A 128,558-nucleotide genomic window follows, 5' to 3' on the forward strand; every position below is an offset into this window, starting at 1 on the left:
GGCCAGGTTGGGGATTCCCAGGCTGGGGGACCACTGAGCAGGTTCCATGGCCTCTGCCATAGTTCAAGTCCCCTCTCTCCTCTCCTGAGGGCTGAGTGTTCTGTGCCTCTTGGCTCCCGTGTCTGGCTCTGGGGGTGACATTGTCCACTTACTTGCTGCCTTCCTTTGCTCTTCTAGGCCATTTCACTCCCTCTGGTCCCTGCTTAGTGCCCTGGCCTGCGGTCTGGGCAGGGGTGTGCGAATGGCCGTGGCTGAGACGGGGCCCCGGAGAGCAGGCTGCAAGGAGAGGTCGGCCTGCGTCACTTGAGGGCCTTGCCGCAGATCATAAAAGCTGGAAATGCCTGACGAGGTCATTGCACCCAGGCCCTGGGGGCTGGACCCCGGCAGCTCCCTCAGTGGCTGACACATCCCATCACTACTCTTTGGAGCAGTAGAGCAAGCAGGCCCAGGCTGGGCAGGCTGCTCTTCTTGACCTAACCCTTCCCTTTGCTTCACTGTCGGACCCGTCCTGGCCTCCTAGGAGAGGAGGACAGAACCCCAGCTTCTTGCTGGCTAGCTCTAGCTCCCCAAGGATCTGCAAACAGCCCTGAGCCCCTGCTTGCAGGGCCCTGCCTCCAGAGGACCCAGGCAGCCGTCTGGGTCCCGCTGATGCAGGGGTGTGGGAGAGTAGGGTGGGAAACACATTAATTAATGTTGATGTAAGAAGCCGCCTGCCACAGTGGATTGGGAGACACCAGAATCTGGAACTGGTGTTGCTCACCAGTGAGGCTGGTGGGCCTCATCTCTGGTTCTCAGTTTCCTCATCTGTAAAAGGAGCATGTTGGCCTAGAACAGAGGGGCGCCGTGTGGGTGGGTACCCATCCTCAGATGCTACACTGGGTTCCCAGCAAGGTCAGGCCTTTCCAGGCCTGCCCCACTTAACAACTTCTGTGTGCTTGAAGGTCACCAGGAAATGACACAGAGGCCCCTGAAACAGTGCCTGGATGCCCGTGTATCCTAAACCCTGACGACCCAGGGGCCCAGCCCCTGGGAGAGCAAGTGTCCCAGCTTGCTTCTCGGAAGACCTGGTGTGAAGAGGGTGCCCAACCTGGGTCCCGGGAAAGGGGAGGAAGGGGACAAAGGGACTCCTCCCCTCCCGTCCTCCCCTTCTCGCCTCCTCATGGTACAGCAAGAGGGAGAGCTGAAGTGTTCATGGTCCGTAGAAGCTGGTTGGGTCCAGGGTCCAAGGTCAACCACCCCAGAAGGTGCTTTGGCTACGCTCATGGTTGCCACAACTCTGGAAAGAACGTCTGCTCTGCAACTTGCAGTCGGCGCAGCCGGGGCTGAAGGAGTGGAAGCTGAGGTCATAGAGCAGCTAGAGAGCTGTGCAAAGCCAGCAGCTCACTGCCCGGTATTTTGAGAACACCAAGAAGCAGGTGATCATATCCCAAAGTTTTCAGCTTCTGCATAAAGCTACCAGGTCAAGCCGGGGCCCCGGGGCAGCTCCCACCGGGCCCCCCCACCCTCCTAACCCCCGCCCTGCTCCTCAGGTGGGCTCAGACCCACCACCGCCAATGTGGCTGTGCAGGGCACCCCAGAGTTTACAAAGGTGCTCACCAACATCTCCCTGCCATGGCTAATTCCAGCCCACAGCAGAGGCCTCTGAGAGCATATGTGGAGTGATGTCTTTCCTCACATACATCCACGATCACCCCCATTCCTAAGTGAAAAAACTGAGGCTTGGGGGTCACCGAGCAGTGAGGTTTGGGCCTGGCTTTGTCACCCAGATGTTCTGAGGCCATGTTGAGGTCTTTTCATCTGACTGCTTAAGCCATGAGGCCAAAATATGTATTATAGGTGGAGAATAGGGAGAAACAATGTACAGCCAGGGAGCCAAATCCAGCTCACTGCTCGTTCTTGTAAATACAGTTTTACTAGAAGACAGTCGACTCTACTTATTTACCTATCGTCTATGGCTGCTTTTACTACCAGGGCAGTTTAGCTGTAGCGGAGACTGTATGGCCTGCAAAGCCTCAACGATTTACCACCCGGCCCTTTACAGAGCAAGTGTGCTCCGTTCTAGGATATTTAAATCAAGATGAGTTTCTCTAAGAAAGCAGGTCATTAGGGAAGTTACTTCTTAAGCAAAGGCTGGATGTTTAAGAGTCTGCAGGAATGATGCAAACCACCATAAGCTCTGGTATTTAATCAACTGCTAATGACTCCCTGCACCTTGCTGAGGTAGGTTGGTAGTGAGACAGGGTAGTAATTTTGAGGAACCAACCACCAGAGGAAGAGGGCGGTGTTTGAGGCTAGAAGCCGGGGAGCGGGGGTGAGGGGCAGGTTTGAGTGCGAGCAGATTCTTACGCTCCAGCTTGGGACAGAAGCCACCTGGCTGGACAGGATGGTGCAAAATGCTCACACAGGGGCTTGTACATGGTGGGTGCTCCATCGGCATCCTCGACGGAAATGCTGGCTTCAGGGTACCTGTGAACAAGAACTCAGGCAGAGAGGGCAGGGCTGAGGAAGATGGGAGCTCTGTAGCCAAAGGCTCTGAGCAAAGGGACAAGTGCATAGCCCTCCCAACTGATTGCTGGAGCCTGGCTCAGTGCATGTGTGTGTGTGTGTGTGTGTGTGTGTGTGTGTGTCTCCTAGGCTGAAGTGATTGTCTTGCTGGGGCCTGAGGGGCCACCCCATTGGGGTATCAGTTTCTGGGGGAACCGGTGGGTACTCCTAGGAGTTTCTCTGGATCTTTCCCCTCCTTGGGACTGAATTTGGAGGTGGAAGGGGACCTGCTGTGGCTGCCCTGGGATGTGGGTCATGCAGGAAAGATGAAGGGCCATAGTGGATGTCCCAGCCCGTGCCCAGCAGAGCAGGGAGGTTACCAGAGAGGTCTTATGCCCAATTTTGGGTGGAAGCCCTGAAGCAGGAGTGGCAGCACCCGTGGCCAATCCTCACCAGAATCTTCTCCGTTTGCCAACTTTGGCAGCTCTGGGTTTTGTTTTATTGAGGGAGGTGGCCTTTCCTCCCCCTGAGACAGTGCTGGACAAGGGGTAGTCTCTCTGGAGGCAAGGCAGGGCAGGGCCCTTGGCCACAAAGAGCGACAGGGTAGTTTAGAGTCCTGGCCAGGAGAGGTCCCCCTTGCTCTGGAGATGGCAACGGTGCAGGGGGGTCTCCAGGTTGTGTGCGGAACCTTGGATGTGCTCCTCTGCATTTCTGCTAACTTCAGGGCAAATCAGAGGCCTTGGGGGTGGGGGGAGCCTGGCGCCACCGCTCTCTCCCTCCTCTACTCTAGCACAGCTCTCCTGGAGCTCCCTAAATGAGCGGACGCTTCTGTTCCAAGGCAGCGCGCTCTTCGGGCTCTTGGCATCCGGCTCTCCGCAGGCGGATCTCTCCCGGCTGCTCGGGGCTCACGCTGGAAATTCGGGGGCGCGGGGCGGCCTTGCCCGGAGGCTGGGGTGTCACAGGCCCCCTCGCCCCGTGTGCCCCGTCCGAGGACTCTGCGGCAGCCGAGGCCACAAGCACAGCTCCCTTCGGGCAGGACGGGGTGGTCCCGGAGCCGGCCCCCCCCCCCCCCCCCCCCCCCCCGCCCCGAGGCCAGCGCGGGAGCCCAGCGCTTCGGCCTCTCCACGCCTGGCTCCGGGCCCACCGCCGCCAGGCCCCGCCCCCGGGCCCCGCCCCCCAGTTCGCCGGGCCCCGCCCCCGGCTCGCCGGGCCCCGCCCCCGGCCGGCGCTTTGTTCCCCGCGCGGTGCAGCTGCGCGCGGCGGCCACACGGGGGCGCTGCGGGCCGCCCGCGGGCCCCATCCTCTCCCGGGGCCGCCGCGCCCCGCCTCCGCCCACCTGGGCCCGGCGCGGAGCGCCCGGGGCTGCCCCGACCGCCGAGGCCGCGGGCGGCGGGGGCCCGTCGCGGTCGTCTCCCAATCCCGGCCCGCTCCGTGCCGCTCCCCACTCTGGTCTCCGCTCCTGGGGCCGGGACAGACCCGGGAGCCCCGCCCCCATTTCCCCTCCGCGGGGAAGTCCCGGGGCCTCACCTAGGACACCTGCGTCGCTGAGGTCGGCTTCCCGAGGGCTGGGCCCGGGGGCCGTCCCGCCTGGTGACAGGTGCACTCACTGTCCTACTAGTTTTTTTTTTTTTTTTTTTTTAAATATTTTTTTTTCTTTATTTATGATAGTTACACACAGAGAGAGAGAGAGAGAGAGAGAGAGTCAGAGACACAGGCAGAGGGAGAAGCAGGCTCCATGCACTGGGAGCCTGATGTGGGACTCGATCCCGGGTCTCCAGGATCACGCCCTGGGCCAAAGGCAGGCGCCAAACCGCTGCGCCACCCAGGGATCCCCTGTCCTACTAGTTTTTAGGACGGTTTTGGGTTCACGGCAAAATCGAGCAGCAAGGCCGAGGCCAGTGCCCCTGCACAGCCCCCCGCCCCCCGGGCCCCCCGCCCCCCGTCCCCCGCCCCCGCCCCCGCCCCCGTCCCCGGCCCCGCACCGCGCCGAGGCCGCGCTGAAGCTCCCACCACCCCCGGGCCCCCCGCGGCTCCGGGCTCCCCGACATCCGCCGTCCCCAGCCCCCGGACCACCCATCGTCTCACGGGCTCCCTAGCTTTGCCGAATCACACTCAGCCTTCGCGGCCATCCACGAGCCAGGGGCCTCCTGGTGGAAGCTCGGGGCTGTGGCCGGGCCGCCGCAGCTCCGTGAGCCCCAGGCCCTGGGTCCCCGACGACCAAGCCGGCAGAGCCTCGATGGCAGGGCCTGCGGGAGCCCATCGCCGTGGCCCTGCCCCAAGCGGCCGGCAGTCGGGCTTTCCAGGGGCCCACCCGGGGCCCCCCGGCCCCCCGGCCCGTGTGCATGGGACTGCAGCTGGGAGGTGTAACGGGGCACCCTGCACAGCTCCGCTCCCAGGAGGGGCCTGCCGCGGGCCTGCCCCAAACGCCAGCGTCCGCGGGCTGGTGGCCCCTGGCCTGCGGTCTGCCCCTCCTTTGCCCCACCCTGGGCTCCTGCCTCCCCACAAGGGACGGGCTTCCAGATCCTGTGTGGACACCCAGCCTGTTGTCCAGGTTCCATCCCCAGCCCGGAACTGGTGCCTCCAGGCCACTCCTGAGGCCTAGGCGTGGTGAACACGCAAAGGGGAACCAGACATACAGGAAAGGAAACTGCAGAGGCCCTAGAAGTGGGTTCAGGGCTCTTTAGGTGGGGTCCCATGTACCCAGGAGATGCTCCAAGTGAGCACATCCCCTTGACCATCTGGTACACTTACCAGATTTAGCAAGTGAAAATACAAGATACCTACTTGAATTTGAATTTTAGATAACAATAATTTTTCTACTATCAGTATATCTCAAGGGCATGCTTAAACTAAAAGATTATTGCTGTTTATCTGGAATTCAAATGTAATTGGGTATCCTATGTTTTATTCACCGACCCTACCCAGTGGACTTCTGATCTTTGGAGGAGAGATGCATCAGGAAACAGGCCCCAGTGCAGCCCTCTGAAAATATGGCATGGGGCAGGAGACCCAGTCACCAAAGCTAAGGCTAGACTGGCTATCTGGTCCTGGGGACAAGGTCCTTGCCAATGGCTAGCTCCTGGCGGAGTGGAAGGCTAGTGCGGTTTGACAATATATTTTACCACGGAAGCCTCTGGAAGGCATCTACATGAGGGTGAGGGGGAGTAGCAGATGATGATGGGAGTGAGGTGGGGAACAAAGGAATGCACTAGCAGCTATGACCACCATCATCCCTCCTAGAGGGTTGGAGAGGGTCGGGGGCACATGCCAAGGGAAGTCCAAGGAGAGCTAGGGAGGGACAGGAGGGGACAGTGACGAATCGCTGGACCTGCCTGAGTGAAATAGCACTGCAAGTGTGCAGCCCGCTTCCCTGGCTACACCCCCCTTCCACCCTCATTAGCATCCTGGGCTAGGTGGTGAGGGGGATAAGACAGGACTTGAGGGAAGCAGGGTGGACCGCCTACTGACCAGGGCAGAGAGGGATCTCCCCGCTGGCTTGGTGTTGGCATTTGATGATCTGGGTCTGGGTCTGCCAGCAGCATGGTCTCCTGGGGCAGCAAGAAGAGCTGTCATCAGGAGAAAAATTGGCATAGAGGGGAGATACTGGTATGGTGGAGAGACCAAGGCGAAGGTTCTAGAATGATTTCTGAAAATTTTTCGGGACCAACTAACCAGGCTGTTTGAGAAGCTGAGCTCCGGTCTACCGAAGGCAGAGAGGAGCCCGCGTCCTCCAGGCAGTAACCCCGGACAAGCTCGAGCCGGCGGGGAATACTCCTCACCTGCTCCCTCACCTCTGGCCGGGACTACATCTTCAATTTGTCTGTGCCTCAGTCCCGAGCCTGATGAGTGGAGACAACTGTGAGCTCATCAATCCAATGAATTTACACAGAACAGCAATTTGCCGATGGGAAAGTGTAAGTACAAGGCGGCATTCTTCATCAATGCTGTGTCTGTTAAGACCTTCTTGGGGGCCAGGCCTTGTGTCAGTTCGGGAAGAATTGCAAAGATTCTCAAGGAGCTCTGTTCCGGTGGGGAAACTCTGTGACTGGGTCACATGCCTGTAGACAGGGTACCCCAAGCATGCAGCATGGACTCGGGTCATGGAGATCGAATTTATCTTCAGACCACACTTGAGAAGCAGATACACATACCTACTCATGGTCCCGCAAGTGTTCACTTCATCACCTTCTACCCCTACCTCCACTCCCCCTCTTTCACGTCCCTCCACAGAAGGGCTGTGGGATGGAGGGGAGAGAAGATGATCACCCCAGAGAGAACCAACTATCTGGTGTCTCGACAGGCCTGGCCAGATCCTCTTCTGTAGGCAGATGTTCGCTGGCACGTCTGTGGGCAGGTCGCTCTACAGCATAGAGAATAAAGCGAAAGACTGGGAACAGAAAGCAAGCCCAAGAACTCGTCCTGTGTCTGCGATGAAGGCAAAACCCATGAAAAATAAAGCTTTTTACAGAGATAGTTCCATATGTGACCCTAAGCACATTGATGGCAACACAGGCCAGTGGGTATGCGTGTACAGGCCTGCGTGTGGGCTTGCACATATGTGTGCATGAGAATACAATATTCAGTGAGCGCATTCCCATTGGAAAGACGAAAGGGAAGCGATCCCAGCTGTTGCCTTGTGTGCTTCCTATAGAATGGCGTCGTGGGTGGGTTGTTCTGGATCTGGATTGGTGTCAGTCTCAACAATATTACACCACACAGCCTTGGTTTACGCACATCCTGCGTGTTGGGCAACGTTAGTCCTGGAAAGAGACGAGGACGGCCTTTGGTTGGGAAATGAGGCCCCTTGCAAGTGCTCTGTGCCGCGGAAGCGTGAGCTCGTGCCCTGTGACGGCACAAAGACATCCCGGGCCTCCTGTCACCCATCCCCTCGCTTTCCAGATGATCAAATAGAGATTTAGGGAGTTGAGGTAAGTTTTCTCAAGGTCGCACAGAGAACCAGTGGCCCAGAAAGGCTCGGAAAGCCGCCTCCTAAGTTCTGGTAAGCCCATCGGGCCTTCCTTTGCAGTGGTAATGAGGGATTGAAAATGGGAAACTATCCAGGAAATTCTCAAAAATCCCAAAATCATAGACAAGGGCCTTTGAAACAGAAAAATCCAAACGAGTGGTGGGACTCTGCTGTTAGCATCAGAAGCCATGAGGGCGCTGCTTTTTCATATGAACAGCTGAGAGGAATGACAAGGCGACCTGTCCTCAGCCACGCCCACTGAATGCACCTGACCTCTGTCGCCTTGGTGCACCAGTGTCCAGGCACTCTCTGTTTGGGAGGGACACAGCTCCAATATGCAGGTGAGCAGACGAGCGGACTCTCAGAGGGCCAGGACCCCCCTTCCTGTGTCTCAGCTAGAGCAGGACACCGGCCCCGTGGCCTTGGCGCAGTGGATGCTCCTGCCTGGGACCTCGCACCTGGACACAGCGGTGCTCAGACGAGGTGACATTCACGGAGTGGCAGCCTCCTGGGGGGCTGCTGGGAGGCTGCTGGGGGCTGTAGGGAGGCTGCTGGGGAGGCTGCCGGGGGCTACTGGGATTTTGAAACCCCACCCCCACGGGATGCCATGAAGAGGTGCAGCCTTTGGGAGGTGAGTGGGACGATATAGGGTCACGGGATGGGGCCCTGGGCTGGGGGTAGTGCTGTTAGCAGAGTCTCAAGGAAGCTTGCTTCCTCTGTGCTCTCTGTCCTGCAAGGCCGCGGCGCAGAGGAGGGCTTTCCACAGAACCCTACCGTGTGGGCGCCCTGACCCTCGACCTCCAAACTCCAGGCCCGAGAGGTTGATAAGCCACCCAGTCTGTGACACTCTGGTCCCAAGAGCCGCTGTTCCCGTCCCCCTGCCGCTGGAGGAGTGGAGGGTAGTTTGTAGGGGTGTGGCCACGGGAGAGGGACGGATGGACGTGTTGCTGTTGGTTTGGGCTGGCCTGTTCACGTAGCTGAAAATGAGACTTTTCTTCTATCTGAATGTGCCCAGTCAATGCACAGGAGCCTCTTAGGTCGGGGGGTCAGGGAAGGGAGCCCCTTCTCGCTGGCCTGCTAGCATGTCCAGCCCCCTGAGAGGCAGGTGACTTCGGGGGAAGTTGCGGTGCAAGACAGCAGCCACGCGGGGCACCACAGCCGTGCCCTTCCCTTGTAGACCTAGGGACACCATGGCTTTACCTGGCTCTTTCCCCTGTAGTCGCAGGGCTTGGGGAGGACATGAGTAGAGGTTCCCGTGTCACAGGTCTAAACATAGAAATTGAGCTAACAGATTGTAACATAAACTGTGCTCTAGTCTTCTGTCTGGGTGAGCATCCCTTTGGAAAGACCTAGAAAGCTGGATTCACTTGATTCTCAGGATCCCAGAGGTTCTGGTAGGGGGAGTGGGTCCACCCACCCACAGCTGCGTCCCCCCTTCCGCCGCCACCACCACTGGCTGCTCCACCCCAAAGGCTGAGATGCCTCAGGTTGTGAATGCCCCAGTCTGGAGGGGTTAATTCTGTCCATCCTCCCCAGCAAACAACCACCCCTGGAGGGACTCCGGCAGCACCCGGCCCTCACTGAGTCCTGGGGAGGGGTGCCCTGGTGGCTCAGTGGTCAGGCACCTGCCTTCGGCTCAGGTCATGATCCCAGGGTCCTGGGATCGAGTCCCTGCATGGGGCTCACTGGGAACCTGCTTCTCCCTCTCCCTACTCCTTGTGCTCTCTCCCTCATTCTCTCTCTCTCAAATAATAAAATCCTTAAAAAAAGAAAGACGGAAAGAAAGTTCTGGGGAGAGGTGCACTTGGGCCTGGAAGCAGGCTTGTGGCCATTCAGGCTGTGAGTGGAGGGTCCCAGGTGCTCTGAGCATGCTCCGCCTAGAAGGGGGGCAGGCTCCTTAGATTCTGGACCCACGGGGGCCCCTGAACACCTGGGGCTGGGTTTCGGGCCTGCTCGCCAGGCCAAAGGACTGTCCTTGACAACCCTTCTCACCTCCTCAAGCCCCATTTCTAGGCTCTGGCTCTGAAATCATGACTCTCTTCCTGATGCGTGGGACGTGCCGGCCGCCTCTGTCGCCTCCGGCCCCAGGGTGGTCCCCGTTGTGCCCGGTGGGGGCGGGGGCCCGAGCGAGGTGGGCTGTCAGTGGGCAGCGTCTGGACAGGGGCCCAGCCACGCAGCATCAGAGTTGTGCAGCTGGATGGCTCTCCTGGAATAGCTTTCCATGCTGGCAGCCCCGGGAAATGACCAGCTCCGCCTTCTGATTTAAGAGGCTGTCCTTGTCCAGTGCTTCTCCCAGCTTCCCTGTGGGAGCTAGCGACTGCTGAGCCTCAGATTATCCAAAGCAACTCAGATAATCACTGGGATAAGTAATGTGTGCTGACCCCTCCCTCCCTCTCCCCCCCTCCCCTTCCCTCTTAACTTTCCTGTTGGAGGAAGAGAAGCAAAACAAAAGGAAAAAGGTAAATAAAGTAGGTAACCATGATTATTTTAAATGTTACTGAGGGAACAGAGAGGTAAGAAGGAAGCCGATGTCGACTGAGCACCTAGTGTGCCGCCTGAGGGTGTTGCACGAGCCCCCTCAAGCCTGCTCCCCCACCAGACCCCAGTACAGGTCACACCTCCTCCCTGCTGCGCTGAGCCAGGCGGTGAGGAAGGCAGGAACTCGAAGGGGGGGCGCCCAGCACCCCCAGGGCCCAGGCTGGGAGGCTGGGAACCCTCGCGGGTCCTTGTGGAGGAGGGAGAGAGGGAGTGGAGCCTGGTGACCCTGACCCTGCACATTGTGCCCCCTTTCTTGCTACGATGCCCCCACCCGCCCCCAGCGGCTCGCAGTCCCCACCCCTTCCTAAGGGCTGGGTCACCCGGGTCATCATGAAAGGGAAATGCACTGTGGGCAGCACAGTGCCCTTCCTACAGGGATGACGCTGAAATGGCAAAGTAAAAAGCCATTTCCATCAAAGCGGGCGCGGGGGCAGCGCGGGGTGGGGGGTGGTGTTGCGCTGCCCCTGCGCGAGAAATGGGTTCTGGTGTTTGACTAAGAATCTCAGCGGATACAAATAGGGACGAGATGTGCCTCGTGAGGTTCAAACCTAGTTGACCCACGGATGTGAGAGTCCTCTGAGAAAACATAAACCCTTCACAGGACTCAGAGGGTTTGTGCTGAATGTCTTAATTTGTAGAGGAACGTGGGATAGGGTCTGATGCACCCTATCTTCTGTCCTTATTCCCGAAACCTCCTTGTTATGCTTTTGCATTTGTCGTCAGGGTCAAGGGTCACGGTTACCTAGAGGGCTCACAGGGTAACGCTGGAAAGGACTCTATAAAGGGAGGCTTTGGGGACAGCGGCTTGGCTGGGTCTCGTCCATGCGCTGCCCGGTCTCCCATCGTTACAGGAGGGATGACATCAGCCTGTATAGTGTCTGATGACTCCGTGCAAGCCTGCGAGTGTGTGTGTGAGTGCACGTGTCTGGCTGCGGATCAAGGGCTGTTTCCAGGCTTTCCAGGATGGTCCAGCTCTGAGATGTTTTGTCCTTATTTGTCATTTCTGGGTCCATAGTGTCTGGGTTAGGCCACTTGGGCTCCGCTCCTCGGGGTCACCACAGCCCGCGTCGGTAAGGGGGGCGTACAATGAGCTAAGGCTCCGGGAGGCCGACCCCCACCAATTGCTGGAAATGCAGGTTTGACTCAGTTCTCAGCAGCGCTTCCCAGCAGAAAGGAGTGAAAGAGGCTATTGGCTTGCTGCCTGCCCCCCCTCATGCCGGCACCCTCACGCCCGCATCTCCCCACACCCAAGCACCCCCCACACCCAAGCACCCCCCACTCCTGCACCCCCCACACCCACCCCACCCCGTGCCCAAGCGCCCGTTCACACACCCACACCCGCGCCTCCACGCACCCCCACTCCTGCACCCCCACACCTGCGCCCCCCCACACCCGCACTGCCACGCTTGCACCCACGCCCGCACCCCCAATCCCGCACCCCCCACACTCACAGCCCCCCAGATGCCCATTTACACACACACACCTGCGCCCCCACCCACCTCCCAACGCCTGTGCACACCCCCACACCCGCACCCCCACCACCTCGCCACCCAACGACCATGCCCCCCCACGCCCATGCACCCCCCACTCCTGCACCCCCACGCCCACACCCCTCCACGCCTATGCACACCCCCATGCCCGGGCACCCCTGCGGAGGAGGAGAGAGGGGAGTCCAGACAGACGGGTAGGTGCCCACTGGCATGATTTCCAGGCTGTCCGCCTGGGTGGAGGCCCTGTGGAGCTTTGTTCAGGGCCTTTCTTTCCACAGGGATCGGAACGAGGCGCAGGGGCTGCGGAGGCCGGGAGAGGGAGCCAGTGAGTCACGTTCGCCTTGGTGGCTCCCCTCTGTGTGAAGAGGGAACAGAACACGGGACAGGGGCCTCATCCTGCAGGGCAGCTGGGGGCAGGAGGGGCACCAGGAGATGGGGAGAGGGTGACACTGTGCCGGGCGGTGGGTGCAGGTGCAGGTGTTGGGAAGTAGGCCACTGGATGTGAACATCTTTGGTTCCAGAATTTGTCCCAGGTCCCCAGAGGGGCCTCCGACCCTATGCGTGCAGGTGGCATTTCCCCTCCTGTTGGCTGATCCCCCCTCCACGTGGCCTCGGGGTCTGGTCTTCTGCTTTCCCTCATGAGGTGCTCACTGGCTTTCGGAAGGTCAGGTGCCCGTGAGGGGAGCACAGGGCTGTGCCCGCTTCTGGAAGCTCCTGCGTGTCCACTGGCAGCAGGCTCAGAAGACCCACGGGATGAGGAGCTGCCGAGGTCCAGGACGGGAGGACTGGGGTCTGGGGAGAGGGCTGCCAGCTGTGGCCGGGTGCTGGGGCCCTGTGAGCAGAGCCCCTGGTTCTGTGGACGAGCGGGCCCTGGGGCACATGAAGTCCTGGGGGGGGGAGTCTTAACTCCCGTGGGGTCCCTTCTGTTCTGTCACAGGATCAGGGTCTCAGAATCAGGGCCTTTTCCATGCAGAGTCCTGGCTTCTCTGGCCCCATGTCACTGTCAGTCATCGGAAGTGGGGGTCGTGAGGGCAGGGCACGCAGCCCTGGGCCAAGCCAGGTTTTGTGAACTTGCGCCAGCTCATCTCCCTTGTCACCCCCTTCCCCAGCACAGTCCTTCTTCCACAGCCACAAGAGGATATATATTCGCCCTTTTAATCAGGTGGAAAGGACCCACAGGACAGACCTCCTTCTATACAGGACTCTCCTCTTGGCATTCTAGAAAGGCCACGTTGAACCCCTCCAGTGACTAGGAGCTCATGGCCTCACAAGGGACCTCGTTCCTCTTGCAGACGATGGTAGATGCTAGAAGTTACTTACTTTCCTGGGCTCAGACACGTGGCTATTCCTAGAATCTCTCTCCTACTGCTCGGAATTGGCCAGAGTTTTGGTAAAATCCTCCCTCTCCCTGAGGGAGCTTTAAAAGTCCCAAGGGGGTGCAGCCTGGGTGGCTCAGTGGTTTAGCGCCACCATCACCCCAGGGTGTGGTCCTGGAGACCAGGGATCGAGTCCCACATGGGGCTCCCTGCATGGAGCCTGCTTCTCCCTCTGCCTGTGTCTCTGCCACTCTCTCTGTGTGTCTTTCATGAATAAATAAATAAAATCTTAAAAAAAAAAAAAGTTCCAAGGATCTAACGTTTCTCTCAGGCCTTCTTCCTCCCCAGGTTAGGATGCACATGGTTCTCGGTCCTCAGTGGCCTCGTTCTCCAACCTTGGGTCTGAGGGAGCAGGCCCTGAGCCCCTGCAGGACTCCACGGAACATACCTACCCAGCCGGGACTAGCAGACTTTATTTCACTGACCTGAGTTTAGGAGCCCCCCGGGCTCAGGGCCATATTGGACCTACCCTCTCCCTATGTTTGCCTCCAGCCTTTAGTGGACACCGACCCCCAGATGAGGACCCAGGGAGCCGAGGACTCGGAGCTGAGTGACATCATGACCTGGCCTTGTATTTCCTGCTCTGGGCCATGTGAACCCCTAAGCCCTCAGCTGTGAGCTTGGGCCTCTCAAAGCTACAGGGTAGCCAGGGAACATTCTGCCTTTACTAGAAGATTCTGGGGATAAGACAAGTTATGGAACTGGGAAGTAGATCAGATGATTATTTTTATATTAAGACAGAGGCATTATGTATTATGTGATAGAATATAGATGCATGAATCTCAAAGCCAAAACCTGCAACTGCAGAATTTTACACTATGCGAAGGTTGCTTCAGGCAATTCTTTTTAGAGTTCAGTTCCCATTCCCCAAATGACTGACTCCCCCCGACTGCCCCCCTACTGCTGAAGGGCGTTTGGGTAGGAAACTTGGAGCTGCTCTGGTGTACATACTCCCTGTTGTTATCAGAGGTAAGGAAAGTGGGGACCAGAGTAGGCAAGTGATGTGCCCGAGGACACACAGCACAGAGGAGTCTGGAGACCTCCCCATTGGTTTGTTCCTCTGTACGAAGAAATCCTGCATGTGGCTTATCAGAAATATTGCCATGGCAAGAAAGGGGATTGCACAGAGAAAAGGGGCTCTGGGGTACCCTGGGTAATCCAGAAAACACAGCACAAAGAACGATTTTACTCCAAGAGTCCGCGCTCTGGCTTCTGAGTTGAGTTGACTCATTCATGGCAAGCCTTACGTCTTTCAGGATCTAGAGTTCTCTGGTTGGGGAAGTGGCTCAGGTGAAAAGGCAGGAGAAGTCCAGCTCCCCTGCCGGGACACCAGAGGAAGGTGGCAAGGAAGGCAGGTGCAACAGGACCAGCGGGAGGCCGCTGTGGATGCCTCGGTGGGGAACTCGTAGGCCTGGCAGTGTTGCAACGGTCACCCACCCCGTGACCTCTCCTTGTTCACACACCACAGACCTGCATGCACACACATACACTTTGCACTCGGGCTCACAGATGCCCCAAAACTTCTGATCAAACAGTGCCTCTTGCATGTCTGGAAGGTGGGAAACACTGAGGAATTAAGTTTGGGCCTCCCCACCACAGAACCACCACTGACACCTGACGTGAGCTTTAGGACGAGGACGTCACCCTGAACCAGGAAACGCAATAAGCAAAGCTTTCTCTTCCTCACATCACTGCCCTTCTGGTGACTAAATAAAGGGTCAAAGGTTTGTGGTCTTTTTTTGTTTTTTGTTTTGCAGTGAACACATAGCCACTGACTTGTTGCTGGTCACCTCTCACAGAAGTGCAACTCTCAATAATTTCATCGAGTCAATTAATACTGTTTAATAAATAGGCCAGAAAATTAGCTGAGAGTTTTTCTCGGCGGGGTGCCGCGTGCGACCAAAGTTATGGAAGATTGTCCTTTGAATCACTAAGGCAAACTCTGTTGTGTCATTGTACAGAAAGCAACCACATTAAAAAAAAAAGTTATAAATAGGAAAAATTCCAAAGTTTTCCCACAGACAGACGACAGGGAAATTGAAACGCCAAAGGAAAAAAAAGGCTGGGGGTGGGGGAAAGGAAGGAAGAAAAGAGAAAAAAAAATGGAAAAAAAGAGAAACAAAGGAAAAGAACCAAAACCAAACACAACCACCCCACCCCCCACAACCCATTTGTGTAGAGTTCTTCTCCATTATACAGTACTCAAGATCTTTGGATACTTTACAATGTACAACCAGCCAAGTGAAAGCAAAAAGAACTAACCAGTCATCTGAAAAACTGAGTTTATAAGAAGTCATTACCTTTACAAAATAAAAACAAAAGCCCCAACACCACTGGATTCCAAAGTGTTCATTTTTCCTCATTTTCTCTTAAAAGTGTGGGTCAGCCCCAATCCCTTGGCCGATGGGGGGAATGTGGGCATGTTGGCGGATGGGTCCCAGGAGCAGGTGTCAGAGACGGAGGCTGGAGGAGGCGGCTGCCCAGAAAGGTGGCGTCTGAAGACAAGAGGGTCAGAAGCAATTCCCTCTGGACGCAATGGCATCTGGTGGGCTGCGGAGCCAGGGTTCTCCCCTGCGGAGCTGGGAGAGGGACAGAGTCTGTGGTCTTCTCTGGCCTTTTTGTTTTTGTGTGTGTGTGTGTGTGTGTGTGTGTGTGCTCAGAAAGAAGCCAAGGCGATAGGAAGAGCCCAAGTCTCTTGTGCCCACAGCTCCTGGACTGGGGAGCCTGGGCCTGGATTGGGGACACTGGGCTGCTGAGACAGGAAGGCCACCTCAGCAAGGGAAGGGAGGGAGGCGCAGGGAAGTGGAGAGAACAGGAAGGCGCTGGGCCAGGAAAGTCTCCATGGTCCTCAGAACCAGCCACAGGCTCAGGCACCAGGGCGAGTGGGGCGGCCCTAGCTCAAGGCGCCCTCACACCCACCCCGAGCCAGGGCTCTGCCCCCCCCCCCAAGGGAAACCAAGAGGCCCAGCTCCCTCCCTGAGGGATGAAGGAGGGGTTGAGGGTGCTCAAACACAGCAAAGGAGGCAATCCCAGCAATCCCAAAGCCCTGAGGGACCCACAACAAACATAAACCCCGAAGAACCAGGTGTTTTGTCTGTTTCCAGGAATCAGGGTGGAGGAGGTGGGTCAGCAGGTGTTCCGAGGTGGTGCCCATTCCCTTCTGTGCTGGCCCCAGGAGCCCCGGGAGCCCCAGCTGTACAGCCCTGGCGGGGGGTGCCATCCCCAGGGGCCCGCCTGCCCGCAGAGGTGGGGAGGATCCGGACTGCCCCAAAGCTATCTGGGAGAGCCACACCTGGGCTCTTCTGTGTCACTCCGGTCTCCTCTGGTGAGGACGTCCCTCCCCCGTGCTAGCAGAGAGGTGGATGTGGTAAAACCACAGGCAGTGAGACAGACGTCTTCGCCAGGCCTCCGGGAGCTCAAAGCTCCTACCTTCTCAGGAACTCTTCGTGGAGCGACTGGTGTGTTGAGGTGTATACGCGTGTGGGTGGGTTTGAGGGGGGGAAACAGAATTAGCAGCCTCCCTTCCTAGTGGGGTCGCGGACTGGCCTGTCTGAGGTCACGGGACAGGGAGGGAGAGACAGGGGGGTGGGACTCCAGGAGGAAGCCTCTCCGCCAACAGGGCATTTCCCATGAGGACCCTGGGATGGCTGGAGACTGGAAAAGTGACCCAGCAGAGCAGGATCAGTAGGGACTGTGCCACCGGGCTGCGAGGGCGCACGCCTCGCCCCTGCTCCCAAGGCCCCTTCCTCCCTCTAGCCCCCTCCCCCTGCAGCTCCACAGAGCTCCTGGGCACCTGGGCTGTGGCCTCCTGGTGGCACCGGCCCCTCCCCTGCGAGTTTCTGCGTGACAGCAGAGAGCCAGCCCGGTGGAGGCCCTCAGGGAGGGGTGTCCCTGCCAGACACCGCCGAGGAGCGAGGAGCGGGAGGCTGCAGGACGCCTGCAACTAGCCCTGTGGCCGACAGCACACTTTTCACGCCTCCTCTGTGATTCGAAAGAAAAAGTTCAGAGCCCCGGATGCGGGTGTGGGGGAGGCCTGACGGGACGGGGCCAGGGCCGCCGGGGTGCCCCGGGACGCTAGTTGTCGGCTTCCGACATGGAGGCCACGTGGCTGAGGCCGGCGAGCCCGGGGAGGCCGGCCAGGCCCGCGGCCCACGGGTCGGGCAGTGGGAAGTAGGGCCGCGCGGCCGCCACGTTCTCGGCCAGGGCGAAGGCCAGCAGGCCGCCCGCGTTCCTCTCGGCCTCCAGCTGCGCGCGCCCGAACAGCTTCATCTGCGTCTCCTCGAACTGCCGCTCGAGCTCCTGCAGGCTCAGCGCGCCCTTGGGCGCCGCCAGGAAGTGCTTGGCGGGGCTGGGGCCCGGGAGACACACGGCCGCCCCGCCCAGGTGGCCGCCCACCTCGCCCAGCGCCGGGGGCACCACGAAGGCGGCCTTCTCGGGCGTGGGGCCTGGGGGCCCGAAGAGCAGGCTGGCGGCCCTCCAGGCGGCGGGCTTGCGGCCGCGGCGGGGCCGGGCCATGCGGCAGCTCTGGCGCTTGATGTGGCGGTGCAGGTGGTCGGAGCGCGTGAAGCTCTTGTAGCAGAACTCGCACTGGTAGGGCCGCACGCCCGTGTGGATGCGCATGTGGTTCTTGAGGTCGTAGTTGTGCACGAACTTGGCGTTGCAGTGGATGCACAGGTAGGGCCGCTCCCCCGTGTGCTTCCGCATGTGGATCTTCAGCTTGTCCTGCCTGCAACGCACAGCCCGCCGTCAGTGCCCACCCCAGGCTAGGGGCTGCCCCTCTGCCTCCTCCCCACCTACCACCCTCCTGCCCTTACCCTGGAACCTGCTGCGGCTCACCTCGGCCGCGGCGTCCAGCTCCAGGAACGGGAGCCAGGCCAGGACTGACTTGCACCCCCCGCCTCACTCCAAACAGGCCATTCACCCTGAATAGAGGGCAGTGTCCGGAAGGGCCTCCTGCCCTCCACAATCGTAAGCTCCCCTCTGTGGGAGGCCTGTCTCAGACTGGAAAACCGGCCTGCTGGGGACCCTCCTCCCCAGGCCAGCAGCCTGTCCTTGGTCCCTGCGTGCTGTGACACCTGCTGACACTAGCTGGCACCTTAAAAATGTCATGCCCACTGCCTCCCGGCAACAGTCTTCCTGCCCGCTGGCCCTGCATTCTCCCACCGCCAGCCGGCCCCGACCCATCCTGGCCCCTGGGCTGTTGAGATCTGTCTGTCCTCAGCAATAATCTGGGAGCCTACGGAAGCCGGGCACACCTCACTCAAGTCTCCTGCGCTGTGGTTTCTCATCCTGAGCCGTGGGCTCTTCTCTTTGTCTGCAGAGAATTTCAGGGCCTTACAAAAGAGCCAGGTGCGACAAGAATGTAGCCTAATCTAGGGCAAAGCTTTTCAGGATTTAAGTGCTATTATTCAGAGGGAAGGTATGGTGTAAAGGTGGGGCTCCCATGGGGCTGTCAGGGCCTCTGCTCCAGCGGCAGAGCCACCAGGAACATGCTGAATGACCACGGGCAAGTGACTTAACCTCTCTGCACAGAGCTGAATTTAGCATTAGACATCCGCTCCTATTGTCCTGGGCTGATGCAGAGAAGCAGGGTTCCTGTCAAACTAGCTTCAACACACCTCCTGGTGATCCTGAAAGGAAAACTGACATCACAGGGTTGCCTTCCTAAAGACTAAGCGCTATGCACGCCGGGTAGAGGAGCCTTCCAGGCCGCTGAAGTGGAGTCACAGGGCGGCAGCCCTCCTCTCAAGGCTCCCTCTGCAGCCTTCTCCAACCCGCCTGGCAGGCCAGCAAGCTCTGTGTCTCGTCTCCTACCTCCTCCCCGCAGGTGGAGCATCTGCCTGTCATTTTCAGCTGGGATTTGAGGTCAGAGCGGATGAGGAGCCCAGGCATCCGCCCTAAAATGGCCAGATTTAAACCGTGCTCCCCACATAACCCCGGGCCGCTGCGGAGGAGCAGGTCCTGCTCTCCTGGCGTCTCCCGGCCGCTAGAGGTCTCACCAGCTCCTGTTCCTGGATGGCTCCCCAGCGCAGGGGGCAGGAGGGAAAAGGACATTCTCCTGTACACTGGAGGGGGACCACAGAGGACAGATCCACCCCTCCCACCTCGGCTCCCAGGAAAGCACAAGGGCACCTGGGAGATGGAGGTGGGGTGGGAAGCAGGATGGGCAGGGAGGAGGAAGTGAATGCTGCTGTCTGAAGCCAGTGAGTGCTCCCCCTACACCAGGCCCCCTTCCTCTGGTCCACACTCCCTGTCCCTCCTCCCACAGCCCCCCAGCTGCACCCAGGCTGCGCAGCGCCCTGCTGTGACACCCCATGCTCCCTTCCCCAGCCAGCATGCAGCCCTTGTGGTATCTATAACCCCCATTCCATTCCGGTGATGGGGGGTTTGAATGGGGAGGCGGCCTTGGAGAGCATCTGGGCAGGCAGGTCCCAACCTTGAGCAGGCATGAGAAGGGCCTGATGAAACAGCACGCTGGGCCCTACTCACTCCCAGAGACCCTGACCCGGGGGTGGGGGGTGCAGGTGGGGGAAGGCAGAGAACCTCATTCCTGACATGTCGACCACACATCCCTCTAAGCACCACCTTTGCTGGCGGGCAAACTGGGGTCCCGGGAGGGGAACAGGCCAAGGTCACCCAGAGGAGTCAAGGCAGAGCTGACACTAGAACTCGGGCCTTGTTCCTTCCCACTGTATGAGGGGGTGCGTAGTGCCATTTATATCTCAAGAGCCGTGCTGCTGAGTCATGAGGGAGAGGTCTTGGGGCCCCACACATCCTCCGAGGTTCTCAGGGAAATGCTGGTGCTAAGCGGTCAGCTGGGGCACTTGCTGGCTGTGGGACTTGCGTTCTCCCCAGGGCCTGGTGGAGGGTTCGGTGTGGAGGCATCGGCAGGGCATTAAGTATATCACCTCATTCAATCCTCTCATGACCTGATAAGGCGGATATTTTTTCAAAATCACTATTGCACACAATTAGTAGTATTGCCATTGAGGGCCACCATCAACTAATGGACAATGCAAATAGGTAAGCTTCAGCTCTTACAGGTATGCACGCCAGGACTCCTCCCAAGCTTTCCATGAGAGCAATCCAAAATAAGTCACATTTTGACAGCACTTAACTGAAGTATGTAAGAAGTACTGAGAAGGTGACTATCACTTCCTTTTATTGAGCACCTGCTATGGGCAGACGAATACACTGCTTCAATGACCCTAGAAAGGTTGTTATTGAGAGGCAAGTTATGGTGTAGGGCTGAGGCCACCACTGGGGGTCCAGGAGCCCCTATTGTAGCTGCACATCCACCTCTAACGTGCTGGGTGACCTTAGGCAAGGTGCTTAACCTCTCTGTGCAGAACAGAACCTAAGGCCAGACATCAGTTTCTGTTTCCAGGACTTGACGAGAGAATCTGGGTTCGGATGAGTTAGATTCCACATCCTTAGAATCATTTCCTCACTTAGAGGAAGAGTTGAGGCTCAGAGCAGTCCAGCAGCTTTCCCAGAGGTATCCAAGCCACCAGGGGCAACGGGGCCTGCGGAGCAGTCTGGGGTGTGGTTCATTTGTAAGCTATTCTGAGGTTGAGAAAGGTAGATTTTCAAGCCAGGGATCCCCCACTTGTGACCTATGAGGGCTGTCTCAGAAAGTGCAGACCAGAACCATCAAAACAGGGCATTTGCAGGCAGCCTTTGGGGGTGTCTGGTGCCAGAAGACTGGGGGCATGCCGTGGGAGGAGCTCGGCCCTGGGCAGGAGCCTGCTGTCCCTAGTGGAGACCTTAGGGTCTTTGGCAGGGGCACTGAGCAGGGTTAGCAGAACTACAAAGCCCATGGTAAGTCAGTCCTGGGAAAAAACCATATAGATCGTCGCATCTACCGGGATCATATTAATATGCTCTGATTCAGGGTCTGGGGCCAAGGGCCTAGTAACCTGCATTGTTAGCAGTAACCCTTGCTGGGACCTTGAAAGTGCTGATTTCATTTGATCCCTTGAAACTCTCCAGATGAGAAAAGCAAGGACAGAGAGGAAGGGGCTGTCTAAGGCTCCACCTCCTCCTCACTCCTGCCACGACCTGGGCATGTGGATATAATGCACAGGTGCATTGCAAGAGCCGGGCCTGAGGGCCAGGCACACTCCAAGAACTGGGCCAACTCCCTGGGTGCCCTGGGCCTCAGTTTCCTGACCTGTAAATTGGGGGGCTGGGCTGCGCCACTCGGACCAGCAGTGCTCTGTGAGTGTTTGCATTGGGCTAATGGGTTTCTATTGCATCTCATCCCAGCTAGTTGGCTCCGTGTATTATGGCCCTTCTACCCCCCGCTTCCTCACGAATCTGCCTGCTGTGTGGAGGAGGCATGAGTTTAGATGGAGAGTGTCCTAGCTTGAATCTCAGAAGCTGAATTGTTCATCACTTCCATTTGGGACTGGAGATCCACTGGTCCCACAAAACGCCTCCTAGGCGGCCGCATATGTAATATGCTAACTTCGTCCTTGGTGTGGCTGTAAGGCCCTTACAAGCTAACCCTTCCAGTTACTAAATGAGTAAGTTCAGGGGACCCCGGGACTGTAAGCAACAATACCACATTACTTGAAAGCGGCCAGGCGAGCAGACCAGTATGTTCTCGCCCTGCGCACCGAAGATGTCAAGTATCTGCGGTAATGGGTGTGGGAACGGTGCTCCACCTCGTTAGCGTGGTATCATGATGTTCTACACCTTAAACTTCTATGTGATATGTGAAAATTATAGCTCAATGAAGCAGGGGAAACAAAGGTCACTCCCCTCCTCGCTAGCCCGCACCCCTACAGTAATGTCCCTGCGCCCAGCATGGGTACGCTGCTCCCTGCAGGCCATGCTCTCCGGTCACAGCTCTGTGTCTCTGAACACCTGCTGGCCTGAGCCGGGCTTCCAGAACTTCCCTCTTCCAGAGCACAGCCTGCTATGTTATGAAGCTGCTGCCTCCGTCCCTTCCGTGCAGATTTTGTGTTTGGACACCAGTGTTTGCTCCACCCAAGGGTCCCACCAAGCTAGCTTGTGTGTTCCTTCCTCCCCGACTGTGAACCCCTGTCCCGCCCCCGCCTCCTCTCTGCACCTCTTTCTCAGTTTACCTTTGCTAACTGCACCACCTGAAATGTCTCCCACTCCCTACCCTCCACCCCCTGCATCCTTCAAGGTCAAATTCAAGGGCATTGCTCTGCCCACGTCCTGTCTTTTGCTCTCACCTTCCAGAGTACCGGGACCTGAATATAGCCCCCCAAGCTAGGTTATGGGTGGGGGCAAGAAGGGAGCAACAGAAGACAATGTGTCTTCTCAGGAGGAGGGTGGGCCTTTCCCACTTCCCTGGGGTGATGGCAGGTGGGGTCAGCATCAAGGAGAGGGGGAGACAGGCCTGACTCGAGAGCGGAAGCTCAGCTATGTTTAAGGAAAGAAAGGGAAACTAGTGTCCAAGAAGACAGAAGACAATGTGTCAGCATCCCCTTCTCCTGTCCTCAAAGGGCCCCGGGAGTGTTGGCATCATCCCCTCCGCCCAGGGCATGAGCTCTGGGAGCCAAGCCTCTGCAGCGGTGCCCTCTATGGCCCTTGCTCGAGCCCACGGGCACTCTTGGTGGATGGGGACATTGTGCAGAGGCTGCCTTTGCCACTTTTGTTTCCTGTGCATGCTATTTCCAGGGCAGGGGCCATCACATGTGCTGTTCCCTTCAGCTGCCTTGCGTCCCTGCAGAGCCACCACCCTGCCCCTGGTTCCTGCAGCCCTGCCTCCTTGGAAGCCTGGGCAGCAGGGTGATGCAGGAGGAGACAGGCCCCACTGCCACAGATAAGGAACCATGGCTCTCAGTACTGATCAGGGGTGGGGTCAGGCGTTGGCTGTGCCTCAGGTGCCTCACCTTATCTCACCTGAGCCCATGCAGTTGGCATCACCATCATGAGGAAACGGGGACAGAGAGGCTGCGGTGTTGTGTCCACAGCTTCCCTTGACCTGGGGCAATATATGGATGGAGCCATAGGCCTGGGAGCAGCCATAGGAAGCGCCTCCTCCAAGCCCCATTACAGATGGGGACAGGAGGCTCAGAGAGGTGAGGAGGCGGAGGTCACACCAGGCCCTGAACCTGGGCATTCCTGATTAGTCCTCTGGTGCCCCTTCCAGGGTGCCACAGTCTGCCGAGCCCCCTCTCCCGCCGTGCAGCAGCACTTAGCGCGTGCCGGCCACTGGCTTGCTGAGCCCTCACTCAGTCCGCGGCTTCGAAGGTACCACACCTGCTTGAATGAGAGCCCGTTGGATGCTTCTGCATTCCTCACAGTTGGTGCGCTACATGGAGCGTGTGGCGGGGGCTCGTGGTGCCTTGGTCGACTGACCAGTGACCTGCTGGTGCAGGATCAGTTCTCAGAACACCCCAGCTCCAACCCTGGTGTGCTGGTTTGCCCTGGTTCCCTTGTCTGCCATCTCCCTCCTTGACCTGCACTGGGGACCAGCCCAGGCCGCACGTGCCCACACCCAGATCCGCATTCCCTCTTCTGGCCCAGGGAGCTCATCCTGGGAAGGATGTGCCAGTCTGCGTGAGATCATATTCCCCCGGAGTGGTGAAGGAGAGGGCTGCGGGGTCCTGCCCAGGGTCCCCATCCTCACCACGGTTCCCAGTCCCAAGAACGCCTTCCCAGCACCATCCGCCCACACTCCTTGGGAAACCCTGATGGTCTGAGACAAACCCTTTCCTGGGTGCCACTGCTAATTACATTGCATTATCTTAATAAGGTCCCCAGGGCTGCCAGGAGTGGGAGGGCCAAAAGGAAAACACGGGCAACAGGCAGCAGCTGGGCTCTTGGCCTGGTTTAGACAGTAGACCACTGCGGTGCCTGGAGCAATGGGCATGGGGCTCATGTTGGTGGCAGGTGTTGGAGGCCAAGCCTTAGGCCTTAATGGGGTGGAGGCCCAGGGTGCAGAAGGACTCCAAGCCATTGTGGGGTGACCAGCGCTAGGAGGGGACAGCATGGGGCCACAGAAACACAGTCTGGTTGGGGCCTTTGAGGGCCTGCCTCAGGCTCCAGGGGTGTCCCCTACCTGGAACAGTCAGTGGTGGGACAATGGTCCCCAGAGCTGAGTGACATCGTGTGCCATCTCAGAGGTGAGTTTCTGACACCAAGGGGGGGATGACACCATGGTGGGGGAGGCCCTCCTCTCTCTTCTTGGAGAACCATGGAATGAGAACTACAGGCAGGGCTTTCAGGGCAGAACGGGCTCTGTGGGGAGGACCCCCGACCTCTCCAACACCGCTGCCGAAGCCATCAGCCAGGACCTGTGGGGAGTCGGCATCTGAGGCCCTAACTCAGAGCCTGAGCCAAAGGGCCACTTCTCGGGAGGAGGGTGGGCCTTTCCGACTTCCCCTGGGGTGATGGCAGGTGGGGTGAGCATCAAGGAGAGGGGGAGACAGGCCTGACTGGAGAGCGGAAGCTCAGCTGTGTTCAAGGAAAGAAAGGGAAACTAGTGTCCAAGAAGAGCTGTTGAGGGTAGCTGGTCCTGTCTCTCTGAGCCTCGGGGGGCCAGGTCCCCAGGAGTGGCATGGCCTCGCAGGGGAGGCTGGGAGTTCAGAGTCAAGGAGGCAGCAGGGAGGGTGGGGAGGTGTTCTGGGTGGTGGTGCAGGAAGTCAGTCACCCAGAAGGTCCCCGTGGAAAGGCTAAAAGGGGACTCGACCCCTGGGGGTGGGGTATGAAAAACCCAACAGGGTCAGGCCAGGAGACAGAAAGTCCTTGCAGGGCGGCTCTGGGAGGGGGCAGGAGGGAAGCACAGGCTGGCTGCTCTGGAGAATGTGACCGGGAGGGCTGGAGGTGGACAGCTGCAGCCCACGGTGCCGGGATCAAGTCCCCAGAGTCCCTTGTGTGAGGAGGCCAGGAGAAGGTCCAGCCTCCCCCCACTCTGGGGCGCCTCTACTCCTGGGAAGCAGTGGGGGGTGAGGGGGGGGAGCCAAGAGCAACTCTGATCTTTTTCAGCAGGGTCAGGGTCTGGTGGGAAGCGGGTGAGGGGAGGTGTTAATGGGGGTGGGAATGAAGCTGCTTCAGGCCAGTCAGGGTGGGGGGTGGGGGGGTGAAGGGGGTGAGGGGTTGGGGGGCAGCCGGAAAGGCCCATGAGCTCATCTGGAGGGAGGGCTTGGAGGCTGCAGGCCCAGAGGACTCCCTACGTGATCATCAGGAATGTGCTGGGAGGGAGGGTTCTGGAATGCTGCCCTCCTATGCGACCCGGCACCCTGGCCAACCCAGGAGGCCTGCTCACAGGACCTTCCTGTGTCCGGAGAAGTCTGTCTGCGGTGACTGACCCCGTTGAGCACTCTCCCTAGGGAAGGCAGGGCCCGCGGACTGGGGTGGCCTGCATGGAAGGCTTTGGGTGGGAAAGCCCTGGAGGGAAGGGACCCGAGGTGCTGGGCATCTCCCTGAAGCCCCAGGCAGGCCCGGGTGCCCCTGCGGGCAGAGGAGTCCCTGAGTCGGCGGCCATCTGGGGAGAGAACAGATGTGGGAAATGAGGGGCAGGGACCCCGCTGGAAGGACGGGGGTGCTCTGGCTGACCTGGGGCCTGGCTTTGCTGGATCTGGCCTGTGCATAGTGTTCCTTGTCTTTGAAGTCATTCCCGGGGGACGGGGCTGGGCATCACAGGCTGGAGATGGGCGAGTGGTACTCGGATGTGGCTCGTGCCCTCATTTATCTCCCTAATATCATCACGGTGCTTCTGTCACACGTTGTTCAGTGTTCTGGCCTGGCCTGTGGGGCTAAAGTATTCACCTAAGGTATTCAGGGGAAGGTGGTGGCGGTGCTGGTGCTGGTGGGGGGGGGGGGGGGGCGGGGACTGGCATGGCAGGGCCACTGAAGGGATATCCCAGGGAGAGGTAAAGTCCAGGACCTAGGGTCTGGCTGCCATGAGGCAGTAACAGGAGACGAGTGCCCTGAGGTCAGCACTGTGGTAAAGAAGGGTATGCACCTAGGGTGTGTGGGGGCCCGGCTCCCCTGCACCTGGAGACTCTGCTGTCAGCCCAAAGCATCTGGGGGAGACTCTGTCTGGGGTTTCCCCTCGCAGAAAGAGCTGTGGCTCCAAGGCCACCTTTGAAACCATCAGTGCTGTCCTTCTGAACAGTCCTCAGGGCAGCCTGCGGAGCTACTCTAGCAATGCCACTGTCACCCAAACAGATCTCTGATACCCTTCTCTGGAAACTTCAAATAGAGCTTTGAAGCCACCTAAGATCGTGGGTCTCATTACTTCATAATATACACTCATCTTATTCCCTCCTCCCCCTGAAAAGTACTGTCCCTGATTCGCTATTCAGCTTGACTCAAAAAAGTGTCACTCCATCCTCAAAGGCCAAAGCTTGGGCCCACCGAGGAAAATCAAAAGAATGAGTTTGCAGCAATTCTCAAAGAGAAATTTCCAAGAGGACGTGGGGTCATGGCAGTGCCACTGGCACAAGTGTGGGTCTCCTCGAGCTGAGTTCTTTGCCAGGGATGGTGGCAGTGTGGGGGAAGGGACCTGGCCTGGCAAGTCACGGTCTCAGGGCAGGTGTTCACCAGGCTCTGTCTACACGAAATGACCGAGCCCTGATGCAACACCACTCACCAGAGCTTTCTCCTCTGTCAGAGTGGCTGGGAGACTCGGCCTCACACTTGTGACCACAAACAGCACCAACAGACCATATTTTCCCAAAATGAGGCCCAGCAAAACAGAGCAGGGAAACAAAGCTGAGCCCATGTCGTCCCACCAGTCAGTCTGGGACCCGAAAGCTGCAGTGCAGGAAAGGCCCATAACACACGCTCGCTGAAGGGCACGAAGTCCGTGAAAGATGAAAGGTTTGCAATGTACTGAGTTCAAATCTCAGATGTTACCACTGCACTGAGTCCACCCTCTTCCTAACACGGACAGTCAAGGAGGAGAACATAAAAAGAGGATCAGATCTAAAGGACCTGATCCAAGAGTGGGCCGAGAGCACTGCAGGGGTCTCTGTAGTCTCCTGGTCACCGATTTTGCCGTCCCAGGTCTGGCGTGATCCTCTCTGCACTTATGAGCGGCAGACAGTGGACTGGCCAGTGGGAGGTGGATTGTTCATCTGTAAACAAAGGCCCCAGCACCTCCCTGTCCTCCCGGAGCAGGGCTGTGGTGACAGTGTGCACAGTCCACCTGGGACAGCCCCTGGCATGCTGAGCATGCTCTGAATAAAATAAACAGCTGGTGCTCCACTGGGGAGCTTCAAACTGGCCTCCTTGGATCCACAGTGGGGGTGGGGGAGGGAGGTCGTGCAAGCAAGGAGCCGAGGGCCCTCAGTTCTGACTCCCCTAGAACATCTCCGCTCTTATCTGGATCATATCTTGGCCTTCCACCGAATGTTATATTTTAGAAGATATTTTGGCTCATTAATCTAAGTATGGAACTGTCTGCACCAGGTAGTGCCTAGCATGCTTTCTAATGATTAAACTTGACATGCATGCATCACCTAGGACCCAGTAGGGCCTCCCCTGAACTGGGTGTCTCCATCCCAGCGCTCCCTGCCCCACTCTGCTGTCCTCATCCAGGCCCCAGACCCTCCCCTGGCCCCCCCCCCCCCCGAGATACACACCTGGTGAAGCGGACCTCACAGATGTTGCACATGTATGGCTTCTCCCCAGTGTGGGTCCTCATGTGTCTCGGCAGCTTCCCGGCCCCCATGATGACTTTGTGGCAGATGGGGCACTGCTGGGACGCCTTGGGCTTCAGCTTGCGCTCCTCCACCAGGGGCCAGGGCGGGAAGAGGCCCCCTAGGTGGGTGGCACTCAGGAAGTTGAGATAGGCACCGTAGTCACTCTCGGCCTTGATGGGGCCCAGCGGCCCCCCAGGGAGGTCGGGGAACATGTCCTTGAAGAAGTCGCTGGGGAAGGGGGGTGGTGGGGGTGGGGGCAGCTCCTCCTTCTCCTCCTCCTTGATCTTCCGGTTCTTGATGACCAGGTCCAGTGGCCCACTGTCCATGGGCTGCTCGGGCAGCTGGGTGAAGGCACCGAAGTCCCCTGGCCAGAGATGTGGGAAGAAGTCAGGGGCGAACGGAGACAGGGAGGGTCTCCTGTCAGCGATGTTGGCCTTAGGGTACAGGTTCTCCCTCAGTAGAGACTCAATGGAGAAGTCCCGGATCACGCCCAGGTGGCTGGGGCTGCCGGCCTGGAAGGAATCGGGGAAGTCCCTGGGTGTGTCCGAGTAGGCCTTCTCTGTGAGATGGTCTGTCTTGGAAGGGCTTTGGTGGCAGTTGATGTCCTGGGGGTCAGTCAGGTTTTCTTGATCAGCAAAGTCCTCAGTGTCATCCTCCTCATCCTCCTCATCTTCCTCCTCCTCTTCTTCCTCCTCCTCGTCCTCCTCATCCTCGTCCTCGTCCTCGTCGTCGTCATCTTCCTTGTCGTCCTCCTCCCCGCCGTCGCCACCGGGCTCCATGATCTCCAGACACACGTTCACGATGCACTGGATCTCCAGCATCCTGGCGGCGTTGAGGATGTGCTTGACATTGGAGGCGGTGATGGTGAGCGTGGAGGTGTAGGCGAAGTCCAGGATGGCGGCCAGGGCCTCGGGCTGCACGAAGTCGATCTCGTAGACATACGGCTGGCTGGCGAGGGCGCCGGCCGTGAAGAGCTTCTTGAAGTACTTGCTGCAGGCCGCCAGCACGGAGCGGTGCGTGCGGTACTCCTGCTCCTGCACCACCAGCAGCACGTCGCAGAGCAGGCCGTCATGCCGCTGCTCGTTCAGGCTGCACAGGACCTCGCTGCTGTGGTTGGGGAAGGGGATGCCGATGAGCTCGTCGATGCCATTGGCCATGTTCTCAGCCAGAGCCCTGCAGGGACGCACACAGAGGACAGTGGGGTTAGTGGCGCCATCCTGGAGTGGACACCTGGCTGGGGAGGCAGGGAGGCCCCGGGAGGCCGGGCTGCTGAGCGCACTGACCTCGGCACCCCCATCTCGGCACGGGCTTCCCCCTCTGCCAGAAGGCCGGCCCTCCTCACCCCCACCTGCACGTCCCAGCCTGGCCGGCTGGCCAGGCCCTTCAGCATCCCATGCCTGTGACCCCAAAGGCCCTTGGGGTGAGGCCTCTCATTGGGCAGTGGGCCCCTATCACGCAGCCAAGGCTCTGGAAGCTTCTCGAGGGCACAGTTTCCCTTAATTCTGCTCCATTAACCTGCAGCTGGGAAACCTAGAAAGGATGGCCACTGGGCCCTCCACTGCTCAGCGTGCTGCGGGAATGGGGGTGCCCCCCAACGACACCTGCGGGTCAAGGGCCACGGGGGGCATGTCCTCTAGCCACTCGGTGCCCTGCGGGGCAAAAGCTCTGCTCTGAGTTTTTCTTTTCACAAAGCCTCTGGCCCATGTAATGAATGGACGTTTTCTTCCCATCGGCCCCTATATGAGCCGAGCCGCGGCACCCCCCTTCCTCCCGCCGTTCACGTGCTGAAGTCTGAACCCTCAGTGTCTCGGATTGGGTCTGTGTTTGGGGGTGAGGCCTTTCGGGGGTGATTAGCGTTACAGTGAGGCCATACGAGCGAGCCCTAGTCCGGAATGACTGGAATCCTTGTAAGAAGAGAGTGGGCCACGGACACCCGCGGAGGCGACCCAGCAGGAAGACAAGTCTAGGAGGGAGGCCTCAGGAGAATCCAAACCCGCAGACACTGCGACCTCAGACTCTCAGCCTGCAGAACTGTGAGGAGAGCGATTTGTGTTGCTGAGCCGACCAGGCGAGGGTGCTGTGCTATGGCAGCCCAAGCAAATGCACAGCGCTAACAATCCTGAGAACAATCTGGCCGCCCGTTCTCAGTGTGGGAATGGGGGCTCTCGTGCATACGTCTTGCCTTCTGACCTTACTTCTGGCTTCATGTTAATTGATGAAGTTTTTTTCTTTTGCAAATCTTGATCTTTTCTTTTTTCTCTTATGTACTGACCTCCTCTACGTGTAGATCTGTGAGCTCTAGAGATAGACATTTAAATTCTGTGTTACCTTCTGCTGCATTGTTAGCTAATGCATCATGTCCAGGTTTTATTACCCTCAGGAAAATGCATCCCCCTGCAGGGATAAGCCTCTTCTGAGACCCCTTAGCATGATGATGTATTAATAATGATATGTGGCCAGTGTTAGCCACTCGGACGGAAAACAGGATCGCCTCCCTTCAGAGAGCAAGACTCACAGCCCAAGTCAGCCGTTTCAACCTGGATAAAAAGCTCCATTTGTATGCCATGGCATGGAGGCCCCTCCAACTTAGGGCGAAATTTGATTATGGCCCATGCATAAATCCTAAGAAAGGCCTGGCCCTTACCCTGGTGCAATTACAGTGGAGAGAAAATAAAAGTGAAAAACAAAACCTGAAAGCCTCAAGCCCCGGTGGGAAGAGCTTTGGGGATTCACACACATTTATCTTCTGGAGGTTTCTGCCCTGGGAAGGCAGATGCAGTGGGAAGAGAGAAGTGAGAAGTGCCCCGCACAGAGTATGTGCCCTGAACAGGGCCTGGAGGCACCAGGCACTGGCAGGAAGTACTCCTTCCCTCCTCCCATCCTCCTCCATCACCGAGGGCCCTCACCCTCCCTGAGCAATCCCACCGGGGCAGGTGCTCAGGAGTGAAGGCCTTTCTGCCTTCCCACCTTCTCAGCTTTCAAAGGGCCAGAGACCCCACAGGCCATGCCTTCATTCCTTAAATAGTCACTGGGTTTCTCCCTTTGCCAGGCACTGCCCTGACCTCTGGGGATGCACAGAGGGCAGACCAAGAAGGCCCCGGCCCTAACAGAGCTCACAGAGACACAACTGTGATAAACATACAGCAAGATTCACCAAAGAGAGCTCCCTACACACCTATCAGACTGGTTCAAACGAGAAAAGTGAGAATACCAAATGCTGGTGAGGACATGGGGAAACGACCGCTCAGCCATTGCTGGTGGGCATGTAAAGTGGTACAGCCCCTCAGGAAAACAATCTGGTCGTTTCTTAAAAACTAAATAGGTAACAACTGCACAACCCAGCAGCAAGCACTCTTGAGCATCTGCCCCAGAGAAATCAACCCTTAGGTCTACACAGAGGCCCGCATGCAGGCGTTCCCCGCAGCTCGGTGCACAGCAGTCAGTAACCAGCAAGAACCCAGATGTCCTTCAGTGGGTGGATGGTTAACCAACCTGCAGCGTGTCCATCCCAGGGAGGACTAGTCAGCGGTCAACAGGAATGAGCTATGGATGCATAACAAAGTCTGGATGAGCCAGAGTGCAAAAAGCAAATACCAGTAGATTACATACTGCATGATTCTATTTCCATAACAGCTTTGAGGTGGCATAATTGTAAAATGGGGAATATGGGAGGGGTTGCTGGTGGCTAAGGGGGTGGGGCAGGGGGAAGGTGGGTGTGGGCACACAGGGGCAGCGTGACAGACCCTCCCAGCCATGGGACTGTCCTGTATCTTAACTGCATCAGGGTCAATATAACAGTTGATGTCCTATGATCTTGAAAGAGGTTATCATTGGAGAAGACTGCGTAAAGTGGACACGGATGTCTGGATTTTCTTTCTTTTCTTTTCTTTTTCTTTTTTTTTTCTTTCTTTCTTTCTTTCTTTCTTTCTTTCTTTCTTTCTTTCTTTCTTTCTTTCTTTCTTTCTTCCTTTCTTTCTTTCTTTTTTATTCATGAGAGACACAGAGAGAGGCAGAGACACAGGAAGAGGGAGAATCAGGATCCATGCAAGGAGCCCGATGTGGGACTCGATCCCAGGACCCTTGGGTCACACCCTGAGCTGAAGGCAGATACTCAACCACTGAGCCACCCAGGGGCCCCTCGGATTATTTCTTAAAACTCATGTGAATTGACAAATTACATCAAAAATAAAAAGTTTAAGTACAGAAAATCAAAAGATAGGAAACAACCTAAACGGATAAATAAATCTCCTCCTACCCCAGTGTTTATTATCTATGTATAGTAGAGGGTGAGGTGGTGGGGAGACTACTTTACTCAGAGCAGTCTGGGAAGGCCTCCTTGAGGAGGCGTCCTTTGCCTTATGGTGAGAAGGAGCCAGTTACGGGATGATATAGGGAATAGTGTTCTAGGTTGTGGGAACAGCAAGGGCAAAGTGGGTGGTCTCGCCAGGGTGCTTTAGATCTGGGGGGGGACCTGAGCTCTGCTCTGAATGGCTCTGTTTAACTTGGTTGTTGTCTACTGAAAATCTATCCCACCTCTACATCTCTCCGGGTGGGCTCGGCTCCCCCTGAGGTCCTGTGTGGTCTCCCCTCTTTCTCTCTGACCAGGGAGGGCATCTCCAGGCCACAGGCCTCTACAGTCTGTGCTGCAGAGAAAGCCCTGAGGTTCCTTCGTCCCCCAATACCCCAGGCCTCCCTGCTGTAACAGTGGGGCCAGAGGGAAAGCAGAGGGCTTGAGAATCCCTGGTGAGCTGAGAGGCTTCAGGCTGGGGGGCTCATTCAGGGTGGCAGTGCCTGCTGCAGGTCCCAGGTCCCAGGAGGGGTATCCCATGACCTTCTGTGTGGCGAGTAAGGGTGACCTGAGGACTCTGGTCCCCACCACCTTGGCCCCCAGCTTTCCGCTTGAGACACTCAGGCCTCATGGGGCACACTGGCAGGATAGAGCCGGCCAATATCTGCCAGCGCCTTCTCTGTGCAGGCCAAGTGCCCACCCCAGACAATAAGGGTCCCAAAGGAGGGATGGGGGCCACCATGTGCCCTCAGGCCTGCCCATCTTCACAATAACTGGGATTCGGCTCCTCTTATCATCACCGTCCCTATCTGACACGTGGGACAACTCACAGAGACCTTAAGTGATGGCCTAAGATCTGAGTCTGAAGCCTGGCTCTGCAGGCACAGCTCATAGCCACAACCTCTACCCCCTACCTCTCCTCTCCAAGGCCACCAAGAACGCCCAGCAATCCTGCTGTTGCCTCAGTGGCCCAGACTCTGCGTATTCAGAGATGCTCAGAGGTGCCTCTGTGGCGGAGGATGAGTGGGAAGAATTGGGGTCCGCGGCGTGGGGGTTGCCCGACCTTCCCAGGAAAGCCAAGCAGGTGGGATGGCTGGTGGATGACAGCGAGGCCGGCCTTAGGAGCTGCAGCATCAGGAGGACTCCCCAAGCACAGCCGCACTGCTGCTGTTCTGGGCATGGGCAGAGTGGCTCCTCTGAGGCCCCGGAACTCCCCGGTTGCTCCCAAGGCGGCCTCCCCCCACCCCACCGTGCTGTGGGAGCAGCCTCCTTAGCAGTGGTGCTGGCAAAGCTCTGCCAGGGGACGGGGAGGAGGGTAGAGGAGGCCGTGGGGCTGCGACTCCATCAGGCTTCCCACCCCAACCTGCCGAGCGGCTGCTCACAGCCCCGACCTCAAACATGTCCCACCCACATCACAGCCCCATATCCCCTGCCCCTCATCCCCCAACGTGAGTCTTGCTGCTCAGCAGCCTCCGTGCCTTTGCTCACACTGCGCTCGGGACTGGAGCAAACCCACCCCCTGCATGTCCAGTGTCCTCCTTTTCTGGGGGGCCTCCTCCCACCCACACTCCAGGGCTCCACTCAGATGGCCCCTTCTCCATCTCCCAATTCACATGCCCGGCCTCTCCAGCCTTCAGAGATCCTGGATGCCTGAGGACTCCTGCCATGTATCTCACTCTGCCTGTAACTTCTTTCCTGTGCCTTGGTGTTCCTGCCAGACTGCAAGCTGCTCGAGGGCAGACTGCCATCACGATGCTGAGCAAAGTCCCGGCACATGGCTGGTATGCGGCAGGGGCCCAGCAGCCCTGCGTTTACCATTGTGTGGGTTGTTCACTATGCAAGGGCACTATCGCTAAGGGCAGACGGACTCAAGGATGTCCACCACCCCAACATTCTTGCCTCCCGGAGGCAAGGACTCATGCTCTCATGTGGTCTCCTCCCTCATGAATAGGGATGACCTGTGTCATCCCATGGGACTTCTGGACACGAGGGTGTGTGACTTCTGAAGGGAAATCATAAAAGACGTTCTGGGGAAAGCCAGCTGCCATGGGTTGGGGACACTCAAGCCTCCCCATGGAGAGGCACACGTGGCAAGGGACCGGGGCTCCCCGCCAGCAGCCAGCAGCAGCTCACCAGCCGTGTGAGTGAGACACCGAGTCAGTGGCTACTCCAGCCCCTGTCAAGCCTTCAGATGACAGTGGCTCCACTGACGTCCTGGACGCAACTCTCTAAAAGATGCTGCACCAGAGCCACCTGGCCGAGGTGCTCCTAAATTCCTGACCCACAGAAACTGCAAGACAGCAAACATTCACTCCCGTGTTAAGTTTCTCAGTTCTAGAGCACTTTGTTACGTGGCGTAGGTGACTCACACAGGGCACTAGTGACTCCACAGACATTAGGGATAATAAGCAGATTTAGCAGAGGGCAGTGACAGGCTGCAGTCTAACAAAGTCAGGGTAGTGTGAGGCCGTTTTGATAGAGACAAGTAGATGTATTGAGGAAATGGCATCTTCTCCAAATTTCCACCAAGCTAGCACATGGGCAGTGGGGTCCTCACGCTCAGAGACACTTTCTCTTCTCAGATGATGGTTTGTAAATGAAGCTGTGACTGTTACGTATGAAGACAAAATCAGTTAAAACCCCAGATCAGTTCTTTATGGAGAGCCACGTTTTCTTGCGTGCTAAGGGCTTGCTCCTTTAAAGAAAAAAATGTTGTGTCTCCCTGAGAAGATTCTTACAATTCTTTATGCTTCCTCCCACCTTTTAAAACAGGGGAGGCACAACCTGTTGCCCTGTGGGTCGGTGGTTGGTGTCTCATCGGAGCCCCCTGAGGAATGGGGGGTGGCCGTCCCTACACTGAATGTCCCATCTCCTGCGCTCTCGGAGCCACATCTGCTGGGACTGGGAGTCAGGAACCCACAGCTGTGTGACTTCGGGAGGCCCCTCTGCCTCTCTGGGCTTCCGTTTCTTCATCTTATCACTTCAAAGTCACAGAAAACCTGATAGCTGCTGTCAGGACTTTGAGAAGCTGCAAAATGGAGATGAGGAGGAGGCAACAGGCCTGGGTGACAGGGTGCACCAAGGCCGCCAGCCTGCCCAGCAAGGACTTCTCTCTGTGCCTTGGGTTGGAGCTTTCGTCCCCTCCTGGAGGAGCGGATGTCACGGTGTCTCCAGGGCCTGTTTTTCCAGGCAGGAGGTGGGGCTGCCGCTCGCCATTTCATTGTCTCTTTGGGAAGGCGTGCCCCCTTGATGCACTCTGGGAGCTTCCCTGGTGACCCTAAGATTCCCATGCCCCGGAGGGCCTGCAGACAGCAGTGTCTCCAAGGGGACGCCGCGCCACGCCCCCACCTTCCCGCCCAGGCCCTGCATCTCCTTCCTCCTGTCGCCCAAGCCACAGCAGCCCTGTCTCCAAGAACAACACGCTCAGGAAAGAGAATTACACACACGAAACCAAACCAAAGCCCTCAGCCGCCAGGAGAGGCAGGACACAAAATACAAACCTCTGGTTAGGGCGGGGGAGATAGAAAAAAGAACATAGATTCAGAAATAAAGGGGGGAGTGAGAGAGAAAGGGCGAGGGTGGAGAGGAGCGTGGGGAGGAGGTGAAAGAGGGAGAATGCAGGATGGGTGACACCTTCTCCCCTGTGCTCCTCGCCTGGGCCTCTGCCCTCCGGGGAAGGTTCTAGAGCCTAGGTATGTCTGAGGAGCCCTGTCTGACCAAGGCAGCACTTCTCATCTCTGGACCTCTGTTTATTCAACTGCAGAATGAGAACACCACTCGCCCCAGGGACGGGCCTGTGTCCCTCCGCCCCCCAACCAGGAGAGGGGTGACGCCCTCAGTGTACCAGCTAGAGATGGGGAGGAGGTGCTCCTGTAAGAGACACAGAAAAGCAGGGAGATTGGAAGGGGCCACCAGGGCCTTCGACCCACAAGAATGCCTTATAGAAACTTGGCTCTGGGGGCACCTGGGCGCTCAGTGGGTGAAGTGTCTGACTCTTGATTTTGGCTCTGGTCATGCTCTCAGGGTCCTGGGACTGAGTTCTGCGTCTAGCTCCAGGCTCAGAGCAGAGCCTGCTCAAGGTTCTCCCCGTGTCCCTCTGCCTAGGCTCATACTAGCTCTCTCTGAAAAAAGGAAAGAAGGAAGGAGGGAGAGAAGGAGGGAGGGAGGAAGGGAAGGGGAAACCTGGCTTTAGAAACTCTCCATTACAAATTTCTTAAATGTAACTCGAATTTTTTATTATTTTGTGTCCTGTTTTTTTTTTTACGATTTTATTTATTTATTCATGAGAGACACACAGAGAGGGGCAGAGACACAGGCAGAGGGAGAAGCAGGTTCCCTGCAGGGATCCCGATGTGGCACTTGATCCCGGGACTCTAGGATCAATCCCTGAGCTGAAGGCAGATGCTCCACCACGGAGCCACCCAGGGGCCCCATATTTTATGTCCTGTTTCAGCACCCGATCAGTGGAGCAAGCCAGCTAGATTTACAGCAATGATCGATCCTAGCTACCACGTCCCTCATGGTGTTGGTCACTGCACCTCAAATCCTTCCTCAGCTGATGCAGTTCTGAAAGGTACAGATTTTTTACCCTCACCTCCAATTTAGAGGTGAGGAGACAGGTATGGAGGGAGTAAGTGACTTGCTGATGCCGCCACAGGCAAGCGTCTGAGCAGGATTTGAATGCAGCTGCATTTGGTGCCAAGGCTCATATTTATTCTCCTTTGCCAGCTTGCCTCCTACAAAGCCCAACTTGGGATTCGAACCCCTGTCCTCAAAGGTTGTCTCTTACTTTAGGGATGTGTCAGAGCCAGGGCTGTGGGCTGTGTACCGGTGGGGCTGAGACACATGCATGTGGGGGGGGGGGGGCGGGAGGGAGGGACCAAGGACAGGTGAGACGTGGGGACAGAAAGGCCCCAGAGCCCCGTGGCCTGGGGGCTCAAGGTCCAGCCTTCAGGAGGAGGGGCCTTGTCCATGCTCTGCAGGATGGACAGGACCTCCCTGGGCAGAGGGGTGGGAGGAACCTGAGGGGTGGGAGGAACCTGCCCCCTGTCATTGAGATCGGGAAGGCTTTAGGTTTGCTGAATCCCCTCCAAAAATACATTCAGCCTGGATCCCCAGTGGGATCATGTAAGAAGCTGTTCCAGCCAGCATATGCATGAGGCTGATGGTGGCCCTGGGATATCAGGAGGCCCTCCTGGGAGTGGTGGAGGGAGAGGCCCTGGGCTCAGATGGCCTGGGTCCACATCTGGGCCCCCAGGCCATGGCTTCTGGGACTCAGCATTCCCCTCCTGGAGCTCAGTTTCCTCATCTGCACAGCAGGGAGGACAGTCGTGTACACGGCACAGAGCCATCCTGCCATCAGTGAGGCCCTATGGCACACAGGGTGCCCCCTGGTACAGTCAGTGCTCAACCAGCATCCACAATTATGAAGTCCAGGGAGGACACGTACCCCTCACAGATGTCTTGGCCGAGGATCGTAGGAACTCCGAAGGATCGTAGGAAGCTACCTTGTCCTTTCCTGGTTTTCTACAAGTCCATACTATTGAAGCACCTCTCCCAGAGACACCCCGAGAGCAGCCCATACGCGCTCCCAGGGCCACCCCATGCATGCATAGGGTGTCATCATCTTCCCAGGTCCTTCCACGGCTCCTGGCTCATGTCCTTCTAACCCATGAAGTGATTATGCAAGGCTGGCATAAACTCTGTGCCCATTTTACAGATGAAGAAAATGAGGCACAGATGGGAGCTGGTGCCCAAGGTCACACGGTCACACGGTGAATTAGTGCCAGAGACAGAACTCGCACCAGGGTGGCCCGACACCCCCGTCTCTGCTCCTCTGACAGATTTCAGTGCCCCTTGCAAGGTGCCAGGGTTGCCCTGCGAGTCAGGGGCCCATGTTCTCGGACTGGTTTTACGAGGGAATGCGACATGCATGGTGGGCAAATTACATATTCCTGCTGCCCTCCGTGTGCTTCTGTGGGGCACAGGGAAGCGACTGCCTACATCTCACTTGCTCCTGGGCTGTGTCTGCTTCTTCAATGTCTGTACCATTTCCAAGATGCCACCAAACAGGAACATAGTAGATGCCAAATGAATGACATTGGTTCAAATACACAGTGGGGAAAAAGCTTAAAGTCACAGAGGGAAGTGGGGGCCTCAACCCTGTGCCTTGGGGACCCCTACCATTTGAACAGAGCCCCGTCATTCACAAGGCACTTGTATTCATTCGTCCCATCCTTATTATGATCCCCACTTGATGGGGACCAACGAGGCTAAGTGAATTGCCCCAAGTCACACAGCTAGAAAACAAGCAGGGTGGGACTCGAAGCCTGCCCAGGCCCATCATTTTCCTGTCCTCCACAGCTGCCCCGGTGCTATGGTTTGGGGACAATTCTATTGCTTTGATCCACAAGCCCAGCACCTCTTCAAATCCTGCTCAGTTCGGCAGCTTGGGGGCTCAGGATGATGCTTCTGTCTGCAGACCTCCAGGGCAGGCCGGCCTCAGCTCGCAGACTCCTGCTGCTGCTGCCCGGGAGCGGCCCCCTGTCCTCAGCCCAGCTCCTCCCGCCTGGGCCTGGAGCCTTGAAGCCACCTGGCAGGACTGGTGGCTGCGGTGAGGGGGTGAGGGCGAGGGGGCCCCGTGCAGGAGCAGAGAAGGGATGTGGTTTTCTCTTCCCAACCTGGGAATGGGGCTGGGCTGCCGCCACCTGCATCCTATGGGCACGTCCTTGCTCCCTGTGGTCTGTGTAGGCACTGAAACCCGTGAGGGGAGGGGACCAGAGCAAAGGAGGCGCAGAGAGGCCTGACCCGAGCAGCTGGCTGGCCCCACAGACCTCTGCTGGGCGTGCCTCACCCCGCCCTTGGCAGTTCCCCTAAGCAGGGTGGCCACACCCCTTGGCCTCGGAATGCCCGGGGGCCTCGGCTGCCCCAGAAGCCCGGGCCAGACATGTGGGCTGGAGGCTGGGCAGGGCCACTGGGGCTCCCAGCCTGCCCGCTGGAGCAGCTCAGGCGGGGCGCCCACAGCTGGGAGAAGCCAGCCCCACCTGCTCGGCCACCCTGCCAGGACACACCCAGAGCCCACAGTCCCCAGCTCGCCTCGGGCCTGGGGCTTGGAGCTGCCTGATCTCTATGAAATGAGTTCTGAGCTTCCCTCCTCTGCCAAAGGTGATGGGCAGGCCAGGGGTTCCCTTACAGCTGGAATTGAGCTCCCCTGCCCTCGCTCACACATCGTGTCTCCCCTGCTCTCCCTCCAGTCCCTCTCAGTCCCCCCAGTGCCAGGGTAAGATATGTGAGGGCTGGGCCAGAGGCCAGGCCTGACAGTCAGGCACTCTTGGGTCCTCATCCCAGCCACGGCCAGAGTTTTTCTGTTGCTGCGTCGGGGCTCCAGGTGTTTTCCCCTGGGATCGGCCACTGAGTACCTGCTTCACTGCTCTCTGCTGAAGCCCCTGAGGCAACGATGCTTCATGCTCCTTCAGCTCTACAGTCAGAGCGGCTTATCCACATCCGCCCTCCTCCATACATTTTACCAGGATCCCTGGTACAGAAGGAACAGCCTGGCCCACTTAGCTGCTGAGAAACCCAAGTTCACGCTAGGAAACACACCTGCCCAGGGGCCCAGAAGTAGGTACGTGACACAGCCCTCAGACCCCCTGCCCCGTAGCCCACCATACCACAGACTCTGTCCACCATAGCACCCTGTTGCCCTTGCCAACGCCCACCAATGCCCACCCTCCCCATCATCACCACCGCCATCTCCCCACCCCCACCCCCCGTTGCCCCGCATGGGTTCGGGTTGATCAGAACGAGGTCTAGAACCACCCACAGGGGTGGGAGCAGTGGCAAAAGCCAGGTGGGCTTCTTTCCTTAAAATCCCTTAAATTCTCAACAGGGGTGAAACATATTCTAAGGGCCAGACTCGGGGGTACCTAGGAGGCTGGCCTGAGAGATGGGTGAGGAAGAAGGAGGGCTGGCTGGGTACTCATGTTGGTGATGGAGGGGCATGGAGCTGTGTGCAGTTACTGCCTAGAGGAACCTTTCTGCTTCTTTGCAGCTGCCTGCAAGCTCCTGGTTGAAGCCAAAGTTGGTGTGTTGAGGCCATGGCCTCCCTCACCTCGCCCAAGGGGTGGTTTGGAGCCGTTTACTTTGCACATGACTTTCACCTCCTTGGTATTGTACCCATTTTACAGATAAGGAAAATAGAAGTAAAGTGAGGTCAAGGTCATAAAACAACGTGGTTAAAAGACTTGCATAACCCCCCTTCCCACCCCGAGGCCATTGATTGATTGCCTTTTCTCCTGCCTGTGCAATAACCTTATGGAAAAGATAGAATGAGTGGGTTCTCCAAGGGGCGGCGTGGCCTCCAGAACACAACGAGGGCCCTCTCCATGAGCTGCAGGGTCTGAGGGCCTGCAAAGGTGACAGCAGGAGGGTCCCCCTGCTGCGGGCCGAACACTGGCCGCTTGGCCTGCAGGAGTCTGGGCCAGACAAATAAAGGTGGTGCTCCTTCAAGCTGAGGTTCTTTCATTATTTATTCGTCCTCTATTTGTTAGAGGATGAGGTGAAGGGGGGCAGGGGAGACTTGTTTTCTTTTAAGAAAAATCGCACACCTCTTGATGTTCAAAATAAAGGATTTACTACTTGCATTTATTACAGGCGATTTCCCGAGCCCAGAACTCCTTGGGAGGCTTATTAAACCTTATTAAGCCACTGAAAATTGAGATAATAAAATAAATCACTCGTCTCCCATAAACAGCTCCAGGCCCCGTGTTACCGAGTTTCAGAGTCTCAGCCCCGCCTCCGGGTGCCTTTTCAGGTGTCTGGATGCTCCCCCCACCTCCCCGCAGGGGGCAGTGGTGTGGACACAGGGAGGGGTCACGGGGAGGGGGGCAGGGAGGGGTCACAGGGGTGGGAGGGTGCACAGGGAGGGGTCATAGGGGGCAGGGGAGGCACAGGGAGGGGTCCCCTGGGGGGCAGTGGGGGGCAGTGAGGGGTCCGGGGGGGGGGCCCAGGGAGGGGTCACGGGCAGGGGAGGCACAGGGAGGGGTTGCCCCTGGGGGGGTGCCAGGGGGGCAGTGAGGGGGCAAGGGGGGCAGGGTGGGGTCACCAGGGGGGCAGCTGCCTGGGTGCAGGGAGGGATCACCTGGGGGGGCGGGGGGGTGCAGGCCCACCCACTGGGAGCCCTCTTCTCAGCATTTCTGCCCAGAGACACCATCTCCTGTGGGGCAGTGGGGACACTTCCCATTTCCTCAGTTATGAAGGGGTCCTGCGGACTCGGGTTAGGTGGCAGCGGGGCCCCCTCTTCCCGAGGATACTTGAGTGTCTCTTCCAGCAGGTGCCGAGGTGGCTGTGAGCGCCTGCCCGCGGCCTTGACCCAGGAGCCTCTGCCCCCCCGGGGACCTCCTGGTGGTAGAGAAGGGAGAGCAGGTGCGCATGAGAGGGCTGTAGCTGGGAGCCGAGGCCACGCTGCTCTAAAAGCAGAAGGGGCTGAGAAAGGCCGGGGTGGGGTGTGCAGAGAGGGGCCAGCCCCTCGGGGGAGGAAACGCAATTACAGCCTGCTGTTTACAACCAGCCTCTGCCCCGACTGCCAACCTCCCTCGCTGAGCTGCTCAGCTTCCTCGGGCCGAAGACCAGGAGGCCGCTGCCCTCAGACTGAATCCTTCCGCTCCTTGGTTGCTCCTTGGATTCCAAGGTCACGAACAGCTCACCCTCTGCTATGGAGGGGGGGTGCGCTGTGGGCGCCCACCTGTGAACTTCCTGGCTCTGCCCACCCTCCCCTGCTGGATGCCCCCGGGGCGCAGCCAGGTTACACGGGGAAATAAGCATTAACACGCTACCAGGAGCAGGGCACTGGTTTTCGTGGCTGCTGCTCACTCTGGGGAGTCTTGGGAGGCTCTGGGAGGATGGAAAAGCAGGGTGGTGAGGCCTCACAAACATCTGGACTATGTAAGAGGCCACGGGAAGGAAGTCAGGGAAGGTTCTGGACAGGACAGGAATCTGCCTGGCACTGCATTTGAGGTCCGTGTCAGCAAGAGGCTATCCCAGAGTGGGTAGGGGAGGGCAGCTGGAAACCAGCAGGGAGACTGTGCATCCTGACCCAGGAAGTGGCTCCCTGTACTTCACAGCCACACCCCTGCCCTTGTCTGTGTGCCAGACCTCGGGTGGGATCGGGTGGGGAGGGGCTCTGGCAGAGGCGGGGTCTGTGGGAGGCAGAGGGCCTGCCCAGGCCTCGGCCCAGGTGTGAGATGTCCTAGTGATGCCTCAGCCCTGGAAAACACCTCTGCCTCCCTGCCATTGTCTGCTTCAATCTGCAGACAGGCCCAGCTGGATGGCCTCAAGAATCCCAGCTCTGCCTGTGTTTTCCAAAGGAAGTGAAACCTCAGATTTGCCTCTGAGCTCTCTCCTTTTTTCTAAGCTAGACGCCATCCACCGCGAGAACCGCCTGGTGTTCGGCTGGAAAAAACCTACTAGAACCTTGCAATTTTCAGGCATAATTGCAATTACATATAATTTTATTATATAGAAACTTTATTGCATTGGGAAAGTCCAAGCATTTCCTTTTCCTATTTATACTCCAGCCCAGACTCTCCTCTGTTGTAATGTCCTGTCTGCCTTGCCCGCCGCACAGGCCGGTGGCTGTTGGGGTCCAGGAGCCCTTCCTGAAGAAAGGACGAGGATGTGAGTGGAAGCTCACTTGTCCCCAATGGTTTCCTCGTGGGACATATCAGTCAATTCACAAAGGTCATCAGTTACTCATTGTGTGCCTGGCCTGGGCTTCACACCACCTGGGGGTTTAAACAAGACCCTAAACCTGCTTTTCAGGGGCTTCTGGCCTTACTGAGTGGGTGAGACTAAGCCATAGCAGAATGTCAGACGGAAATAGGAACCACGGTGGTCTGGGTCCTATGATCAGGAACGTGAGGCCACGAAGTGAGAGGAGGGGGTCCAGGCTACACAGCAGGACCCCAGCTCCAGGCTGCTACGATGGACAGGCCACATCACGGTGTGCGGCAGGCATCCCTTCGGGAGTGCAGCCTCTGGACTCTGGTCTCCCCAGGGCAAACCTCAAGAACAGGGGCCTTTCTTCCCTGTGCCACAGTGGCGCTCAGCCGCAAGAGCCCAGCACCAGAGCCAGACTCTCACGGCTCCCGGGGACGCGCCTCCCCCTGCCAGCACCTTCCCTAGTAACGACCCAACCTGCACCCCTCACCCTGCCCTGCCCTACCCACTCATCTTCCGTCTGCATTGAGGGTTTTGGTCTCCAGACTATCACACACTCCACTGAAAAGATTCCCAGGGCACCAGAATCCTCACCCCCGCCCCCCTGGAGCGCCCCAGCCCAAAGAAACCTGGCTGACCTACTGACAACGAAGATGCGCTGGAATGGGCTCAGTGATTTCCTCACACCTAAGGAAGTCTGGTCCCCCTTTGAAGTTTCAAGATCAAACATATTGAATAAGAATCATAAAGTTGAAAAATTTAGAAGGGAGTTGGCAAAAAAACATTATTTGCAGAAGATATGATTGGATACTTTCCTATATAAACAATGGACAAGTTCAAAAATATTTTAGAGGAGCTCATTTACTTGGCAACAAAAGTAGATGTAACACCTAGAAATAAGCTCATGTGAAATGTGCAAGATCCGGACAAAGAAAAGTGACTGAAGCACTTTTTAGGACTACTTTAAGTAGAGAGATACTCTGCTCTCGGGGAGGGAGTCATTGGGGAGGGAGCCGTCGTGTTGGAAACGTGCTGACGCCCCCTAAGTTTTAGTTCAATAACTGCTGTATGATCCCAATAAAAATATCAACTAGAATTTCTATTGAAATCAGATAAGCAGACCCCAAAGTTCATGCAGAAAAAATAAGCATTTAAGAATGGCTGAGAAGTCTTGAAACAGATAAGTAACGGGAGTAGGGAGACTGGCCCTACCAGATAGGAAATCACATTAGAAAGCCATAGACATAAAGTATCTGGCACTGGGTCCTGAACAGTGAGACAGATCAATAGAAAGTCACAGACGGTCCATAAATAGACTCATATAAATTCATATCTGGATACATTTAGCATACAATAAAGGGGGGAATTAGATTTCTATTTTATGATGAATTTTTCAATAAATGAGATTGGGACAACTGGCCAAATCATATAGGAAACAAAGCAAAACAAAACAAAACTTTGGTCTCTTCCTTGCTCCTTGTGCCAAAATAAGTGACAGGTACAACAAAGATTTAAAAGTTAAAGGAAGTCATGAAAAGGAAATATTGGGGAATGGGTTTACGATCTCAAAGGGAACTGCTTTTCTAAGGAGGACAGAAAAATCTAGAAGCAATAAGAGATTGATCGATTTGACTAAAATGATGACTTAAAAATTCGTGCACATCAAGAATTCCATAACGAAACCAAAGCACAAATAATCTCGGGAAAATATTCACAAAACCTACGACGAAGGGCTGATTTCCTTTACAAAGAGAGCTTACCTTAAATCAGGAAGAGATGCACAGCGTGCTAGGAAGATCAGGAAAAGCATGGACAGGAAGATCACAGGAAAGGAAATACAGGCAGCTCTACAGTATGTGAAAAATGCTTGATATCTTTTGGCATTAAATACAGAAAGATCAAATGTACATGGATTTTAAGTTTCATCTGTCAGGCAAAAATAAAAAAATTCTGACAAGTCTAGATTATTTCCCTGATATTTATCTTACAGTCTTGTTATCCCACGTGCTCAACTTATGCACAAAGATCACACCCCCGCGGCACTGATTCTATAAAGCAAAGGCTAGAAGCCAACAATAGGTTCATCAGTGGGGGGCTGGCTAGATAGATGGTGGAGTTCTTGGTAGCCCTTAAAAAGAAGGAGGTGGCCCTGGACGTGGCCTTATAGAGAATTATGCCTCAGATTTAACTGCAAAGCATATTGTGTAGCGTATGGTTTGTTGCCAAGTTAAGAAAGAAAAAGATGACTGTATGCACATGTTTGTTTGCAGATGCACGGGCTACCTTTGGAAAGACATACTAAACACTGGTAACTGGTGTTTTCCAAGACGGGGTTGGAGAACTGCCAGTGAGGGGTCAAAAATAGATGTATTTTCTTCTATATCCACTGTGGATACAGGTGATATTTGAATTTTAAAGCCATTACTATTAAAGATATTGAGTGATTTGGATTCTCTCCTCTCTTTCACAAACTCCCAAATCTTCTGTGTATGTGTGTGTGTGTGTGTGTGTGTGTGTGTGTATTTTGAAATGTCTGATCACTGTCAATTCATTGTCGTAGGGCTTTTCAATGACTTGGCCTCAGTTTTCCTGTCTGTAAAATGGAGTTGATCACAGTGGGCTGTCTGCCTCAGAGGTGGTTGTGCAGATCAGACGAAAACTGGATGAGGACAGGCTTTGGCTGCCATCAAGTCTTGTAGGGTAGACTGCAGGATATTAGGGGCGGCCCAGGTTCTGTCCAGCAATACCCACCACATAGCGACGTTCCTGTGGCTGGGAAGGTAGGCCACAGGTGAGAGCGAGATTCTTCATTGTGGAAGGGCACATGGTTTCAGCCTCAAGAGGTGGTTGGTTCTTCAGACCCAGGGTAGAGGAGGAATACGGAGGTGTTTTGCCATGTGAATGGCAGGACTCTAGGAGGGTCTGGCTGCAAACGGTGATCCTCACAATAATCATAAACTACTGCTTTCTAGTCAACCACCTACTTCACATATTAACTCATTCATGCTACCCATTTTACACATGTGGTCACTGAGATCTACAGGGTCGAAGTGACCAACTCAAGGTGCCCAGATAGTAAGTCTGAGCCCCCCGGTCCCTATTCTATACAGAAGTTTCCATGGCTCCCGTTAGGGGATCCTGCCATCCCAGTCTGCCCCTCATGATACTTCAGAGTCTGGTCTTGACCTTAGAGTTGTCCAACCTGGACTCTCTCTTTGGATTGCCCTCCAAATACACCATGCTCATTCCAGCTTCTGCACCTGTCCCTGTAGCCTGCTCACACCTCTATTCCCACCTCTCCCATCATCCTGGTCTTTTCAAGACCCTGCTTGAATGTCACATCTCACTGTCTACCCCAAGGTGTCAGTCAGCCCCCAAGATGGCCCCCATCCTTACATCCTGGTATTCACATCTCTGTGAACTCCCTCTCACATTGTATCGAGGTTGGTCTGTGTGACCACAGACCACAAGGATGTGATGGCATGTGACTTCCAAAGTAGGTTATAAGAGACATTGCCGTGTTTGCCTTGTTTTTTCTTGGAACTCTTGCTGGAGGGGTGGGGGGGACCAGCCGCCCCGTTGGGAGATACTTAAGCAGCCTACGGACAGCTCCAAATAGGGAGGAACTGAGGTGTCCCACCAGCAACCAGCACCAGCTGGCCAGTTATATGAAAGAACCACCTCCAAAGCAGGTCTTTCCATCCCAGTCAAGCCCTACGTTGACTGCAGTGCCAACCAGTCAACATCTGGCCTGCCACCTCTCGGGAAACCCTGGGCCAGAACTTCCTAGCTAAGCAGCTCCTGATTTCCTGACTATAAAAATCAGGAGTCTATAAATGCTGTTGTTTTAAGCCGCTAAAGTGTTGGGGTGCTTTTGTTATGCAGCAACAACTAACAAGTACGCATTTCTTTCCACTGTTTGGGGGTTGGGACCTTACCCCTCAGCCTTCACCCATTTACTCTCTTGCTTAGCTCTTCATTTGTGTGATCTTGGCTTCCCAACAAAATAGTAAACGTGTGGGTTATAATTCCCCTAGTTCTCCCATCATGCCTAGTTGGGGGGCTGGAGACAGAGAGAGAGGGCCACAGTGATGTTCCTGGCTTACTATTTGTGAAGGGGGAGACTAGTATGTGACAGGTCACAGTGTGCAGGTGTGGGACGCTTCTTGCTCACCTCACCTACGAATGCACAGGACTCACAGAACAACTGCAAAACTACCACCTAAGGCCCACAGCTCACCCTCAAACCACAGCACTCATGCGGGAGCCTTCCAAGTGTTCCCCCTGAGTCAGACTTGCAACCTACTTCTAGGGGTCCCCCGGAGGGCCAGGGGGTGGGAGGAGAAGTCCTAGAAAGGGCTGTCATCCCCTACCTAATATCCCGAATGCTACTCATGATCTATTGCTTGCTCCACACCCTTTCCAAAAATATTTCTTCCGAAGCCAGAGTGACAGCCTCCTTTCAGCCTTTCTGACACCTAGTTCTACATAGACAGTGCACTTAAGCTCAAAGAACAAGTTTAGGAGTTTAAGAATCATAAAGAAAATTACTGTAAAGGGAACTGCTGCTTTTAAGGCAGCCCCCGCCCCAGGCCCTTGCGGAGCCTGAGCTGCCCGCCCTGTCCCCAGAGACACAGCTCCAAAACCACCCAGGCTCTTTTCCCCAAATGCAGCCGGTGGGAGGACATGACCCCCCCCCCCCCAGCTCCCTCCCACCGCCCATCTCTTTCCCAGGCCAGCAGGCTGATTTTCCAAGACTAATCAAAAAAAGCTGAAGGGAGGAGGAGAGCCCTTTTGTAAAATGGTGTCTACACAAAGGCAGACCCCCCATTTTTTTTGGCTGGGTGGGCGGAGGTGACCAAAGATACAATTATAATGGAGCCCATCCTCTCCCACGAGACCCATTTTAACCAGTGTGTAATAAAGCCCCAGCTCATCCACCCTCTGATTTGGGTCAGATGAGATGAATTTTTAGCTTTTCTGGGGAGTTAGTGCCAGCGGGGGAAGCAGAGGAGGGGATGAACAAACAAATAAGCTACGGTTCCCTGGAAGAAAGGAAAAGGAGGGAGCAGACTGAGCGGGGACTCTGGAGGTCACCCTCTGCCTCCTTCCACCATGTCTCTGCTTCCCCGTGAGCCACTGGGGCCTGAACCTTGGCTGGGATCACAGGTCACCCTCTTCCACACTCCTGCTCCCAACACCAGTGAGCCATCCCAGTACCACCATCTTTCTCACCCGAGCTCTCCTCTCCATTCCTGCCGCAGCCACTGGATCCACCGTGTGGCCCCTGTCTAGCCTGTCCTGCAGGTGACCTGCCTCCAGCAACCGGAAGGCATTACCAGCATGCCCAACTCCCACCGCTCAGCTCTGCTCACGCGGTCCTGTCTGTGGGATCGCCTTCTAGGCCTCCCTACCCTCCTTCACCGCTGTTGAGTTGATTCTTGCTCATCCTTTGAGACTTTGCCCAGGCATCACTTACTCCAGGAAGCCTTCCTGGATTAGGTGCCTGGCCTCCATGTTCCATCCCTTGCCTGTCTCCCTAGTCCTTCGCACGTGGAGATATAGCTGGAAAACAGGTGTCATCGTGGTCGACCTGGGATGTGAGGTGCTCGGGGTGGCAGGTCAGGACAGGGGATAGCCAGAGCACAGTGGGTGCTGCAGGATGAGTGCTGAGTGTCAGGGATCCCCACAATGCATGGGGTGAGAGGGGCTGCCAGGAGGGACAGAAATGTGTTCCAGTGCAACCCCAGGTGCTTTAAAGGTGGTGACCAAGCAGCCATGGAGCACTGGTGTGGGGATGGGACTGGACAGAGGTAGGGGCAGGAATATGCATGAGCCTTTTCGGCCAAGGAACTTTCCACACAGTGAGGGCATCTCGGAAGTGGCTACGGGTGAATCTTCGGTTATTAAAATTGTAAAAGGAACAATGTGCACCCAGACGCAAAGCTCATCAGAGAGAAGGGTCAGGGAAGGAGGCAGTCTAAAACAGACAGCACTAGGACTGGGGAAACGGACTCTCAGAGCTTCCCCCATGAACAGGTCATTCTTTCCATTTCCCCTTTGGCCCAACTTCGCCACATCTACACCATGGTCTACGGCACCAACTGGTGCCCTTTCACCCTGGAGCTCTTGGCTCCCTTCTTTGTCAGGGATGCGCTCACCCTCGCCAGCCTGAGCCCCGTGTCCCTCCCATAATAGTCCTGGGCCCCAGGACTCAGTAAGCCCCTCAGGCTGCTGGAGACAAGCGTGGAGGGGTCTTCAGACCCAAAAGAACCCCAGGCTCCATCAGTATGCTGAGCGAATAATTTCATACACATACACATGTGGCTACTTTTCAAATGCATGCAGCGGGATGTAATGAATTCAACACAACCGCACACAGAAACATGACCGAATAAGAGAACAGGTACTGCCAGGTGGAGGCCCACGGAATGTTTCGAGCTTCAAAAAGGGATTCTCATTTTTAAAAGGACGGGGTGCCCAGGACCAGACTGCAAGTGCCTTGACCATGAAGTTTGCTCCTCTGTACCCTGCACGGCTGGAGCACAAAACTTCGCACCAGCACGCGTTAGCTACACGTTTGTTGAGTGGCTCATTGCACACATGTGGGCCTGGTGACCTTGAAGTAGTCAGTGTGACCTTGACTTTTCTAGGGAGGAAATGGCGGGGAACATGAATAGTAAAGAACAGGAAAGCCATCAGTGAGCACAAATGCTTGTGTATGCTTCATCCTTCTCATAAGGCTGGGCCCGGCCACACGCCGCACCTGCGCTTTTATGTAGCCAAGGAGAGCAAACTGCTAAACCAGAAAACCTACATGAGCTAAAAAACTCCCAAGAAAAAAAAAAACGAGAAAATCTCATTTGTCCTGATTAAACCATTTTGGATAGGGTTAGAAAGGAATACTGCTTCTCGGGTGTTATAACCTTAAAGCATACAGCTGCTGCAAGACAACCCATTTTGTTCTTAGGTGCTCAGTGTGAGAGGTGAGGGGAGCATCTGGGTGGTGCCTCCCAAGGGGCCTGACTCCTGGGGGAGGACAGAAGTTCCCTCTAACCCTCTCCCACAAGGACCTAGGTTAGCGGGCAGCGGGTACCACACAGGACATCGTATCATATCAACCTATGGAATCCCTGAACCCTGAGTGGGCCAACACATCCAGAGCATTTTTAATTTCACGCACCATTTCTTGAGCGCCTACTATGTGCCGGATATTGAGTGGGCTCTTTATGTGCAATTACCTCATCAATTCCTTACGATAACCAACCCTGTGAGCTGGTTGTTTCGACCCCCATGTTCCTACGAGGAGCCTGAGCTGGAGGTGGTGAGGTCCCATGCCCCAGGCATCCAGTCAGCAGTGGACTTCCATTTGACAAGGTCCAGTTGAGAGCATCCAAAATACTGTAGAATGGAAGTTCTGAAGAAGGTTCCTAGGATGTTGGGGCTGGACAGGACTTTCTCCAGTGGAGGACACTGAGGCTCAGAGCGGGGGACACATTTCCCCCTAGTGAGGGCAGCTCGCTGTGGCACGGGGACCACGGTGGCCACGGGGAGTGCCTGCCTTTACATTCCCCGCTGCTCAGCTCTTCCCTGTGGGGTGGAGGCCCAGGCGATGATGGGCAGGCCGAAGTCTGTGACTGCGCCAGGCAGCACTCCAGAAAAGAGGATAAAACACACTTCTCACCCCAGAGGTCTCTCCTCCCTCCTCACCGCCCAGAGTCCAGAGGGGAGACCAACTCATGCTGGTTTTCCCAGGACTTCCCTGGTGTCCTCACTCAAACAGTCTGGGAGTCCCCTCAGCACCCTGCACCCCACAAGGTGGGACAGCCGGCCACCCTACGCCTCCACCACCTTCTTGTATCCATCACCCTCCTCTGCGGCCTTTGATGGTCACGTGGCCCAACCCCTGGGCACTAGAGGACAGCGGGGCAGTGGCCCCCGCCCTCCCCTTGGGGCACTGCCCAGCCCTCATCAACGGCAGAGCCAGAATCCCAGCCGTCAGTGCGGGTTGCTCAACCCTGGCACCTTCCTGCTTTACCTGTGAAGGGGCAGCCCCCTGCCTTGGGCTCCCAGGGAGACACAGGGCAGGGAGGGACAGAAGGGAGGGCAGAGGTGATGGGCGTAGGAGGAAGGGAGGGAGAGGATGGTGATTAAATCGAGACAGGGAGCAAAGGGAGGCAGGGCTAAGAGAGGCAGGGAGGGAGGAGAGAAAGAAGGACAGATGGCAGGATGGGTCATATAATTAAGGGAAGATTGATGGCTGGGCCGGCTGCAGTCTGGGTTTCCACAAATGCCCACTGGGCAGGGATGTATTTAAGCTACACGGGGCTGTGGTGACCACCTGGTTTGATGTGATGTCTTCACTTTACAAGTCTTGGGAAAGCTAAGGCCTTGTGACCGGAAGGTAAGAGCCTTTGTAGCAAAAGCCACGCCAAACTCTTTTTTTGTATCCAACCCAGAACTTTCATGGTATCGGGTGCGTGCAGCAGGCAGGTTCTTCAACGTTCATTACTAAGGATGGTGACAATACTGATCCTTATCTCTGGCAACCCAGACTTCTTAAGCAGGTCTCTCTAAGTCAATGTCAACACAAGGCTGGATAATTAGCTTGGAAATTTGAGCAATACGGCCATGAAGGATGGGAAGGTGGCCCTAATCCACAGGGAAGTAAGTAGGGTTGGCCCCATACGTGGGTGGCTGCTGGATGGGGTAACTTGGAGGCACCTCCCTGAGCTACACCCTCCCCAATGGACTTCTAGAAGCCTGATAGGCCACCCAGCTTGCCATTTCCACTCCTGGGAATTCCCACCAGGGAACACTTTAACAAGGAACTCTATTGCAAGGGGTGGGGGAGGGGGAGGGGAACCACCAAAACCATTTTTATGCTTAACACTCAAGTTTTTGAGGATTTCTGGATTAGCCCAGGAGTAGTAGATGCGTGCTCATCAGATCGAGAGTTTGTCTCTTTGGAAGACCCAGGGAGCCTGCCCTGTTGGGCCTCGGGCCTGCTGTCCATGGCACTAGCTGTGGGAGGTATGAGAGGGGGAAGAATGGTGACAGGAACAGGGAGAGGAAGGAGGCTGAAGTAATGGCACCTCTCCAGGAGGAGGGAATAAAAGGGGGAAGGATGGACTGTAAGGTGGGACCTAACAGTTCTGTTCTAGATGGAAACAGCAGAGGACAGCCCAGTCCCGAGGGGCAAAGCCCACAGAAGGCTTCTCCTAATACCAGCTCCCGGTGGGTGTTATTGAGTCACCTCCCTCCCCAGTCCAGGAGAAGGACTCCATGGCCAAAGATTCCAACTGCCAAGACCTGACATGTCTCTTTGGTTTGGGAGAGGCCTCCATTGTAAAAGCTCCCACTGGGGGAGATGGGGCTCACTCCTCCCGGCTGGGAGCTCGTGAGCACATAACCCACGACTGGCCTATTGGGCACGGCTGCCAGGACTCTGAGTCCTCAGCAAGAGACAGCTAGCAGCATAGCTTTATGTCTCTTATTTGCAACTATGAACTGGAATGACACAAATAGGGATGCTCAGGTGGCTCTGCCTTTGGCTCAGGGCACGATCCTGGTCCTGGGATCGAGTCCCACATCGAGTCCTGCATTGGGCTCCCTGCTAGGAGCCTGCTTCTCCTTTTGCCTGTGTCTCTGCCTCTCCCTGTGTGTGTCTCTCATGAATAAATAAATAAAATAAAATCTTTTTTTTTTTTTTTTAAATGACACCAATATAGTTGGAAACCTGAATACCAGAGCCGCACTGGAGATTCACAATGGATATCACACACACACACACACACACACACACACACATGCACACAGGCACACACGTCTCTGAGAAAGCCCATAGTTACAAAGAAAACCTGTTTAACTTTAACTCTGCATTTCCCAAACTTGTTTCCTCTTTCTGCTTTGCCCAATGCCTCGTTCCATACCCTGCAGGACTGATAGGATGAGGGCCCCGCACGGACTCTGGTATGAAGCAGTGCTTCCCAAACGTTTTCAGTTATGGAACCCACGGAGGAGTACTGTTTCTATGGCACCCAGGAACAGGGGGCTTTCAGGCGGTTGCTGGCCAGCTCAGCTGACAGGACGGCGGGGGTGTTTGGACACAAAGCTACTGGTTTAGAAGCCTTGGAATGGACAGCAGAGCCCTCCAGGATGAGAGCCTGGAGCCCAGACCTCCTGCCCTGGCTCTGGCTCCAGTCAGCCTCCCTGAGGTCACATAGGTGGTTGTGGCCCAGCCTGGGTCTCTGGATGCCTTGCCCAGGGCCTCCTGCAGTGCATCACACAGCTTCCTGTCCAGAGCTCTTGGAGCAGTCTTACCCAAGGACATCTGTTTTCTGTCATCAGATGAGGGCAGGGTGAGGCAGCCCATCTTCCAATCCATCCTCCGCCCCTGCATTAGCTCAGGGTCAGGACTCGCCAGCCCTGTCATCAGCTCCCTCCTTCCCTCAGCAACCAGTGCCTGGACCCAGCCAGAGTGGGCAGCTTATGGGAGCTTCCTGTGTGAGGCAGCCCTGCCTTTGGAGGCTTCCTGCCCCAGCATGCTCTGTCTGCTCTGTCCTTCACCTGCCAGCCAGGAATTATCTCCTGGCTGGCCAAACCTTCGGCTCCAATGCTATGTACCTTCTGAGGCTCTGCAGTTGTTACAGGGCATCGCTGGGGCCTGGCCCAGTACCCACTATGGTGCTATGAGCCCTGGTTTCCAGCCCATCTCTGGAGTTTTCCATCTGCCCAGAGCCTGCTTCATCCAGACTCTGTTTCAATCACAATCTCTGGCAGCAGGACGCCTGTGTGGCTCAGTAGCTGAGCATCTGCTTTCAGCTCAGGGTGTGACCCTGGGGTCCTGGGATTGAGTCCCGCATCGGGCTCCCCGTATGGAGCCTGCTTCTCCCTCTGCCTGTGTCTCTGCCTCTCTCTGTGTCTCATGAATAAATAAATAAAATCTTAAAAAAAAAAGTCTCTGGCCAGCATCACATGTGTATTTCAGAGGGTCTGTACACGCCACCAACATGGGTGCTGCTAAGTCCTTGGAGGACAAGGATGGGGTGACATGCCACTTATAAGATCAACCATCATTACTGAGCTTTTACTTAAAGCAGACTGGATTTCATATACCACACAGAATGTTGAACAAGAGGCAGGTATGTGGACACCATCTCTGTGGATGACCGCATTAGGTGTGCACGCTCAAGCATAAATCAAGCAGCCATGAAATTACAGATAGCAGCACGTCCTGGATATACATGCAGGGAGTCGGCAACCACGGGGCTCCTCCAGCAGTTCTCCCCTCCACATAGAAGGACATTCAAGGTACAGCCTTCCCTGCCCTGTTCCCAAGTCTTGAAGAGTGAGTCTGTGGGCTGGACAGAGAGGAAGGGCTGGTTCACATGGTCACAGGGGCACTCTTCTTTGAGTCCTCACTGGGCTGCATATGCAGTAGAGCAAGAAGCAGTCACTGGACATTAGGAGTCTTCCATAGAAGATTCAGTTCTATTCTCTGCCAAAATGGGTGACCCAGAACAGGCACTTGGCCTCCTGGAGTCCCAGCTTCCCTCTGCAGGTGAAGGGGTGGGACTGCCTGTAAGGTCTCCCCATGGTCTTATCACCTATGGGTCTCTGGCAAGTAAAACAGCAATGGAAGAGCCAGCTATGGAGCCCTGGAGGAGCTGTTCTACTTCCCTGGATCTTGGTTCCCTTACTTGTAAAATGAGGCATATGATAGTTAATTTATTTGTCAACTTGTTTAGGCCACAGTTTCCAGATATCTGTCAAACATCACAGATGTAGCTGTGAAGGTATTTTTTTTTAGATGAGATTAATGTTTAGATTCTTAGGCTTTGAGTCAAGGCGACCACCCTCTATGATGTAGGTGGGTCTCATCCAATCAGCCAGAGTCCCTAAGAGAAAAAAGACCGAGGTCTCCAGGGGACGAGAGCATTGTGCCTCCAGACCACCTTCAGACTGGAGCTGCAGAATCATCTCTCCCCTGGGTCTTTAGCCTGCCAGCCCACCCTGTGGATTTTGGACTTTCCAACCCCCAAAGTCCCATGAACCAATTCCTTAAAATAAATCTCTCTCCTCTTCCTCTCCCCTCCCCCTCCCCCTTCCCTCCCTCCCTCCCTCTCTCTCTCTCTCTTTCTCTCTCACACCCTGGAGGACTCTGACTAACTGAAGGTAGCTGCAGGAGTTAGTCCTCAAACTTGAGTCCCGTGGGTTTTCATCCTGGTCCCACATTAGAATCACTGTAGGAGCTGTTAAAACCACCAGTGTCCACACCCCATCTCCAGACCTGTTGAATCAGAGTCTCCAGGGACGAGGCTGGAGCATTAGTTTTAAACTCCCCAGGGCCTCATGGGCGACCAGGGCTAAGAACCATGGTTGAGTCACTTTGGAACTTATTAAAAATGTACATTGCCTGAGCTCACCCGGGCCCTATGATTCAGAACCTCTGTGGGATGGGGGTTCTTGGCAACTTCAGATTGAACAATATCTCAGGCGCATATGGGTTGGCTGCCCTCTGAAGTTTGAGAGCTCTGGGCATGGGTTGCCTCTCAGGTCCCTCTCTGCTTTGACAGTCTACCACCCTGCAGTCCGAGTTTTGGAGCTGGAACACATGATACCTTCATAGGAGCAGGCCAAGGGTGTCACACGGGAGAAGCCAGTAGGGCACTGTCATTTGGAAGGGGGAACATGTTCCGAATCCTTCCCGCTCCCACCAAGGGCACGTGGCACCTGCCAGGTGGGTCGCCTACCCTGGTAGAGGGCACACACAGCGGCCCCCCCATTGTTGTATCCCCGCCCCCGTGCAGGACATGGCGCAGAGGCGCTCCTGTGTCTTTGTTGCTGAATGCCAACTGAATGAACACATTGTCTCCTCACCACAGGGCTCATCCCTGTCCAGGTGTTTCTGTGGGTGGCACACCTCTCCCCTCTGCTACAGTGAGGAGGCCCTTCCCTTCCTTGTCATCTCAGCAGCTGGCCATTCTCCAGGGGCCAGCTTACACTCCTCCCCTTGAAAGATCTTTGCCGATTCTTCTCTTCCCCACCATCGGTTCTGACTGGACTTAGGGGCAGGCCCGAGAGCTCTCTGGTCGTCTCATCTGTCTCTCTTCTGTGTCATCCCCAGTCTGGGGGCAGTTAGGGGGTGAGCTACTCCCAGGGTCTGCCCAGGGCCAGCATGCCGCAGGCAGCTGTGAGGATGCACGGGGCACGCAGAAGAAACCTGTGCTTTGTGGTGGAGAGGCTCAAGAAAGCCAACCGCTCCCCCTGCCATTTTGGAGGGCTTCTATTCTCAGAGCTGCATGTGCACCACCTTGGATGCTGTTCCTTCCAATTCTAGGCCTAGGCTCTTAACCACTGTGAGTGGAACGGGAGACGGGTGGTTATGGTCCTTGAAAAAGGCAAGAAGGAAGAGCAGGATGTAGATAAAGGACATAGATTAGAAAGAAGTTCTGACAGGGGCTTGGGCAGTTAGTGGTGGGGAAATCGCTTCCGGGGAGTTGGCTCTGGCCTCTGGAGGGAAGTACTCAGCTAGGCCCTTGCACCTTCCCTCTATGAGGCTCCCAAGGCTCCCACCCCGTGTCCCAGGTGAGGCAAATGAGGCTCACGGAGCTGAAGTAAATCACCCAGGGCGTCAGCACTCCTGTGTGGCAGGGTCAGGACCTGTGGGGCGGGCCCGTGTGACTTCAAGGGGAGACCAAGTGAATGTTGAGGAGGCAGACAGTGACTCATTCCTTGCCCCCTCAATAAATACATATTGAATGTGCACGATGTGCCAGGCATGGCTAAACACATAACCATGAACGAAAGTCCACAAGGAGTTTATAGCTCTGCCATTGAGGGATGGAATACGCTGAGAGCATGGTGTCCTGGAAGGTCACAAGGCTGGTCCTGTCCTCCTGGCTGTGGAATTATCCCCAATACGACCTTGCAGGCCAAGCCCCTGGTGGCAGACTGGTACCTGGACTCAGACTGTGAAAGCCACGGAGACACTCTCATCAGATGGTGTCATCCAGAGTGAAGTACTGGTGCCACCTTGCTGGTCGAGGTCCAGAGGCAACAGGAGCAAGAGAAGGGGGAAGGCTGTGCCCAATCTCAGCAGGTGCCAGCCAAGAGCCTGCTTTCCAGCCTGCAGCCTGGAAAGAACCTGCCCCATCTCGGCTTAGGGGCCTTACCTTCTCCCATGCTGTGTTCTCCTGGAGGAGGGAAATCCCCCACCCTGAAGCAGCACCAAGAGGTCAGAGATTCCTGCTGAGTCACACTTTGCATCCACACACCCCAGAATCCCCTTACAAGTCTGCGGCAGACTAGAAGTCCAGAGCAGCCATCAGAGGGGACAGGTGTCTGTGCATTTTGGGTGGAGGGGATGTAAACCTGCCATCATGGAAGCCTCTGGATGAGAAGTGTCTGGAGAGCCAGACCACCTCCACCCCTGCCCTGCAACCCTCCCTCCCCTTTCCTGATATTTCTACACTGATCCTTTCCTTAGCTTCATCCTGAGCCTGGTTTCCTCTCTTTCCCAGCCTGTGTCAGCCCAGCCTCGTGCACCAAAGTTCTCATTACATTTTTACACCAAGACTTCCCATTCAGGAAATGTTTATGTGTCACTTTGTGTCAACTACTTTGCCCAGCAGGGCCCAAGGTCCTCAAGGACAGGGACCAGCGCACATTCCTTTGTGCCTGCAGCACAATGCCTGATACATAGTAGGTACATGCATGATAAAGGAATGAAGATGTCACAAGAGCTATGGATTTTCAGATATTTCACATGCAACAAGACACACTTTACACAACTGTTCAGCAGATCCGGAGAGCATTGCAGCTCATCCAGGGGCCCTGGTTATGAACATCAACGATGACTTTAGATTCTCTGAAAAAAACTCCCGATTGTTTGTAATTTTGGGTGAAGAAGCATAGATGTCCCGCCAACAATGAAACCACAAACAACCCAATCCAAAAATGGACGGATGTGAATAGACATTTCTCCAAAGATATTATGAATGACCCATGATCACATGAGAAGATGGTCCATATCCCTAATTATTTCAGAAATGCAAATCAAAACCACAACGAGATACTACCTAATACCCATGAGGACAGCTACTCCCTAGAAAAAAACCCAAAATAAGAAAAACAGAACATAACAAGTGCTGGTGAGGAGGCGGAGAAATCTGAACCCTGCTCACCACTGGTTGGAATGTAAAATGATGCAGCTGCTGTGGAGCAAAGTGATGGGGGCTCCTCAAAAATCAAACAAAGGGTGGCCGTATGATTCCGCAGTTCTACCTCTGGGTATATACACCCAAAAGAATCGAAAGCAAGAGCTGGAACAGGTATCTGTATACCCATGTTCACAGCAGCATTAGTCACAATAGCCAACAGGTAGAAACCACCCCGAAGTCTAGCTAGGGCTGGATAAAGTATGGTCCCTCAGAGGGTGGCGCATAATTTTATCACCCTGAAAAGAAAAGAGGTTCTGACACAGGCTACAATGTGAATGACCCTCGAAGACATCGTGCTGAGTGATGAAAGCCAGTCACAAAAAGACAACTACTGCATGGAGCTCCTTAGAAGAGTCAAAGGGTGGAGCCAGAAAGAAGGGTGGTTCTCGGGGGCTGGGGGCGGGTGGAGTGGGGAGTCAGTGCTTATCGGAGACAGTGGGGCAGTCTGGGATGATGAAAAGTTCCAGAGCTCGATGGGGCTGATGGCTGCACGGCAACTAAACATATTTAACACCACCGTATTATATGTTTACGTGTGAAATTTATGTTATGCATATTTCCCAATAAATAAATGAATGGATGGTTGGATAAAGAAAGCATGGATGCCTTCTTGAGGAATTTAATTTCTTTAGAATTAGGAAGCCGCAATTTCCAGTTCCAGCTGTGTGAGATCAGGTGACACTCCACCTCTCAGAATTTCAAGTCCCTCCTCTGTGAAATGGGGTAAGAACACCCCCAAAGAGGGGGAAATGCTCATCTTATGAAAGTGATCCAAAGATTGAGTGAGACGTTATATATGAGCCGTGTAGCCCGGGGCCAGGGGCTCACCCTCCCTGACCTCTCACCTGGCATCCTTCTTCCCGACCTGGGCCGTGGTTTCTGCTGGTAGCCTTTTCCCCTGGAGCCCAAATCCAGCTCGGCTTTCTGGGCCCTGCGGCCCTGCCTTGCCCCAGTCCCCAAGGGCAGCAGCCAGCAGCCAGCAGCCTGCAGGCAGGGGGAGCCAGGACCAGCCCCCTGGTGCCTCCCCAGACCACCCTCCCCCAGGTGCCTCCCAGGCCACCTCTCCCTTCCCTATCCCTGTGCCTTCCCAGGCCCACCTCCCGGGCCTCCCCAGGGACCCTCGTCCCTGTGCCTCTCCAGGCTCCCCATGTGTCCCCCCCGCCCCCCGTGGGTCCCCAGGCTGGAGGCAACCAGCACACAAGTGAAGGCTGAAAGGTAGAATTTCCGTCTCCGTGGGAAGCCTGCGGTGAATGTATTTTTAGGACCGGAGAAGGAAGAGGTATTTTTAGGAGAGGGTACTCTTCCCACTGCCTCTCAAGTCCCCCTGGACGCGGAGAGCCACCTCTGTGGGGGAGGGGGGCCGAGGAGGAGCCCCCGGGCAGATGGGGTCAGACCCCCGCCCCAGCCCCAACCCTCCCTTCCAGAACTACCACCTTCCCCTGCAGGGCCACATCCCCACTCTCCCTTCAGGATGACCCGAAAGGGAAGTTTTTAAGAGGAAAAGGAATGAAAAGGATCCTATTTAACAGCACACACTGGGCGGGGGAACTTCCTGACAGGAAATGCTATGGAAACCGGGCCCAGCCTGGCCATGGAAACTGGCTTGGCTCAGAACTAGCCAGAGTGGCCAGGAGACCTCGGGCGGCGAAAGTCACAATTAAACCGGACTGGTCCGAGGTCACGTTCTTTCTTGTCTCTCCACGCGAGCAGACACTATAATAATCCGCACCCCACAGGGGTAACAAGGTACCACTTTTTTTTTTTTAATCCAAGAAAAACCCCACCCCAATTGAGGTCGCGGAGACAGAAAAGACCACTGGTTCTGCCGACAAGTGGGCAGCACACGAGGCCGCTGAGCGGGGCGGGCCGGGCCGCTGCCACCCAGCCAGCAGCCTGAGTCACCGGGTGGGAGGCGGCCCGCGGGCAGGGGGCGCGGCCGTCTACTCCTGGGCTGGGCCCAGGGTGCGGGGAACAATGGGACACAGGTCCCTGGGGCTGGGCAGGGCACAGGGCTGCAGGCAGGTCCAGGCAGGCTCCCAGCAGGCTGCTCTCGCCGCCAGGGAATTCAAGCAGGCCCTCCCTGGGAGCAGAGGGAAGGCCTCCCCTCCCTGCGAGGGGCCTCTCCCTCCGCCCTGCCCCACGCAACAACACCCCGCAGGTCTCTGTCTGTCCCTGAGGCCGGCTGCGGCTGGCCAGCTGGTCTCCGCCCCTGCTTCCCCACCCGCTTTCTCTGCAGGCCATCCTGCCCTTGGCTGGCGCAGGTGGCTCAGGCCCCGCCTTGGGCTCCTGCTCTGCTCAGGGGCCGGGGCCCAGATGGGGTTCTTCTACCCGTCTCCTCAGCGGTCCTCTCTTGTGACCCCCACTGGACGTACAAGCTCCTGGGGGATGGCCCTGTTCCTGCCTCTCAGGCCCCGGGCTCCACCTGCTGTGGGGGGTTCACGTTCTCTCCAGGAGTTCAGAGCTCCCCTGCCTTGGTGGCCCCCTAGCCGGGCCCACAGTGGGCCTGATACTCAAAGCGGGGCTCAGCGGGTGTTTGTCATTCGAATGCATGCGTATGGCTGGGCCTCAAAGCTCAGAACACTCCAGCACCCCTGGAGGCTGGCTTAGTGGCTCCTTGCAGAAGGAGGAGGGTTTTCACAATATCCTTGAGTCAAAGATAGAAGTCAGCCTGGGACAGAGCGCCCCGGTTTTCCCAGCCCTCACAAACCTGCTAGCAATAGAAAGGAGAGCCTACAGGCCTGTTCTCAAAGATGTGCAGAAAACAGAATGGGCACATTTTCTGCAGGATGTTCTCATGGCTCTGCAGCCCGGGAACAAGGGAAGGATACGGCATGATCAGGGACACTTGGCTCATGGGAGGGATGCAAACCCAGGTCTGAGGTCTTTCCCATTCACTGACGTTCTGGGCCTGGGTCACACAGTTATTAATATTCTGGCACTTTTTTTTTTTTTTTTTTTTTTACCTCTCAAAGTTTGCCTTGACCCTTTGACTCCTCTAGTTAATTAAACTCCCATCTTTGCCAGTATCAAAAATAGGTCATCTATCAAAGTGCACAAAGACAGAGGCGGCATAAGGTATGAGAGGAGAGAAGAGATGTTTACAGCTTCCTTGGTATCCTCTCAAGTACTGCTTTTCCTACCCCACATACCGCAGGGATCGGTACTCAGAAAGACATGTTGGAGCTTTATCAACACACGCGCTGCCCCAGACGGCACTGCTCGGCAGACCGCTCGGCAGACTTGGGTCCTACCTATCACTGTCTGCCCACCCCAATGTCCACCTTGTTCTACAGAAGACACAGAGGGCACAAGAGGGGCCCTCTGGTTTTAGCTGCACCTGTTTGGCAGTGGCAGGGGGAGGGGTGGCAATGTGGAAGGGCTTCTAGCTCAGCACCCACCTAGACACAAGTTGGATGGAAGAGCCACCGCCAGCCCAGAGAGGAGGCCTGTGTGTAAACCTCCAGAGACTCGTCTGGAGTCTGGGGCTCCAGGAAACCCAGGCGTGGCCCTTCTTCCCCTGCCATGGACTTGGCTGAGATCAGTGGTAATAGAGTAGTGCTGGCCTGATTTGGTCCATCTCCCATCTGCCTATGCCCAGGATGGGATCTGAGGGCTTACCCTGGAGCTCCTGGGACAAGTGAGAACCCTGGGGCCTGCTTCAGATGCTCCTGCGGGGAAAGGCTGATAAATCCCTTCTGCTTCTTCCCAGAGGTGGTTTCCTCCTTCCTGCCTCTGAATGGGGACAGTGTTCTAAACAGAAGTGATAGAAAGGGCCCACTGGCTCTGCTGGCTAAGTCCTCCAGCAAGTGCAGAAACCAGGAACTTGGGCTGAAGATGCTCCAGCCTCTGGGGAGCGGCCCCTGCAGACTGAGCACATAATCCATGCATGTGTACCTAAGGCAGTGCCAGCACCAGACCTCTGTGCTGAGGGGATGTTTGCTTCCTCGCTGTCCCCCTCACCCATCCTGATCTTCCTCCCCAAGGCAGGTTCAAGCCACCTCACCAAGTGCCCACTGAGCTTCCTCTGTGTGACAGACCTGGGTTAGGCGCTGCTTGAAAAGCAAGGTGGGTGGTGATGGTGTCAGGACCCCACCTAACGAGTTGCTTCCATGTCACAAGTACTTTGTGACGGGCTAGACTCCTATATCCCGGCTTGATTTCCTTTTCACAACAATCCTGTGAGGAACTCACAATCTCATCATGCAACAGGCTCTTCATGAATAACCACGAAGGTCAACATGATGAGGGCCTGGGAAAGAACACCAGAAAGTACCCCAGTGCCCAGAGGAGGGCAGATGGGGACAGAGCTTCCCTTGGAGGAAGGGCCACCAACAGTATTTCTAGATCCAAGACACTAACACCAAAGACTCCCTGCTTTCCAAGCACCTTGCTCCTGAGAGTTAGGCCGAGGTTGATGCTCAGGCAAATACAGCTTGCTGCAAGGGACTGAGGTTCCAAGCACAGCAGATGCAGGAACCTCACGGGCAGAAGCACAGGCAGGGGGTCCAGGCTCAGCGGGGCCCAGTTGAGGTTACTGATGGACTTGCATTCTCACGGACCCACTGAGGCTTCAGGACAGCCACTACTAATGGGATTCTGCAGTGAACCCTCTGGACTTGCAGGCCAGACCTGGGGGGCCCCCACAATGCCCTGTTCCACTGAGAAGCCATGAGAGCCCAGGCTCACACAGTCGCTGCATGCTCCCACCCCCTGGAGGCCTGACTATGCTGGCCTTTTCCAGTAATCTAATTAAACCAAAGAGGAAGCTTCAAGAAATCAGAAAATACAGAAAAGCAAAAGGAAGAAAATAAAAATCCCTGTCTATCCTGGCTATTCAGGGACAGCCTCATGCACACTTTACAATATCTATATTTTTATGAAGACAAGTATTTTTTAAAGATATATTTACCATTTATGAGAGACACACAGAGAGGCAGAGACATAAGCAGAGGGAGAAGCAGGCTCCCCACAGGGAGCCCGATGTGGGACTCGATCCCGGAACTCTGGAATCACAACCTGAGCCAAAGGCAGATGCTCAACCGCTGAGCCACCCAGGTGTCCCATGAAGACAAGTATTTTAAAAATGGGATTATATACTATAAACTGCCTTGTAATATGCTTCCCTCTCCCCCACTTAACAATATTCACAGATCTCCACACTGTCCCCACTGCCTCTGCTAGAAAGGAGTGGTTAGAGGATGTTGTGCACACACACCTTGGGTGTTAAAATTAGTACTTAGTTGTTAGTTGATGCTTCCCCCTTGATTTAACTTGGACTTGTTGGTAGAGCATTGGAAAGAACAATACAGTCGATGAACATATGCTAGCAGCTATCTTGAAAAATTTTGTTCTAGAACAAATATTGGGAGAATTCTCCATCCTCTGGGTTTCCAGCATCCATCTCCTCTAAATAAGGAGGATTTCTGGATATCTGGATACTCTTAGAAAGCAACCATGAGCAGATGTGGGTCCCTGTCCCCCTGGGACTCCCTAAGATCTGTGTCCTAGTCACCAGGGAGCCAATTGCTGAAGCCTGTGTTCCCAAGAGAGTTAAAGGGGAAACAGATAATAGTCAGTCAACTGAGACAAAGCAGATGCTCAGACTTCAGGCTTACTTGAAAGTAAATGCTTTGGACATGAACTATTCAGTGTGGCTGAATTAGCCAGATAACCATCAGGCCTATGCCCTCATAGAATGCTGGATGCTAGTTCTCCCTCAGCTGAATGTGGTGTGAACAAATCAAAAGTCAAAGGTCAAAAAAGTTCTAAAGGTACTTTGGAATGTCCCCAAAGGCCTCTTGGTCTTGTGCCCATGAACATTTCAATACAGGAAATCTGTTGCCAATTTCTTTGTGTAAGTGGGGTTGACATTCAGGAGGAGGAAGTGGGTGGCCTTTGAAAATGTACCACCAGTGACACTGATATGGCACCCTCCTAATACTTCCCAAACCTCCTACCTCTCCTCGTGCAGTTCATGCGCAGGACCAGGGAATGAGGAAGGATGTGTGGAGCACAGCCACTCTACTCAGGTAGACTGAGCCTAGTACAGGGCCTGCATGGCCCTTAAAACGGAAGCTGCTTAAAACGGAAGAATGGATGGCTGGCTGGCTGGCTGGATGATGGGTGGATGGATGGATGGATGGATGACGGATGGATGATGGATGGATGATGGATGGATGATGGATGGACGATGGGTGGATGGATGGATGATGGATGGATCATGGGTGGATGGATGTATAAATGGAGGAATAAGCAGAGAATCTACAGTCAGGGCATGCATAAAGGACACTGGAAGGCTGTTTAGCTGCTTTAGCATCAGATGCATGTGTGAAAGTGGCAGGAGATGAATGTCTGAGGGCGCAACAGCTAACTGTGGCAGAAACAACACTTAATGAGCACTTGGTAAGTGCCCAGACTCTGCGCCAGCGCTTTCCATGCCCAGGACTTGGGCCCTGCCTGCTGCACGGCTACCTCCCTGGTTGCCAGCAGAAGATGGTGGGGAGGACTCCTCACAAGGCTGTTTCCATCCCTTAGCCTTCCCTAGCTCACATGGCTGGATTTCAGCCTGAGCATAAGCTGTGTGCACCCAGAATTAGAGCTGCCTGGGTGTACCGGGCCGGGGGGGGGGGGGGGGCTGGCCACCAGGGGGCCAAACATCTGTTGTTAGAAGGAGCAAGCTGCCTACCAAACATGAGTCTTCTATGGCACAGAGAGTTGAAGGCCTGAATGATTTTCAGGTGGTTCCCTCACAGAGGTGAGAGGAGATTTGGGTACAGCTGGCTTTTGTCTCTACAATGGCCCTCTGGCCCATCTCCCAGGATTCCAATATCCCTTCCTTCATTTGTCCATTCACTTATGTAAGAAGTAATTACTGAGTACTTATAACGTACCAGGTTCTGCACTGGGGAAGGAGCCATTAAGGGAGCAGTGACATAACAAGATCTGAAGAAGCTGTGTCTCTAACAACTCTGACATGGGAACACAGCCCCCCTTGGGCCCATGCTACAGGTCAACACACAGATGGGTCAGTTGGTGGTCTCCCCTCCGTGGAGAGGACACAGTGTGGCGGGGCACCCCTGACTCTGGTGCTGACACCCATGCCTATACTCCACAGGGAGCAGCAGCCCTAGCACAGGGAGAGCAAGTTTGCAGGTACCCAGGGGGCAGTTGTGGGCCACCCTAGGCCGCACCAAGGGTGGGAGGGCAGCCCCAGACCAGGTGAAAGCTCAGTGGCAGGAAAGCCAGTGTTCTCCTGCTGGAGTGGCAGAAAGAACCAGAGAAATATTATTACTTCCATTGTGGCCCTCATTTATACCCAGCAAGTTATGGCATGGGACCCACAGGCTATACTCACGTAATGGCTATCAGGAATTACAGAGGGTTTAAAAAAATTGTGATGAAATTCACATCACGTAAAAATCAACATTTTAAAGTGAACAACTCACAATATTGTGCAATTACCACCTGTATCTTGTTCTGAAACACTCACCCGAAAAGATAGCCCTGTACCCATTTATCAGTTACTCCCCACTCCCTCTTCCTCAAGCCCTGGAAACCACCAGTCTGCTTTCTGAGTATTTCATGTAATGGAGACACAACACGTGGCCTGTCGTGTCTGGCTTCTCTCACCTAGTGTAATGTTTTCATGGCTCAACCACATGTCAGTCATGACTCGTCTGTCGCCCGCACTCCAGGTTCCGTGGTGTCTAGCACACTGCCGCTTGCACTGGATATTTATGGAGTGGATGAATGAAAGAAAACATTTTCCCCTAGCTTTTAAAAGTATTACCCACTGTGAAAAGGGAAGTGCTCCTTATCCCATCTCGAAGGGTCAAAGCATCTTGAGGTCAGAATAAAATGAACCCAGCATCCACCTGCCTTGGAGGAGACAAGTTCAACCGGAGCAGGATCAGGGGTGCTTGTCACACCATTCCCTAATCTGTTCCTTCCTGGCTACCTCAGCTTCTCTCGGTCACCTCCCTCAGTAGGGGCTGATGTTGGCTGTGCCTTGGTGAGCCACTGTGGCTCACGGAGAAGGTGATCCACTCACCCCTCAGCCAGAGCCTCCTGGGACCCATACTCACAGCAGAGTGCCCTCACTGGGCAGAAGGGGTGGGCTCAAGCCCACTTGATAGCTAGCTGTCTTGGGCTGTCACGGTGCCAAGGGATCCCATTTTGTAGGGCATGAGGTGGTCTCAGGACTTCCTGCCTGGGAGGCTTGTAGGGGGGTCTGGGGAAAGGGTCTGTGGTAGCAGAGACCAAGCCAAGTCACCCCCACTGGTAAGAAAGCTTAGTCTGCTGGCCGGGGAGCAAGCGCCCAAGGACTACAGGGCTTAGCAAGCTCCTTCCTTGCTCTTCTACCTCCTTCATGAGCAGGGCCATGGAAATTTAGGTCAGCCGTACGATAAGCCCATCCTAACGACGCTGCTGCTCCTCTGGACACAGGGAAGAGGTGTCACCACACACTCACCAGCACCGCGGACAACCTAACGGCTCCTGTGGACCCCGCTTGAACTGAAGTGATATCTCAGTGTGTCTACAGCTGCGAGGTGAGAGCCTGGATCAGATCAGCCCCATGTGGAGGACAAAGGCTTCTGAGCCAGCCTACTGCCAACCTCAACATTCAGGTGCCCTGGCTGCACAAAGTCATCAGTGACACCTGTGAACAACAGTGCTCTGGGTACTTACTTTTGCCCTTCCATCTCGGACCTCTTATGGTTCTCCGTGGACCCCAGTGAAAGCCCACGGGCTTCATGTAGGGACACTTGGGAGGGCAGAGGAGGAAGAGCCGCAGATAGTTCTCTAGCTAAAGCATCCAGAGGGAAGGAGCAAGGAGAGGTCCCAAGTTCACCGTCCTTCCTCCATTCCCCATGCCGTCCCGGCCTGGCCTCGGCAAGTCAGTTCACCTCTGTGCGCCTCTGACCCTGAACCTGTAAGGGAAGGAACCATCTCTGTGCCATCCCTTTAAGCTCCGAAGTGCCCTTGCCAGTGATCCCCACACCCCGGCATGTGTGCACCTGACGCCGGAGGTGTAACGATAGGCTGTGGCTGACACGGCGCCAGGGAACACGCACTGAGCTGTCCTGACCCACAGGTGGCCGTGTGGCCTTGGCCAGTCCCTGTCACAACTGCAGACAGCCAACCTCCACACCCACAAGGCCACAGCTCACGCTTGGGGTCCGGGGGCACATGCTCACATGGGCAGCCACGAAGCTCATGCTCTTCGGAGACCGGCTGCCAACCTCTCCCCGTCAGGGAGCCCGGACAAGCTCCTGGCTCCCTCCCATGTCTTTTCCCACTTGGATCCATGCCTTCTTTAGCGCACTCATCCTCTGTGCAACGTCCCAGCGGCATTGCTGCAGCCTCCGGGGGAGCTGGACACAGGGGACGCGCCGCTGTCCCTGGGGAGCACACGGCGGGGATGGTCAAGGCAGCCCCGAGCTCAAATAAACAGGCTCTGAGGATAAACATGCTTACTGGGAATAAGGGGGCTGCAGAAAGAAGTGGCCGAGCCTGCTGGACGGGGCTGAAGGGAGGCTTGGAGCCGCCTAAGAGGAAGTGGCCCCTTGGGGAGCCGAGAGGCCCGAAGCCCAGAGGTCCTGGACAGCCAGCTGCCCTGGAAGACTTGAAGCCACAAGCCCCCTGCCCCGTCCAGTGTCCGGTCCCGTCCCAGGCGCCTCCCTTCCCCCTGGCCCACGGTGGCTCGCTCTCCTTCCTGTCTCTACAGATAGACAACAATCAGCCTTTCACCACTCCTGTGCTGATGGCTTGCCCTCCTATGACAGATCCCGTGACACCCTGGACCTCCTCTCACATTCCTACACCTTCCAGAATCAGGGCTGGGAAGGGGGCATGTGCCCCCAACGATTCAGGGTTCATCTGTTTATCTTAGTGACACAGCTGCCAGGCTAATGGGGCTCCAGGCTACTGCCCTTCCCCCAAGCAGGTGGTCCTTCTGTTCTTGAGCACACAGAGCACCAGTGTGGCCAGCGGGATTCTAGTTTGCCCCAGGCACTGGCCCTCTGCAGATACACCCCATAGCTCCTCCTCTCACTTAGAGGAAATTCCTTGAAGTGCACAAACAACAAAAGCTAACATTATGGTTCTTTTTGATGCAAATACTCTAGAGGGGCAGTAGAAACCCCACATGCCATGAAAAGGAGATCTCAGGGGCCAGCTGGTTGTCCCCGGTGCATGCCCAGCCTCACTTCTGGGAACACTCAGCATGGTTCTCAGTCCCCAGACTGGTCCCACAAGCACACAGCGCTGGGACATTGAGTCTACACTTCTGACTCTGGTTTTCTGATTCTCGATGCCTCTGGCAGTCACCAGGCCATGGCCAGCAAACACATGTGATGTAGCTGTGTAAGGGAGGCAGTTCTGCGGCCGGTCTACGGGCTGGGATGTTGCTCTTTCTAAGGGACTTCTTTCCAACTCCCCATCGGGGCTTTCTCCCATTTTCTTCCCTCAGTTCCTATTCTCAATCTCAGCATCCTGCCTGCAGGTTAGCAGGTGTCTGGCGTCAGGTTCAGCTCAGCAAAATGTTCTGGGCTCCTCCTCTGTGCAACTCTGTCTCTGAGCTGTCTGACCTGGAAGCTGCCAGCCATGCATACATGGCTACGGACACATGGAATTGTACAGATGAAGATGTGCTGTGGGTACAAGATAAATGCCGATTTTGAAGACTTGGTATTGATAAAAGTGAAATGGACCATTAGTGATTTTTATATGAATTACATGTTGAAATAATTATATTTTGGATATGCTGGGTTCAATAAAATAGATCACTAAGATTAATAACCCCTATTTCTTTTTCTTTTTTCAATGTGACCATTATGAAATTTGTAAATGTGTGATGTTTCTATAAGACGGTGCTGGTCTATACACCTGGGGATGCCAGGGGAAGAAAGCCAGTACCCACCCTTCGGAGCCTCACAATGGTTTGGGGCCCTGGGACATTCCAAATGAGTTGGAATTAAAACAGTCCCCCAAAGCAAACTTTTCACATAATTATGTGCCATGCCCTTGTACCCCTTGTGTGGAGAAGACTCCGACTCACCAAATCTCACATGGGGGAACAGTGTGGGAGTGCCTGGGGCCAGACGTAGGGTCTGATCCATCCAGCGCAGGTGAGGCTACAGGTGAACGTCTCCCACAACAGTGCCTGGATGTGAGCACATTGTGGATCACGTCACCTGTAGGTGGGGTGCCACCTACAGTTTGAAAAACCTGGCTCTGTGTGATTGATTTCCAAGCGCCTCTCCAGAACCAATATCCTGAGGGTCTGTTACTGACTCCAAATTGAAAATCTGTGAGCACCTCAGCCTCAGATCAGTTTTCTTTCCTCTCAATCTTCCTGTCTCCTCCTACTTCTTCCCCACTCCTCCGGTGCTCCAGCCACCACGCCCTCCTCAGACAGGCAGTCAGAGGACCTAACCAGGTTCCCTCTCCGCCCGAGGGCACGCGGGGAACCAGAGAGAGGGAAGGGAAGGCTGCTGTACAAAATGTAGCCTTTGACCCGGGACCTGGAAATCTCTGTCCTAGAATTGGTTGTCACAGGGTTTTACCACCCAAGGCAGCAAAATATGTCTCGGAGCCCAGAAAAAAGAAAAAAAGTTGAGAAGTTCTCCTGATGGTAAATGGTGTCTGTGTAAGGAAATCTGGTTGTTCCTTCTGATTATGAGGTCATAAGGTGCCTTATTTTCGAAACTGCTTTCCGGAACTTACTTTTCCTGCTACTTTGTCCCTTGTTCCTGGCCTGGGATGAGGAGCCGAACGTGCCCTAAATCCCCACAGGGGAACGCTGCATGATGTTGGCAGAAACAGACCCTGAAATACAGCGAGAGTCTGTCTGGGGCGTGTCACAGGGACAGCTTTAACCTCCTTGCTGCCAAGTGCCTGCAGAAAGCCACTACCCCTGAGAATCCTTAGAAGCTTCTGTGGGCATGAGGCTTACTGTGCCCATGACCCCTGGGTGGGTGGATGTCCCACTGCAGAGGGTGGCATGTGCCCCCAGCCCCTTGGCGGCTAAGGAGAGTGGTGCCGGGAGCCTGGGGAGACCTGAGCCCCGCAGAGGCCCAGCCATCAGGAGGCAGGGGACTCAACTGCCATATTAGGACCTATTCCATCTTTGGCTTTGGGGTAAGCTCTTAGGAGTGGTGGCAGGTGACCCCTGGGGTCCTGGCCAGCCTTCCCTTGCTGTTCCTCGGTCCCGCAGGGCTGACTCCAGTGGGGGTGTTTGGGCCACACCTGGAGACCCCTGCGCGCTGCGAGCCAGGGAAGGTTCAGCTACTCCGGCCCAGCCCCAGGCCTCGGCTTGTGCTTATACAGATTCTGACCCCGCACGACCAAGACAGGCTTCTCGGGCTCTCTGGGCCAGGGCTGAGGCCTCCCGTTGCTTCCTGGGTTCTAAAGGACCTAGTTTTTAGCACCTGCAGGGCACAGGCAGTAACAGGCACAGGCTGCTTGCATGGGGTAGGGTATCAAGAGCCAGGAAGAGCCTTGCTCACCCTGACCCTTCTCCTACTTACCCCCAGGCCTCCTTGGCTGACCAATGCCCATAATCCTACAATCAAAAGCTTCCCTCCTTTGGAGCAAGCCAAACTTGGACTTTAGCCCGTATTAAAATGCCCATCCCCGGGAGTGGTGTCATTAAAATCTTATCAGTCATTTACCTCTTAGAATGAATGAGTTCATTCAAATCAGCTCCGTTGAATTCGAGAGTCTAGCTTGTGTCTGGGCCTCTTCTGGGCCTTATGGAGGATGGAAAGGTGAGAAGACACAGTCCTTGCTTCCAAGGCCCATAGGCCTTGGGCTCTTTTCCCAAGAGCAGGCTTTGTAGAAGGAATGGGAATGTGCTGGAGAGAGGAGGAGGAGGGGGAGGGAAAGAAGAGACCCATTTCCCCACCCGACATGAGATGCAAGCCTGAGGGGGCTCGTCACTACCTCCCCCCATAGAATTTTCCTCACCAGAGCAGTCTGTCACAGGTTCACCGTGGATGGGGTTTTGTACGGCCTGAACAAATGTGAACCGGTAAGGAGTAGAGGGTGTAAGAACGCAGCCTCTCGACCCCAGTTTGCATTCCCGTTCTACTATGTATTAGCTGTGACTGAGTAAGGGATCTAACCTCCCTGCACTTTAGTGTTCTCATCTGTCAAGTGGGGGAGGTTAACAGTGCCTCCCTCCTAAGGTTGTTGTGAGGATTGAAAGAGTTGGTAAGCTTGGTGAACTTATCGTTAGTAGTTTCTAGAATCGCTGCAAAGAGACGCAATTGTCTCATGCTTCAACAGGGGTCCATGTACCCTGCTTGATTCCAGAGAGGATCATGGACAAGCTGATGAGATGTCGTATATCGGGGCTCTGGCCTGCATGTCCCCGTTTATTTTGACAAGGCTGGCAAAGCAGCAAAGGCTAGGGTAGACTCTAAAGTTTCTGACAGAGGACAGCAGAGGCAGAGGCTGTACCTGGCTGTAAGTGCCGAGGGCAGCTTTGGTCTGGATGCAATACATGGGATCTGCAGACCACATATCTTTCAGAAAGGTTAAGGGGTTGGTGGAGGGGGGCATAGGGTTTGTCACAGGTTGCCAGATAATAAAACAGTGTCATTAGGAAGAAGTGACACTTGGCGCTCACTAAAACAGTGTAGCCAGACCTAAATGTCTCAGGGGGTAGGTCCCCCAACAGGGAAGGAAGAGAACAGGCAAGAGTGTAAGCTCATACTGGAGGGCAGGGCAGGAAAGCTACTTGCTATGCGCCGTCATCCCAACAGGACAGGGATGGCATCACGTCATCCTTTTTCCAGCTACTTTGTGCAAGACTTAGGATATGACTGCAGGTCAGGTTCTAAACTCCATGTTCCCTTCACTAAATGATGCTACCTTGTTAAATACAGAATTTTATTTTTTATCAGTACATATATATTTAATTTTAAAATTTAAACACATTTGGGGTGTCCGGGTGGCTCAGTCTGTTAAGTGTCTGACTCTTGATTTTGGCTCAGGTCATTATCTCCGGGTCCTGGGATCAAGCCCTGCATTGGGCTCCATGCTCAGCATGGAGTCTACTTCAGATTCTCTCTCTCATACTCTCTGTCTCTCTCTCCCCCTCTGCCCCTCCTCCTAATCATGCTCTCTCTAAAATAAACAAAATCTTTTAAAAAAATGTATATGTGTTAATGAATAACATTTGGAAAGTAAAAAAAAAAAATCACATTAATAAAAAGAGACTGATACCTCTCTTGCTACCTCCTAAGCTAATTCCTGTTTAAAAATAAAACAAGAAAACAAAAGAGTCGATAATGTGAGTATAGTGCCTGGCTTCTAGAACATGCTCAGTGAGCATTAGCTAGTCTTAGGATCCACTGGTAAATCTTTTCAGGGGAAACTGAGTCTTCACCTCGCTGAATTGGGCTTTGGACTCACTGTAAGGAATGTTGGCCATGGATGGAGTCTGGGACCTCTTCTGGATGTCTGGGGTCTTTGCAGACTCCTCCCTTCTCTGGCCAGGGGCCCCAGCTGTGTCCATGGCAGGTTCAGTGACTCTGGCCTGGTGGGAGGCCTCTGAGGGGCTCCAGCTCCTTCTCCAGAATGCCTCCTTCATGGAGATCCCTCCTGATGGGAGGTCATCAGAGGCCAGAGGTCATCAGAGGCCAGGCCACTGATAGGTGAGTGCTTGTTCCAGGCAACTCACTCCCAGTTGTCCTAGGGGAAGGATGGGCAGCAGGGCTGCCTTTCTTCTTTCCCTGTACTAGTCCCTGAACATTGCTGGCCAAGTCACCTTCTTGGCAAACAACTTGGATCGTGTCATTCTCTAGCTCAGTCACCTTCAATGGGTGATTGGTACTTTGTACCAACTATGGATACTTGGTACTTAGTACTTCACCCATGGCGTGAAGGACATTCCTTAACCTGGCATTCATTTTGCCCTCGCCTGCTTCCTGGGTTTTCCTTTGTCTCACTGCTGTCCCCACCTAATAGCCATGGCAAGTGCTCATGGAGCTCTTAGGCTGTGCTCTGAACAACCTCGTGAGGTAGATACTATTACCTCCTCATTGTATAGACAGGATATGGAGCCCCAGAGAGCTTAAGAAACATACTCAAGGTCATCAAGCTGGGTGATGCAGTTGAAACCAGTCTTCCGAGCAGGCGTTCCTATTTGCAGTCCCAGGGGGCCACACCCAGTGTTTCATTAGTCTGTACCACTTCCTATTCCCTGACACCCGTGCATGGTCCTGCTGCTCACATTAGCTCTCCCGTTGCTTGGGATGCCCTGTCACCCTCCAGAGTCCGGGCTCTCAGGGTCCATGTGGATCGGTGAAGAGTGCTCTGCTGTGCAGCCTGAAGACCTCCTTCCCTATTTGCCGCTGTGAAGATACCAACAAACACCCTTTTACCTGCCTTATTGGATTCTTTTTTTTTTTTTTCTTAATTTATTTATGATAGGCACACAGTGAGAGAGAGAGAGAGAGGCAGAGACGCAGGCAGAGGGAGAAGCAGGCTCCATGCACCGGGAGCCCGACGTGGGACTCGATCCCGGGATTCCAGGATCGCGCCCTGGGCCAAAGGCAGGCGCTAAACCACTGCGCCACCCAGGGATCCCTGCCTTATTGGATTCTGAGGGCCCATTGGTGCATCCTTGATCTTCCTACAGCAGCCTGAGCACGCTTAGCGCTATTTGTTAAATGAATGAATATATGACGTGCAACAGGGTGCAAACTTGGCACACACTCTAATACTTCCCATGTAATTTAATCCAATTCTGTGTTGGAGGGGGTATTATTATCCTCATTATGCAAATAACAATAATAATAATGACAGGTCCCATTTGTTAAGTACTATGTCAGGCACTGTGCTAAAGGGTTGACATATATTTTCTCAGTAACTCCCTTCCAGCTATTCTGAAAAGTAGCTTCAATTATCCCTACTTTCCCGATGCAAACACTAAGGGTCAGAAATACTGAGTGACTTGCCTGGGAGGTGCTTGGAGCCACCCCTGAGTCTTCTGGTGCTGGCTTCTCAGGCCTGGTTATTGGCTATCAAGAACCCACTATCCTCCTTAGGCCTGGATGAGGCACTGAGAGGGCCCCCCAAAAAGTGGACATCCGAGTTCTATGAACAAAGGCAAGATGTGCGAAAGTACCAGTGGAGGACACTGGGTTTCCTACCAGAAGGCAAGTTGAATGTAGTGTAACCTTAAAATATCTTGGGGCGGTCTAGGTGGCTCAGTTGGTTGGGCATCCAACCCCTGATTTCAGCTCAGGTCATGATCTCAGGGTCTTGAGATCAAGTCCTGTATTGGCATCTGTGCTGGGCATGGGGCCTGCTTCAGATTCTCTCTCCCTCTCCCACTGCCCTCCTCCTCAAAATGATTCTTGCTGGTTAAGTATTGAGGGATTTAAGGACCCCTTTCCAGAAGGATGTATTTGTTTAAAAAATAGGCTATGTTCTTATTTTTGTTACTCTCCCACCACCAGATTTGATTCAAAGTGGTTAGAGCTGAGTCCCCTCTGAGAGCTGGGCTCCCTCCTCGGAGCCGCTCAGGAGCTGCTGCTGTCCAGTGCTTGCTAATACAAGACTTGGGACCACTGGCCAATTAGATCCCAGAGAAGGTATTTTCCCCATTTTTTCTTATTTCCCAGTGAAATGCTTTTGCCTTTTTGCCTTATTCTACTTCATTCCTTCCTCTTCTTTAAAGTTACCATTTACTTTTCAAAAAGACCCAAAGCAGCAGATTTACATAGACAGGTGCATACAGAGGATCGGCAGCAGCACTAACACCCTCCTTATCAAAGTTTTACTCTGAACATCCACCTTTGGTGAAATGCAATCCAGGCCAGCAACAGGCTCCAGGACTACACGGATTTGGGAAGGGGCCAGTGGTCACAGTAAAGGCATAAAGGTTTGGTCTGGGCTTTCATTCAGTCTCCCAAGTGGAACCAGAGAGGAGGAACATGTGCCCCCAGATAAGCAAGCCCTCCATAGGTTCCGGTGGCCTTGGGATCCACCAAGGGAATGATACCATCGTAAGTATGTCAGCCCTGCAGGAGCTTGGAGGAAGGACACGTTGCCCTGGGTTGAGCTGTCACAGAGACTTGCCTTGAAGGATGGATGACATTTAGGGACAGATCAGCTTTCAGCTGAGAAGGGGCTGGGCAGATGGTCTACCAAAAACAAGAAAAAATCAAACCTGTATGAACAAAAGGAATGAAAATGTGAACGAAAGGTGTCTCAGCCTATCAAGTGGCTCCATTTTGGCCAGTGTGATGGGTGGATAGAAAGAAACTATAGGTGTAAACCTGACAGTGGGTTGGGGGGTGGTTGTCAAGTCACGGAGCTTCTGCAATGCCAGCCTAAGGCATCTGGCCGAATCTGAGAGGCCACGGGGAGCCACGGATGATATCTGGATGCAAGAGTGATGGGCTGGATAACAAGTCACCTGGCAGTGGTGCATGTGTACTGTTTCTGGACATGGGCTACTAGTCCCAGAGGGAAGACAAGGGCCCTGAAAAGATGCAATGCCCCACACCTATTATTTCAATTAATGAGGACAATCTGGGTCACTGCTCCAGTAAGGATTCCTGTGCCCCACCCAGACTTAAGGGTCAGGTTCAGAAAGCGGGGTCCTGGGTTTGTCATTTCCCCAACTCTGCAGGTGATTCTGAAGTATCTGGGAGCCATGCTCCATCCTCGAGGTGCTGCACTGTGTACACTGACCACTGCAGGATCACTCAAATGCGGATTGTGATTCAAAGGGCCTGGGTGGTTCAGTCAGTTAAGGGTGTCCCTTTGGCCTAGGTCATGATCCCGGGGTCCTGGGATCGAACCTGCTTCTCCCTGTTTCTCTGCCTGCCACTGCCCCTGCTTATGCTCTCTCTCTCTCTCAAATAAAACCTTTAAAAAAAAAAAAAAGGCCTGGGGAGGAGCCTGAGTCTGCATTTCGAATCAGCTTCTGTGGGATGCCCATGCTGCTAGTTCAAGGGCACACTCTGAGTAAGTAGCAAGGAGATAGTTTTGTCCTCAACCTAAATACTTGTTTTCTACCCTTCAAAGCTTAAAAAACAACCCTTCTACTTGGGTCCTCAGCCTAATTGATCAGACTCTGAGGGTGGAGCCAGATCCGGGTATAGATTTAAAGCTCCCCAGAGGCATCCAGCGCAGCAGGGCTGAGAGTCTCCATCCCTACCTCTGGAAGGTAGGCACTGGTCTCCCCAAGAGGGTCAAGGGCAGCCCCAGGATTCAGAGCTGGGTGCTGGCGGTAGGAGTGTGGCCGGTGAGCAGAGCAGTGAGGCGGGCAGCCTGAGCCCTTCCTACTCTGGGCCGACAGCTGGCCCTTAGGAAGGTTCACCGTGGGTGGGACGTAGGCATGGAGAGTAATGGGGAAACTCTCACATCCTGAGACAGCCTGTGCTTTTTCCTATAAGCCTCCAGGTTTTGTCAGGTCATAAGAGGGGAAAGCGAGGCAGCAGCACGCACAAGGCAGTCCCGTGTCCTGACTCTGAGCACCAACCATGAATGGGGCTGCCCGTTCTGGGGAGAGGACCCGTGTGCTCCATGGAGCTCCACCCGCTGGCTGGCTGGCGACCAGGGGAGCTTTCTCCTGGTGCTTGGTTACCTGCTCCTAATCCTGGGGTTCCAATCTCCACCAAAGGGAGTTCTTGCCTAAGGAGTTCAAAGGCACTTGAAATGATATCTACAGAATTCTGGATGTCCTTTCCCCTTTCCCTAGCAATCCCAGGCTCCATGAGCAATGCTGAACCAGGCTTACAGGTGGGCCAGGCAGAAAGAAGGACCAAGTTCTCGCTCTGATCCTGCTCATCCTGACGGGCCCAGCTGGCTGAGAATGCCCAGAGAGAGGCACCAAGAAAGAAAAAGGAGTGGAGGATGGAAGAAGAGCCATGGGGGGGCGGGGGAGCAGAGACAGGCCGGCACTAGGAATGCTCAGCATGGCCTAGGCCTGTCTTTCGAGGCTTTGCCGCTCACCCCCATCCTCTCCCAAAGCCTTTACTTCCAGAAAGGGTGGCCAAGGGATGTTTCCTGTTCCGTTACCTGAATGAGGCCTACCCCCCTTGCCACCATACCTTGGTGGGGGACTCCAGTCCACCACAGTCTTTCCTCTCTGAGCTTCTGTGGGAAGTGCTGCTCTGGGTGTCCCTTACCTCTTTATGCAGCTTAGCTCTGTAGCTGCACTTACCCATAGACATATATCATAAGCCATATATGCAATTTAAAATAGGCTAGCAGTGGCCTAAAAAAGGTAAAAAGAAATACATTTTAACAATCTATTTTAACCCAATATGTCCAAGATATGATTGTTTCGAGACATATCAATCATTATGCATGTTACTTTTCTTTTTAAATATTTTTTGGAGGGAGGTGGCTGTCATCGAAATCCAGTATTTTATACTTGGGGTGCTTCCTAATTTGGAGTAGTCACATTTCAAATGCTCGGTGACTATAGGCAGCTCATGGGTACTGTACTGTCTCTAGACTGTATGCACTTTGAGGGCAGGAATCATTTATTAGAGCTCACAGACACATTAGACGTGAAACCTGAAGGAAATCTTACGACTACCTGGTCTGACTCCTTCACTTTGCAAGTATAGGAACCTCCTTAGCCCGTGAGGGATGTGGCTGGCTCTAGATCCCAGGGTGAGGAGAGGAGAGGTCATAGCCAGGCCAGAGTTCTAACCTCGCAAGCTTCTAGAACCCTAATGATCTTTCTGTATGCGGTGCTGTCTCTGTTTGGCCACCCTGGTGCAGGGAGACTCCACCCCGTCTTCTACTGTGCGTCTTTGAGAAAGGTGGCAGTTGATCAGTGCCCAGTGATACCTTAGAGGGGCCACTCAGGGGCCTCCCTTTAGCCACTTGGCAGAGTCCCATGCTCTGAGTGTTTGTACTGAAGCCAGTGTCTCCCTTTACCTCTCAACTCTTCCAATCCTGGGTTAAGCCGTGAAGAGATAAGGACCTGGGAGGAAGAAACGTTGGCAAACAAGCAGAGTGTGGATGCCAATCACACAATTCTTGGCAGCAGATGGCATTCTGGGAATCATTAATGCGCTGCTATTGCAATAATGAGAGGATCATCCAACCAATCAGCCTGAGCGCTCGTTTCTCCATAGCGGGTCCACATCTCCAGACACTGAGCCCTGGCTGAAAGTACAGGAGGCTGCCTCAACTTACCGCACTTGCCGTGTTAATCAGGGCTTCCCATCCCCACTGCAAACCTACAGAGTATCCTCCACACTCTGAATGCCAGAGGCTCACCAGGCCCCTCTGGTAAGCCTGGACACTTGGGCACCCTTCAGCCAAGCACTGTGCCTTGCAGGGAGCAGCTCTGCCCAAACCTGTTTGTGCCAGTTGAGCTTGTTATACTTATTTCACAATTTAACTTAAACCAATGAAACAGAATTACAAAAGGAAAGCAAGTTCAAGTTTTCATGCAAACTAAATTGATAGTCTTAGAGGTGAGTCATTGCAAAAATGCTGTTGGGTTAGGTGTGGATGAGATAAGAAAATATTGGAAAGCAAACCAGAAACCTAGAAGGATTTTGCACTCAGGTAGGCTTTGCTTGTGTCTTTGCGTTCTTCACTTTAATACACCTATTCTAGAAATGTCACAAGATGTCTTATTTATGGGGATGTTTTTTTTGCAAGAACAGTGGAGAACCCCAACCACTAGACCCATAACCAAATAAAAACCTTGACTGACTCCAAAAGGTTGGCGAAGAGATATACATTCAAATATTCTAAGTTAAAATAAGACATTTAAGGTATTCATATACCTTTAGCATATGCCTTTATGCTAACCTTGTTTTTGACTGTTTTTTGGGGTTGATTGATTACAGACTCTGATCAAGTAATAAAAGCTGATGGGGTCAAGTTTTTTGCTAATTGGGAGAAGCCCATGAAATACAGCTGGTCTCCACTGAATATTGAGGTTTGAGGTGTACGAGAGTTGCGTTTTAATATAGGGAGCTTGTATTGGTCAGGGACCAGTCAAGACCAGGTAATTCAACAGAGAATTCAATGTGAGGAAACTCATCATTAACAAGGGCTGGAGGCTGCTAGAATATCCAGAGGGGAAAGAGTGTTAGTAGAGTGCAGCAGATTTCAGGGCCAGAACTATGGTGGGGTATCTGGGAAGATCTGGAGCCACAAAGAAGACAAAGGCATGGTGGAGAGGCCACTGGGTTTAGGGGAGAGGAAGGGATACCTGGTTTCTTCCTTCCTCCTGCTCTTCTGCCCTGAGCTAGAGTTTCCCGTAGGCCAAACCCAGCCAGAAGCCCACTGGCAAAGGAGCCCAGGCAATGGAGCTAGAAGGTCAGGGCCTCGGAGGCAGAGCGGAGCAGGGAAGAAATGAATCTGAGGACAAATGGGCCCAGGACTGGCCCAGATCCCCTCAAATCCAAAAAGTCGCCCCTGATTGACACCAAGTAGAATTTAAGGCTGATCACAGAAAAGTGAAGATTTAGGGCCAAGGTAGGGAGAAGGCGGTTCTCCTGGTGCCTTCCAATGGTGCTACAAGAAGTGACTGCCTATCCTGAGGCTTGTCCAACAGCAGCTAGGAGGAAAAACAGGGATAGGGATTCTTTTGAATATAAACATGAGAGTTCCCAGAAGAGGAAGCAACACACTGCCCAGGGAAATCAGGAGTGTTCAGTGGGAGGCAATGTCACACTGTGCCCAGTTTTTTAAAGTTCTTTTTTCAAGGATTTTTAAATTTCATTGGCTTCTTGCTGATTCTAATACAAATCCAAAGTACAGTTAACTTAAATGGCCACTGCACTGTTTTAGCTGATGTTCAACTGCCATCCTGAAGTCAGACGTTCCAGACCCAATGGGCGATACGGTCGTGGCTGCCTGATAATGATGCTATCACATGTCTGGGCCCCTCTCATTTTCCCCTCATGCTTTTACTTCATGTGTAGACCTTTTGGTGGCCACCAAGATTAGGCAGCTAATGCTGAGGGTAGTGGCCTGTCACAGTTACAGCACTTGACTAGTACTGAAGAGACTTCACTGCTGGCAACCACCAGCTGGGTAGGGCACTCCACCTTCTGGGTCTCAGGGTCCTTATCTGCTGAAAGAGGGAGCTGAACTGACCTTATACATTTTAGGGTCATCCCTCTGAATGAATTTTCATTGCACAGGCTTCTAAATGGAGGCAAAGGAGGAAAGGGGATATTAGGGAGAAGGCAGATGGAGTCTAGGCAGACTTTGGAGGATGTCTAATAAAAAATTCCTCAGATGAGATTCCCCCCCCCCCCGGTTATCATATGCTTTTCCCCCCTAAAAGCAGAATTCTGAGAAATAAATCCTAGTTAATTGAGAGTTCTGGTTACTTGGGGTGCACTTAATCAAGGTTTTACTGCATTTTCAATTGCAGCAAGTTACACACTGGTTTGCATATGCAGTTACTTCTTAAGTGACTTCTGCTCCCTGACCTCATATCTGTTTCATTAAAATTGAACACTTTGAAACGAAAAAGGGAGCACGGAGCAGAATGGTTCCACCTGGATACAGCTCTGGGGAAACAGCAGTCAAGGTGATGAAAAGCAGCATCCAACCATGCCCGTACATTAGCTGCCCTACCTGAGAGGCAGTAATTGTATTTCCAACCACACTTCACAGCACTTTTCAACCTGGTGAGGCCATTTCTAGGTTATTCTTCTCACTCTGGGGCAGGTAAATTTGGTGCAAAAATCTCCCCTCTGTTCCTTCCTAGTAGCAACCATAATTTAACTTGGGCTGGCTAAGCAATGTAGCTGATGATCTCAACACTCTCAAAATGCTGTGTGTCAGAATCAGGCATTCTTGCATCTGGACAAATATAAGGAGTCCTGGAATTCACAGGGTCACATTGAGGCAGTTCCATAGTAGGCAGTGGTGTTGCCATTTTACACAGAGATGGAGCAGAGGTCTGCAAAAGCAAAGCCAATTATAGACCTGCACTCTTCTTCAAGCCAGATGTCTGGTGGTGAGTCAAGAGAGTCAAGAGAGCTTACACGCAGGCTTCCTGAGTGTAAGCTTCAAGGAGAGCTCTGGGGCAAGGTCTACCCATCGGGCTCTCAATATCTGATTATCAGGTGAATGAATGAATGGGTCTTGCAGAGCTGTCCTCCTGCAGCCACAGCTGAGGGACATATGGCTGTCTCCTACCCTTGCTTCCCCCTGAGTATCCAGATGGAGGAAAGCCTATGGCCTGTAAGCTGACAAACAGCTGGTAACCCCTACGTAGAATCTGCCAATGCATAAAAGCCGTATTTCAATCAGAGAGGTGGGCTGCAATCAAGGCAGTAACCCAAGCTCTCCTCGAACTGCCCTTTTCCTAGAAACTTCTGTTACACTCTCCTGACACTTGCAGCTCTGCCTTTATTGGGGGTTCAGATCCCTGGTTCCATGAATGCTCTCCCATCCCTCTTACAGAAGTCCCTTTTAATTCAGGCAGGTAAACACTGTTACCTTCTTTCAGCAGGAAACAGAAAAAGGAAAATCTGCCAAGTGTGAACATCTGATTAGAAAACTAAAAAACAGGAGAAAACATTTGGGTTTCTTCAGAGAGTATGTGAAAGCAGACAGGAACCAAAGAGAGGAAACTGAATCACAGGACTGATCCCTTAAAGACAGGTCACTAGCTGAGCTGTCACTTCATATAAAAGCTCTGAAATGCTAAATTCTCTGACTGCAAATGCACTTTCTGGACAGGGTACTTACAAAGAAAGAAAATGGGTCTTCCGATGACATCAGCATGGCTGCAGATTGCTTCTTGGGCACTGGCATGACTTTATCCTTCCTTCTTTCTCCTCTTTTAAAATAACCATCAGGATTTGACAACACGTGACAGGGAGATGGAGTAGAGGGAAGGCAGGGGCTGGCTGGATATCATGTTGTTTGGGGGCTGAAGTCACTGCTCTAGTCATCAGGGATGGGGGTCAGTAGGGAAAGGACAGTGGACAGGATGCTTCAATCTGAGGTCAAAGGCTGAATCTTGGGGATGCCTGGTGGCTCAGTGGTTAAGTGTCTGCCTTTGGCTCAGGGGGTGATCCTGAGGTCCTGAGATCGAGTCCCACATTGGGCTCCCTGAAGGGAGCCTGCTTCTCCCTCTGCCTGCATCTCTGCCTCTCTCTGTGTGTCTCATGAATAAATAAATAAAATCTTTTTAAAAAGTCTGAATCTTGACATGATCACGAAATGTTGTGCCATCTTATGCGGAGGTTGAGAGAAATGGGTGGGGAGAGGGCAAGGGGATGTGGTGAGCCAACTCGACACAGTGATCCTGCACCCAGGATCTGTTTTTGGCAGTCATCAGAGTTGGTGTGGAGTTTAAGTCATTTTCCAGACATGGAATTCCAAGGTTGCTAGTCCCTCGAGGAAAGGCTGAGTTGTATTGATTTCTACATCTTTGTCCCCGTCACTATTGATACCATTCTCCCTACAACCACTACCACTATGGCCTCCATCACTACTATTGAGGTGTGGTCAGCAAATACACAGAATAAATAGAAAGGAGCCTCCTTTGGGAATGTCTGTCCAGCCCTAAATGACCCTCTGTTCCTGAAATCTGGCTCCTCTCTCACCTCATAAGGTTCTCCTTACTATGGAATCTTGTTCTCTCACCATTGTTGACTGGATCATAGGTAGATAACTGACTTAGGCTAGGCTAGCCTACAGACTACAGACTTTCTCTACACATGGTTGGACCTGATGGCCATATAAATAAGGATCTTGTATGGCCCTCTTCTACCATGTGCAAGGAAAACCAAAGATAGATAATCGGTAGTGATGAAAGGATTAATCAGTTGTATGGACAGAAGCCAAGATGAGACTGCACATGGCCCCAGGAAGACAAATACTGAGGAAGTAATTGGTTGCCAATGGCTTTCCTGGTTCCAGTGTCTCATGGAGTCCTGTGTAGTGTTTTCCTATAGGGTTTAAGACCTGTAATCTGCCCCTGTATCCTTATAACAAATGGTATTTTTGTCTTAAGCTACCTTGAGTTGGTTTCCTTTACTTGCAACCTAAAGTGTCTTAACTAATACAAAGTTACCTATCTCAGCAGGCATCACTAATCGATCACAGCAGTCTTTTGGCAAGCCTCAGAATCCCTTGTCTGAAAATCACTACCAATTGAGCTGAGTTAGTAGATAAGATAAAAATCTATTGGCATAAACAAACCCCACAAACCACTGGCCAACTCAAAGTCTGTGACAGGCTAGAGTACCAAAAAGAGTACAAAAGAAGACCATGGGAGAGAGCAATCCATTCTGAGTATGGACTTGACCACTGAATGGTATTTATCCAGGCAGAGATGGACAAGATACATTTTAGGTGAGAGACAACATAGGCAGCATTTATGGGTCAAGTCACAGGATGGTAGAAGGACTCAACATTCACCTTAATATCTTCGTAATTTCACACTACCGGGCTATCTTCGGTTTCCAGAATACCTTTTTCTGTTACTTGTTTATTGTTATGACACTCCAGAAGAATCTGCTTAGAAGAGGGGTACTAAACGGAGCCAACAGCTGGCTCTAGCCATAGCTGGGATGCTTTTTCTTCCACTGTGTCCCAGACCCCTGTGGGACTTGGGGGAAGGACCAAATGACTTGCTATGTCTGTTTCCTGCTCTGGCTTTATCACCAGTGCACCTTCTGTCCCAAGGCTTGTGCTTTGGCTTCCCAGAATCCATCCCACCGTTTTTAGCCACAGCTTCTGATTTTCCCTTGTGCATTCTTGGCCCCCACTCTGGACCACGTGGTGTGAACAGACCCCATAACTGGTTCCAAGGTGAAGCATGTGACTGGGCATGAGCCAATCAGTGAGGTCCATGCTCTGGCTACAGGGTTGGGTCCAGGGACTGGCATTTGATTTAAGACTGCCAATCAGCACCACCAAAACTAATCCTTCAGGCTTGGTCTTTCACAGGCACAAAGAGATGCTCTCTTTTTTCCTACTGGGCTTGAACTGAAGAGAGCGTGAGCTCTCCCTGCTGCTACCTTCTTGCCTCCTGGCAGACTTGAGAATTAAGCCAAGCCAATCCAATCCATGTGGAAAGCAAAGGCAGGAGACAAAGAAACCTGCATCCTGAGTTTGGTGGGTCTGGATGAGGGGCATTACATAGCCAGTACATATTGTTTCCCTTAAGCCAGTTTGATTGGGGTTTTCTCTCATTGGCATCCAAAAAAGTCTGATTACACTCTGCCTAAGTTACCTTATTGATAAAATGGGATAAACAACAGCTATCCTTTGCATGGGACTGCTCCCAGGAATACTGAGTGCCTATAAAATGCTATATTATTTTTTTTAAAGATTTTATTTATTTATTCATGAGAGACACAAAGAGAGAGTGAGAAAGGCAGAGACACAGGCAGAGGGAGAAGCAGGCTCCATGCAGGGAGCCCGACGTGGGACTCCATCCCAGGTCTCCAGGATCAGGCCCTGGGCTGAAGGTGGTGCTAAACTGCTGAACCACCTGGGCTGCCCTAAAATGCTATATTAATTGGCAAACAGGCCCTAGCTTGTAAATAATAACACCCCTCCAAGGAGCGGTTTTAGGAAGGGGCATCTAGTGATCTCCAAAGAAAAATAAATCTGAAATATGTTGTCTCATCTTTTATAAAAAATTTTAAAAGATTCTATTTATTTATTCATGAGACAAAGAGAGAGAGGCAGAGACACAGGCAGAGGGAGAAGCAGGCTCCCTGCAGGGAGCCCGATGCAGGACTCCATCCCGGGACCCAGGATCATGCCCTGAACTGAAGGCAGACACTCAACCACTGCGCCACCCAGGCGTCCCTCTTTTATGAAATTTATCCTAGCACATGCAGCATAGGATGGATGCTTAATAATAATGGTCAAGGTCTGAAGGGTCCAGTGCTTCACCACTGACCCTGAGGGGCTCTCCCATACAGGGTGACAGTAGCCTAAAGGGGTCCCACGTTGTAGATGACATTTTGGTGGACTTCGCCTCTCACTCTGGCTCTAGATTAAAATTTGTCACCACCCAGCACCTCCTTCCCCCCATATACAGCCAGGCCTACCTGTTTTACCAGGGGGTTGGGAAAGGTTGCAAGTGACAGATCCAGGGGAGGGACTGGGTAAGTTTGGTGATTCAGTGTGATTCCTTCATGAACTAGTAGGATGCAGTCCCCACCAACCACCCCCCCCCCCCCGTGCTAGATGGGGGGGGGGGGGCAGAGGGTGGAGGGCAAAGGGCAGGCAGCCCCAGCTGGGTCTGATAAGGAGCCCGGTTATCAGCGTCCAATCTCAAGTAGCTGCAGGCCTTTCCCGCCCACCGCAGGCACAGGTACAATGTCTCCATTAATGGCCTTGGTTGTCCAAATACCATTCATCACTTAAGACAAGCCTAATAAAAGGCTAAAGGCCCTCCCTCTCATACTTACTTCGGAACACAATTCACTTTTAAATTATTTGCGTCTCTAACCTGCAGCACCTGAGCCCAGAGCCACTCCAGGGCTGGTGCGCCCATAACCCTCAGTCTTTGGCAGCAGCAGTTGGGCTTCCCCTAGCTCCTCTTCCAGCTCGCGCCCCCTCACCCCAGACCTTTGGTCCAGGGGGGCGTGGACACATTCTCCCAGGTTTTTCTCATCAAGCGCTCCCTTTTCTCCTTTTCCTCTGTTGTCAGCAAATTAGGATTGGAAATAATTTACATGGAAGTAGGTGATTCTCCAGTTCAGCTTGCATGCTTGACAATTAACTAAATAAACTGCTTGGGGTCACTTGGAGTAACAATTCACAGACTTCCCTGTGACAGGCAAAAGTTAAACCCCTCGGCGTGCAGGACCTCCCCACGGGGCAGAAGGAGGCTGGTTCTGCAGGAGGGAAATTCTAGGCATCTTATTATTCACTCGCTCCCTTTCCAGTTCTGACCTTAAGAGTACTCTTAACCTTCCTCCTCCAGCTTGCTAATGGGAAAATAAATCTTGGGAGAGTATCTTAAATTCTTTTTTATCACAGACTGTATCACCGAGATAATAAGACCAGCCTTCAGAGTAACCATTAAGCCACAGAAGGTGTGGTCATCATTTATGATTTTTTTAGCCTTAATTGCTAGACAGACACTTTAAGTGGGAAGTCTGTCTAATGAGCCCAGTCATTAAAACATCAAAAACTGTTATCTGGGGTTTCTATTTTAGTTAGACATTACATTATTTTAATAAGGGGGCCGCATTTCTTGTCACAGGGTTTGGTAATGGAGGCCGAAGCAACCCCCTGGGGATGGGGGGAGGAGGAGGCCGACTTGCCTTTGGAAAACAAGGTCGCAAATCAAGACTGAGCTCTGTCTGGAAGGAGGATGCAGATGAGCAAATGTGGGAGCCTGCGTGGGAGGAGGATGCCTGTCTGGCCACAGGGGACTGGACTGCACCCTGGCCCAGAACAGGGGGAAGGTGGGTGGAAGGGTGTCCTGGCCTCAGGACGCAGCGTGGCAGCTCTCTGATCTGATGCTACACCTTTGTGCACAGTGTCCTTGGCCTGGAAGGTCCTCCCCATTTGGACACCACCTTGCTGCCTGGGGAAGCGGGCAGCCTGCAGGCCTGCCCCAGGCCCTGGCTCTGCGAGCCCGCCTTCTCCATCAGAGCCCTATTTCTCCTTCCCCTGGACTCCCTGCAACAGGCATGCACAGAGCGGCCCGTGTGTCGCTCAAGTCTGCACGGCACCTTCTCACACTGAAGCCTCAAGATTGTGACAGCCATTTTTGGCTACATTTTTTCGATCTGGACCAGTTACTGTCTAGTAGAAATTGAACGGTGAGCCACAAATCTGAGCCACATGTGTGATTTCAAATTTTCTAGTAGCCATATTTAAAAAGTAAAAACAAACAGGTAAGTTTAACAGTATATTTCATTTAAACCAGTATGTCCCCAATATTAGCACTTCAACATACAATCAATATTTTAAAAACGGTTAGTGAGCTATTTTACTTTTTTTTACACTAAGTTTTGCAGCACATCTCAATTTGGACTAGCCACAGCTCAAGTGCTCAAGAGCTACATGTGGGTAGAGGCTACTGTATTGGACAGAAGAGGTTTAAACTTTTCCGAGTAACTAACTGTTACCTGTCATGGAGCACTTATTCTGTGCCAGGCATGGTTCTAAGCAGCATACACACGTTAATTCCTCTAACTCCACAACCCCATTGAGTAGATACTACTGTTATACTCATTTTACAGATGAGAAAACCAAGGCAAAGCAAGGTTCAGTTACTTGTTCCAAACAAATACACAGAGCTTGTGAGCGCCACCCCCCAAACAGGGCACGTGATAGGTGTGGGCTCAGCATAGATTTGATACTTAACCATCAGCCCCTTGCTCATTCTAGATTCAGCTGAGCCCTAGAGGACCCGGCAAATGGGCAAATTCCCCCGCCCAACCAAGCCATCTGGGAGCAGAAGGTCCTCCCCCACTGCCCCACTGCCTCTTTGTGGCTGACATCCCTGGGCACAGAAGCCGCGGCTCCCTGTCACGGGGCATATGTCCAACACCAGGAGATCCTCCTCATCCTCCTCCTCCTCCTCCTCCTCCTCCTCCTCCTCCTCAGAAACTTGTCAACTTGCAGTCATTATTTTGAAAAAAAATTTTTTTTCAAGAGGTTGGCTTTAAAAAGATAGGCTTTAAGTAAATAAATTCTTATAAAGCTTCTGACACCAGCACCTTCTGACATGGAAGCCTTGCCGAAGAGCATCCTAAGATCCATAGTCACATGGGAGGAGGGCAAAGGATAACAACAGGATGCTGCTCTCACCATTACTGTCACCCGTTTATCAAAATGATATTCAGTAACTGTAAACTGTTCAACACACGCCAGGCTAGTAGATCTTTAATAAATACGATCTGGAAGCATTAGCTCACCTGGTCTTTTTGGACAGAGAGGACAGGGCTTGATGGTAAGAGTCATCCAGGGTAACTACTTTCATGCTGACACAACCAAGAAGAGTCATCAGAACCAGGAAGATAGGACAGCGTGGTCGCAGCAGGCTGAGGTCTGCACCGAAGGAGAGAACAGCTCTGGTGGAGGATGAAGGCAGGAAGGGAAGAAACCTTGAGGCCCACGGCAACGTGGCATTTATGTCTCTCCCAGTCAACCCTCCCTATGTTTGCACAGAACATAAAAAGGCAGTCATAATTCACAGCACCATTGTTTGCTTTTAAATTTTATCAGAATCCAATTCCACTGATTATGTTTGTAAAGAAGAGAGGCAAGAAGGGCAAATATAAGACAGGGTAGATGTGGTTGGATTTATCTCCCATAGAAGAAAACGCTGGGGTCCTAGTGGGTCACAGACCAGCCAAAGACTTCCTAAGGTCAGAGAAGCATATTCCCAGAAAGAGAAATGAGAGGTCAGGTCTGGTCCCACCAGGAAGGCAAAGATTCAAAGAAAGACAACAAAGACACCATTGGCAACCAGAAGCTTCTGGCACAGATGAAAGGCTTACAGATCTGAGCCAGGGGCAGGTTAATATTGGCCCGCTGGGGTGCAGAAGCTTCTGACCTAGAGCAGCACAGATTGCAGCACAGATCGCAACACAGAAGCGTCACACAACTCGGGGTTGCCAGAGCGGCTCTCTTGCTCTGTGGTCTGGAGTGATTTCTTTACCTCTCGGAGCTTTGCTTGCTTTATCTATAAAGCGGGGGTAATGACAGCAGTCTTGGCAGGCTAGACATGTTGGTAAAAATACATGTAAAGGTGAGTAACCAGAGGACTGAGCAATCCCGCTCCTCGCTGTATACAAAAGAGGAATGAAAACATCCGTCCTCATAAAAACCTGTACGTGAATGTTCACAGCGGCAATACCCACAAAAGCCCAAAGTGGAAATGACCCAGACGTTCGTACGACCGAAGAGCCCAATGGGGTAGATCCACGCACTGGATATGAGTTGTCATAAAAAGGACTGAATTACCAATGCCTGCTACAACATGATGGCCTCTAAGTGGTAGACGCCCAGTCACCAAGGACCATGTATTGCACTGACTTCCATTTTTGTGAAATATCCAGAATCATCAAATCTATAGACGGAAGGTAGATTCATGGTTGCCAGGGGCCGTAGGGGGTAATGGAGAGTAACTCATAGCAGTATGAAGTTCCTTTTCAGGGTGAGGAATATGTTCTAAAAATGATGGTGGTGATGTTGCGAAACTCCGAATATACTTAAAACTTGGATCTGTAATGTATATCTGTATATATGTGATCATATATATCATATTTATATATGTTTGTGTAATATTATACATCTAAATAAAGTCCAGCCAGTGCCTGGCATATTAAAGGCAGACACATTAGTCCCCTGTTACCTGCACTTCTGCTTCCTGTGGTTTCACTACCTGAGGTCAAGTACCACCTGAAAGCCAAGGGTCCTCCTCCCGGCACATGGTCAGAAGCTCAGTGGTAGCCTAACACTACATCCCAGGGCCTGCCTCACTTCCTCTCCTCAAGCAGGCAGTTTTATCAACTTGTGTCATCCCAAGAACAACAGGCGAGTACAGTACAATCAGATATTTTGAGAGCGAGAGACCACATTCACATAACTGTTTTTACGGTACCTTAGCATCATCGTTCCATTTCACTATTAGTTCTTGCGGTTAGTCTCTTACTGTGCCTGGTTCACAAACTAAACTTTATCATAGGTGCATAGAGGGAAACACAGCATATTTCGGGTGTGGTACCATCTGTGGATTCAGGTGTCCACTGGGGGTCTTGGAATGTGTCCCCATGGAGAAGGGAGGACTTATCCACAGAAGGTACCTGGTGATTGTCAGTTGTATCAGAAGATCATTTCTCCTCCTGATGTATGTGCTACAACGTAGGGACCTAAGTGCTCCCCTAAGGCAGCCTTCCAATAGGCAGCGAGCATCAGGGTTCCCCTGGTGGTCCGGCATCCAGGGGTGGGGACCCAAACGTGAGGGGTGCAAAGGCCGGAGAGTGGCCCCGGCAGGGCATAGGTGTGCTGTGCGATGCCAGGGCATACCTGCAGTGCCTCCCAGGCCTGGGGCAGGCAAGCCTTGTGGCCCTGTGCTGCTGGGTGTGGGGCTTACATAGGAGCCCACGCCCAGCTGTCTTGGGATAATTCGGCCTTGATCTCTGCTGAAGCTACATTCCCCCAGTGCTTGCCACGGCTGGCAACACATTGATCAAGGTCTCCATGGCTCTGGGGGAGATGGGTCCCAACAAGCCAGCAGAGGACCATGTCCAGAGTGTTTGCAGAAGCTATGTGGCCTCATCCCCTTCATTCCTGTCCTTTCCTTGGAAGACAAGCTCTCTCTCCTTGACCCCAATTCTGCTGACATGGGGAGAGTCTGGGACAGGATTTAGGATTGGGGCGGCCTTAGTGCCCGCAGCAGACCTGTATGGAGCCAAATGCCCGCAGGCCCGCAGGAGGGCAGAGCTGAGTGCAGGTCATCTTCATTGTCCCACCCACACGTGGGGCCTGCTACACTTGGATGGAATGGGATTTGACTCATAGACCTCCCTTACCAAGCCAGGGGCCCTGCAATAAGTCTTAATGCTCCTTCACAGGGACGCTAGTGCATCTCAGGTGCAACAATCTGGGATACCTAGCACCCGTGGCCCCCTTAACACCAGTGGTGCACCCGCAGTGGGACAACTCCAACGGAGTTCCTGCACACACACCTGCCAAATGCCCCTGGGTGAGGTATTGCTCCAGGCCGTGGGGGTGGGGGTGCTGTCCCTGGTGATCTCTAAGATTCTTCCAGACTTGACCCATGGCACTGCGTGTAAGCTTAACAGCCAGCTCTCCAGGAAAAGGAGGGGGGAAGGCCCCTGTGTGTCGACTGCATTCATTTCCATGGAATCATTACTCCCACCACGACAGATTTCAAGGATGGCTATACTGAACAACTGATTCACAAAATTCATAAAAACTTAAGAAATCTGCTCCAGAGCATGTGAGCTGGTGGTACAAGCTGACCCCAGGACCCCCGTGCCTGATGTCCAGTGTCTTGTGTATGGCTCTGAATGCTAATGAAACAGGTACACTGAATTAAGAAATCAGTTGGAATATTCTTTGTATGGTCATATTTTAGAAACTCCTAACAATGGTACTAATAAAAGTCCTGACAGCATCCTGTGGCCTGCAGCGGGCTGTGGGAAATTGAGAAGCGCTTCACGGAAAGGCCGTGCTACTGCCCCACATCCTGAGGGGCAGAGTGGCTCTAGCTCTGGCTCCTTCCTCCTCGCCTCCCTTCCCAGCACCCCAGCATGGTGCAGGGCTCCTGTCCTGTTCCCGGGGCGCCTGTTCAGAAAGTACCTGATGCACTCTGTCATCCCCAGGAGGTAGAGACTGGATGGTGTGCCTCTTCCTACGGATGACTCATTCTCACAAGGGCAACAAAAAGAAGAGGTAGTGCTTAAAGCAGAGAGTCCCAGGATTGGGCACTGGCTGACACGGTGGCCCCCTGAGGGCAGCTCACAGAGGATGGGGCCCTAATAAGCAACAAGGAGGGGACACCCTGCTAGGACCAGGGAGGGTCAGGGAAGGGGAATGAGAACATGGCCCAAGCAAGAGACTAAAATCTCTAAGGAGAAGTGTATTTAGCACTATATCCTGGGTTGGGGCAGCAGGGAGCCCAGGGGCAGGATTTGTTCACTGACAGTGGCCACACGTGCACAGCAACCCTCTCAAACTGCACACTTTGAACACCAGCAGTGTATTGTGATGTCTGCAGCACAGTGAGCAGCTATCCCTCAGGCAAACTGGAGACCCACCAGAGAGGCCCTAAGGGCTAGGGGAAGGGGGATCTGGGGGGGGGTGGGCAGTGGGCCTGGGCTCCCCACCTCCAGACTGCAGGAACTGCAGGGGCCCAGGGAGGGGCGGACATGGTTAGAGAGGCTGGCTCAGCTGGCATCCAACTGCCCTGAATTGTCTGTTTGTGAAGATGAAGGTGATATAATTGGAATCAGAGCCTCAGCTGAACCAGGAAATGAGTGGAGATTTAAATACCAGGAGGCAAAGTTTACCAAAGGGATAGGAGGGAGGGAGGGAGAAGGCCCAGAGGTGGGGATGCAGGAGGCTAGCTCTGGACAGAAGGATGGATGGAGGAAGGTTGGGAGAGAGGAAGGCTGAGGAAGAAGGGAGGGAATGTGGGAGGAGGTGGGGAGGGGAGACTGAGGGGTGGGGAGGCTGAGGGGGAGGGAGGAGGGGGAGGGGAGGCTGAGGAGGAGGGAGGAGGGTGGGGAGGAGGGAGAGAATCAGTGGGGAGGGTGCTGAAGCACAAGGCCTAGAGCCGTCCCCTGGTGGGCTCCCAGGAAAGAGGCAGGGAGGTTGCCAGAGCCCCTCAGGGAGCCAGCGGGGAAGAGGGCCGAGGCATTTCTGGAGGTCAGGGGTGGGCCCAGAGCAGGACCTGGGGCTCGGCAGACCGTCGGGGCCTCAGGATGCCAGGGTGCTGCTGGGCTGCACGTGCATTTGCGCTGAGGTGGGCTCCTGCCTGGCCTGGGTCCCCTCATGCCCTGGGAGCTGGTTTGCCAATAAGGACAGACTGTAAGGTCACCCCCAGAGCTGGCGCAGCAGCTGCTTGGCTCGGCAGCTGTGGGGGCCACCGCCAAGTCCATGGCTGCTGGGGCAGGCCGGGGACCTGGACACCTGGGCCTGGAGCTTCAGGGTAGCGGCAGGCCCAGCAGGCGGGGAGCATGCCCAGCCCCGTGCTCCTCTGCTCTCCCCAAGGAGGTCGCAGGCTCCTAGGGTGGATTTTCTGCCCAGAGGAATGTCATTCCTTCCTCCTGCCCCACCCCCCCACTGACCCCGAATATTTGCTAGGGTGAAACTCCACCATCTGAGAGTCATTCCCCTTAGTGTGTCATTCTTTTAGTGTGTCTGCGGCTTGGAGAGCGATGTCACCTCTCAGGGTCCCAGGTCTTTTTTACCTTAGGGGAGCAGCGGGGGTGTCCTTCAGGGCGAAGCACCCCGGAATGGCAGCAGCAGGCTGATGAGGAAGCATCACAAGACTCTAGGGCGCCCTTTCCTCATGCAAGCAGGAAATAAGCAGTGAGGGGGAACCTTGCAGTGCAGAGATTTAAGGGATTTCAGCGCGAGGAGGCCACGTATACTACATGGGCACGTGAGGCCCAAGGGAGCAGGACACAGAAGGTGGAAGGACCCGGGGCGGGCGGGACAGACAAGGCTGGGCAGACCTCAAGGGTCAGGACCATGGGCCAGACCCCCACCGGCTCTCTTCTTGGCCCCAGGGCCGGCGGCCCACGAGCAGCAGCAAGTGTCATGGGCCCTGGGGCGAGGACAGGAAGGTGGGCAAGGGCAGCAGCAGCAGAATGAGGAAGCAGGCTCCAGAGATGCCAGACTCAGCCCTGGGCTGCCACGCCGGGGAAACTGAGGTGCTCTGATGCCATACACTGCATTTACCCTGCCTTCCGGCATGATCGGAACAGTGCGGAGGCTCGTTTCAGACAGAGGAGCGTGCACAGCCTTCCCCCTTTCCTGCCCTGCCCTGTGCCTCGCCAGGGTGAACCTGCTTCTTGTCATGGCCTCGGCAAATTACTGGAGTTGTTCAATGTGCCTGGAACCCTGCGACTAGGTGGGGAGAGGGAGGCGCTGAGCTCCAGTGAGACAAAGCCCTGGCAGAGGACATATCGCAGAAGATTCTGGAGTAAGGACGCTTCCTAGTGGAGGAGAGCATGGGGCGGGACGAGGGAAAGACAGGCAGTTGTGAGTGTGGGGTGGGATGGGGGGGGCAGCACCCAGGCGATGGCCCGGGAGCACCATGGGAGCCAGGGCTGGAGGTGGCCGTCACCCAGGAGCTCGGGGAATGCCAAGCCCCGAGCACAGGGACCCCCCATCCAGATGGCCCTGCCTCACCCTTGGTTTCCCTGTTCTGAACACCTGGAGCTTCTACCCTTTCTTTGGGGGGCTCTTCCCCTTCTCAAACTGGAAAGATGCACAGGTGACTTTTGCCACTTAAAGTGATGCCCAGGGCTCTGGGGGGCTGCACTGGTGAAGCATCCACTGCTGGTTTCAGCTCAGGTCATGATTTCAGGTTCCCTCCTGAGTATGGAGTCCACCTGAGATTCTCTGTCTCCCTCTCGCTCCCCCTGTGCTCCCCCCCACCCACCGCCCTGTGCTCGAGGTCACCTTCCCTCAAGTAAATACATAAATACAATCTTTAAAAAACAAAAAAATGACGTTTATGGCTGTTCGGTGACTTGAACATGCTTACGAAGATGAGTGAAAAAGCAGAATAAATAACTATAAACAGCGTGATCATCTCTGCATGGCAACAGAAAACCCACACAAAGGGTGCCTGCCCGGCAAGAGGAGCACTGCCAAGGCCGAGCAAGGCTGTCGGAGGCAGCCCAGGGTGAAGGGTGGTGAAGGGGGGCAGGACAGGGGCTGCAGACGCCCACTGGGTTTTCCAGCCCTTCTGGCCTGAGCATGCGTTACTGTTAGAGGCAAGTAAGAGCTCTTCATTGAAAGGAGGGAAAATGCTCCGTTTTCCAAAAAGAAAAGAGGCTCCTTGTCACAGAGGAGACCCAAGCACAAGCAGCAACTCACCCCACAAATGTTTTGGCGCCGTAGCCCAGACTCAGGGAACCCGGTCCCCTCCTACCCCCCGATGGCCCAGGCCCGGAGGGGCAGCAGGGATGGTCCCCACAGAAGCACGGGTGGCACCTCAGGGGCAGGGACCACTCAGCAGACTACAGGCCTGGCCGCTTTGCACGGACTTGGAGACTGAGGCTCAGAGACATAAAGTGGCTTAACCACGGTCCACGTCATTACTGGGAGACACCCGTGCTCAGTGATCCTCTCTATACTCTTTACTGAATCTCTCAGCTCTGCCACCATCATCCTCCCCATCACCACCACCATCCATGGGCGCAGTGCTCTTGTCTCAGAGGGACAAGACAGATGGTCTTCTTGCATGTGTCTTTTGCTCACGGTCCTTGGGGCCCCTCATGGTCCCACAGCACATGGATCAGAGAGGGTGGACGCCCTGCGGCTTCCACAACCGTGTCTGCATTTGCTGTCCGGTGTGCTGCTGGCCGCCCTGTCCCCACACCTGGGGTGGAGGGCGGACCTCTAAAAGCCTCTCCGTGGCTGGCACCTCACATCCAGCCTGCAGAGAGAGCATCTTTAAGAGGCATGCTCTTTAGGGAGCTAATTACCTAATTAGCGCATCCAGAGGAAGGCTTAGGTTATGAGGCTGGTAATCAGGCAAGAGCCGCGGAACAATTGTGCAAGGCGGCTCCTTGCTGTCAGGCTGGTTGTCTGCGTCAAATTATTAATTACGATTCTTAATCACTCCTTTTCCCGTCAGAGCCCCTGAGACTTCATTCCTTTCGTTGTCTGGCCTTCCTAGAAGACTCAGTCCTGAGGATCTTGCTTCCTCAGGGTGACAGGGGAATGGCTACACCTGGCCAAGCAGCCATGCTCTCTGCATAGGCCCAAGGTTACCTGCAGCCCCTGGCCTGGCCATGGGGCCGGGATCCCTCTGTGCCCAGGGATCCTGTGCCGAGGAGGGTGTGCTTGAGCAGGGAGGCCCAGGGAGGGCGTGTTGGCAGACAGGGCAGGGAAGCACCGGGCAGCGCCGGGGTTGTCAGAGAGCCGAGGGATTAGGCTTACCCCGTTGCTCTGGGTCAGAACCCGAACCAGTGAGTAAGTGGTGTGGGATTCCCACTTGGGGTTCACAGAGAAACTCTGACAACGAGAGCTGTGCTGAGGGCGGCAGGGACAGTCTGAGGGCCAAACCAGCCTCTGGTGCCCGGACACCTGCTCCTGCAGCTCGAGGATTCCTCCCTGGTTCGTGCCCCTTTCACCTTAAACTGATGCCTCCCCCCAACCCCGAGGTCAAGCCCAAGCCTGACTTGCAGCACCTGCATTCTGCTCACGGCCCTGGCGGGACAGGTGCTCCACAAACGTTTAGGAGTGTGCTAAAGAAGAAGCCAGATTCAACAAATCATAAAATGAGGACACAACGCGGAATATTTAGATTAGGGGAAAGGTCAATGGGGACTGGGCATTCGTGCTTTCCTTTTCTCCGAGGAGTGGAATATTCAAATTGATGGAATATTTGTGACGTTAACTATGAAAGATTCAAAGTCAATACGCAATGTCCAAAGAATCCCGAGATGGTGTTTTCTCCCCTTTCTAAATGTCGGGCAGCCTGAGGTGAGCTTCTTATGACTGAGGACTGTCCTGACCCTGTCACAGCCGTTGGGGGAGGGAGGCAGAGGGGAGACGCCTGGGGCCAGGACTCGCAGGACAGAGGCCCAGGGTGCATGACATGGGGGGAGGGGGCTGCAGAGCCAGCTCAGCCACATCAGTGACCCTGAGTCTGGGACCTTCCCGTGCACAGACGTCTCCATGCTCCTTCATTCTCTAAAAGAGACTGACCTTGTCAAAACACGTGTGCACATAAAACAGAAGAAATGCAGGCCTGGCCAGTCAAGGGGAAAAAAAAAAAAAAAAGAAAAACCCACAAAGACACAATTTTTTGGTAGGCAAGTTAGCAATGTTGGGACCCTAAAATTATCACATACATTTTCGTTGAGCCAGCAATTCCACTCCTCACTGCTTATCCTAATAACGAAGTATATGCCATAGTGTTATCGCCCCATATTAATCCTAGTATTGCCAGGTCGTGGGGAAAAATGTAAATGACCCAGAAAAAGTCGAAGTAGGAGACTGTACATTTACACAATGAAATGACTCGTTAGCTATTAAAGCAATGCAGATAATTTACCGGCACGGAAGTAGGCTCTGTGGTGACATGTGCAAACACGGGCCGAACAGAGTGATCCCAATTTGCTTCATAAAATAAATGTTCATCAAATAGGGAGAATATATATTTGTAACGATCACACTCAGCAGGAGGATGACAGTTGTGTCGTCCTCTTTCTCTTACTGTCTGTATTTTCCTAATTCTCTTTTTCCACAACGCACGTGTGTTACTTTTATGATTACAAAAAAAAAAGTTTACTATTACGTATGCTTTTTCCAGAAAAAGAAGATAGCTACAGATGGTTGAGAAAAAAAAAAGTTTGCAAAGTGTATGTGCAGAAACCCATTATGTGTGCATGCTCATGTATGTTGAGAGGAAAACAGGAAAATTCTAAGAACACATACATCACAAGGGATTATGGATAGCATTTCTAAGTAGCGGGAAGATGAGTGTTTCTGATGTTTAAATCTTTCCACCCAGGGTTCCTGGGTGGCTCTGTCAGTTAAGTGGCTGGGCATCTGCCTTCGGCTCAGGTCATGGTCTTGGGGTCCTGGGATTGAGTCCCGCATCAGGCTCTCTGCTCACTAGGACATCTGCCTCTCTCTCATCCTCTCTCACTCTCTCTCAAATAAATAAATAAACACATAAATTAAAAAAAAAACAAGTTTTTCTATATAAAATGAGTCTTTTAACACCAAAAGCTTTGAATGTAGACTGTGTGGCCTCTGAAGTGCTTTGCAGGTTCAGCGCTTTAGAGAAAGGGGAGCACGGAGTCGCCCGTGCACAAGTCCATGGAGACAGCACCTGGCTTTGAGGGCATCCTGGGAACATCTGCTCGCATGCAGCCAGGGAGCTGACGGCGTGGTATCTCCTGTGGTCCTACGAATGAGCATTTTGTTGTGGACAGAAGAGTGACACCAGGGGACAGGCCCCGACCTGCTGTCCCGTAGACCCATCCATGACACCGACTCACAGCTCTCTTGCCCCAGGCCTTGGCTTTCTCCCCTGCTCAGATGCTGATCATACTCTAAGCTGCCCCTCTCTTTGGCCTCTGGAGGTAAATGCAAAAAAGGAAAAAAAAAATCCCCAGTCACGGAAAATAATCACAGGTGGTTATTGCACAAGCCAGGGAAGAGACTAGAAGATAAGCTCAACAGGGCCATGCAGATCTACCTTGTTTTCAGAACCAGCTTAAACTGGAGCCTCTGGCCCGGAACTCACTCCAGGCGCTGGGTCGGGGCGGGCGGTGGGGGAGTGCCCCATCCGGTCTGGCCACATCGAGGGCTGCCTGCTGCCCGACCTAGGGGGCTTCTCATCTGGCTCCAAGTCAAGGGGAAAACTGCAAATCTGAGGGTCTAAATTCCCCCAGAATCTCTGAAACAGGACATGTGCAAATGATGAACTCATTGCCAAACCCAGGCCTCAACACAGACTCAGGCTCAAGCTGCATTCTGGTGGCCAGCAGCGACAACACAGCTTGGGCTGTCCTAGGGACCCGCTCAGGTGCTCCTGGCTCACGGTCACTGGAGCCGCACTGCAGGCTGCCCCCAGAGCATGGGGGCTGGGAAGCACCATGGGCCTGGGGTGTGGGTGGGGCCCGAGACCTTGGCCAAGCCCACCTTCACCTTGGTTCCTGTCCATGGCGCAGAAGTCCCATGCCCCAGGTGCTTATAGGCTGCCTCTCAGAGGGTGCCCAGCAAACACCCGGAGACCCAGACAGAAGCCAGGGCCAAAGCTAGTGCCCCTCAGAGTCTCCAGGGGAGGGCTGGGACCTCCAGGGTCCCAGAGGGGTGTGATCATTCTTCCAGAGATCCCAGCAGGTGCAAAACGATGCACAAACACCTGTCAGTGGTTCCCCGGGGGCCCAGTGCTGGCAGGTTCTTCCCCTCATCCTGGAGCTTCACAATCCCCTTCTACTGGACCTCGCCTTTGCCCCCCTGCCTGGGACTTCTCCCCATATCTGCAGAGCTAAGCAATACCTGCCTTAATAGGATCTCGCTCTAATCACTACCCTCCCTGGCTCTACCTTCAGGGCCCCCATCACTCCCTCCCTCAAGCTCATCACTTGCTCACTTGCTCAACCTACGATGAGCCTTTAGCACGTCCCCTGCAGACTATGCTGGGGTCTGGGGGACACAAAGATAGTAGCACAGGCCACACTCCTCAGCTGGCCCTCAAAGCCCTCCTCCGTGGGGACCCCACCAACATCTCTGGCTGGATCCTGCCTCCCCCCTACCTGTACCTCCTACTCCAGCCAATCTGAATTAACGCTCCTTTTCTGAGGACACCTGAGCCTGCCACTGCTATGGGTGTGCTTCTAGCATTTCTCATCAATTGCTGTTGGCATCCTTGGAGGACCCATTCCGGTGATGCCTCCTCCGGTGAGCCATCCTGGTTAACCCCACCAGAAGCAGGGCCTGCATCACTCAACCCACCTAGCACTCCTCCAGTCACAGCACGAGGTCAGGTCTGCACGTTACATTACTCAGGGGTGAGGGCTTTCCAGCTGTGTGTCTCCCGTGGTGCTCAGCACACCGCTGAGCTCCTGAGGAAATAGCTGTGACCTGATAAAGGACTTCATTTCTTCCCTTCTGAAGGCTGCTGTGGTGCAGTTGTCCCTGGATGGGTTAGGGCTGGGAGCCCAGCCAGCTGCTGCCCTCGCTCCGAGGACCCAGCAGCCACGGAAACCATGAGTCTGTGTCCACGCATAGACAGGCCATGCCCGGGCACACCAGTCCCTCCATGGACAGAGCAAGCGGCCAGCACTGGGTGACCCAGGAGTCCTTCCACATCAGTACCCGAAGTGCAGATGACTCGCAGGTGCAGGGGAGGGTGCTTGGAACCCCCCCGCCCAGCTCAGCCGATGTAAGGGGACCGAGAGAGGTGGCCGGATGCCTTGGAGGCAAGGTCTCGGGTGGCTCAGGGATGGTCCTTTCTGTCCTTCAATCTCCACCCTATGGAGAGGTGGCCCTCCATGGACGTGAAATGCACCCGTGTGAGGGTTCAAATCTTAGCCCAGCTGCTTCCCCGCCATATCACTGCAGACGAGTTACTTGACTGCTTTGGCCTCAATTTCTCATCTGTAGCATGGAAATAATCCCTAGCCCAGCCCTGGGGGTCAGGAAGGCCCAGCAAGCACTCCAAATGGTGCCTGGGCATCTCATGCTCTGGGGACAGAGTCTTGATGACGTCCAGCAAGCCATCTGCGGGGAGTGAAGCTTCAATAAAAACATACAAACTGGGGGGGGGGGGCGTCTGGAGGGGCTCACTTGACTCTTGATTTCAGCTCAGGTCATGATCTCAGGGTCATGAGACCCTCTCACTCTCTGCTCTCACTATCTCTCTCTCTCAAATCAATCAATCAATCACACCAAACTAGTCTCCAGAACGGCGGTACCGGTGTATATTCCTTCCAGAAAACATGGATGAGGATACTTGTTTCACTTGGCCTTTGCTTGCGAGCCCTGACTACTCCTGTTTATTTCTTTTTTTTTTTTTTTAATTTTTTTTAAATTTTATTTATTTATGATAGGCACACAGTGAGAGAGAGAGAAGCAGAGACATAGGCAGAGGGAGAAGCAGGCTCCATGCACCGGGAGCCCGACGTGGGATTCGATCCCGGGTCTCCAGGATTGCGCCCCGGGCCAAAGGCAGGCGCCAAACCGCTGCGCCACCCAGGGATCCCTGTTTATTTCTTTAAGTTGACCTAGCATGTGAAGAAGATGAGGGGAAAAAAAGGTGGCATCATGGGGCTTTAACTTGGGATTTTTCAGCAGCAATGAGGAACAACAATTGCCCATACGTGAGTTGGTCATTTGCCATGTACAATCCCGCATCAGTCAGCTGCCAGTCCCTTTTCCCCTTTTATGGCACTGAGAGCCTTTCTCTAAGGTTTATGGAAGTTCTTCATAGGGTTGATGGTTGATATGTTAACTTTTCTTTGCCATATGTGTTACATACATCTGCTGGTTTTTTTTTTTTAAGATTTTATTTATTTATTCAGGAGAGACAGAGACACAGACAGAGGGAGAAGCAGGCTCCCTGCGGGGAGCTCAATGAGGGACTGGATCCCAGGACCCCAGGGTTACGCCCTGAGCCAAGGGCAGACGCTCAACCACGGAGCCACTCAGGTGCCCCTATACCTGCTGTTTTCATTTTTATTTTTTAAAGATTTTATTTGTTTGACAAAGAGCACAAGCAGGCAGAGGCAGAGGGAGAAGCAGGCCCGATGCGGGGCTCAACCCACAGAACAGGGAGCCCGACACAGGGGCTCAACCCCAAGACCCTGGGATCACAACCTGAGCCGAAGGCAGACACATAACCGACTGAGCCACCCAGACTTCCCTATACACCCACTTTTAAAACTTTTTAGTAGTAAAATGTTAATTGAGACACCTAAAGTATCCAAGTGTTTGCCTAAGTAGTGCTCTTCTAGCATTTTATCCTAAGAAAATACTCAGATTTGGGGCCTCTGGCTGGCCCAGTTGGAGGGACATGTGGCTCTTGATCTGGGGGTCATGAGTTTGAGCCTCACGTTGGGTATAGAGATTACTTAAATAAATCAACACTAAAAAAATCTAAAAAATCAAATATTTTTTTAAAAAAGCAAAAAATATTCAGATTTTTGGAGCCAAGATGTTGGTTCTGGTACTATTTACGTTAGAGAAAATTGGAAACCAAATGTTTAGCTATTGTGGTATATTAATGTGGATAAAGAGTATAAAGCTACTAAAATGAGTTTCCTATGAATGATTAGGAAATACAGCTAAACTGCTAAGTGAAAAAAGCATAATGTCCAGCAGAATCCCTATTTGGATAAAATTAAAAAGAATTACACATGTGCATTAGAGAAGGTTGTGAGAAGACACATCTATATATTAATAGTATTAAAGTTACTTCTGAATCGCGGAACTACTGATCCCTTAATCTTTGTACTTCTCCAATTCTCCAAATTTTCTGTAACAAATGTACTATTTTACATATTTTTGTCAAAAGATATTTATTTTTATCACATCAAAATTCAGTGCCCATCAGCTGCCTCACTTGGAGGCTTCTTAAAACACAGATCGCTGGGTCTCTCCCCCAGACATCATGGTTTCAGTAGGTCTGGGATGGGGTCTCAGATTCTGCATTTATTTTAAGGTTTATTTATTTTAGAGAGAGAGAGAGAGAGAGTGAGAGAGAGAGCACGCAGTGGGGAGGCGCAGAGGGAGAGGGGGAGAGAGTCTCATGGAGACTCCGTGCTGAGCACAGAGCCCATTGCAGGGCTCCATCTCATGACCCTGACACCAGGGCGTGAGCCAAAACCGACTGTGCCACCCAGGCGCCCCAAAGATTCCAATAAGGCCTCAGGAAATGCTGCTGCTCCAGGCAACATGCCTAGAGAGCCATGGTTCTATATACTAAAGGATATTTTTTTTCTCCCATCGCCCTGTTTCCATTAAGGTTAAAGTGATGATGAACACTGGTGCCTGCTCTTGTTAATCTTTGAAGATTGATTGTTTCCACCCGGTGAGAAGGGGCCAGAGCATCACCACAAGCCCAACAGGCAAGCGTCCTCATTCCACAGCCAGCCCCACATTCTTGGAAGACCTATGTTCCACACATTCCTTCCCTAAAAATTCCAGACACATCCCTTCCCTTCTCATTTTCCAACCAAATGAACTTTGGAGGGTCTGGGGCCATTTCTCATTAGTCGTCAGCTCCCATATTTTGAATTAACTTTCACACATAATAGGCGGGTCCTCCCAGCAGGACCGCAAGCTCTCAGTGGGCTCAGTGAACCTTGCGTAGGCCTATCACAGGCACCCAGTACATGTGTGTTGATTTGACGGGGTCCCTCCTGGGCTCTGGGACTGTTTGAGGCTGGGGCAGCACCGTGGAAGGCAGGATGGGCTGGGCCGTACCTTCATCAAGTCTACAATCTAGTGGGAAAGCATACAGTATCACAAAAACATAAATAATAATCTCATTGATGGGTAAGAACACTCCAAAGAAAACAAAATGGAAGAACAGAATTATAGGTAATGGGTGTGGGCACCTGGGTGGTTCAGTGGTTGAGTATCCGCCTTGGGCTCAGGTTGTGATCCTGGGGTCCTGGGATCGAATCCCACATTGGGCTCCCCGCAGGGAGCCTGCTTCTCCCTCTGCCTGTGTCTCTGCCTCTCTCTGTGTGTCTCTCATGAATAAATAAATAAAATCTCCAAAAAAAGCAATGGGTGTCAGAGGGTCTCCTTTATTTGGGAACACAGAAAGGGCCTTTTCAATCTGCAGGGTGCTGGCCCTCCATAAGGTGGAAGGGACAAACAGACCTCATTAGGCTAGTGCTCCTCCAAGGGCAACATGCACACCACCCGGGGATTTCAATTTGGTGGGTCTGCAGGGGAGGCTGGGATACTTCATTTCCATTTCCCAGGTGGGGTCCAAGCTGCTGGTCTGAGGACCAACCTGTGAGTAGCACAGACTTAGGTCATCGTAAGGAGTGTAGAATTCAATCTAATTACGGTGGGGTCCACTGAGAGTTTGAAGCTGGAGAGTAACAGATATCCTCCTTATGTTTTAAAGGGAGGATTCTGGGAGTGAGAATGTGTGGAAGGCTCCGGCACAGAGGCAGAGAGGCAGGAGTTCTGGTGCCCCCAGAGGGTGCTGGACCACCGGGCGTGGCAGCAGAGGTGTGGACAAATGGTCAGGTCCAGGACGCATGTTGGAACGAGGGCTGGCAGGACAGGCTATGGGACTGGCCACTGGGGAAGGAAGGAGATCTAACCTGCCACCCAGCAGATGGGTCTGCAGAACCCCAGAGGGCAGGACTGTGCTGACCTTCATCCTCCCATGAAGCCATTAGGGATTTACTTGTGGACTGAACTGCATGGCTTCTTTGGCACCACACACCCATAATCCGAGCCCCAGGCCTTCCCTCGTGTGCCTACAGAGGGTGTTGGGAAGGCATATGGTAAGTTTCCACCCTGGGGTCCTGGAACGAGCGTCAGCTCAGAAAGCATGGTGTGTGGCTGCAGGATGGACTTTGGGAGGCTCCAGGAGGGTCAGCGGGCATGGGCGGGGCAGGGTGTCGCTGCCACGGCCTTCAGGCTGGCACAGCCCTCCCAGAGCTGTCCCAGGCTCTTCCCAGTGAGGCAGCCATGCCCCAGGCCTGCTCCATCCTTCCTGCTGCGCTGGGCCTGGGAAGGCCTATCTTCCCTATCTTCCCTATCTTCCACTCCAGTCGAAAGAGAGCTGTCTCTCAGAGACAGATCCAAACCATCGGCCAGGCCATAATCCAGGAATAATGGGTGGGAGGGAAAGAGAAGGTGGACCACCTGTGTGGGGACAGAATCATTACAAGAGGAACACTCAGGCTCCCACGTGCTTGTGTCTTCGCAGTCAGTTGTACCCTGCCACCGTCACCAGAACCTTCCCCTTCTCAGCAAATGCCGGCTGCTGGCGCTGTGTCTCATCAACCTTCTACAATCTTCTGTACCTGCTCCATCCCTCCTTTTTTCCTTTTCAATGCTGGCTTAACCCTCATAAATAAATAACAAAATAACAAAATAACAAAATAAATAAATAAATAAATAGTATCCCAATATCAAACGGCAAATTTTAAAATGAACACACAAGAACCCCCACCCCATACGTTGACACGTGCTACACCAGCATCTGCCTCCCGTGAGCCGGCATTCCACGTGTTTCCACTTCTAGAGACGCTGTCGTGGGCTTTGCTGTGTGCAGAGCGGATGGGCAGCAATTGGCGTGGAAGCTGTGAGCTGAATGGAAGAGCGGGTCCTGAGGGCTGGGGATGCAGGGCGTGCAGAGAACAGCGCCGGGAGCCCCGCCTCCTGGCTTGGGTGCGGTGGCGTCTGTGAAACCAGGGCTCGAGGAAGCGCCCAGGCCAGGGCCGAGGGGGAAGGTGTGGGCAGGCTGTGAGGGGCGCACAGTGGCTTTGCTGTCCTGAGGGCTCCGGGGGGCCCTGGGGGGCCGCCCTCTCACCGCGTCCACCTGTGCCTGGGCCCTGTGGGCTCCCACGGCGCCCACTGGCTCCAGGCCCTAGAGGGCCTCTGTGCGTGCTGGGGGTGCCCCGGGGGATCTGGTTTGGAAGTGATGCCGGCACAGCCCAGTGGGGCACAGACGGGTGGGCAGCGCCAGCTTTGTTCCCTTACTTCTTGTGACGGTGCTTCATAAAACCCGCTTCCATGTTGCTGGGTGAGGTCTGCATTCATCCTTTTCGTGGCGTGCAATAGTGGAGTGGATGCCAGAACACGGAGACCACCATTCTCCTATTTTGGACTACCTCGAGTGTGACTCCTTTTTCCCTCCCCTGTAAGACGTGGTGGTGGTTATTTTATCTTTATTCTAGAGGCACAGAGACTACTGGAGCACACTGTGTAAGGGGTGGGGGGACCATAGATGCTGTCCTGGCCACACGCAAGCTCCCCTGGGGGGGACCTCAAAGCAGGTGGTGCCACTGACCCCCACGGTGGCCTGCAGCGAGAGCCAATTTCCCTGAGACAACCCAGAACAGCGAGGCTGCTGAAGGCTGGGAGCACAGGTAGCAGGCTGATTCCATCTGTTACAACATGCTCTGGTGAAGCATCTGGAATGGACAGCAAAGTGCAAGGGGTGGAACCGGGGCAGGGGCGTACCAAGTGAGAGCAGAGAACCGGGGGCCAGAGGAACATGAGCAAGATTTCCCTGGGAATGGGGGGCCGGACTCCAAGGTGGGGAGTGATCACAGCCAGGGAGGCTCGTCCAGCTGTACATGCAGCCCACCCCACACAGAAGAAAAGCTGCCACACCCCATGCCTCTGCAGCCCTGGGCCAGCTTCACCGGAGGTGCTCAGAAATGAACAAAGGATCAAGGGAATGAACGAATGAGTAAACAGACACCACAGCGGCAGCAGTTTAGTAACTTGCAGGGCCTCATCCCCACCCCCGCCCCCAGCAGGTGGACTATTCCCTTTCAGACCCCAACTCCCTGAAGAAGGAAGGGGTGGGCCAGGGGTCTGTCCCCGGGGGCTCTGTCCTGACAGGCTGACACCCGAAGCCGTAGCATCTCCCTCCTGGCAGCTGTGGCCGAGGTGGTAGGTCCCCAAATGCAGAGGCCTCCAGCAAGCCCGCTGCCTATGCCTGTAGCTCAGTGTGGATCGCGGCTTGCTGCCCACCTATCATGCTCTTGGCTCCATGCTCGGGCTGCCGGGGAGGACAGAGCCGTATGGGATACACTTCCTGTCTACAGAGAAAACCGAGCCATATGCAGACCACAGAGGGCACACAGACGAGCCACCCAGATGCCCCTCCGAGAATCACTGGTGGTGCTGGGAACGGTCAGCGGCCAGTCGTCAGCGCAGAACAACCCTTGCGGGATTGCCTTGCGGGTGCCTGCAGAGCCACCGGACCCAACGTCATGTCCGTCCAGGGATGCCCATGTTCAATGACTCTATAAGGGGCTCGATAAAGATAAGGTGTTGTGCCCCCACCTGGAACAAACCTGAGGAGGTCAGCTCGCCTCCATAGGTCCTGGGAGTCGGCTGAAGCTGCTGGGGCTGCACCATCCACTTCTCCTGCGGCCCTCCCACCGTGGGAGTCCATTCCCCCAAGCACTCCCAACTAACAACCTCACGCTGGATGCTGCCTTGTGGCCAGCTGCCCAGAGCCCCCAGTCTTGGAGACACAGGGACTGGAACACTGGGTATAATTCAGACAGTAACACTCAGCATTAATTCTGTAGTTCAAGCTCTAAGAACAATAGATGTACAAGTAAATGCTGCAAGACGCATCCTGAAAATGTAGTTCTCCTTAGCGATCATTACGTTTCTATTAATTAACCTGTAAAGCACAAATACACATACACGAGGGTCTTGTTTATTAACATGAACCCAGTTGTTTCTCTTGTATTTTATGTATGATGCTCAGCTCTGGGGTCCCTGATGGACAGAAGGTGGTGTAGCCTGGGGACAGTGAGATAGTTTCTTTCCTGCAGGGCTCAGCCAGCCAGGAAAAATGCCAATTAAGGCAAAGCTGTCTGCGAGGAATCATTTCAGTTGTCACGTTAACCCCACGACCTGGGGATCACAGGCTAGGTACTCGGTCCCCAACTCTCCAGGCAAACTGGGCCCCTTTAATTGGCATCTGTTCCTGTGGGGCGTGGTGACCCCTACCTAGTCATGTTGAACTTTGCAGGGCTGATGAAAGAGCCAGGCAAAGTCTACAGTCTGTGTGTCCATCTCAGAGCCCTGGGCAAGCCTGGGATGGGAGGAGGCAGGATGGGCACCACCACGGACTGCGTTAGGAGAGATGGGGAAGCACGGCACGTCACCACCAGCCAACAGCATACACTAGAACAGAAACTGCGCCATGGTCCCAGAGCCAAACAAAATGCAACCAACTACCTTGCCAAGCCTTAGTGTTTTGTTGCTGTTTACCTTTTTCAGATGCTCCCACTACTAAATGATGCCTTTGTTATTACTGATTACATTCACCATTGCTACAGAGAGCTGGCTGGGTGCAGGGGATGGGACAGAGTCTGCATGCCCATCCCTGCAGGCCTGGCCAACACAACCAACTGCCAGAAGTCCTACCTACTTTTGGGGCACAGTGTTGTAGGGGGTCTGAGAGTGGCAGCTGGCTGGTCCCAGGACCAGCCATGAACCATCCACTAACATGAACATCATTAACATGAACATGGGTTCATGTTAATAAACAAGACCCTCGTGTATGTGTATTTGTGCTTTACAGGTTAATTAATAGGCCAGGCGCTTGCCCTCACTGGCTGAGGCACTGGGAATAATCATGGGGTACTGGTCAGTGTCTGTCAAGTCATCTAAGTTGACCCCACAGGGGCTCTGATTCCTCAAAGAGCAGAGGGAGTGGGGGTGCCTGGTGGCTTAGTCAGTTAAGTGTCTGATTGTTGATTTTGGCTCAGGTCACAATCTGAGGGCTGTGGGATCGAGCCCCAAATTGGGCTGCACGCTCAGTGCAGAGTTTGAGATTCTCCTCCCCTGCCCTTCCCTCGCTCGTGCGTGCTCACTCCCTCAAATAAATAAATCTCTAAAAAAAAAAAAAAAAAAGGAGCAGAGGTGAACGAGAAAACACGAAGGCCTTGCAAGACACCTCTTTACAAAATGGAAAGGAAGGGCTTTAGAGTTGGTTGGGAAGAAAGCCCCCTGCTATCACGCTCTCTCCCGTCTGCTGCAGGAAGCACCAGTCCGGGGACAATCAAGGGAAGCTTCGGCCATATCCAGGCAGGGGCAGCAGGTGCTGATCTAGGTGCTCAGTCTCCCACAGTGGTAGAAGCAGAAACGCCAGGTCCCCAGCAGAACACAGGAGCCACTGGGAAAACAAGAGGCTCCTGGTGGGGCTAGGGGCGTCAGGCCCAGAGATTTGCTGTATGGAAGTTCTGAGTTTAAAACTATTTTCAGGGGCCCCCGGGTGGCTCAGTGGTTGAGCACCTGCCTTCAGCTCAGGGCGTGACCCCGGGGTCCTGGGATTGAGTCTCGCATCGGGCTCCCTCCAGGGAGGCTGCTTCTCCCTCTGCCTGTGTCTCTGCTTCTCTCTCTGTGTCTCTCATGAATAAATAAATACAATATTTACAATAAAATAAAATGAAACTATTTTCAAATTGTGCTTACTCTGTGCTAGATGTGATGCATGATTTATCTTTCGAATTCTTTCATCAGCTCGGAAGGCAGCTGTAATGTTTTCATTGTACAGGGAGTGAATCGGAGGCTCTGAAGTTCTAAGAAGTCCACAGTGACTGGGCTGAAGATGCAGGAGCCAGGAGCTGAGCCTGGAACTCAGGCTGAGGGATTGTCACCCTGTAAGTGCTTCCTGTGGTTGAAGCCATAGAAGGGATCTTACTCCTGAATGGAATTCTGAACTCAGGGGTATCCCAAGAACAAGGTTCCCAGCCCTGAAAGGTGTGTGTCCTCTTGTCTGCCTTCCAGATATCCGTTCTTGCCCCTCCCACGCTCCCGCCCCAAGCCCCTGGCTCCAGCCAACATGCTGGGGCGCCCCCTCAATCCTAGGGAGTACAGACAACCCTCTGTGCTAGGACACCAGTACACAAAGCACCTTGTTTCAGGACTTCTCTATCCCGGGACTCAGGTCACGGCAGGTGGGGGAGGCCCAACGGAGGGTGCTGGCTGTGCCAGTGCAGTGGTGGCAAGAGGCGGCCAAGCGCCACGGCCAGAGTGTGGTCTTTGGGAGGTAGATGCACATTCTGGGTCTACCATCTGTGGGGAAGAATTTTTGGAGCGAGAGGCCCTTCTGACACTCCGACACCACCCTCCTCTCCTCATTGAAGGCCCCAGTGGCCTTGGACACCCAGGGCTTTGCCCCCGCCCAGGCAGCCCTGGGAGGCACCGTCCAGCAGGTGTCCCTCTACTGTGGTATGGCTGCCCGGTGGCAGCCTGCGATGCATTCTAAGAATGTGTGACACGGAGAACCTTTTCTCTGGTGTGCCGTGGGCAAGTGATCCGGGCAGGGCCCTGCCAAGAACAGGGCAGCCAGGGCGAACGGGCCCGGGGCCACTGCAATAGCACCCGAGCGTTACGACCCACACCCAGGTGCTTTGGGAAGCTTTGCAAGCTTGGCCAGAGCCATTCTCTGGTGATGCATCATTTTTAGAACATTTTATCTCTTCAGGGGGTACCGTTGTGAAAGTTCACACACTGATGTTTTCTATTTCCTTTATTATCTGTCCAGCTGATGGTCCCCTCCTTTATTACCTGCTCTGATTTGATACCTGGTAATAATAATTACTATGCAAAACCCACGATATAATGATCCTTTACTTTCACTGGTAAATCGACTGAGTCTGAGAGCAGACCAGGATCCTGTCGTAGGTCTGAGGAGTTTCTTACTACATATACCAGAAGAACCGTATCCCTACTGTGTCCGGTGACACCTGGGACTCAAAGACAGTCCTGGTGTGCTGTCCCCCTTGGCCCCCATCAGAGCAGGGCTCAGAGCCCGGTCTGCCCAGCGTGACCACCAGAGGCTTTAATCCAGTCACCTGAAACTGACAACGGACTCACATCTCCAGTTTCTCACAGGGTGCTGCTCAGTTTATTTCCAAAATTTCCAACAGGTCCAACCTCCGGGGGAGATCCTGGCAAATGATGCACCCTACCTAGCTTTGTGTCACCTGCATGGGCCATTGTGATGCATTACCATTCGTCCTGCCCAAACGATGAAGGCCAGCACCTAGAGGCTGGGCACTGAGGGGCTCCTGTTTGGTCCTCACGGCAACCCCAGGAGGTCTTGTTCCCTTGTTACCAGTGCGGAAACCGCAACACAGGTTAAGTAACTAAGCCAAGGGCACCACACCTGTAAATGACAGAGCTGCGGCTTGCACCTGGCCCTGGCTCCAGAGCCTCTGTGCTCCAAGGCTGTGCCATGCTGGTTCCCCCTCAGTCCCGGCTCGGAACACCTCAGGGGAGCCTCTCCTGAGCCCTCTGCCCCTCACTCCCTGCTCTAACTCTCAACGACACCATCTTTCTGGACCACTCAGCTGAGTGTAACACTCGATGCTCTTAACTGGGTAAATGGATGACAGCGTTTGGGGAGTGAGGGCCAGGGAGCTGCAGCCCTGTCCTCTCTGAGGTCTGCACAGGCCTGGCCACTTCTGTCCTTGCTGGTTAGGTATCCCTGGCAGTGGCCCCACTGACCGCAGGGCAGTTTCTCCTCCCAGAGACCCACCCGTCCTCTCCTGGCTCCCTCCACAGGAGGCTCACTTGGCCCAGGTCTTTCATCCCAGCCTGGACTCAGCCTCTCGGTTGGCGGATGCTCAGCCTCTCTCCTCTGCCTGGGTCTGCAAAGAGTTCACCACCATGTTATGGGAAAGGCTTCCAAGAGCCGGAGGTCAGGTTCACTCAGAGGGTGCTCCATGGGCGTGGGGGTGGAGGGAGGGCAGGGCTGGTGTAGGGACGCGCCCTTCTGCAGGGAGCCCCGACCGGAGGGGCAGTGAGGAGGGAGCCTCTGCGTTGAAAGCCCCATAGCTGGCTGTGCAGAGTGCCAGCTAAGGGGCAGGCTGGCCCACGGCAGCATCCTCTGCAGGGCCACTTAGCTCCACGTTTGCACTCACTCGTTTGTTCTGCAGACTTCCTGGCCTGGGGGGTTAGGGGCCACCCAGTGTTACCCTGAAGCAGCCCCCTGGCCTGTAGACAGGGAAACCATTCTCACCTGACTGGTTCTCCCTGCAGGGTGCCCTCATTCTGGTCACCCACCCTTCTCTTGACTCAGGACCCACCACGGTGGGCCACAGCCATGTCCCAGCTACACAAGCAGGGGTCGAAGCCTCTCGATTGAAGTAGTTCCAGGATGAGTGTTCCCATTCCCACATGAAGTGCCCTGGGCTCTGCCCAGAGTTATTTATTTTGCCTTATCCTCCTACCTGATGACCCACCATCAGACACTGGCCTGGCATGCCTCCTCTCTCGAAGACAGATGCCCCGCAGAGGGAGGTAAGCGTGGCAGCCAGTGTTCTCCACCCCTTAGTGTGAAATTAGCACAAAGAACTGGCTCTCTCTTAATAACTGAGTCAGAGCATAAGAAGGAGAGGATCGAGGGAGGGTTTTGCAGTTGTGGGGTGGGGGTAGTGGGGGTGACTTGGGAACAGAATAATTCTCAGGTGGGCCGGCCCCAGGGGGTGGAGCAATTTGTGAAAGAAGAGCATTGGAAGTCGCAGGAAAACAGTTGACGGTAAAAGGCCTGTTTCACTGCCCTGCACAAAAGGTGCCAAAATGGAGTGATGAGAAACCCAGGGTTGGAGACACTTGGGGTGGCTTCATAACTTCCCCATGTCCCCATCACCAGGTCGGAAGCTCAAAGGTTAGGTAGTCCATACTCTTGGCGTGGAGCGCTCACTGAGGACACGCACACGCGCACACCCACGCACACACACAGCCCGAAGGAAAACACAGCAATGCCGGGAAATCCACCCCAAACACATGTCCCCAGCCAGGGAGAATGCCCTATCAGTGGGGGTGGCAGCTCAAGCCTGCTTCCTCTTAGTGCAACTTCTACCCTTCTAGAATTTCTCCTTCCCTGCAGGCCCAGGCCACAGAGACATTAATCCCTATTCAAATGAGCCTTCAAGATTCTTCCTTCATTAGAAAACACACACACACACACACACACACACACACACACACACACAACTCTCCAAACACCCCAAAGCAGGGCTCTAATGTCCTGGCCTAAGAAGTGTGCGCATTCACCAGGAAGGGAGTGAAAGGGCTCTGGGCCTCACCTGGCCCCTCCGTGGAAGGCAGAAAGGCGACCTTTCCTTTCTTCCCCCCTCCTCCGGCTCCCCCTCCCTGCCACAGCTTTCATAAACAGTGATTATTTCAGTCTTGGAGCACAGCTGCCCATGAATTGTCCAGTCAGGGTTATGGGGTGGGAGCCAAGGGCTGGAGCGTGGAGCTCAGATCTCCGAGGAAAGCAACCCTCCCTACCCCTCCCCTCCTCCGCCTGCCAGCTCCCGGCAGGTGGGAGTTGAGGAGGGCAAGGCTCTGGCTGAGACCAGGGATGACAAAAGCATTTTCCCAGCAGCCTGGATAAGGGCAGAGCCCTAGTGGGGGAGGGTGGGGAGGCAGAGCTCACAGACAGGGTTGGAGGTGGGGTCACCCTACCTATGTACCAAGAATTTGGGCCCCTCCAGAGGCCTGCGTCCAGATCAGGAGCCCTGAAATTGCAGCTCTGCAGCTTAGCCTCAGGCTGCCCCTCTGGGTTACAAGGTGCTGGCACAGTGAGGACAGGAGCGGAGTAGTGGTCCACTTGTCATTGGTAGGAGGTATTTGGGAAATTCTGGTTAAATGAATGAAGGAGTGAGTGAAGGACACTCTTAGACACAGTAGTAGAAGCAGGGGAGGAAAGCTCCAGGTGCTTCAAGGGAAGCAGTTGGGGATACCACCGAGGGGGTGGGAGAAGAAAGGGGTGCAGGTGTGACCTCGGCCAGCCAGGGCAGTGGGGGCCCTGCCCTCAAGGAGCATGGCTCCATTATCAAGCAACTTCGGGCTATCAGCCACTCCTGTTATGCCCTCCTCTGAGAAGTTGGGACAGCTGTCCTCTGAGAAGGTGATGCTCAGAATTGTCAGAGCTCAACTTCAGGAACCATCTCCTCAAGGGACTTCTCAATTTTTTTTGAAGCCCTCTTGTACAAATAAAATTTTGTGCAAAAACAGACCCACTCAGGACTGTGTTGGATCAGTTCAGCAAATCCCTTTGAAGAACACCAATCTAGGGACACCTGGGTGGTAGAGTCGGTTGGGTGTCTGGCTCGCGGTCCCAATAACGGGTTTGTGATCTCAGGGTCATGGGATCAAGCCCCACGTTGGGTGCCAGGCTCAGCAAGGAGTCTGCTTGAGATCATCCCTTGCCCTCTGCTCCTCCTCCATTTTCTTTTTCTCTCTCTCTCAAATAAATGAATAGATCTAAAAAAACAAAACCGAACAAAACAAACAAACAAACAAACAAACAAACAAACAAAACACCAACCTATCCCAATTTCTCATGTTGAAAAAGTAAATCAAGGCCCAGAGAGGTCAACCTGTATTTTTAGTCTCCATCACAACCACCATTCAGGCAGTTGGTTGTCTCTTCAGTTTTTCCCAAGTGGGGCCCAGGACACCTGTAATCTTTTAAAAGGTTTCAGAGGTGATCCCTTCTACTCAGGTTGTAGGAACTGCTGCATTAAGCACTGGTTTGAAGGAGGTGAAGAGTAAATGAGCAGCACAGCCTGATCCAAGCAGCTCTTGGGGGCATATTGGACAAAGCTGATGACAGTGACTTCCCAGAAGCTTTTGGAATGAACTTCTGGCACTGAGGCTTGCACGTATTGAACATGGTACCCCCAGAAGGACACCATGATGAGGACTTCAGAATGTTCTGTGAAGGGGTAATCATTGGCAATCTTTCAAGCTAGGTTGGTTTCCCCGTCCCTCTCAGCTCAAATTTACCTTTATTAGGAGCGTTACCCCCATCAGTCCCACAGGTGTAAAAACGGACTAAAATTATTTCATCATGGAGCTGAAATGGAACACCCAGTCACACCAAACAATTGGGGATGAATCAGTAGGGTCTTGCCAGCAACTCAAGGCCCCAGTAAGAAAGGAAGGAGGTAGCCTTGCATCACCCAGCTGCCACCTGGTTAAGAGGTCAGGCCTCTCCAACAGCTTTCTTTGTGCTCCTGGAGAGGTCATTCAACAGAATAAAAAGGTCAGGATCTCCATTAAGTCTCCACTCAAAGCCCCAAGCACTGAACAACTCGTCCACATTTACTTCCATTAGTCCCACTTCCTCCCTTTCCATCAGCCGCTGGAGCTGGAGAGAGGAGGGCTGAGGGAGCAGACCCCACTGCCCACTCTCTGGAGCATTTGAGCATTCCTTAGGAAAACAGAATGAGAGCACCAACCCCTGCGTCATACCGCGGGAGCCTGTACCGTCCTACAGAAACACACAGGGAAAACCTGAAGAGAACTCTGGGATGTGCAGAGGAACCACCAGCCATGCAGGAGGACCAAGAAGTCGAAATGGATCTCACTAGAAGCATGGCGAGTGAATGTGATGGAGTGGAATCCAGGATATTTCCTGGGCATTGCTTCTTTGAGCACATGAACCCTTAGCAGGCGTGATGGCTCCAATAGAAAGGCAGATATCATCAGTAAGTGCTGGCGAAGACGTGGAGAAACTGGGATCATCATATACTGCTGGTGGGAATGTAAAATGGTGCAGCCGCGGTGAACAATAGTCTGCCAGTTTCCCAGAAGGTAAAACGTGGAGCTACTGTATGACCCAGCATTTCCGCTGCTAGGTAAACACTCGAGAGAATGCTAACTGACATCCGCACAAAAACCTGGACGTGAGAGTGTTCGCAGCAGCATTACTTACAAGAGCCAAACATGGAAACAACCCAGACACCTATCCACTGAGGCATGGATAAATAAAATGCGGTATACCCACATAAGAAATATCATTCACAAGTAAAAAGCAATGAGGTACTAATGCATACAAGTGGAGGAGCCTTGAAAAGCCAAAGGGAAAGAAGCCAATCACGAGAGGCCACAGATTTTATGATCCTGTTGGTTTGAAACGTCCACGGTAGGCAAATCTGTTCAGAGACAGGAAGTGGATGATCGGTGACCCAGACCTGGGTAGCGGAGATGAAATGGGAGAGAGACTGCTAAATGGGTACAGAGTTCTGTTTTGCAGGATGAAAATGTTCTAAAACTGATTGTGGGGATGGTTGCACATAGGTGAATATCCTAAAAGCCACTGTACAACTTCAAATGGGTGAATTGTATGGCATGTTAGTTATATCTCAATACAGCTATTATTTTTAAAAACCTAGAAAATTTCCTGGTATCTAGGTTCTGCTTAACAGATGTGATGCAGCCTTTGCTAGACTTCCCGAAGGCAGGCAGCAGGAAGGCAGGCGGTAACAAAAGCTGGGGTCACTGTCCTCTCTCCAGTGGCCTTTACCCATAACTTCACAAAGACCAAAGGGCCAACCTGTTAACTCCAGAAACAGCTTAACAGAATCGTCAGCCAGACTCCATAGCCAAAAAAGCAAGAGCCCTGGGAATAGGAGTGTGCCAAGTTCGGTTCTATGATATCATTTGGGAGGGTCACGTGGACATTTGCTTCTGGTTGTATCTAATTTGAAAAAGCCGACCTAGATCGTGTACTGTATTATTAGGCAATTTTTCCAGTTTGGAGTCTCAGTGTTGCTCCACTCAATTTGAACTCACTTCTCCGCTGATGCGGAACATCCTGCCCTAGGTCGCTGCCCTAGGAGGGGCAGGCTTTGGGGATGCCAGCTTTCCTAGTCTGTCCTCCAGGAGGACGTGAGCCAGGCCACCATTGGGGAAGAGCTCTTCCCCCGCAGGGGAAGCTTCCCTCTCACTGGCTGGCCTCCTGCATGCTGGAGGGGGTGCAGGGGTGACTATGAGAGGGAAGGGGGCAGAGTGGACTGGTCTTCTTCCAGGCAAGGCCCCGATGGAGGGGGGTTCTCCCAGCGGAACAAAAGGGAGTTCGACAAAAGACAGCCCACATTCCTCTTTTTCTAAACACAGGCTCAAGATGTGCAGAGGGAAAGTTAAATTATGTGGCAATTTTCAAAGTCATCCACTGAAGATAAACTCTCCCTTCAAAGGAATTACTCATCTCACTCCATCATGATACCTTGGGGTCTATCACTATTCAAATTTATTAAGCAATGACATGCAAAATGTAGTGTATAAAGGACCTGTTTCATCACCCCATTCCCCAAGCTATTTTTTTTTTTTGTGCTAAGTCATGAGAAGTCCAGCAAGTTAAAAATCAAAACAAAAACTAACAGGCACGTGTGTGTGTGTGTGCACGCGCACACACACACACACACACACACACACAAAGATGGGGGGAAAATCCTTCGTGGAAGTTACTATGAGGCGGGCAGCTTCAGAAAGGAAAAACACAGTCTCTGACTAATATGAAGGAGACTCCAAATTGCTCTTGGCAACAATCTCTCAGCCCCAGATTCCCCTCCCTCTATTCATCTCTGTAGTTCCCAGCCAAAGGAAAATAAACTGAACAGCTCTCTTCCTGGCCCAACCTGTAGGGCTGCACAGCTGAGCAGGGGCTGAGCAAACAAACATCCCCATGCAATTATACACCTGTGTAATTGCTGCAAACACGGGACAGCCAGTTGGGTGCTCACCGCACTTACCAGGCTGAGCATCTCAACATCAGGAGAATATGCCTTTATCCAGGCACCATGATATCAAGAAGGAATGCAATATGATCTTGTGACCCCAAACACAAGAGATTTTAAAAGTGGGGGGAAGAAGGGCAAGAAGGAAGATGGAAAAACTGTCCTACGGGAAGTGTCAGTGTCAGTTCTGAAGAAGGAAGGCCCCTGGAACATCACTTAGACAGGGTTCGCTTCAAGGCAAGATTTATCAGGAAGGTGAACTTCCTCACAAAAGTGATGGTTAATTTTAGAGGTAGTGATCTTGCACCTATTACAGCATTCAAGATGGAAGGAGAGTTAACAGGCCAAATGTCCTGGAATATTTATGACCTGCTCTGTCTCAAAGATTCATCTGCTACCATTTGATTAGGACAGATATGTCAGGTCAGCTAAAATGGAGATGGACAGGAGCATCAGGAAATGACCCTGAAGTGGGGGTACAAGCAGGTGGAAGGAACCTGGCCTTTACAGCTGGGTCCTGAAGTGCTCTGGCAGGCTACTGTGAGCTGCTCTGAGAACTACGAATGGCCAAGAGATGTGGGTTCTAGTGCTGGCTTTGCACTAAGTCCTGCGAACATGGACAAGCCTCCCCAACGGCCAGAGGAGGCCTGGGAGCTGCAGCCCCAGCCGTGTGTATGTATGCAGAGTGCCATCCCGGCCTCAGACAGCCGATGCATCAGCAGGGTGATGCTCTGGGGCCAGTTCCCAGCCCGGCTGGCCCTGCTCCAGAGAGGGGCGAGTCCTCCTGGAGGCTGCACAGGGCTCTTGTCATCTCCAGCTGGGATGTGCGCAAACTAAAAGCTCCTCTCGGAACCCACAACCATAGATGGATCACCTGGGCTGCAGGCATTCAACAAGCTTCCTGGATACTGTGTGCCCTCCACAGCGTTTCCTCCAGCCAGGGATGAATCCTTGTGACTAGAGCATGGGGACAGCTCATCCTTCCAACTGCCCACCCGCCTCTTCACCCAGGCCCCCGGCTGCTCCTTCGGGACAGTGCTTCTGGAATACCTTTCCACATATCGTCTCGTGGCATCCACTCAATTGCCACTGAAGGTTGTACTATTGCTATTCCCACTGACAGAGCCCAGGGACCAAGTCGGACTTCACCTACTGGCACTTTGCACGGTGCCAGGAAACACGCATTAGACAACACAGTAGTTATTGAATAAATGATTGAATGGAAAGAAACTGAGATTCAAAACAGAAACATTTTCATACCATTTTATGTTGTGCTATAATTATGTCAGAGGGATTCCTGCATCCCCGATAGAGCATAAGATTCTAAAGGGCATGTAGTGTAATTGGGTGGCTTTGACTCCTGGCTCTGTCACTGATAAGCTGGATTTAACCCCGTTAAGCTTCAGTTTCCTCATCTGCAAAGTGGGGCTAGTGGCTTGTATCTGACAGGTGACATGAGTTATGGGAGATAAGGTGTGCCAAGCAGTCTAGAACCTGCTGTATGAATGTCCCACCTCCTCCCTCCCTGCCCTGTACTCTCTCTGGGTTACTCTCAGCACTGACAGGGTGGGATAGGCTGAGAGCTGTGACCTCTGGGCCTTTACTCTCTGTCTCTGTCCTTCACCGTTCGGCCCCGATACCACTTCTCATTGGAAACCCTTCTTCACGGTGCTGGCTGCCGCAACGCCTGTGCTCAGATCCCAAAGTGCTCTCCTGGCAGTCCGTTGAGGACAGCCTACTTGGCTACCTAGGGTCACTATTCTGTGCAAGCCTCATCTCTCTGTGTGGATGCCCCGGGGTGGCGGCTCAGGCCCGAGTCCTGTCTGCATCTCTCCCAAGGTCTCGGGGGTGCTTGGTGGGATCCAAATCTACCAGTTTCATGAAGTTCTAGAACCAGGCTGGTGTGGCATTGGTGTCCCATGGTCCTGGGCAAGGAGCGCTGGAGTCAGTAGGCCCCCTGGACCTCAGTCCCTCCCCACCCATAAAATGGGGATGATGAAGACAGCTGCCTACGTGTGGTACTTTGGGAGAGTTTAGGAAAAAAGTACCAGACAGCAGCCCTGAGAGACAGAGCACTGGCTGACCCTGGCTGTTTTGGGGAGGGTGGCTTTCTTCTGCTGTTCAGCCCAGGTTGGCCTTTATGGCCAGAGGGCCACAGCCAGGTTCCTTTCCTTTTCTGGAGATCTATCCAGAGGAGGTTCCTGATCCTTCCAATCCTCCAGGACACCCCCCGGGGGTGAAAGACTGGAACTTAAACTTGAATGTGACCGTCCTTCTCCTCCCCTCCCCTCCCCTCCCCTCCCACAAAACCTTCTATTGAATCTGAATCTGGAGAAAACTGCCTGTCTCTTTCAATCACTTTCTTTATATTTTCAAAATTCTGCATTTAGAGGGATTAGAAGGGATGTGCCAGCAGACAGTCTGCCGGCGAAGCCTGGGGACAGGGCTGGCCCCTGAGCAGCCCAGCACCAGGGTCCAAAGAAAGGGCACAGCGGTCCCCCGCGCCCTGCGCCGCTGCGCCAGCCCGGACGGCGGGAGCCGGGAACTCGCGCGGGCCCGAACCGGCGCACCGAGCCGCAGGCACGCGGAGAACCGCCAGCCCCGCGCCCTGGGCGGGCCGCACGCGGCGGGTGGGGACGCCGAGCCCGGGGCTGGGAGACCCGGCGGGCTCCGGGCAGGTCGGGGCGCCGCGGGGGTCCGTCGCACCCACTTGGAGCCCCGGGGCCGCGGCGCCTCCCTGCAGCTCCCGAGCCGCCTCTGCCGGTGCCCCCTGGACTTCCAGCCTTGCCCGGACCTCGACTTCGGCCCGAGCCGCCCCGGCTCCTGCCCCCCCCCCCCCCAAGGCTTGCCCCTGACTGGGGAAGCCCGAGCGTCTTTGGAGCGAGGGCCCTGAGACGCCGGGCTCCCTCCGCGCCTGGGGCTGGGGGGTCTCGGCCCCGGGGCTGCCCGCAGGGACGCAGCCCCCGAGCAAGCCCGGAGACGGAGGGACGCGGCCGCGCGCCCGTTAGCCTGGGGCGGGGGCCCAGCTCCATCCGGCGGGCCGGGGCGCACGCCCGGGGCCGGGGGGGGGGGTGGTCCCCGCAGCGCCCCGACGGGGCCCCTCCCCGCCCCCCCCCGCCGCGCTCCCCGCCCCCCCCCCCCCGGCCGCGCTCCCGCCGCGCACCCACCTGGCCGCCCCCCCCCCCCCGGCCGCGCTCCCGCCGCGCACCCACCTGGCCGCCCCCCCCCCGGCCGCGCTCCCGCCGCCGCGCACCCACCTGGCCGCCCCCCCGCCGGCCGCGCTCCCGCCGCCGCGCACCCACCTGGCCGCCCCGGGGGCGCCGCGCTCGTGCCCCGCCGTGTGCCCCCTGTCGCGAGCGCCGCCTGCGTCCGGGCTGCGGGTGCGGGGCCGCGCTGCTCGGGGGAGCCTGCCGCAGCCGGCGCGAGGCCGTCATTGATTCTGGCGGGCGAGCGAGGCCGCTCCGGGGGTGCGGAGAGGGCGCTCCCACCCCTCCCTGCAGCCGGGCGCTTGGCAGGCGGCCCCTGCCCCGGCGTCCACCTGCACCGCGACGGGGCCAACTCCCCCGGGCGCCCGACGCCGCACTCGGTGAGGCGCGCACGAAGCTCTTTCGCAAAGCAGGGTGGCGGCGGAGTCCCGCACCCCTCCCCTCCACTCCTGGGCTCGCCGTTTATTTATTTTTCCCTCCAATATTTCACAAAATGCCTCACCACTTATCTCAAATCAGGGCGGCTTTTTATTATTATTGTTTTACTCAAGTCTGCGTGTCTTTTATTTTTAGAGGCAATTTTATTTCCATTTGCTTGAAACCCGAGTCCAATAAAATTACTAGAATTATGTTTTCTTCTCAAAGGGTCTTGTTCACCAAATCAAACACCACACTGCAAGCATTCTGGTGGCAAAAAAAAAAAAAAAAAAAAACAAACAAGAGGAGAGTGCAGGAAGTAAGCACAGCACAGCAGCTCCCTCCACCAGGGTGTCCTCCTGGGGTTTGGCCCAGGGGAGTCAGGAGGCCTCTTGAGATGGGGGCGCCTATCAACAGGATGCCCGCACAGACAAACATCTGTTACAGGCTCTCCACTGCCTAGTCTCCGTGCTAAGACTGACTCAGAAATGCCAAACCAGAGATCCAACAGTCCACATTCAGGGTGGGCCAGCCACCAATCACAGGGAGGTGGGGCTACAGCACCCTCTCTCAAGCTGATCCTTATAGCCACACACTATATACCCTTTTGAAAACTATGGGCTGGGGAAGCTCTTACACCTGCCACCCCCTTCCCCAGGCACTGTCCTTTGCCTGGGGGAAAGCATCATGAACCCCTTGTAGGCTGAGGGAGGGGCCAAGGGGAGCTCTTCTTCCCCCTTGATCAGCTGCCCTCAGTGCCCTGGAGAATCAGCACAAAGCTAGGAAGACTAATCAGAGTTCTGGCCCTCTGCAGCCTCTACCACTCTTCCAAGGGCAGGCCACTGGCCTCCAAGCACCACAAAGCCAGACGCAAACCCCAAAGGTCCATCAGCCCATGACGGTCAAGAACTCCAGGAAGATGGTTCAGACTAAAATATCTCCTCCAACAGGTGCCCCCTGCCTAAAATTCCAGTGTTAGTGATTCATTCCTTCATGGGGCACACCCTGCAGAAAGCCTGTTGCCAGGCAGGCAAAATTGCTTCAGGAAGGCCAGAAGGGTCTCTCTGTTTCTAAAACTGTAAATACCCACAGGCGGGCAAGGGCAGGAATGAGTTTGTCAGGCCCTCCTTGCTATGGCAGGAGGGTCAAGGATGGCAGGGTGGGGGAACAGAGGCTTGGGGTAGGGTGGGGAGGGGGTGCTCAATCAGGGAGGCAGTCACTGAAGTTCAGGAGGGGAAGTACTTACTCAGGGCAGGTGGACAGTTTCCAAGATTGGATGACTCTATAGCTTTTTATCAAAAACCATGTATTCCCGGAACACCCAAGCCAAAGAAAGAAAAGTCAAATCCCTTTGTCCACAAAGTCACTAATTAAATATCCAATCATGTGTAACTCCATGCTCCACTCCCAGACTCGGTAGGTAAAAGTGCCAACGCATGACCCGGATGGAATCAGTGTCAATCCAAAAGCGTTTGCTGTGCGCCCATAAGGGGTTTACCTCAACAGCCCCAGGGTGGAGGTGGGGTGGGGTGGGTGCAGTGGGGTGCCACCCCCAGAGCCCCATGTCTGGTGGGGAGATAAAGCACAGGGGGGTGGTTCAGGTGAGGCACAGTAGGTGCAGCACTATGCAGCGTCCTTAAGGAACAGGGTGCTAATTCTACAGAGCAGACAAGGGGCCCAGAGCAATGAGGAAGCAGGGGCTCAGCGGGGAAAGGGCTCCAAGAGGAGGGCCAGGCAGGTCTCGAAGTTTGTGTCCCTGTGAGCAGGAAGGCAAGTCAGGTGCAACAGTGAAGGCCTGGGGAGGGAGGGTGGCCTGCCTGGTTTAGAAGGTTCTCCCAGTGAACACAGCATCAGGGTGAGGTCTGTGTGGGGGAAACCAGTTTATGGATGGAGCTTCAGGCTGAAAGAGAGTGCAGGGCAGGGCCTGCTTGGGAGGGAGAGAGGGAGGGAGGGAGGATCGGAGCACCTCTCTCAAACCCTGCTGGAGCTGGATGTGGGCAGAGGGGTGGTGGAGCAGGGTGCCAGGAGGGGTGGTGGAGGGCCGGTGCCTAGCCCAGCCTGCCCCCAGGCGGCCCCTCCTAGCCGGGCTCCAGCCCCGACCTGAAGGAGTGTCTGAGTTAGGCCAGTGGGTGGTGCCAAGGCTGAGGCTACTGAAGCCAAGAGCCCAGGGAAGGGGGAGAGCTGGCCAGGAGCCAGCCCACCGGCTGGGTCCCGCAGTGGCCGGCAGTGTCATTCCTCACCCCCCCCCCCCCGCCCCGCCCTCCCCCTTAATGACTGTCTGTGTGTGCCCAGTTGGGACACGCCCTTCGGAAGGGCTCTGGGCAAGAAGTGGGAAGCCCTACCCTAGGCCCCTCCAGCCTTGCCTCCTTGTTCTCAGTCCCCCTGCCAGGTGCCTCCTGGGAATAGGAAGTCTCAGAGGGGGTGGGGGCCCCCCCCCCGGAAGGGGCTCTGGGCGGGCCAACCTCTAGATCTGTTATTGTGCCTTTCTTTTTGGGATGTGGCTCCTTCCTGGGCCCCCTCCCTCTTGCTCACCCCCCTCTGCTCCCCGCTCTTTCCCACCCCCACCCCTCTTCCTGGGTCAGGTCGGTCAGAGCGCTTGGAAACGGGCTCTACTTACAGACGCCCTGCTTTTCACATCTGCCTCCAAACCCACAACTCACTCTTGTTCCAGGGAGGATGAAAGCTCCTACTTCAACCACCCAGCATAGCTCAGAAGGCTAAACAGAAGCCCAGGGAGCAAATCTACTACTGTCTTAACTTGAAACTTTAGGAGCGGCTGGTCATCAGCTGTGACAGAGGCACACAGATGGCTTCTGGACAAGTGTGCACATGTATAGAGTGGGGGTAGGGAGACGAACCCTGCGATCTGGATGAGGGTCTCCCCCGCCCACTTGGGCCCTGCAACTACACCGGGAGGTAGATCCTCTCATTTAAATGGGCTCAGAGAGGTCTTATCACTTGCTCAAGGTCACAGGGCTTGATAACTACAACTGGACATGACACCAGTCTTTAGGAGCCTGGTGCCCAAAGGCAGGCTGCTTCTGGGGCTCAGCCCTGGCTCTTTGTCTTACTCCTGCAAGTTCTCTTAGGAGCAGTTTGCTTTGCTGATGGTGCCTCAGTTTCTCCAGCTGCAAGCAGGCTGCTGACTGTCCCTGAGCCAGGAGGCTATTATTAGCTGGGGAGGAGGCTGAGATGGTGGGGCGGGGGGCGGGGGGGGGGGGGGGACAGATCAGTAAAAAGCGCAGGGGGCAAGTCTTCCCTAGAGAATTTTCAGGGCACACACGGGGCCTGAGCATTACTCAAGCCGGAAACTCAGAGCCAGGCCTGCTGCCTCCCTCCCTGCTGGCCCTGCACCCCACCCTTGGCAGGCCATCCATCTGCAATTGTATCTCTAAAATAGATCTCAAATCCCCTCTCTTCCTGCCACGTCCTCCATCAGTGCCCTCAGCTGGGCCATGATCCCCTGTCACCCTGACCTCTGCAGGGACCTCCTAACTGGTCGCCCTGCTCCCACTCCTGTCCTGCTCCTTCAGCCCAGTGCCACAAGACTGCCTGGGTAATCTCAAAACATGCATCTGGTCGCATCACAGGGCACTTGAAATGCAATCCAAACTGTTCACCATGGCCTCTGCAGCTCAGCAAAATTCCCACTTCTCTCCCTAAGCTCACTCCTGCCCCCGCCCCATCCTCTGGTGAGTTCCTTTTCCTTACTGTTGTGGGGCCTTGCAAGTGTGACTTCCTTGGCCTCACATGCTCTCCCCCTATGTCAGGTCTTGCCGAAACATCACCTCCTCCAACAAGCCTTCCTGGAACACCACAGATAAATTAGAAATCTCCTTCACCATCATCCATTACAGACCCTTGATCGAAGCACTCATGCCGCTTGCATACTTGTTTTTAACTGTTTGCCTCCTGAATTATTTTTTGATTATCTCTCCCACTAGAACGGAGGCTGCCTGTGGGCAGGGACTCCGTGTGTCCTTTTCACCATGTGCCCCTATGTACACCGTAGGCCCCTGGCAAATATGTGGGAGACGGAAGAAGTTTGTTGAGAGAACCTGAGACCTGGTTAACAAGTAGAAGGCATCTAGTCCTGGCTCTGCCACTGCTGGGCTGTGTGGCCTTGGGAATGTCATCGCACAGCCTCCTAGATCCTCAGCTTCGTCCTCTGTAAACGGGGACAGTGGGTGAGATGCGATGACCAGCCAGAGCTTTGCAAGGTCTAGGGCTCTGCTGCTGGGGTGGCCTTCCTTCTCCAAGCACCGCAAGTGCCAACAGATGGACCAGAGGAGATCCCTGGCCCAGCAGTACTCGGGCCGGCTTAGAGAGGGCTTGGCTTCTGCTGTGCGTCCTGTTGACATTTTGGCTGTGACTGGCCACCACCCCCACAGCACACCCTGCCACGCAAGCATGGAAACTGGGGCTTGTCTGGAGGAAGCACTCACCCAGAGAGAAGCAGCACCGAGCCGGGGCCCATCTGATCTGGGGGCTCCACCCCAGCATCCCTGTTCCCCCAGCGTGGCTCCGTGGCCCGACCCCCTCAGATGATGTCAACCTGTGTACGTGCGGTGCTTTTGCTTTCCCTGGCTTTCTTACACCTGTTACCCTACTTGGCCTTCTCCACAACCCCGGGTAGCAGACTGAGAAGGGATTTTTATGCCCACTTTGTGGGATGAGCAAACTGAGACCCTGATCAAAAAGGCAAGTGAGTGGCAGGATGGAGACCTTTGAAATCAAGGAAGAAAAACTCTAGTTTTCCTCCGATATATAATATATAGATAAACGTTTCTTTCTAAGGACATACATTTTTAAGGTAATATTAATATATGTGAATTATATTTGAAATACATATGACATTCTTCTCTATTAGAGAGAATGCGTGAAACAGAGGGGAGAAGGTCACTCATAATCACACCACACTGGATAGGAGAGTACCCGTAGTAGCATCAGTAGCATGGTAGCAGGTTAAGGCAGTTGGTCTTGATCTTGGCATCCCTCCCCCCTCCCCTCCCCCTCCCTCCTCTCTCTACCCTCCCCCTCCCTCCTCTCTCTCCTCCCTCCTCTCTCCTCCTTCTCCCCTTCCCCCGCCTCCCTCCCTCTTACTAGAGTGCACACAGTTTCCATCTGACATCCCACTCTGCTCCTTAGGTGCTCAGTGAATGTTTCTTTTTTTTCTTTTCTTTTTTTTTTTTTTTTTTAAAGATTTTTCTTTATCCATTCATGAGAGACACAGAGGGAGAGAGAGAGGCAGGGATACAGGCAGAGGGAGATGCAGGCTCCATGCAGGGAGCCTGAGGTGGGACTCCATCCTGGGTCTCCAGGATCACGCCCTGGGCTGAAGGCAGTGTTAAACCATTGAGCCACCGGGGCTGCCCTTAACGAATGTTTAATTACTTTTTGAGGAAAATTGAGAGAAAACTCAACCCAACGGGCCGGAGCCAGAGAAAGAGGTGGCACGGCAGGGCACACCAGCCTCTGCCTGTGGCCCTGTGGCTTCCCTGATCTGATGACAAGGTGAGCCCTTGCTGTCCTGAACCCCCTGCTTACATGATGATCACAAGAGACTTTCTGGGACTTTACTGTAATCGGAGGCTCTAGCACTTTGCTCCACAGACCAGATTTCCCTGAAATGTATTAAGATGCCCACCTGAGTAACGATTCATTGCCGTCTGGCATCAAGCTCGAAGAAGGAGCGGCAAACCGAATCTAAGCGCTGCGCTAACAGCCCTTCCAATGGTCGCAAAGGTCATCCAAACCCGGTGGTTTGCGATACCACACACATTTCTGCCTCAGTGCTGGGGGGCAGACCCTCATCCAGAACCTACCGGCAGTTTGCCAAGCTCCTTGCCCAGACGCCTCCACTTTCTCAAGTACACAGGAGCGATCCAGAGAAGCAAGGCTGTGTGGCCGCTAAGGCTGCCCTGTTCTGTGGGAGTGGGAAGGTGAGAGTGGGGCCCAGAGGGGAGGCCCACATACGGGGAGCTGCCTCCCACTTCTCAGGTGTGCTGAGAGGCCAGCTGGAGCTTGTCCTGACCCTGGGCCCTCTGAGGGGAGGTGCCGGTGAAGCACGGGGTGCCAGCAACCTCTCCCCCTCCCTGGGGAAGTGAGGGGAAGGTACCTGCCCGGCTGGCACTCAGGGAAGGGCTCACAGTCTGGCTGCCTATAGGACAGATGATGGACCGAGCCAGTGGCAGGGTCCCAGCACACTGCTGCTCACAGCCTGAGGGCCCCAGAGCTGCCAGGGCCTCGCCCTCCTCCCAGGTTGCACTGGGTGACGCACTCAGGCACCCACAGCGGGAGGAGGGGAGAGTGCCGAGAGCCCAGGCTAACCCTGGCCACTCCAGGTATGCTGGGAGCTGGGGGAGGAGGAGGCTCAGCTAGGCCCTGGCCACCAACAGCCCACTCCTTGGTGGGAAAGGGCGCAGCAGGGCCAGCCAGAGGCCACAGCTTCCTCCCCTCCTCCTCTCTCTCCTCCCAGGTCTACAGTGACACTGCCTGTCCCTGACCTCCCACTCTAGGCTTTGGCTATAAACTGGGGACACGTGGACATCTCCCCCATCCTCATGCAGCTGACCCTCAGCAGGGAAAGACCAGGACCTGACAGCCATCTGCCCTGACCTCAGGGGCAAGGCCATCATTGTCTCCCCACCAGGTCCTGAGGGGAAGCACTTTGGGGCCCTGGCCAGCAGCCTCAGGTCACTGATGCCACCTGGAGAGAGACCCGGAGAGCCAGGATTAGAGCTCCCACACGGAGCCAGGAAGGAGGTGCAGGCCGGCAGGACTTGCCCCCAGCACCCTGCCAGTGGAGCAGAGCGGCGGCCCTGGATGGTGCCCCCGCGTCCTGGCCCGGGGACCCCCAGCCCACACCCCCCACCTATAGCCGCTCCACAAAGCAACACTGTGCTTCTAGGGATGCCTTTTTAAAGAAGGTATTTATACTCAGAAAGCTAACAAATCTAAGAACCTCAACCCAAACAAACAAGTAATTCCCCTGACATGAAATGACACCCCTAAGACCGGAGCCCGTGGGCAGGGCTAGACCTCCTGGGGGCCCTGAGGGCTGGGCTGAGGCTCCTAGCCGCCAATGAACGCTGGCCTTGACCCAAGTTCCCTTTAGCGAACAAATTGAAAGTTGGCCTGTCCCTACGGGGTCCCCGCAAATGTGCAAGGGCCCCATTACCTGGCCAGGTTGTTGGTACACTTTGGGCATAACAAACACTCTCTGGGGGTCAGCGTGTCCCTTCTCCAGTGTGTGGCCAGGAGGAGGAAGGCTGGGGATGGGGATGGGGAAGATGCAGGCAGGACCGCGTGGGTGTGCTCTCAGGCGGGCACGTGGGGTGTGCAGGTGTGTGTGGGGATGGGTGTACTGTGCAAGGGGCCTAGTGACTGGAAGGACGGGCTGCCGGGCTGGGTGGCTGACCGCTGGTGGGGACAGGCTGTGCACCAGCAGTTTCTTTGTTGGACGAAGTGGTCAACAGGCTCCAACGCCCTCCCAAAAAGCACCTGTTCTAATGTGGGCTCCCACGTGTTCCCGCAGAGGGGTCAGCCTCACCCCTAGTGTTGGTCAGCATGCCACCTCCACGGGCCATCAGGTATGGCCAGGACAGCCCCCAGCTAGCCTTTCCCCAGGCCCCAACAAACTAGCCAGGCTGGAGGGTCCGCCCAGGCACCTTCACCACACCCAGAGGGTGGCAGGGACTTTCTCCTGGAAGAGACTGGAAAGTCCCCTGGCAGGGACTTTCTCCTGGCATTTTCCATAGGTCAAGGTTAGGCTTGTAGGATGGCCACCATACAGATCAAAACTAGGGCCTGGCCTCCTACAAGGACCTCATCAAAGAAAACTCGCTGTTAACCCCCAAGGACAGGAGAATTACCATAATTACAGTAGCCAGGAGCATTGTGCCAAGAGGGCTTTGCATTGCATTATCTAGTTCAATCCTCAACAGCAAACTCTGAGGTCCAAAGGTTATTATTCCCCTTTTACAGAAGGGCAGCTCAGAGTCAGGATTTGACTCAGGTCACACTGAGCACCTCTAAAACTTACTCTTTATCCTGGAGACCTGCAGGAGGGAGCTGAGAGTATTTGGGGGTTTCGCACAGAGGAGGAGAAACCGGAGCGAGACAGAGGTAAGCCCAGGCTAAAGCCTCAGACCGGGCCCTCATGTGAGGCTATAGGTGCCATCTGGTGCATCTCCAAGGGGACATGAAACGGTCACCTGCTCAGCACTGTCAGCAGGCTCACCGGATCCAGGACAAATGCCATTCAGGAGTTTTGCCAAAGAGTCTGAGCTTCCTGGCTGAGAAGGAAAAGTGCTGCGTCGTGGGTTGTGTGGTGTGCGGGAGGTCGGGGTCCCGTGGCTGGGGCACAGTGACGCCTCTCCCAACGTGGACTTCTGAGCCTCTGCTGGAGTCTCTGGGCAGATGGTTACAACGCAGATTCCTGGGCCTCACCTCAGGCCCACTCATGAGAATCTGAACCCCTAATCTCTGTGTTCTGACTCCCAGGGGATGCACGCTCACGTGTCAGAGGCAGGGGTCCTGGCAAGGGGGCGGTTGTGGCCTTTGCCAAGTCAGGGCCCTGAGGAGCCATGTCAGGTGTGTTTTGGGGTGCGGGGGCGGGGAGAAGGAGGAGGTTTCCCAGCTCCTGGGTTGCATCTGCACTGAGCATGTGCAGGCACTGCAGAGGATGCCAGGGAGTGGCCGAACCACGGCCGCACAGGGACCCTCCCTGCTCTCAGACGCTGCGCGCGACCCTTCCATGTCTCGGACACTGTTGGCGGGACGTCCTTGTGCATACCTACTCCCTCTTTGGGCCTTCTGCCTTAGATCGGA

At 54.3% G+C, this 128,558-nt stretch overlaps 1 protein-coding gene across 2 annotated transcripts; it reads right to left on the bottom strand.

Moving 5' to 3' along the window:
- Nucleotides 1-14,671: 14,671 nt before the first annotated feature.
- On the bottom strand, nt 14,672-119,718 carry ZBTB7C (zinc finger and BTB domain containing 7C). Of its 2 annotated transcripts, none has more exons than XM_072734777.1 (3): nt 119,406-119,718; nt 27,425-28,657; nt 14,672-17,580 (listed from the first exon to the last, which is right to left on the bottom strand). In XM_072734777.1, exons 2-3 carry the CDS (start codon nt 28,639-28,641, stop codon nt 16,929-16,931), a joined length of 1,869 nt encoding a protein of 622 aa, XP_072590878.1. In that variant the 5' UTR covers nt 28,642-28,657; nt 119,406-119,718; the 3' UTR covers nt 14,672-16,928. The 2 variants fall into 2 exon arrangements, with proteins under 2 accessions (XP_072590878.1, XP_025861823.1); XM_026006038.2 differs by lacking the exon at nt 119,406-119,718 and adding an exon at nt 66,401-66,642.
- Between the last annotated feature and the right edge of the window lie 8,840 nt (nt 119,719-128,558).

The sequence above is a fragment of the Vulpes vulpes genome, chromosome 13, assembly GCF_048418805.1.
Source record: "Vulpes vulpes isolate BD-2025 chromosome 13, VulVul3, whole genome shotgun sequence".
NCBI lineage: Eukaryota > Metazoa > Chordata > Mammalia > Carnivora > Canidae > Vulpes > Vulpes vulpes.

Excerpts from the sequence above, each read along its gene's own strand:
- ZBTB7C (XM_026006038.2), bottom strand. Across the intron at positions 17,581-27,424 it reads TGTGAGGTCCGCTTCACCAG|GCAGGACAAGCTGAAGATCC; the intron begins GTGTGTATCTCG and ends TGTGCGTTGCAG.